The sequence below is a fragment of the Aythya ferina genome (assembly GCF_964211825.1).
Source record: "Aythya ferina genome assembly, chromosome: 9".
NCBI classification, from domain to species: domain Eukaryota; kingdom Metazoa; phylum Chordata; class Aves; order Anseriformes; family Anatidae; genus Aythya; species Aythya ferina.
In genome coordinates, this window is record NC_140305.1 from 24,349,010 (window position 1) to 24,493,188 (window position 144,179).

The window sequence follows — 144,179 nt, forward strand, 5'->3', positions numbered from 1 at the left end:
GCAGTCTCTACCACTATAGCATCACCGTGCCAAAATAAGCTGGTGCTTGTTCCTCCCAAGTCAAGAAAGCAATTGCTTGAGGAATTCTCAGATGAAGTTACACGGGTGCTTGCACGTTTTGCTGGATTACGGGCTGTAGTGCTGCCAAGGCCCCTGGGCACAGAGCATGTTTATTGTGCAGCTATGATGATACCCTTCGGTGTGCTGTCAGGCAGTGGGGCTTCACTTGCATAACCTGCGACTCCAGCAAAAGTCCAGAGTGACAACAAAACTGCCCAGAATCAGAAGCAACAGAATAAAGGGATCCTGTTATGTCTTGTGTGAGCCAGTGTTCGCAGCAGATGCAATGTTTACTTCAGCAAGCATAACAAGTTCAGCCAAGAAAGTCTTAATGAAAGCCTCTTCTGTTCTTTGTCAAGGGCCTGTTCACTTCAGAGAAGAGTTACTTGACTGAAGATCAACTCTGCATGAGATTTAAGTCTTGGCTGACAATAGCAGCGTACAGGCTCCGTAACACGCCCCAGCTCCAGCTCCAGCGATGACTGCTGGGGCTTCCCCAGGGCTTCCCAGCCAACCTCTGCTGCTGGCTGCCTTGGAGGCTGGCATGACTCAAAACATCACTCAACAATACAGTTCAAAATGAACGCTGGCACGGGGGCAGGATTAGGGGAGCTCCTGCATCAGAGGACAAACACAGAGGGTCTGTGTTTGTATCGGTGTCCCTCCAAAGGCTGCTAGATTTACCATGAATTTGTGAAATGTCTGATGGAAACACCCCTCTTACCAGGGATTTTGGCTTACAAATGCGAATGTTCGCAGAGTTACACTCCTGAAGGAGCTCGTATTCATGTCAGTGCTGACCATTTCACATCTGTCTGCAAGATGCAATTAAGAACGTAGCCATGTACTGAAGTAGATAAAGAAGGTTAGCTTTAATGAAAGGTTAAACTTCACGGGGTATTTTATACACTGCCTTACGCCAAGGGAACAAAATGTCATAGATGGCATTTGGGAAAAGGCAGCATCCTTAATTAATGAACAAATGATACTGTTAGCCGTCACCAAAATCAAATAGCCACAGTCATGTAAAAATGGGATTATGAAATTAATGCACAATCTGTCTGAGGTGCCTTATTCTACCGGTGTCAAAGCGGGTGGCAAGACCTGCAGTTTCTCTCTGACCTGTGGGACAGACGAGCTCGATCGTTCCTGGCAGGAGCTGCAAGGCACCGTCCTACCCCAGTAACTGTGGTGAACAGCCCAGGGTGGCCCTGTGCAGGGCACAGACCCCGAGCTGCTCATCTGCAGGAGAGATGGAGCAGCCCTGCTCACATGTTTCAGTCCTTTCTTTTGACAGGCCAGAAACACAAAGGCCCCAGTGACTGTTTATACTGCTAAAGGCTCCTCAGCCCCAAATCCTACACGGATTTAGCTTTACTAACAGTTTTATGCTGCAGTGTCAAAGAGTAAACTCAGTTTCTGGGGAGAAAAACAAATGCTTGGAGTGTTTGCTGAAAAGTTGGTGCAGAGCACAAATCGAGGTGGACGACTGCCAGAGACACCTCGGTGCACCTCCAGCATCAGCTCCTAAAAGCAGCAGTGGTGCCAACGAAAACTGCTCTATTCAAGTCACAGCTAACAGGGCCCGTGCCAGAAATCTGACATTAAAGAAAGATTAAAGGAGTTTTCTATTTCGCCGTGGGACCGACCAAGATGTATGAGCAATGAACATATGCAAATGCCTGCTGCAGCAGTGACACCGTGGAAAGCTTACGAGCAACCTCATGGCAAGTCCTGGACACCAGGGCTGCTTTATCAGCTTTTACAAGCTCAGCCCTGCACCAGAGCAACGCCGGGGTGCAGCTGGGATGCAAGGCACTTGGGAAGGATCTCCTGGGATCTGCGCTACACCTCTCTGAATGTGCAAATCTTTCACTGAGGAGCAATAATGTTACATGGCGCAGCAGAAAAAACTGACTCCTGTACACACTTTGGGCTTCCAAATGCTCCAGAAGATGTGGAAATGGTTCCAGTTGTCTTGCCAGTATGTCAGATGGCCATGTTATCCAATCGATCCGCTTGTGAAATTAGGGGACGTGGTGCAATGACTAAGTAGGCTGAGATGTTTCCCATCTCAGGATCAATATTCTGATGTTTTTAAACGAAACATTGAAAATAATGCTGAAATTGAACAAGTCTTTGTAGAAGCACTACAGTTTGCAGTGATAAATGTGAGAGGTCACAAATCATGTTATTCCTGAAAAGGCATTGAGATTTGTTCTAGAGAAAGTTTCTTTGTACCAGAATATTGGACCAGTTTCAGAATAATAGACGAGTCTCTTAGAAAGGAATTCACTGGTGTTTTTATGTAGAGCTTCATAAGCTCTTCCAGGAGGCAGATCTAGCTCTGCTGTCCTGAAAACTGAAAACTCCAAGAGGTTGTGCAGATTACCTGGTGGCTGTTAAAAACCAAGGTGATTTAGTGCAAGCTCAAGGAAGGAATATGTCAGAGCTGCTAGCCTGCTTCGACCTGCTGTATCGATTCTTACTGTGATGTAATTAGTTGTTCCCCAGGTCGTTTTGCAGGTGATGCCATTCTGTCCAGTGCTCTCCTTGGGGCTTGTCCTCAAGCAAAGGCCATTAAATTCACGCCTGACCTCGGTGCCCGCTATGCTCCCCATCGAGACAAACCTTCCTGTCATTTTGTTCCAGCTAACACAAAGAACTATTGGTCTGCCACTCTTAAATGCGACGCTGAAAGCAGTTTTCTTGTCCTTTTTGGTGTTTTACAAGTGTGGGATTTTTGATACAACATAAGGCATCACAGATGTATGGTCTAAGATCTAGCACGGGATGGATGTATTTTAAGTATCAGCACAGAGTTGGGCCTTGGTTTTCAAACCTTTCTGTTCACTCGCCTGCATGGGATGATATTTTTTCCTTCTGAAGCTGTTTTCTTGGGCTAGTTCTGTCCAGAAGCCAGCCAGCTGCCAGCTTGGCTTTCTGGGGGACTCTGTTGAGCTCCCTCTCTGGTTCTGTTTACCGATCACTCAGCCACCGATTAACACCCCATCTGTACAGGCACTCAGCACCGCGGTGCGCTGCCATTACAAGCCTGGCATCAGCTGCTGAATTTGCAGCGTGACAGAGTTCAGCCCCTCTGAACACCTCCCTGCCTCTGAAACCCACAAACTTCCTTACAGCACAGAGCAACAAAAAGAGGGGCTTCAGCCCTCCCAGGAGGGCCTTGGTTTGCTTGGTTCCCCCTGATTTCACGGGGAGGTGAAGCCCTTCCACACTGTGCATTACTGGGCCCATGTTCAACAACTCAGGGAGCAGAACCACAGGGTATGCTCATCCTCTGCAAGAGAGGCCATCCGTCTCACTTTTGGTAAATATGCCCCATCCCTCGAAAGATCTGTGCCCATATGGGCATCATCTCTTGTGCCGTATCAGTGCCAACTTTCCCTTTCCATACAAACCACTTACAGCCTCCTCAGCACTGACAGGTCGCTTCATTACTTGCTTTTACCAACAGGTAGCAAGCACGCTAACAGCCGACGTAATGCAATACCTAATAAGAGGATTAAGTAGAGAGGATTTCTCTTTAATATTGCATTAGCAATCGCAGATACCTTCCCTGCCTGTTCTTACTCCCTCACAGGATACGATGTCCACACTTGTAAGAGAAGCTTGCTGACATCTGAGCAGTCAATAAATCTGCGTGTGTTTTTTAATGACCCCAAGAGTTGTTTCCACAGGCTCACATAATCTTACCAACAATTTACCCTCATTAATTAATAACTAACTTCAGTGCTTTTTAACCCGAGGACCTCATTTGGCTCCTTTTCATCTCTTCTAACTGTAAATCAAGACTCAGTGTGGGCCAGGCCTAAGCCCCCCCAACCAAGGGAACACCACAGGGACAGAGACAAAGAATCCCCTTGTGTGTGCCATCAACCTGACACCCACAAACCTTAGCAAATAAACCTTCTCCAAGGAAATGGGTGATACAGAAGCCAGGACACTTGGTTTGGAGTAAGCAGTTTTGAGTCTTCGCTGCTAAATCCTGCATGACATTTGAAGTTATTTTCACATCTGTGTTTCAATTTTCTGTCTATAAACGGGGATAAAAGCACTTTGCTATCACACGAGGATTAGATCAATAAGAATATATTAAAGATTCATATATAAGTACATTAAAATATCCACGCTAAGCTAATGCCTGCCATCTAAATACCATAAAATGCTCAGTGGGCTTTTGACTGAACCATTAAATGAAAGACTGTCAAATCCGAAACGTTCAGGAAAAAAAAAACAGAATTACATTCTGCCATGACACACCGGGCAATTCCCATAAAATCGATGGGACTGCATGGCAGTAAATTGCCGGGGAGATGAGCTTTATTTCATGGCTCATAAATGAAGATGCGTCTCTAACAACCTGCCAGCCCTGACAGCTTTGCCTCTGGAGACAACCGGCCTCTCAGCCGCTGCGGCCGCAGCCTCTGTGCCTGTCCCACTTTGTCCCTTCCCTTTGATGGGCCAATGTCTGGTCCCCAAAACACTGTGGGATGGCAGAGAGGCCACCTCAGTGCTTGGAGGGCCAACCCCACCAAAACTCATGGCACGTGAGGATGATGCAGGAGGGAACACGGCATGGTTCAGCCCAACTGTGAAGGCCTCAACGGGGTTTCAAAGTGGGTTTACCTGATGGCCGCCTGACAACCTTACGCTTCAACCAACCAAATTTTCCATTAATGATCTTGTCACTGCACTTTAAAGAAGGAGACGCGGAGAGGGAAGGCAGCGTGCCTGAAAACGAACGGGAAATTTATGACAAGGCCACAAATTGAAATGAGACCAGTGCTCCTGCATGCCTTGAAATTTGTGTCCCAGTCCAGAGCCTAACCAAAACAGAAAGATCGGGCATTTGCTAGCTGGTTTTATGGTAGGAAAATTGTTAACACATGGCAGTCATCAAATGAGACTGGCAGCAACTGCCGCGCTACAAAATACATTACAAGAGGAGGAGAGGCATATATGAGAGACTTGGACTTTGGTGACTGTGCTGTGCTCACCGAACCGGCAGGATGGCTGAGTTTGAGGGAAAATGCACGTTAATATGCAAGATGTCCTGCGAACACGAGTAGCTTTGCTGCTCCCTTAGCTTGCTGGCAGAACATTTATCTACCCTTGTATGCCAGACGCCTAGCATGTGCCAATAAATTATCTCTTTTTGGATTACCATACAAATAACTTGTTTTGACACTGGCTGTTCAGTTAGGGACCGTGGTGCCATCCTCCTGACTCAACAACAAGAAAAGCCAACAGGGGATCTCTACAAATTAGGACTTTGTGGCCATAAGTAGAAATAAAGGTCTATGGGAACAATAGATGAATTTGAAAAAATTATATACATCCCTGAGGTTCAGGGAAAAAAAAAAAAAAAAAAAAAAAATCAGAATTTTTATCATTTTTTAACATTACCTACTTCTTCTCACACAGAAATTAGAAGAGACCTTTTTATCTGACAAAGCACGAGCTCCTGAAGCCTCAAGACAACAAACCAGCCTAAAACTAGCATGTATTTGCCTTCCAGCCAAGTTCCTAGCCTTATCCTCTCCCTAGATACCGTGCTTGCCTTCGGCTTCCTCCTTCGAGCTGCCAAATCCTCGCAGAGCCCATGTCAGGCAGGCACTTCCATCTATCTCTGCCTGATCTTTCAACTGTTTTCCTCTTCCATAGTGATTTTTCCTGATAATGATTTCTTATTGCCCTCCAAAAGACATTTGAATCTGTTTTCCCAGCTCATACAGCACAATAAATTATCAGGAATCAAATTAGCTATCAAAGGGCTAATAGACTTGCTCCTTCAAGGGCTAAATTAGTTTTATCATACGTTATCTGGAAGGGGGGAGGTTTAAAAACAGGTTTTGTTCCTCATTATGTATACTGAAGCCTATCTTCAGCAGTCACTCAAGGGACCAAGAAAAGTCAGTAGCTCAGCACAGATGGCCTTGAACTAAAGGTCAAATAAAAGAGCATGAAAAACGTGGAAATACTTTAAAAGTATTCTTGCAGACAGCAGCTGCTGGCTGGAGTTACTTTTCTGTATGGGCTTCACCATCTTTGAAATGTCTTCTCAGTATTACCGCATGCAATTTAATTTTACAAGAAGTTTTTGTTTGTTTGTTTAGCTCTGCTTTGTGTTTTAAGAGGGATTTCTGTTATCTCTCAATAAAGGAAAAATATTTGCTTTATTGTGAAAGGATTAGGAAATACGGATGGCTGAATTAGCTCAGACATTGTACAATATCAAAGCAACCTGAACTTCCCATTATACTGCACAAGGTCAACTAAAAAAGCCCTCGAAAACAAACTATGACAATTTCTTTTCCCTGTATATAACATCTTGATTCCTACTGAATCAAGCTGAGTGGATGAAAACCCTATACTGGGTATTATTACAGCTAGAAAAAACGTTGAATAAATACCTATTGACTAAAATTCCTTTCAGCTTGTCAGCTGATATCCAAGCAAAATAGCGGACACCATTTCTTTGACATTACTGCTTAAATACTGCTCTCAAATCACAGCTTAGTGCTGCACTCTGTGTGGCTTATGTTTCACGTACTCATTAATACAGAGATTATATGAAAACAGAGATCCTGGGTATAACCAACAGGGAACCTGGGACAGATGTAAGACACATCAGTTTTCTGCCCAGCTTGGAAAAGAAGTCTTTCCAACACAGGAGCTTCCCTTCTCTGGGGGAGGTTGGGCCAGAAGCCCTCCAGAGATGTTCGTTCAACTCGAACTCTCCTACAACACAACCTTTCCATCGAAAGCACTGCACAGAGTGCACCAAGCACCACAAAGTGTTCCAGCAAGACACACTTGTGAGACCTGCATCGAAAGCAGCGGTGTTTGGCGAGAAGGGATTGCTACACAAGAGTGCAAAACCTGCACGCAGCAACAGGGGCTGCTCCCCCCCATGCCCAGACTGAGGAATGGCAATAGTGATATGACTTTATTTAACATTTAAGTGAACAGGGAAAGAAGAAACTTCATACTTTTGTAGGAAAAAGTGGTTAAACAGAAACAGGTCATGATAGATACTTGGGGTGCTTTGCGGAGCTGAATGTGCTCTGTTGTACAGTGCTTGTTAGAGCTGAGTATCTTGGGACAGAAAAGGCACCTTGTGAGTCTAGACACCCTTAAAATGAACACCTAGTTAATTCTAAGAAATGCTGTGATAAAGAGATTTCATTCCTTTGAGAACTCCATGACATGGAATTCTTTGAAGCCACCAGGAGGCCCTCAAGAACAATTTGCAGAACCCCCAAAATTATCACAAAGACGGGAAAAAGCACTTTAAGCCTAAGGCCTGCTGGCAGCTGCCTCAGGTAGGCTCTTTCAGGCATGCTGGACACAACAGGCTACACTTTCAGCACAGTCAACAACCGAGGGATCCAGAATGGCTTAAGAAAGAAAGAAAGAGCAGCAAATTGCAGCTGATTGTTATTGTCAAAAAAATCAGTGTTTCTCTGTGAAATCAGTCTTTCGTTTGGCTGAAGTTCATTCCACAGGGGGACAAAAAAAAAAAAAAAAAAAAAAAAAAACTTTTTATTTTACTCATTCATTTTAACTTTTGACAGCTGTACTGAAGCTCATCAGCCCAGGTTTGGTGGCTACTCTGCTCTCTGCTGTTGTTCTCATTAGATAATTCAGGTCCTATTATTTTGCCCAAGATAATATTAATTGCTGTGGAAGTTTTCAGAGCTCATACAGGTATCTGTCTAACAGCTAAACCACCACCACCAATTCTGTGTAGATCTATCTTCTCTTCCAATCAGTGTGCTTTATTGAAACAGAGCTTGACAATGAGATGAATAAAAGAAGATTTTATAGCAAGTAACTACAGTTAGTAGTGAGAGAGTTACAAAGCCCCTGCTTTGGGAAGGATCTGTGTATGGGCTGGTGATATGCAGATTTGCCCTTCACCAATCTCCAGAAGAGAACAAGAGCTAAGCATATCTGAGAAACCCTATTTGTTTTCTTTGAAAGATTGCACCTAGGCTCTACTGCAAATAGCACACCATCTGTATAGCCCTATCTCAGACTAAAGGATGCGTCTCCGAGTAAATTAGAAAAACAATTTATTCTAAAGAAAGAGATGAATTATAACTTAATTAAAACTACACAAGAAGGATGGGGAAAGAAGGATTAATTCAGGCCAGTCCTAAGGGAACTCCAGCCCTAGCAGCACTTTGAAAAAAGACATTTGGTTACCATCCATCACCAGCACAGGAATTGCCATCAGTTATTCCCAGGGGGCACGACTTTTCCCAGGTAGATGGCTTCACAAATGTACCTCTTTACCACAGCGTGCTTCCCGAGCACAGAAATCACTCACTCCAAAGTCAGCTTGTATTTAGAAACAAAAAGAAGCAGAGATTGAATGGGAACACAGCAGCAGGCTACTTTGGAAAGATTTAGAGTCGCAGCAGACAGCATAGAAGATGCAATACTTGCATAGCATAAAATGCACCCTTAATTTACAGCAAAATCGCCAAAGAGGGTGTTTCAGCATGCTGCCCCATGTTGGAGAGCAGACAGTACTATTGGAAGGTTGATAAATGCACAGAGAGCGTTAACCTTCAGCAATATATATCCTGTAAAGAAACTTGTTTACCAGCTGCTTTCCCCCAACAAAGTCACATTCAGTAATTAATAACCCAAGCTTTATGGTCTATGAAAGATGTGTTATAATTAGCTTACCTTGTTTAGCACCATGTTGCCTCCTTATCTGCTTCCATTCGCGTGTTGGTAGCTGTCCTCAGACTGCTGGGAAGGGGCTTCAGCAAGTCGGCCGAGGCTGGGGGAGCAACCCACAGTAAGTCCTGAGGGGCAAAGTGCTTGCACAAAAAAATTCAACCTCTGTGATCCCCTTCCCTGCCACTCCACACCCAAACCCTTCACCTACTCTTTCTTTGCAGGCTCCAAAGTTCAGGTGACCAAGTTTTACCTAATTAGGCAAAGCCCACAGATGCCTTGGTCTGCTGGCCATGCTTTGGCTCTGGGCCTTATAAACATGTCCTTCACCATTTGTGTTTGGTGGGGGCCTCATGGCTCCTGTCTTCAGCTTCCTGAGAGCCTCACAAAAGCCCTGCCTGTACTGGAAGGGCTGCCTTGTATTTGGAGATGGCTGCGCAGGCCCCAGGCCTGGAGGGAAGCCTATTTTTTAATTTAGAGGCAGGGGAAGGAGGAGAGGGAGCAATCAGTAGCAACTGGAATATGAGCACGTCAGGAGTCCAGCTCACTTAGCGATAGGCCTTGCAGCAGCCATACTGGACTCCGGCCCTTCAGAGGAATCAGGCCCATGGAGGAAATCTGCTTATAGAGGCAGAAACGGCTTTCACTTACACACAGATGTTTATAATTAGAAACAGAAACTGAGATATTTTTTTCTCCCAATATTGTCACGAGATATGTTCCACTGCAGTTGTTTAAAAAAGGCCTAGTGTATTTCAGAAACGACCATTTACATACATTTACCAACCAAACCACGCCATGTTCCCAAAGCCCTGACACTTCTCTCACATTACAAGTGGCACTTTCTAGCTGCCCTTACTGTAAAGTTGCTTGATGTTAAACACACACACGGAGTTACTATGTCCCAGTATATTTTGCCATAAGTGTAGATATTTGGGCTATCTGGGGCTTTAATTACTTATCACGACTTTCACCACTGCTAATTACCACAGAAGACATTACCTTTTCAGCCATGTTTGTGGTTGCACACCTGAAGGTAACTGAGCACTGCATCACAGTCACAAGCAAGGCACGGCAATCCAGCTTCTGGGCCACCGAGGCATCACGCAGTGCTGTAGAGCTGAAATGTCTCTCCAACACCACCCTTCTAGCCCTTGCCCAGGCTCTGGCCCAGCCCAAGGTGGTCCCCAGCCGTCCGACCCTCTGGTGAATCCCCGCAGCCTGGTCTGGCTCGTCGTCATGGCACAAACCACTATAGTGTGACCCTGCCCAGGCTCACACACGTTGTGCTAACGTTATCCTGCTTCCAACACTGCAGCTCCTTCACCCATTCAGGCATTGGGATGTGACAATCCAAAATTTAAAGGCAGGTTTAGTGTGGACATAATTATAGCCTTTTCAGTAACTGGCAGACATCTGGACAGTAAATAGACCCGACTAGAATAAATGGAATTATAACTGGAGACAAATTTGTCCTGGAATTATTCCAGTACGTTCAAGCTGACACATATAATAATTAGGCGCTCTGCTATTGTGAGTCTCTTTTTGGTTCACAGTGCCCAAGTGTGATACTGTCGCAGGAAAAACCTTAGGACACTTTTATCTAATTTTTGTGGCACAGGACATGATAAGTACTTTGAACACTTCCCTTTGTAGTTAAATTAACATTATATTCCAATTTCTCTCTGGGCATAGATCTATACTTTTGAACTTAAGCTGTGGTTTTACGCTTGTATGCATTGCAATGTTTAGACAAAGACAATAAACAAAGCAAAAGAGCAGAGGAAAACAGCATGCCAATACTGCCAAGTTAGAATCAGTGGTAAAACATTAAGCTGAGTGAAGAACTGCAGCAGGTCTAAGCTCCTTATCCTTTATCTTGTAGACACTGTTGATTTTAACTGTCCTCCAAGTTGAACTCATTCTTCTATAATCTTGTGCCCTGAATTAGACATCTGTCCTCACAAAGAACTCTGCCTTTGAAAGATTAAAGAGGGACAGCTCATACAGAATGGATGTCTGTTTAATTTAAATTATTTTACTGATTTATTTAAATCCACAGAACTTGTTGCTGCACCAATGGTCTTGCTTTGCCTCCATGATACCAAGCATACCACATGCAGTGGTGGACCTGAAGGTGGAAGTGGGAGAAACTGGGAGAAACTGGGAGAACAGCTGGGCCTGGCAGGCAACAAAAGGCTTGCAGCAGCCGGAGTGACCAGACCCAGCCTGGGCTGGAGTTTTATGCTCAAGAGAAGCATGGGCCCAACACAAGGAAGGTCTCTGGAGCTACAAGATTGGCACTGAGCTAACACAGAAGAAGATGCAGGATAAGACCCCAAAGGGTAAAACTCAAAGATGTGCAATGCTGAGAAAAGATGAGAGAAAAGTACTGACTATAAAAGGAGCCCCCAGCATAGATGCAGTCTCCTGTTTGACTTCCCTTGTGTTCAGAAAAATGGAGCTTTGTACATTTTATGCAGGAAATTGCAGTTGTGTCACGGAAACATCTGACTTCATCATCAGTTGCTTTTAATAGGAGCATCCTTAAACCGGCTCAGTGCTCAGATTGAAAGCAGTAATTCCAGCAATCTAATAGAAAGAAAACAGACAGTACATAGAGTAGAAGTGGGAAATTTATTATGTTAACAAAAATAAAAATAAAACGATCAGTGTGAAAAAGAAAAAAGAAAAGAAAAGAAAAGAAAAGAAAAGAAAAGAAAAGAAAAGAAAAGAAAAGAAAAGAAAAGAAAAGAAAAGAAAAGAAAAGAAAAGAAAAGAAAAGAAAAGAAAAGAAAAGAAAAGAAAAGAAAAGAAAAGAAGGCTTGGATTTCAATCCTCAGGGCTGACTGCACAGTTTCCTGTAGTTTGACTATTCAAGAACTTTCTGGTCATTCCCAATTTGTTACTATCCATGCTTGTCTCATCCCTGGTATGGTCATTACATTTATTTTTATAGCTGCTTTTATCCAAAGCATATGTTTTCAATGGCCTTCATTCCTTATCTTCAGTGCTTTCAATTACATAATGCAGCACGGTACCTGGCAATTCCAAAGCAAATGTATCTTGGATGATAGATTACAAATGAAAAATGAACGCTCTGAGACATCTTAATAGCTTATTTCCACCCATGCTTCCTGCCAATGTGCCTCTGTGTCTCATACATGTATCCAGATAGATCAAAACATCGCTATATTCAGTATATTCACCAGTCTGTATACTCACTGCATTCCTTTTTAGTTTCAGTGCTGATAGCCAGGAAATCATCAAAAATGCTGAAGTTCTTCATTGAACAGCAAAACTTAAATGGCAGTGATTGAAAACCACCTTACATAGACTAGAAAGTATTTGATTTTAATCAGGAAGGAAATGGTAAAACAAATGAACATAGTCTGATCTTCAGAAAGGGCCTCATGGGAAAGGGGAGAGCGCTCTGCTTCTCAAAGGTTAACAGCCTCACAGTGCCCTTTCTGGGAACCCGGTGCCTGATTTGCGAGCTGGTTGCTTCCTGCCTTCCTCTTGTCCATGCAGAAGAAGAAAGCAGGGCTTCTGCAGCTTTGAAGCCAGTGGAAGTTTTGCTGTTAAATTAAACATGGGAAGGACTTGGGTAGTCACTTGTGTTAAGTGAGGGAATAAGCAAGTACCAAAGGCACCACTGTCTGGCTTCACTGATACACAAATATCACAAACAGAGGCCAGAGCAGACCAAAGAGAGAAAATCAACCCCTCTGTGCCACAGGAATGTGCCAGCTGCTCCAGGGAAGAAGTGCAGAAACAGTGACACCTGTGATGTCCCTATACCCGCTCTGTGCCCCAGCACTTCCAGGTTAAATTCTAGGCAACCAGAATATTTCTTCTAAGTCATTGACAAGTTACACACTCCATATGGGTCTATACATGGCTCGAGCCATGTGCATTAACATTTGTGATGCTGAATCTGCAGGCTTTATTGATCATTTCTAGTTTGCCTCTGATGTGCTTTAAGCCTCTGAAGCTCAGTGTAAGGGAGCTAAAAGAGAATGTTTGTAAAGAAAAACATTGAGCCACTGCTCTCCCGTTCCCTGTGCTCGTGTCTGGTGCTGGTGCCTGCAATGCACAATCCTGGAGAAGGATAATAGCCCACGGTCTTCATTTCCTGGGTGATTTAAATCATTTGGGCAGATAAGAACACAGTGTGCTTGTGCTTCATGTTGTACAGGGTTAATGCATACACGAGCCAAGGGTCTTCTCAGAAATGCTCATTAGTAGCTGGTGATTTCTTTTCTGTTAGGGCTTTGACTGCTTCCAAGATCCATGTAGTTAATACTTTCAGATGTTTTAAATCCTGCTCTGGAATTCCCAGGCTGATAGTAAATAGACTAAATGACAAGTGTTGTTTTTTCTCATTTTCTTTCAGGAATCTGTCTTTGATTTGGTATTGCTTACTCCTTATTTCATACTGAAAGACTGAGACATAATGACGGATAGACAATTATAATGAGACTTGGGAACTCACTTCTGATCTCTGTCAAACCCAGACCTGTCTCATGATGTTAGGCAAGATTTTGGGAATGTTCTGGCAAAGTTTCATGAAATATCAGGTCTCAAGGTATCTTTGTAAGTAATCAGAAATACACAGTTCATTTTGGGATGCTTTGATACCAAGCTCACAGGTGGTTGTTATTATTCTAGATTTCAGAGTGCAATCACTGTAAATAAAATCTCAAAACCTCCAGCCAAATAAAGGCTCTACTTTCATTCCACTCCTTCCAGGTTTTCTTGAAATCTTAGATTAGGTTTCAATTAGACCGCTCCATAACATAACTGCAGAAAACAAAGGAATAAAGCTCAACAGTAATTTGCTTTGGGCACATCTTTTCTTGGGCTTGGACAAGTGTTTCTCATGACTGCAACACAGTCTTGGGCCAAAAGCCCATCTTTTGAGATGAGAACAAAACAACTTCTTAACCTTATAGCGGCTGCAGTGACCCCTTCACCTTATTTGAGCCCTGACCAAGTGCAAGGGATCTACTCTCACTGGTGCCAGGCCTGGAACACTGAAATGGGGCAAGCTTGGACTTTCCCCCCCTAAAAAATGTCACAGTCAAGCTGAGCGTAAGTTTAGCAGGAAAGGAAAGATAGTAACAATCAAATTTAGAGCCTAAAATGTGTGTTAATTTATCCCTGGTTTGGCTTGTTCCTAAAGGTTCCTGCTGCTGGGGTTTCCAGCTGCCTGGTGATGTTGAAACGTGCCCAGGATGCTTCCTCTGTCTCATGGCTGTTGTCCAGCCAAACAGCTGGAACCTGATTGCTCTTTCTTCCCGGTTTCCCTTGTGACAGTGCTGACAGTGAATGTCTCATTTAAATCTCATTGCAGCAAAGTGACTCAAACATTACCGGTGCATTCTTGCTCCTGGATGCACTTTAAATAAGATCAGCGTGGCTCCCCAGATAGTACCTAGGATTCATCTGGGATTCCAAGCCAGAGCATTAAAATACTGAAAGGAAAACAGAGTGGAACCATCTCCCCCTCAGGAAAGAATAAACCTGCATCCATTCCTCTGTCTTGTGACTGAGCCAGGTCTCAGGTCAAGAGAGGAAAGCCTCCAGGGGTGTTCCCAGCAGACAATCGACCATTTTTTTTGGAAAAGCTTGCTCCCCTTCCCCGGTCTCCAAACAGGCCAGCTGGGGTTTTCCTTCCCACCCCATCTCCTCTCAGCTTTTGCTCCTAGCCTTGCTTTGGAGGAGAAGGTGTTTTCTCACATACATCCTCGGTTGAGAAGAAAATATTTCACCCTTTGTTTTCACGCTTTCCATTCCCAATCACAACACTTGGGGTTTTATGTTTATTACTGTATTATACTAGTTCTGGATAAATCTGGATCAGTTTTCCATGCTGCACAGCACACGCTCTTTTGCTTTGCCTATCTCAAAGTTCTTGCCCCTGTGTAAACCACATCTCTTCCCTGAATCTGTAAGTGCTTGTTGGACTGTATCATCTTCATTCTTCCTGTCACAGCATTACAAAAGATTTTGAGCTAGGTGCTGTTACACACTCAGAATCATGGGATCTAGCTCATATTTTGATCAGTATCTTGACCAACTGTTTTGACTGCTAAGCTGTGGAAGAGGTAAGGATACTCGTAAGGGAGAGCCTTAACTTCTTGAGCTGGTCATTTCCCTTGCTCTGATCCAACACAGCCTGAGCTGCTGCAGCCTTTCTGTGGCCGGGACATTGCACTGCAGAGCACACAGGGCTGGGCACCCATTATTCCTCTCTCTGTAACTGAACCAAACCACGCCTGTAGCCAATACACAGTAGAGAATTTATTGCCTGTCTCTGGAATTAGGCAATTCTGTTAATTGTCTTCTTTTTCCAGGACTCTATCATTGTCTTCCCGAACCATTAGTGGCACCAGCATGAGCTGCCTGGAAGAAAATCTAAAATTGAACAAAAAGTGAATCAAAGCCAAGGACAGACACCTCTCAAAGACAATTGCACTCAGCTATCCTGGGGAGCCCTGATAAATCCCTTTCCTGCTTCCACAGCTCTTCCCTCATTGTAGCTTTGGTCTGAGGAACCTTTACTAAGCAGCAAGACATTCCTAAACAACACCAGCGACCAGATGAAAGACTTCTTTCCTCTTTTGTGATTTACTTTGTCACTGGTTTCTAGACATACCAAATGCACTAGTGCAAATATTTTCTAAGTACCAAAATGATTGCGGTGGCTCAGGCTTTCCCACCTACAAAGCCCACTAAAGAGCCCACTAGGACATCAGTGAGACATAAAGAAGGAAACTGCACAGCCTGTTCTATTATTTTTTTTTCCCTTTGTAGCCTGGATGTTAATCCCTGTATCATTTTCCACAATGGACACATGGTCCGGAGTTGGACACGTTTTAGGTGAACATAATGGGAGTCAATAATTGTGGGTTGTTTTTGACACAAGAGTCCCTAGACCAGCAAGTCACCCCATATTTTTAATACACTAAATTTGTGACACTCAGCATACACGTTATATCTTATTTATATGTCATTTATCCATACTTACTTGATATCTGTGGTATCATGAACACATTCAGAAGAATTTTAGTTCTGATTCAATGCCTCTTTGATCAGAAAAAAATATTAACTTCCATATGCAGGATTTATTGATTCTTTAAATAAAATGATTCCAGCACAGTTGTGATGCCACAAGAACACAGTGCTAGAGCACAGTACACATTTTGGGAAAAAATCTGGTAGCTGGGGGTGAGAAGTCCTCTGGTAGTTTTGGGACACCATCCAGTATTTTCAGATTTGGCAAACTGAAGAATACACTTAAAAAGAGACAAAAGAAAAATAGAAATTGAGAGAAGTATTCTTTGGAGATGTTGAGAACAAAACAGACACTGAAAAAAAAAAGAAAAAAAAAAAAAGAAGAGGATACAAAGATAACCAAAATATATTTGTGTTGTTGGAAATCTTGATTTGGTATTTGTTGCAGAATTGATGCGGTAAAGAATTAATTAAATTTTCTCAGTTTTCATTCTGTTGCCCAATTTTTATATCCTCAAACTCATGAAAGCACTCCAGGTGTCTACATTTTGAACAGAGTACAACCAAACCGGTTGTCTAATGCAAAAGAGAGGGCACAGGGTTAGCCTAGACTGAAATTCCTGGGCTGCTGAAAATCAAAGATTCAGACTGCAAGAAGCCCAGCTCAACTTTTATCCTTCTGTGAGAGCGAAGCAGGGCTCTCTGCAAAGCACCTCCATTTCTCACAAAGAAAATAAGTCCTCCCTCTTTTGTAGGCATGCTGCCAAACTGAAATGAATGGCTCTACCTCCTGTCATACTGCTCCTTTCAAACAGCTCATCAGTATCTCTAACCTTGGTCATTATGACTGCTGTTTGCTTCAGAAGAGGAGTTTGATGGAATCGTAGCCCCCTACAAGCATTACACAGGGTCCTAACCCACATGCTGTGGCGTTTGCTTCTGCACCTTCTGAGGTGAGCAAGGACTTCAGGGCTCAGCTCCAGCATGTCAGGGCTTTATCTAGGCTTGAAAATGATTCACTTTGTCTTCCAACACTGGCAGTAAAAGCAATACCAGAGAGATATATTTAATTGCTTTAAAAGTTGGTAGGATTAAGGGCATAAAGATAATTAATAGTTGTTAAAAAGCGCTTTTCAGCTTTTCTTCTCCTGGACCTTTTGATATGTAAATAAGATGTGAAATCCATTATATAAAATTTACTGTGTAACTTTCCCTTTGATATCTGCCTATCCATCTTTAAAAAGCACAAGCATTACCATCACACTGGTAAAGGGCTGCCTACTAGACTGAAGTAAAAGCCAACTGGAAACTCAGAAAGGTTTTCATTTAACAAGTTCCTTCTCTTTTTTTCTCTCCTGGGAAGAAAGGACTTCTCAGACACATGCAGTAAGGTTTAGCTCAGAAATAACCTGCTGTAGATGACTGACTAGATACTGTGTTTGTTATTGGGAAAAACACCCAACCATGTAGATTTCAGGAGTTCAGAAGGAACACACTTCATTCCCCATTTTGACCTATGTCCAATTTTTTTCCTGGCAACAGGGTTTTGGAGTCAACATTAATTGGGTAAAATGGAATAGGGATGTGAGTGTCAAAATGTGCACAAGATTTAGAATAAATTATCTTGCCCTGAATTCTCTACTCCGTCATGGATTTGAGTTTTCATTTCTAGTATCTGAGGCAGCTCAGTTAAGTCTATGCTACATGGTATTGCCTGCAACTTGTACATACACCAGGTGTATTACATACACCAGGTGGAGGATTCAACCCAGTGCTGTCACAAAGAGAAAGCACTAAATCTAGAAAAATCAAATGAAGGTAACTGAAATGTCTCTTACTTTAGCTCCTATCTTTCAACACATCCTTCTCATTCCACCTCTGACATCTAATGCAATTTAGACTCCTTTCGGAATACATGAGTGATGCAATGAGATAGAAGAGAGTTTGAGTAATAGGTAGTTTCTATTAATAAAAGAGAATCTAATTTATCTGCCCTACTCGCTGTCTCTAAACGTGATCCATGGACTTAGTTCAGTTCATGAACTGCCATTCACATGATTAGAAAGCCTCCCAGGAAGTTTCTGAATCCTTTGTGGGTATTCTCAGATAATGGCTTGCAAGCTCACCTTCCTGAAGCTCCTGCGATGATTGGGAATATGGGAAAATAAAGAGATTATTTGGGAGAGCTTGTATTTCACAGAATCACAGAATGGCTTAGGATGGAAGGGACCTCTGGAGGTCATCTAGTCCGAACTCTTCTCCTGTCATTGGGCACCAAATTTGGGATCCTGGTTGAGATCCTATTCCTTTTGTGCACTCTCACAAATATTTCTTTGTGTTAACCCACTTTTTTGGCCATGGGATGGTAAGACTTACTGTTGCCTGTAGCTTTCTTGAAATTCACAGGGATTCCTCTTGAGTATAAGGGATTCGAGTGGAGTGTGTCTCAAGTCTGATATTCCACTTAGTGTCATAATGTTATTTTCAGCCAGTGACAAGTGCTGAATCTGAGGTATTTTTGGCAGCTGTTTGAAGGATGTAAAGTAGTTTTTATTGACATTTAGTTCTCTGCATCTGTAAAGTACAAAGCACATGACATCACTGACCACGTTCATAATAGTACATACCTGTAAGCCAAGCATGGCATCTTAGAGTTTCCAATGAGAGGTACAACAATTTGATTCGTAGGGACCTGTTTTCACACTTTTTTACATATGTGTTATTTTTGCTAGCCAAGGTCTGCAAGATAATATCCTTATACTTTGTACTCTCAGCTTTCTTTATATTGTACAATAGATACATCATTATTCCTGTTCCCTGTATTAGAGCTTTGGATATACCTAGCCACAAGACATCAGGATAGCAATAGACCCACTGTAAAAATATAGTTGTAATGTTTGCACCTGGCCTCTCTGCTCAGGTCATGTTCAACCATCTCTTTGTACACATTCTTTCAGTGTTTAACAAGTTCCCTTTTAGGAAAAATATCACTTAACTTAAGAAGAACTCATGAATTATCCACCAGGAATAAAGGGGACGTCATCTTACCTCCTTACTGAATATTTTCAACTCGGGTATAACATGAACTCAGAATAGAAATATACTGATGGATTCTCAATATAACAACTCCCAAAATATCATATTTTGGCAGTTTGCAAGAGTCTGCTTCAGCCATTACTTACGTAAATAACAGTTTTTATTTCTATGATATCAAAAATATACATATAAGCAGAACATTTTGTCTACCTTGGCAACCGTATGGCACTTAGGTCTGTCAAGGAATTGTCCACCAACCACAGTTTTTCCACACGAATTAATCTTTGGAGAATCCTCCTGAAGTTTTCCACCTGGTAAAGATCACCCAGGTCCTGAAATGAGAGGTTCAACTCCTGGGGAGAGAAAAGTAACAGAATTTACTTACATTTTTTTCTTGCTTTCTAGTAACTACATTATTAAATCTTTTCAATGTCAGAATTAGTTAAAAGGTGAATCGATTTTATTATGCTGCTCTTCCACCGATTAAAAACAAATGGTGGTGCCAAATTTGCCTTTGAATCATAGTGATGCACTGCACAGTGCAATGAAAGTAAGGGTCACCTGAAGTGGTAATGATACAAAAAGCTGGAGTTCTGCCAATCAGATAGCAGTTATCTGTGTGGGGCCACAGATGGGAGTGTTTCCTGAACTCCAGCTCTCTCTATCGTCATCTGATCCACTGGTCTCCTTCCTCCACCCACTCTCCAACAGTCTTTTCCATAACTTCCCATTTTCTTCACTTCATTATTTTTGTATTTTCTCCCACGTGTTCTTTGATGCCAGAGAACATCTCTCAAGCATGTGAACTTTTCTTCCAGCCTCCTCCTTCCTCTTTGACTGGGGATGCGTGCGTGTGCTGGGTGGACAAAGCAGGACTAAGTGATCATGGCTTAAAGATAAGTTCCTACATGGCTTCCTCCTTGATCTCGGAGGTCATCACTTATTCCTGGGGAGAACCTGCAATAATGTGGTACCTCCAGCCAAAAGAATTGCATAAGCTGGTATGAGGACAGAGGAGGAGAACTGAAATTGAACTACACCATTCTCTAACATTTGCTTATCATCATTTTTTGAGGAAGGTGCTAAGAAGGCAAAGAATTTCACTAGTTTTATATGCCCAAGCACAAATGAGGCTTCATCAAAAGATAGGAGCTAACTCTTCTCACTAACTCAAATTACAACGTATTCCAGTGTTTCCTCCAGCTTGTAAAAACCTTCTGGTTTAAAGTGTCATGGTGCCAACCTGAGCTTTAAAACTACTAACTGGAAGGAGCAGCCAGTGCATTATTTATTTGGCTTATTTACAATCACAGTACAAAGAATTAATGAGAAAGTTTTACAGCACAGTTTTCCCAGTTCTCTTGAAGTTTCTTTTGCCACTTCTCTGTGTCAGTTACTAGCTTCCTTTTTTTCAACGTATGTTCTTCTCCTCTGAAAAACAGCTCTTCTTCTGAAGGCCCTGCTCAGAAAAAAAAAGATTTACAATAATGGATGTGATATAGAACTGGCATTTAGCTACTTGCTGAAAGATTATATATATGGCTGGGATGATATCTGAAATGAGGGAGTATATATAGTATTAAAGGCGCGTAGGTTTCCAGGCTTCAATGAAGTAAATTATTGTGAAGATGTTCTACCATTTCTGGGCCCATTATTCAGCAAGCAATTTAAGGTCATGATGATTTGGTACATGGTTAGTAAGTGACATTTCTTCTACAGCTCAGAAAAAAAGGTTTTTTCCTAAACGGTTGCGCACAAGCATCTGAGTTCTAAAATACTGTTTCTATATATTCTATCATATTTTTAAGTAAGATTATATAACAGAGATGCGCTTATCCTTCAACTGTCCTGAGCAAGAGATACATTTCTAACTTGCCAGTCACTGACAACAGCTGCAACTTGGCCTAATATCATCATCCTTAAGAATAACACATGTTGAAGACTTCAAGTCAGTGGGTCTACTGAAATGCTTACAGCTATGAACATCTTTACATTTCTAACGAAAGAAAGGACAGCATGGCAGTGGCTAATGTGCAAACACCAGATTTTAAAATCCATCTTTCATTCCTCTTTCTTGAGCACACCTTCAGATTGCAATTGGGCCAATTAGGCCTTAGAGTAAAGTATATGTCACTGTTAGCAGGACTGGACTTCACTCTTGGTTTCTTGTTTGGTATATGCCTTTAGCATTTTGAACAGTATTTAAATGTTAATGAACTATTGGGAGAGGTGGTAAACACCAGAATACTTTAATTTTTTAAATTCTGGCTTTTGTTTCCTGTTTTCAGAGTTACAAAGAGTATTTTCATAGTAATTTTAAAAAAGTATGTACAATATGGAGTGAAATCCTGTCCCTTCTTAAAACAGTGCTGAGCTCCATGGTTTCATCTATAACATTTACCAGCACACTTTCAGAATAAACAGAGATGAGGCATAAACATAAATATGTCTTTTTGTTCCTTACCTTTTCTCACTCGGGGACAGTGAAGCTGATTTCCCTGAACATCATGTTCCTCTATGTCATGCCAGCTCAGATACTTGAAGGAATCAGAAGGAAGCTTAAAAAAAGCACACACACACACACACACAAAATAAAAAGAAAGAAATAAAAGAATCAGATAAGGTTGTTGTAGGTTTTTCACATTATATTTTCTTATATTTCTGGCCTTATTACAGTATCAACAATATTCATACATGTTTACACTGTCTTATACCTTAATAACGTTTGCTGAACAGCAAAATGATGTATGGAAGTGAGACTACAACAGCATGCATTTGTACATGCATATGCATATGCATGTAAACACATCTATGGACACATCATCATACGTCATCTTAGATACAAAATAACCTGCATGCAAATGAGACATTAAATCTATACAGAGAAAACGTGCCACTGCAGTCAAGAACATGAGGTTTCTGCCCATTTTGCCTTTCCACTAAAACATGTTCTATAATTTCCAGGGCATTTTCCCCTCAAGTTACAGCTGAGCAATGTACACATCCAGAAGCTGGTAGATGCTGTAGAGATTCAGCCAAAGCTGACACCATAGCATATAATCTTATTTGTAATCTGATCTAGCTTTGGAAGATAAAAGGTCTCCTTGCGTTAACATAATAAGCTTCAAAGCTGAGGAAGAGATTTCAGCCTTAATTACCCTTTGTCAGTCTCTCATCTATAAACTTGTCATCAGACCGGTACACCAAACACTTACTGGGGAAGGCAGCCTGGAGTCCCAGTTCTGCCTGATGAATCCTCTGCTTGGTGATAAAACTGGTGGAATAATATCTGTATCACTCAGGACGGAGCAGCAGGTTGAATAGGATTTACAGAATTTCTGATAGCTTGTAGTCAGACCTGAGGAACTAGAGAGGAGTTGTTAAACCAGTAATTGATTCTGTTCAAATAAATGCAAAATATTTTATAATACTAGAAAATACAGAGTAGCAAGGGTAGGACACATCACCAGATGAGAGCCTCACGATCCTGTCGCACCATAGTTACAGCACTCCCCTGCAGTCCCTTAGTGGGACCTCTCATGTAAATACCATGTCATACATACAGGAGGCTTTCATGGATATGTCCAAACATTAGGCAGAGGAACTTACTGGAGGTTTGTCAGAAAAACAGCCTTGGAGATAATGAAGAACTGAACCTGTTCAGTAACATGGTATGTCCCCTTCTCTCCTGAATAGCCCTGCTGTCATATATCCAGGTTGTATGAAAAGATAACTCAGCTGCATAGTTATTTTAATCCCTTAAGTATGTTTCAGTAGAGTATCAAAGTTCCTAAGAGGAGCTGAACTTTGTTTAATAGAGTCTTGAAGTCATGTGCTTGTGAGCTTTGCCAGCTCATTGCCCAAGAACACTTTCAAAAGTACATTTTATATACCCCAAATGGTGTAATTTCTCCAATTGTGCTTCACAGATATTGAATAATTTGCAGACTGGCAGATACAATTTAGAAATTTACCATGGAATACTTCGGAAAAATAATTTTAACTTAGTAAGTGTGTGCATACAGCACTATAATTTGACTTTCACTGTACCAGCTCAGTGAGAGCTTGCCAGAAAGTATCAGCTGTCAGAAAGCATCATTAAAACAATTATAGTCAGGAGCAGAAATGGAGAATAAAAATGCTGTTTTAAAATGGTCTAGTGAGGATGGTAATGAAAGTTTCATATTTAGTGTTAAAGACAAGCTAGATGGCATATCAGTTAAAATTTGGGATTACAGACTTATTGGAAAATAATCATGAAGAGACTTACTCTGTTGACCTTCTAAGATTGTTATGCCTCTTCAAACATTATCAAAACCAAATATTACTTCTAGCCTGGAAGTGCCTACTGGCTGTAGAGAAAAGTACTGACATATGGAATTACTCCTCCCTTCCTGTTTTACGATTTTTTTTTTTTAATGCAATCAAAGCTGTCACAATAAACCATAGGTGACTTAAAAGCTGAGTATGCTCAGCATTTCTGAAAATAACGGTTATTTACTTAGGCATTTTTAGAGGCTGTCTTGAGGCAAACAGACCATTTTCAGATGTGTGTGCTGCTACAAGTCAGCAGGCATTCACACACACAGCAACTCTGTGAAAAGAAGATTTAGCTTTGGTCAATGTGAAAAAAAGAAAAGAAAAAAGAAAAAAAGTGCCGGGAACTCTTGCTTAGAATTGTCCTGGTATTTACTTTGCTTCCTTATGCATTAAATGAGGTCATATCGGAAAAAGATATAAAAATGCTTTTATATTCAAGGAAAAGATCTGTTATTCTTCTAAGTTATGGAAAAAAATTGTTAAGACGTATTCAAATAACTGTTTATAATTGTGAGACTTTTCAAAACCTTCCTCTCACCTAGAAAATGCCTCCTCTGCTGAGACATGAATATACGCTGCCAGTCCCTTGAAATGTGGGCTAAAACATTTTAGCTGGATGATTTCTATTCTGATATTTTGGCAGAAACCCACTCGCTAAATTCTGTACCAGTGATAGAAAATAAAACATAAAATTCCAGAATCAATATGTGATAGATAACACTTCTCAAGTCAGGTGGGTAGTGAGATTTCTATTGGAAAGAGTGACAGAAGGAAGCGTTTTTCATCTCCAAACTGCCTGAGTTTAATAAGCACCAGCTGGACCCTAACAATGTGTCACAGGATTTTGCAGAAGGAGCGAGTGCAACACCGCTTTTCTCTCTCTTGCTTTGTTTTCCTGATCATTTTGCTGTAAAATTGACATAAAAGAAATTGCAATGAATGAGGCAGGATGCAATTCCAAACAATTACAGATCACACAATACATGAAAGTAACAAAATTTTCTGCCTTGATTGTGAGGCCCTTCGGCTGGATATGAATCTCCAATGACACCTCTGGGAGCAGCACACTAGATTATGTCAAGCATTAGGGAAAAAAATTAGATTCATGATGTCTGTCCAGGCTGACTCATTTCCTCTCACTTTGCCTGCAGTGAGAAATTGGTGGCTATCATAAATCATAGATCTAAATTCTTATGAGAGAGGAATTAATTTCAGTAATGGAAACCCTCTGTGGCAATAACCTTTCTCCATTCCTCTCTCTTCTTGGGGTTTGGGGTGGGGGGGTCAGCATCTATGATGTCTTTTAAGCAGAGATACTTAGCTATATTTTAAGAATCCTATAAAATGGGATTGGAAGTGAAACATAAATTAGTAAGGGGGGAAAAACCTTGTATGTGACCAACTTCTAATTCCTGAGGCTGCTGGTGTCATCAGTATGGTTTGGCCACTGATATCCAATCTGCACACAAAATTTCAGAATAATCAAGTAAACATTAAACATCTAAAACCTTGACCTAGATAAAATATGATTATTCTCACCTAGCTGGAGTTGCCAGCCTGCAAATTGTCTTGACTCTGTCTACAGTTAGTGGAGGCAAGTGGGTATGTCCAGATACTTTCAGCTGGAGTCTGCTCTGCCTACACAAGGACTATCATAAGGAGGACTATCATGACATAAGTCATGACTATCTCTGTGTTCTTTATACTTCATTGGTGGAAGTCAGAGTGGAGAATGCAGCGACTGAAATACTTTGTGAACTGCGCAGAATGAGTAGAGAACAGCTATTACTTTTTTCAAAACATCATTTATGAGATATCACGCTATATTTTCAAACATCGTGCACTCCTATAGACTTAACTAATGAAAGTCACAGATATCAAGATGTCAGTGTCAGTCCTGCCAGTGAACTGGGTCTGCCTCTCCTCCCACTGAAATCTTAGCAAAATTTTCATAGGCAATAAAATATTGGGAATGTTCTCACTGCAATGGAAGTACATTTGAGTCCAGCTGACTTTAAGGGTAGAATACATTAAAAGCCCATGAAATGCTTTGATGAGCTATAGATGTGCTGCTTCTGAAGCTATGCCAGTGAAAGATATTCTGAGTGAAAAATATCCCTCCTGTGTATTATTTTAGGCATTTGGCCTTTAAGAAAAGGCTGTCAGTCAAAAGACTTTTCTCCTGACACAACTGGCAGCCTTGATACGGAAACATTTTAGACGCTGGAGCACATGTTCAGCTTTGCCTCATGAAAAACAGCAAATGGCAAGCTCAGCAGATGAGCAGTCGAGACAAGGCAGGCGAACACTTGCAATTGGGATTTGGAAGGCTTTTGTCCCGGTGTTTTGAGCAGTTGTGGGGTCTGGCCTAGCCTCCAGGAGCGTTAACCCCAGCTGCTTCTCAGGACTCAGTGGCTCCGAGCAGGCCTAGCTTTCACTGAACCCTGCCTACTTGCCATTTAAACCTGAAATGCCCTTGCTCCAAGAAGCAGGGCTGCTTATTCTTTCTTGTAGGGACATCCAGAGTGGGAATTGCTCCGGTGACTGCTATGGCTTAACCTCCAGAGAGCAGCAGGATGGAAGGCGTTGGGCTCCTGTGCAGCTGACCCCAGTGAAGCCTTCTCAAATTGCTACTTAACAGCAAAGAGCTTTGAGACCTTTTAGTCCTACAACTATACAAGTGAAAAACATGGATCACTCTAAAGGATTAAAATCTGCCAAGTTTTAAGATCATCTTTAAGAAAAATAAAATAAAAACGGGTGATAAACTCTCCCAAAGTGACGAGTTCTTATACCCAGGTAAGAGCCACTGACTTCGCATAAGCTCTGACAGAGCTGGTTATGGATCTGTCCAAACCACTCGCGCAAATAGCTAGCTGTTTGCCTGCATGATGCAAACACCCAGTTATTTGTGTTGTCTCAGCCAATTGCACATGCCAAAGCTGATCAACAGAAATGAACTGCAGGGTTAACTTACAAATGCAATTTGTAAAGGTATTTAAAAGCCAGGAAACTCAGACTTCAGGCTGTGCTTTGTTCAAAATGCACACAATTTACTGCAATGTAGCAGGTGTTGCTTGTTTGCAAAGGTTTATTATGAGAACCCTCTGAACTTAGAAGAGAAGAGGACTTGGACATAGTGTTTTCATGCTCTATTGCCCTTCAATTACTTTTATAGGGGTTTTATGAGACATTATCTCGCATTCTGAAGCAGTTCATCTGAGCATAATTTAGTGACAAACACACCTGTAAGTTACGAATCCAATGCATCCTTGCTGCTAACTCAATCATCAATTATCTTGCTTTACGCATCATGAAGTTGCCCCCCAAAAGACATAATTAACATAATTAGTTCTTTTCGACATATTATACATTCCTAGTATATTAACTAGTATTCCGTGCAGCTCTTCATGGATCTAACTTGCCAAAATACAAATTCCACACCTCAATGTGCCTGTTGAACATTTTAATAATAAATCGTACACCTTTGTTGAGACACCTTCTGTCTTTCAGTAATCAGCCAATGACACCAAGAAAAAACAAAACAAAACCATTTTTTCCTGTTTTCACTGCACAACAATCTCCATCAGCAATGCAGGTTGGCACACTTAAAAAAGACACTCGATCCTGTAACACTATCTTTGTTGTCAAAGCATGTTGAGCCGGCAGTGCAATGACTGCAGGTACTTCTCTCCTTTCACCCTCCTACCTTTCAGACATGTCTTGCTGCTGCATGAAATCCTCACATCATGCAGAAGGCCATTTGTCTACAGCCCACGCTTATCTTCCCATCTCTTCCCCTTTACAGAGAGGTGGTTCGACATCCTTGGAAGAGAGGTGACTCGTCAGGATCCTGGCCAGGGCTGTAGGGATTCAGAGTCTCCAGGACAACCCTGTCAGCTCGCAACGCAGCGGCGTTAGGAGCGATTGTCACTGATCCCTTAAGCACATCAAGCAAATCCCTCTGCTGGTGTAGCTGGTATCAGTGAGCTGCCCGTCCTTCCCTGAGGTGGCTGCAGGTAGGTGGGTGATACCTGCTGCCAGACACGTGGTCACCCTGCTCAATTGCCGTGACTGCTCATTTCTGACTTACTTTCACAGTTTTGCCCATTTGAAGTTTAGCTTGCCTTTACTTAAAACATCCCCTCCTTCATTAATATCTGTTAAAAAGCTTATTAAGTAATCCAAGAACTTTGGATGAAAACAAAATAGATGCTTGTAGAGTCTGATATTTTAAGTAACATACATCAAGGGCATCAAGAGCATCTCTTTGCTCTGTTGAATGTCCTTACACCATTGAGCATGCTCAGCCATTTCATTCCCAGCCTTCCAGGCTACCTTCTTTGAGTTTGCATCTGAGAATGAAAACAAGGAACATTTCTCCTTGGTGGAAACCGACAGGTCAGTTTTGTGTCTATTTTTATATTATATTTTTCTTTAAAGTTTAAAGCTATAGGTCTTGTGAATGTGTACTGAAGCTATCCACTTTAAGATGGGTTTGGTGTAATGTTCATTTGGTTCACTCAGACAGAGTGGAGCTGCTGGCAGCATGCCACTGATGGAATTGCAGCAGCTCAATATTGTTATGGACATTGACTAGTCTCTGCTGAAGTTTACAGGTGCCTTTTAAACTCCAGCAGTAGTTACGGGAACCAAGTTTTGATGTTGTGCTGTATAAGGTTATAATAGAGCAGTCAATCATGCCCGATTGATCTGCAAGTCAGCTCCCACATTGCAGGCATAGCTCCTTCCTCACTGAAGCTCCTAGCCTTCATACAGAAAGAAGAGGGGATAAATGGATTAGGATCAATGTGAAAAAAATTACATAGTAAACTCCTCTGCCCACGGATACTCAACTGGAAATAACATAGTCGTGAACTTCTATGGTTCTGCCTTCTGACCTTTCATTTTCTTCACAGAAAATCTATTCCCTATCCTCCCTTTCCTTCAGAATTCCCCTTTTCTCTTCTTCTTGGTCATTATAAAGGCTGGTCATTAAAATAGATTTTTACATATAAAGGCTCGTACTTTAATGAAGAGTGCTTGAAGTCTCCAAAACATTCTGTTAGAAATTTTACTTGCAAATTTTATTTTGCCAGTAAAGTGCAAGATATACAATATACAAAGGTATTTGTGGCCCCAAATGTTGACTCATCAGTTCATTATCTGAAATTTAACAAAATAACTTTTCCACTCAGGTTTCACTAAAACTTTAGGTTGTACAAACGGAGTTAATTAAAGGGTGGGCAGAGAATGGGGTATGAAGAACCTCATCAGGTCAGTTAAGCACATCTTTTCTCTACCTGCTCAGAATGAAAATTAATATTTCATTTTTAAATTAAACAAGACGGTAGTCTGGGGGCTTCTTATTTAACATTTTTCCTGTCTGTGTTAAATGAAAGTCCACATCATATTAGTCCACATCACAGCCTAATGGGCTTCAGATCTTCTATGGCAAATACTTTCCTCATAAAGCATATGAAAAATTCCCTATGTGCTACTTCAGTGAAATGACATATTTAAGGTGGTGGCAGCATTTCCATTGTAAACACTATTTTTCAGATCCTTACAACCTGCCCATAAAAATGTGCTTCTGCCTAGAAATTCAGCAGCATAACCACAAGCCTGCAAGAAAGAAATAGCTTCTCCCTCTTTGTCCAATTCTGATAATAATTTTGTTTTCGAAGTGGCTGAGTGGGGCAAATACACAGTGTGCAGCCTTCTCAGCCACGTATCCCTCCCATCTACGTGTGATTGATCAGATGCTTCCCTGCATGTCCTACAAATCCAGCTGGTGCTCTCCTGAAATATGTATGAACCGTGCAGAATCCGCCTCATCGTGAGGCCTGACTAATGACAGCAACAACTCAAATGATCACAGCTGCTGTAGGCCACAAGATGCCCTGATGTTCTGGGCACCACAGGAAGGCACTAAAGAGAGTTTGCTCCAGAGAGTTTAGTCTAATTGAACAGAGCAGACAGACAAAGAGTAGGAGAAAGGCAATAATATTATCCTTCCCCCTTTCATAATAACTGAAATACTCAGACCATGAAATCCTGGCGCTGTGGTAGTCAACAGCAAAAAATCTGTTAATGTGAATAGGGTCAGCATTCAAACATGATTCATGGAGACTGGCTTCATTAAAATCAGACTAGACAAGCAATATGCCCTTAAAGCCTATGCACTTAAATTGCTGAGATTTTCTGTTCTGACATTATGTTAATAATCTTTAAAGAATACTTAAATGACAGTTCTTCATTACAACGTTTTTGTGATGTGGGAATACAGCAGCTTGTAAAAATCAGTTTGTTGATGTTATTTCATGTTCTTTTTGTAAGCTTCTTACTTACTGTTAGCTTGATACCTGTTGGTGTTTTCAGACTGTTAGGTTGATGACACCACTACAATCAGATCCAAAAATCTCATGACATTTATCTACAGTAGAAAGTTAATTTTTGACTATACCCAGGAATCTATGACATTCATGCAGGATGACTTGGTTAGGGAGAATTTCTTCGAATATTTAATTGGCATAATCTGAATGGATACTCAGAGGAAGCACTAGAAAAGGAACTCAATATTAAACGCATATATGCTCATCTGTGCTCTGGCACATAAGCAGGCATTCTTGCATAAACTATCCAGTTATTTTGTCGGGTTTCCTAGGCAACAAATTTCTTTTTGTCCTGCCCATTCAGGATTCCAGTAAAAGGTTTCACTCCCAGTGGTAGGACTTGGAGAGAGTTTATAGGGAAAAGCCAAGTACAGCAGAATAAAGCTTTGGACAGCAGAAGAGCAGAGGCAGTGCAGCAGTTCATCAGGGTTACCAGACAAAAAGGAATCAACAACTAACTACATAAATAAGTGAAGGGAAAACTACGTATATCTAGTTTTCCAAGGTTTTATAAAGCCAAGAGTTTCAAGGGGGTTGCTGGGGCTGTAACCAAGCATTGCTACTGAAACTTGGTTCTCCCTTCTGGAAAAACAAAGGACTCGCAAGGCCTAACGACAATATCTGGCACTGAGGATTGAGTCTTTCCATTGATTTTATGGTCTTTGGCTCAAGTCACAGAAAGAGATATTATGGAATGAAGAATGGCATTTTTATTTGATTTAGGAGACACTATCAGACTTGCCTTTACTAATAAAACGTCAGTCAAAAATTCTGGATGAAGTAGACTTTTTCTGACACTAAGAAAGAACATGTATAAGTAATGTTTTGAGATTTATTTTTTTTCTCAAAGGTTTCTTTTCTTTACAGACAATATGCCTTTCCTATAAAACAGAATGGGCATAACTTGCCTTCTCTTGTAGTTGGCAACTTATCTGTGGGTATGTGAAAGAGAAAACAAAATTATATCTGAAGTCGGTGGCATGCAGCACTCCTGTTCATTGAAGTGCAATAATGATTTCTCCCATTATAAGCCTCACTGAGATAAGGTTTATTTCCCCTTTCACCTTAAAACACAGCTTTTCGTATTGCACAGAGTTATTGCATCCCTCATCCAAAGATGCACTTAAGCTTATGCTTAACCTTGTAGTCCTTAAGAGTAAGGCCACTGAATTCAACTGGAGCAGAGTCAAACTTTCATGTGCCTACAGAAGAGAATAAATAAATAAATAAATACATGGTATCTGCCAGATATCTGACAGATTTTTCACGAGAATGAACCAAGCATTCTTTTAGGGAGGTCATGGTTTAGAGCTCATTGAAACTGATAGGCAAACTGCCATCCATTTTAATGAGCTTTCTGTCAGTCCTGACTTGTCCAAATGCTATTTCTGTCTAATTCTCAAAAATTGAAACATCTTATCCAAAGCTGCCAAAATGAATAAAGTCAGACAGTTAATGAAGCCACCAAGAGATGAAAACTCTGATAAGAGCAGGACAGTCTCACTGCCTCCATCCACATCTCTGTTATGAATCTCCTGTTTCACCTTTTCATATTTTAATTGTTAATAATTCCCAGTGGAATACAATGCTCATTAAGCGCTTCCTAATTTATTGAACATAAGTTTCACGAAGTAATTTTAATCATACAAAAATCATTCTAAATTAATTTTGATAAATAATTTCCTGTTGCAGTCTTGTAAGCTTCCTTTTGCACTCTGCCATTTGAAGCAGCATCTCTGGTTATTCTCCCATCTAGCGTCCATCATTGCAGATGCCACCGAATTTCCATAAATTGTTGCATGTATTTATGTAACTGCTGCCAATTGCTAAAGAGTTATGTTTTAATTATTTATTTATGTATTTTGTGGGGGGGTGAGAGAATTGATTACCTGAACTATAGTGAAAAAAATGTTTCACGTCATATATCAAAACCCTGCCTTCCTGAAACTCACATCTTGCAAATATGGGAATACTTAGGAGTCACCACAGCATGCCTTTAATAAGCTGGCTTTACGAAGTTGTCATATGTTAGATATTTAGGATAAATAGGCATAATCTTTTTAAATATGGAACAGGAAAACTACTCATAATACATTTGACTCAATCAGTCTGGCAGTATCAATGCCAGCAGTTCTCAAATTCTTTATATTGCGCAGCCTTTCCTTTTGTCTGAAATACTTTGCACCTTTCCCATCCTTTCTCCCCAGTACTTGTCTCCCTCACGTGTACATCTGTTTCATTCATATACTGCATACGTGTAGGTGGGTGCATGTACACACAACACACAGGATGCCACCTGTACAGCCAGCCCATTTTATATGTGTACTTATAGGTATGTGTAACCATAGGGGTATATATATTTGAGTATTAAATACACATATTTAATTAATGTGCAGGGACTGGCAGGGGAGCAGCCAGTTATCTCTTATACAGATAACAATTTCATAGAAGATCACTGAATTTTAGTACAAACGTGCTTAATACCTACGCTCTTTCAAGGAGCAATCCCTTCTTGCTCTAGTTTCGGTGATACAGGATGTTCTCCTGAGCTACAGTTCTGATTAATGTTACCCTGTTGCTGGGACAAGACATTAAATCCACCGAGCTCTACATATGCGAAGAAAGGGCTGAGAAAAACAGGAAAGCACGCAAAGCAATGCAGCTGAATGACGAACATAATTTGGTTGTTTAAAATTCACAGACAGCTGCCTCCACTGCAACCAATGATGGAACTGAGACCTATGAATGTGTATTTACAGGCGGAACTTGTTTCCTGACATCTCTGATTTTTTTTATCCCTGTTCTTTCCACAAGTCTTATTGCCAAAAAAAAAAAAAAAAGTAGTTCAAATGAAAATCTTGTTATTATTCACTGTCTGCAAGCATAATAAAGATGTTTTCTAGCTGAAAACAGAAAGCAGGGCCTCCTACAATCATGGGGAAAAGAACAGTGAAGTGCCATCTATTTTTATTGAAGATGTATTGTTCATGCAACTTTTCTCAGGAAATCCAAATAATTTGCTCCCAATTGCTTTCAGTTTGAAAAAAAATGGCAGCCTCGTGTTACAAGCAAGCAGAAAGAGCATTATTTCCCTTCAGTGCTTATTTTATAGGAAGGACACAGACACACTGTAGCTAGAAACTGGCACGTCCTGCCAAAAGAGATGAAATGTAATGAAAATGTGTTTCTGGTTGAAGTCAGAGAATGCATTTGCCGTATCACATGATCGTAAAAACTTCACAAAGGCACAAGAAACTTGGGAAGAAAGGAGAATATTCACGTCCTGAGGGCTACATCTCTGTTCTCTGGCACTGAGGAGACACTGCTCTGCTCCACTGTTTCGGCAGTACTGGGGGTAGTTAAGAGTTCCTCGGACTGATTTTCCATGGCTTTGTCCCTCAGCTGTGTGTTTGTACCTGCTGCTATGCAGGTGTGAGTGCTGGCCTCACCAAATGGGGGACTCTGAGCAACAAGCATTTCGCATTCACAAAACACAAATATAATTATCAAATTTAAAACAGGTCTACTGACTTTGTAGAGAAGGCATTCTTGACTCGTATGTTCATTCAAAAGACAAGAAGACCTTAAAGTATCTCCAGTTGAATAGGGTACCTTCCGCTTACTGCACCTAACACTGCCTTTATGCCCAAGCGTTGGTGTTATAGGACACCAATCTCCCCTTTGCCTTGCTCTGCCAGTTCTGTGTGGTATTTCAGCAGTTGGAGAACATGAAATTCCTTTTCTCCTTGACTTGCACTGGGGGAAGGTGCCCTGCCTTCAGCAGGAAACCTTATGTGGAGTTGTTGCATGGTCAGGCAAACAAATCTTATTAAAAAATGTGACTAGGTGCAATTCTGTTGATTAGGGTAGCTTAACGTTTCTACTGGTACTTGTAATTTTTTATCCATTCAGACCCCTGAGTTTTTGCAGTCAAATTGTGAAAGATCAGCAGCTGAGCTTCAATAACATTCCTCCTCATTTTGCATGCTGCCTTTCCTGTTTTGTAGAGCTTCTGAATACAAAATGAAGCAGCAAGAGTGTGTTTGCTCTATAGCTAGCAAGGCATGAAGCACTTCTTTCTACAGCTGTGGAGTACGTCCAGAATATTCATAACAGTGCTGCAGGAGATGTGATTCAATGTGTGACAGTCAGTGTGCCATTGTGCGACACCAGATGATTAATGCTCACAGCAAAACACTGCTTGGTTTAAGCAAACAAAATTAAATATTTCTTTATGATTATAGAAATCACACGTTAGATCTCTGAGGGAACATCAGCTGCTGCTCGCAAATGCTTCGTATTTGTTGACTTGTTTTCAAATGCTTTGATTCTGCACTGAATTTCCCTACCACATAAATCCATCAACACTTTGGGCCAGCATGGTGATTCAGGGATGGGGACGGTAGCTCAGGACACAGGGGGTACCTGCACATCAGTCTGCCTCTTGTTTTAGGACCTGCCATTTACAGCATCGTTATTGTTCCCATTTGCAGTCTTAGGAAGACACCACGGGAGTTAAAAAGGGCAGGGATCTTAACCCATGTGCCAAACCACTAGGGTTCTTCCTTTCCAGCCCCCAGGACATTATACCAAAGCCATTTAAAAAAAAATGTTTCATACAGAAAACCTAAAGAATAAGCTGGCCTTACAGCACTGAAGGAAAAATAAAGGTAAAGCGTGTTTCCCACTTGAAAAACTTTGTTTACAGAGTTGCCAGGATGCATCTTCCGTGGAAACAACAGACTTTGATCTGTCTTGTTCTTGAATGCTGCTCGGATTATTATGCTTACAATGAAGGAGGGTGGAAAATGGGCTGCCAGATGGTTAATGGCCCTCCTGAAAAATAGCCTTCTATGTTGTTTTTTGAAGTCACTTGTCAGGGAGCTATCATAATACAATCTCTGTATTCTTGTCATTCATAGAAGGAATCATATTTTAAGCAGGTGTTATCAAGGCCAAGAGAGCCCAAATTAACTTGTCCTAAAGCTACTTCTCAGTGCACTGCCAATAAATCTACTTACAAGTTGCTGTATCCAGAAAATATGCAAAATAATACACAGGCAGCATATGAAGGAGTGATTGCTGCCAGCTCCTCAAATGAGGGTCACGACTCCTCTCCAGGGCATTCTGCACTGAGAGTGGCTGGGTGGCTGCTGAGCTTTGCCACTGCCCAACATAAGCACTGATATCCCTTTGTTTCCCCAGCACCCTTTGCCTTCATTTGTCTATTTATTATCACTTGCGAATTCTCTGTGCAATGGCTGTAGCAACAAGAATGCACTGCCAGGAGTCCCAAGAGGCCTGAATTTATCTCATTTAATTTCAGGGACCCAAGGAAAGGCATCTAGCTAAGTTAGACTCCCTGAACAGTTAACGAGAAAGGAGGAGAGGCAAACAACCTATTTTTATTCTATTACATGCACCCTGCACCAAAAAGAAGTCCTCCAAAAAGCGCAGAATAGCTTGATTATTTTGTGCTGTATTATCTTACGGTTTCATGTAAATATACTTAGGTTAGGTTTTGATTACTTATTATAACATAATAGTATAATAATAGCAACAGTATTTGCACCCAAAATATACTTTTATAAATTCTAAAACTTTCATGCTTATAGTCTTTTTATTTATTTATTTATTTATTTATTTATTTTATTATTTTTTTTTTTGGTAGAAACACTGATTACAAGTCCATTTTGCATTTTCAGGTATGTGGCCTGACGTCATATTTGCAATAATTGGTCAAAAATCACATTCTTACTAATTATTCAAAATTAGAGCTCTATCACTTCCCACCTGGTTCTCTGTACTCATACATCAGGGCCTGACAGAAACCTGCAAGTGATCCCAAACTGACGGAAACTAATGGCATTTTTTTTTAATGGACTACAGAAGGATTTGGATCTCCAGATGGCTTTGTTTAAAGTTAGCTTTCTATGATGTTCTTTGTTGTTGTTTTGGACAGTACGCGACTGTTTACTTGATTTAAATAATTAACATCATGGAACTAGACTTTCCTTAATTTCTGCTCAGAGGTAACTAACTATACGTGGTCTCTTGGGATTGTTTTACCTACCTTGTTGTAATGATCACAGTGAAGGGGAAAGCTGGTAATGTCCTCAGCTTTTAAAGTGCTTGATACAAGGCTAGTTTACTCTGTCCAACGTGTATCACGATTCAGAAGGTCACAAATCAACACATCACTTCTGCAGAACACTTTGTTCCATAGATATATATACATTACAGTTGGAAAAACTGGAAAATAAATGAATTAAAAGTATTCAAGATTGGCCTGTTCTGCTTGCATAACTGTAGCACTATAGCACTAAAATATCGCGATGATTGACAAATAATTCCTGTTCAAAAACTCTGAATCGAGCCTATAAACTCTACACTGATTAGACCAAGGTGAAAATTCTGTAGAGGAAAAAATCAATGGAGGGACATATGCAAGGCTGGTGGGAGCAACATTAGAGGTGGTTGCTTTAACCTGTGAATTTCAATGAGGTTTTTAACAGCAGCTCAGATGATGAAGACGTATCCTTGGTTCAGAGCTGGCAGAAGAGTTTTAGGCAGTCCTGCTCCTGGAGGATGGAACCGCCTCCACACTCTGCTAATTCCAAGCTGCAGCTTGGCCCAAAGAGACCATTTCCCAGAAGACCTAATGAATTTTTCAGACCAATATTTCTCTTGTAATGAAACAGAGAAATTCTGTTAATTTGTCGAACTAGAGCAGCTTTCTCAATGTTACTTTTAGAAATATGCTATTTACAAAGCATACATAAAAAGCCTCAGAGAGACTTCTTGTGTAGGATTGTTGGTGACTGGTAATACCTGGCATTGTCTAGCCCATGATCCTTACATGACTCAGGGAAAGATGGACTTTGATATCTTGTATTTCTTGGCATGTTTTGGCATACTTCTTTCATACAGTTACCACTCGTAAGCAGTGTGTTGTTACAAGTTGCTTGGTTCTAAAACACCGATCTTAACAAATACATGCAAATAAAATAAAAATGTTGAACTATGATTGGATGGAAGTGCATTTGGTAGCATTTGAGTAGTTGAATTAATGGTTGAAGCCCACTAAACAAATACTTTTGAAAGAAAAAACAGGATTTTTCCATGGCCAATTCCAATCACCTAATGAAAGCATGAAAAATGTGATTTAGATACAAACCAGATTTTATTCGTATATTTTTTCTTCTTTACTTAAAAGCACTTCTACACAAATTCAAAACCATTTTTCCTTCAGTTTGTCCAAAAGATGTCTCTTCCATAAGGAACAGAAGATGTGTGTTTATGAGAGCTAGATGGTAAAACAACTTCTCAGCAGCAAAGCACCGGTCAGATCTGAAAAGTCGTTTATGTCAAGATTCAGTGTGGCTGCAAAGATAAAAACTCAGGCAACTCAGGCTAAATTCCCCAGCTGCAGGAATGATTTCAATCTTTTTCCTCAGCCAGGTCCTCGTAGACTTAGAATTTCACTACTATTTGCCAGATTAGTTTCCAGAACACAGCACTGCAAACACATCATTAAGAAAAAATCTTTCAGACAATTTTATCATAGTGGAGAGTGGACAGTGCTGTGAAGACGTTTGCATACTTCACTTTTTAGCAACAGCTGCCAACATCTTAAGCTTTGATCTGCTTCTGCTTTTGAATGATTAGCTGCCTGACTTCCAGATGCAGTCATTAACAGAATCTTGAGGCTGCATTTGTAAAGTGCTTTGAAAACATCTAAACAATTTTTAAAATAGTGAGTGTGTCACCTATTGCTTGGATAACATTTATCTTCACTGCCTTTCTCCCTTTACCTACCTGCCAGGGTGGCTGTGAGTTAAGTTTGCTATCCCTCACTAGCCTTACAGCCTTGACTACTATAATGTCCTGGTGTCTACAAACTGCAATTTAAAATGCATTTTGTTACAGGACTTGTGTCTATATTTTGTTTTGTTTGACTACTGCCTCAAACAATTGGTCCACGACTTCTAATTACTGCTGTGAAATGAAAAATGTTCATATCAGTGTGGTTGGAAGAGCAGCCCTATATAGAGAATGTCACTTGAGAAGCCCCAGTAGCTGGGGGTAACATATATAGTGTTGTTCACAAGTTACATAGTACTGCTGTGTTTGTGTATTGCAAATGGTTTTCCATGTCTAACTTTGTTTTATATTCCTTAACCAATGCCAGCTGGAAGCTGAAGACAAACTATTGAACCAATTACTAAAGGTCCCCAGTAAGCAAACAGTTTTCATTTTGTCTGGACCCCTGTAACTACTGCAGCTTGATCCAAAATGCTCAGAGACTGCAGACAGTTTCACAAGCTAAAATAATCTACAATTCCTCATCAACCACATCAGTGGATGCAGAGTTCACGGGGGAAGCGAATTCACTTCTTGCTGGTACTAGCTGAATTACTAAGGTATGGTTTTCCTTCTCCTTGGCACCGTGCTTTTAATAAAATCTATTTCCATTTCCCGCAGCGGGGACAAATGCAAAGATTGTTCATTAAAATGGATGGAAACAACATGAGAATTAGCTTGTAAACACAGCTTTTGGAGTATGCCTGGTATTCTTTTTTAGAAAATTCTTGTAGGGAAAATATTGCTTCCTCCCCAGGAAGAGAGGACAACACCTTACACTGGTGCAATTTCACTGTACAACGGGAGAATACACCGGGAATCTGCTCACATGGAAATTCTAGTGGTGGTACACAAGGCAGCAAAGGAAAGGGGAGATAACAGAGGTAAGCAAATGAAAACAACAGAATAGTAGGATCCGTGCATCAATGACTTCAACCCTGCCATTCCTCTAGTTAAGAAAATTCCATAGTTAAGGAAATGTCTCCTATTGTAGCACTTAAGGCTCGGAAGTAAGCACAGTACAGCTCTACTGTGGTTCATCAAAATGGGTTGAAAAACATTTATCATCCAGACTATGAACAGGACAAAAACACCCCTATGAAGAATGGATTTTATCTAGCAATCTTTTATCAAGAATCAGAGAAGAGCTTCTAAGTTGCTTTTTCTTCCAATCATTAACCTCAGGCAGTGGTTAATTACGCTCTCAAACACAACCCATTGATTTTACCAAGACCTACATACACTCGAACCTCATTCAGGATGTATTCAGCTTTCAAACATTCCCCTAGGATTACTGCCCTATGAGAAAGTACTTGTTGGCTTCTTAGGATAGAGTGACATCTTGTGGTTTCTCCTGTCCATCATTGAAAAATTACCCACAAAAGCTTTGACCAAATCTTTTGCTGTTACCTGTACAACACAAATATCTCATTTGAGTAGTATCACGTACTTCTCTCAGTACCACATAAGTCCAGTTTTATACTTGTGCATTTGCTGTGAAACTGCAGTGGGGTGAATCAAGCAAAAAATGCAAGCCATGATCCTTACTGTAATTTAACTACAGACTTTGAGACTACAGCAAATGAAAAGCGCTTAGCATCTAATAGAAAACCACAGCCAGAAACTGACTGGCTTTCAAAAAATGTCAGTCTAGCCCCCCATTAAGTACATGTGTGATTGTACTAAGCAACAACTTGCTCTGCCATTTTCAATAACCTTTCAGTCTCTTCTGTGCACCTGGGAAGTGGTGGTTGTGTTTGGTGTTTTTTTCAGTCATTCTCAGGTCACAGCACCGCTACTAAAAGGACTTGCAGGAAAAATAGTCTCTTGAACTGAAGCTCTGAAAAACGTTTCCAGCTGGACTCCAGTAAATGTATGCAAGAAGGACAGATGACAACAACATTAGGGAACCGCATCTTGTGTTTAAACTCGATGTGTTTCACAGAAGGATCTCAGTAGACACTCACATCATGGGTCACTTACACAGCACAACTACAGAAGTTTCAGTAATTTATTTTCTGATATAGCCCCCAACACAAAATACAAATTTATTTTTTAAGAAGACCACACACCTAAACTCAACATATGAAATACTATTTTGGAATTCCCCTTACCATAAAAACAGAAAGACAAAGTATTTTGCTAATTTCGTCTCAGAAGCAATAGCATCTTTGAAAAGAACATACAAAATCTAGATTAAAACCACAATGTAATAGTATTCATACACCTCAGTAAACTGGTAACAATACTTAAGATATTACTACTGAAAAACAGTATTGTTTGAGAGCTGCTCTTGTGGTGTACGACTAACAATTGTGCATAACTTGGTGAAAAACCCACTCTTGTTACTGAAAACCAGATAATTCTTGATTCTCAAGAAACATGAAATGGCTGTTTTGCACCTGTAAGGACTAGGTGAGTATCAAGTGAAATAACTAGTGCTTGCACCTCTGTTTCTGCTTGCTTTCCAATATGCCCACAGAGACAGTTCTCAGAATAAGACTTAGCACATGAGAAACATAATTCCTCTCAGTACCTATGGTCTTCTAACTGCTAGGGAAGTCTGTGCACTTGCCTGATATCCTCTATAAATACTTCTGACTGGCAGTTGTCCTTCCATAATTCCATAGCTTTAGTTCAAGTCTATCTTCAAAGTCTTTCCCTTGGTAAGGAGCATCTACACTGCAAGGAACTAATACAGAAAAAAAAAAAAAACAACACAGAATTGGTCAGAAAGATCTTTCACTGCACTGGGAATAAACTTCACTGAGTTATCTTTCTCATGTTTTTCCACTTCAGTGAGCACCTCAAAAATTAGCCTGAAAAAATGTAACAGCATAAAACTCAGGCTCCCGCTGAGGTTAAAAACATGGATCTTTACCACGTGGGGTCACTTTTACAGACGTTAGGTGGTTTCTGTGAAATCATCTAAACATGAAGATCCAGCCCTTCTCTAACAGTGTCAAAGGAGCTGGATTTAAGTGCATTGAGACTAGTTCTACACCTTGGTAAAATTAGCCTTCTCTTTCTTCGGAGGAAGAAGGAATGCTTCTAGGTACATTTTTAACTATACAGAACTAAGATTATAATTTGTCTAAATTTTAATACAAAAAAATTCTTATCAAGTCTAGACTATAAGACACTAAGGGCTATACCAAACAGGAGTACAGTGCAGAAGAAGCAGGAGCTTCATTTTATTTTTCATTTTTCCTCTTTGCAATAGAACAAAACAGTCCAAGAAGGCAGGACTTGGTGTGCTCAAACGCCCTCTAAGGCAGCACACCCAGCCTCTGTGGATTGCACACATCACTTCGCAGCCTGACCTGTGGGATTTGCACCAGCAGGGTAAAAAAAGTGAACCATGTGCCAAACTTGGGAAGTTCTCCTTGCATGAGTAACTTTATGAGCAGTATCTATGCTGTTTTAAACTGAATGCATGCCTAAGAGGCCTGTAAGTTAAAATCAGCCAATGTGCATTTGTTCCCATAGAATTCAAAATAAAACTTCTATTGTCTGAAAACCCCATTTATCTACAAGTCTGTATTTATCATCTGTTTCGAGAGCTCCTCCCTTTTCTCCTATTCTCTCACCTTTTTAATAACTTCTGTTCATCTCATATTTTTTGCAATAAGGGAAGAAATAATTACATGCCTGTCTAGTGATCGCTGGTACTTCTTGCAAATGGAAAGAGCAGCTAATTCCAGGCTAACATTTATTTGTGGTATGTGTCATTTTCCTCTGACTGTTTGTCCTCAATAAAAAGTTAGGGAACGATAAGGACTATGCTGTTCCTTTAGACATTCATGAACTGAACATCTTTAGACATCTTTATACACTTAAAATTAAGAAAATAAGTATTGAGAAAGATTGTTCTAGATCACTGAAGTGAGATACTGTAAAGCTCAGGTTAAAAGTAGAACATCTACTTTTGTGGAAAAATAAAAAAGTGTTCACACAAATAACATGACTTCACCTATTTTTACTTCAGTCACATACATAGCTATTCTATACTGACTAGGTTCAAATAATCATGCGATCAAATTTTATTGGCATCAACATTTATGGAAGGTGAATTGCAGAATCGCATGCAGGAGCATTCATAAAAGCAACATTTCAGAATCACATGTGGGAGTTCACACAAAAAGTCAACCACAGTTATCTTAGAATCCATTAGGCTTAATTTTTTCCCATTAACTTTGATGAGACAGCATACCGCAGTCTGTTTACTATTACAAGAAGAGATTACATTTTCCAGATGTAGTTCTTCAACTGTAAGTTATCATCAAGGTTTGCCATTTCATTATTCAGAGCTGCACACATTCTGCTCCTTTATCATTGATCCAGTCAGTCTTTGGACTGTGAAAAATTTAGGAATTATGGATTTGCAAGTTTGTTGCTTTACAATTCACTAGAACAAGAAACAGTTGTTGACATGTACACAGTTTTATTTTAAGGACACAGCAATCACAATGACAAACAGAACCATTATTTTAATACTGTGAACTTTCCTCTGGAAACTTGACTTGCACACAGATCTGAAAGCATTTTAAACAGTATCTTGGGGGAAAACACAGCAAACCTTAAATACATTAGCTTCAAACTTCATGTGCTTTTTTCCTCATTTTGGTAGCTGGCAGTAGTTAAAGCTCTTCAAAGTCGTGGCCACTCGTATTCATTGCTTCAGGGTGCATTACCCTCCCCATGAATAACACAGTACCTGGAAAAGGCAAAAAGAGAGGGGAAGGAATGATGTTAGAACTAAAAGGAAATGTTGACGTTATATGATGGTGAATTACTGGTACTGACTTCTAGACTGTGTGGTCCACAATTTTTGAAAACAGGAATCAATCACAAACACTTTGGATATTCTTGAGAATCAGGGTAACCATTACAGAGTTCCCTGGCTTGCTTGCAGAGCAGGTAAGGCACTGAACACAGATCCATCTGACAGTCAGCTGCTGCACAGTAACATTTTGACACCCAGCCACAACCACAGCATTAAGACAACTTACAAATATGAAACTAAGGAATTAACTGAATCGTTGCCCATTTTGCTAGTGAATGCTGTTCTCATCTCTTGCCTGCCACAGAATATTTCAAGAGCACAACAGAATTACTCATAGCTGTAATATATGTCCATTATGTAAAACACTCAGTACTAGGAGCACAGCTCTTCCCACAGCGAAGCTCTTACGGAATACAGTGATTATGGTTATTCAGGGCAGTAACATTGCATTCTGATAAAAATGGTGAATTTTTATTCCCTGGGGCTTTTAATCACTGAGCTGAGTATTTTTTCATGATCCAAATTTCAGTTTTGTATTTGGAGAGACATGAAGTGGACGTAGACTCGATCTTTCAATGTTAGGAATTCCAATACAATTTGAGGAAAATTTGTAATACAAGGACAATTTGTTGATCAAAATATATTATTTGCTTTTGTAACCCTGGTGATACACTGGTGAAAGATGTAGAAGAGTGAAAAAAATCTCACCTGTTCTTCTGTTCCTGACCAAAAAGAAAAAGGGATGATCAACTATGACTTGGGGATACAGCACTGCCATTCTGCTAATTGCAATCATTCCTAAAGGAGAAAGGACATAGTCAACTGAAGCATCACTGCACATTCTCTCCTGCTCTTCATGAAAGATACTTGTAAGGCTGATGAGGAGACACTGAAGTACCAAACCCCAGCACTGAATGTCACCAAGAAATTGTGCAATCTAACCAAAAATTAAAATGACCTCCATAATAATTGCATGCCTAGTTGTGCTTTAAGAAATGTTAGGAATGAAGTGGTACAATTTCCCAGGCTGAGGGAACAGTTTATGATTTAAGATGCAGAACCTTAAGAGAAATTATGAAACCTGCTTACTTGTAGAAAGAAAATGCATTATGTTAGACAGCACTCCTGACCTCTTTTAAACAGCTTCTAGCCCGCCTTTGATAGGAAAAGGTAACCCTTAACAGCTACAGAGAATAAAACTAAACTGGCTGATCTTGCAGCTTCTAGCTTCACTTGAATCTTTAAACAATGCAAAGGTTGAGGGTAAAATTAAGTGGGAGTTGTACAGAATTTTGCTCTTCGTTATTTTTATTTGGTGATGCATGGATTTCTCCAGGGCATTATCTCCCAATGTTTCATTTATTTTTACAGTTTCACTGCACTGACAATGAAGACTCATGCATGACAGTAATCCCTGTCCATATTAATGTTACAATCCAGAACAGTTTCTAATATTCATCAGCAAGTCAGTCATTTTTCCCTTCCTCAAAGAAAGGTATGAGTTGAGGCAATTAGAAACCAGGTAATGATATGAAATGGAACTTATTTTCACGTAAACTAACAACCTGGCCTCCTAGGAGTAATACTGGAGAGCTTTTTTTTTTTTTTTTTTCATCACTTCCCATCTTGCTTCTCTGTAAATGAGCTCAAAATGCAATTGCAACAACTCTCAGCTCCTAACTACTCTAGATCAAATGCTTTCAACCATTCTCAATTAGCAGATCAAAATTTATGAATGTTTATGAATGCTCAAGTTCCATGAAGATACAATCTGCAGTCTGTCTCCCCTACCCCCAACACTCATAAGCAAAATACTGAAGGTTTTTCACAGGATGCTCCAAACTTTGTGAAACACACCATGATAAGAAAACGCTAACACTTGTTTCCAAATTTCTCTTCTGATGAGGAATATAGTTGCTGTGCTCTGCCTCCATGCTACATGCTATTTAGCTTTCCTGGCTTTCCAGCAAGTCAGTTTTAAAATATTAATTAACACAGAATAACTCAGCATTTGAATTCGTTCTGCTTTTCAGTCAGGTACCTGAGGCAGCAGCAGCTTCTGATCCTTCCTCATTAACTTCTAGGAAAGCCTTGTGAAATGCCTTTGCCAGGTAAAGTTCTTTGTTATCTGGAGAGGAAAAAGAAATATATTTCAAGCAGCTCAATAAAAATGAAGCATTTAGGAAAAAACACAGCCCCAAACCCTAGCACTATTATCCACCCTCTATACCAAGTAGGGAACGATAAGAACATTGTACGTAGGACTTGCATTACAATACCTTCTGCCATCGCCTTTAACAGGCCCCTTTACCTTGTTCAAGACCCTAGTGCTCTTCTACCCTATATGTATTAGAATAGCATGGCAATACCTAGAGCACCAACAAACCAGAGTAAAAGACAATCCTTGCATTCAAGATTTTGAATGTATTACTGGGGAAAGGGTTTATGACACTGTAATACAAATAATTATAGAGAAAGACTTTGTCTGGGGGAAAAAACAGGTATTTTCTTTCTTGCCATTACAAATCTTCAGTTTCTTTTAAATTTATTTACTGCAATAAAAATCACCAGAAAAATGATTTTTTTCAGTCTTGTTTTCCATCCTTCTTTCCCAGTATTTTAATTCAGGTCCAAGCCTACTCCTGCTTAAGTCAGTGGATGTTTCATTACTTTTCTTCGGTGTCTAAGTGATCAGACCTATTGAAATAGTCAGCACCTTGCAGGAAGCAATACATTACACCATTTAATCAGTTTGACTAAGTTTCATCAGTACGACATAATGAGGATTAGATATACATTTATTGTACCTGCATAAAACGCACAGTAATGACAGAGCACAACTGGCAGTTAGGAAAGGAATAAAAGCTTTCTCAACAGGGAGTTACACAGCCATGAAAATCTAATCTAACCACCCCAGTGAGACAGCGATGCCATTTTGCATTTCTGATCCTTCAATGCCAGAATTCGAGCTGAAGACTGAGTAAGAGGGGAAAGGCTGGGACTATTTTCTTCTAATTATTATTCATTTTTTTTGGCTTGCACAGCTACAGCCGGCAGATGTAATACTAACACGAACCAAAACCACAAGAGACAATAGTTTAAAATGTCTCTCCTGGCAGGTCTCACTTCTGCTACATACATAAGAGTGAACTAGACCTCATAGTTCAGCTGCTTAACTTAAAACTCTCCACCAAAAGCCCCAGATGATCCCCTTTGAGACTGTATCTAGTAAAACACACTAGATTGCTAAATATTAGCAATTCTAGGCATCAGATCCAAGCCTTCAGATATTGAGAGCTAGGATAAAATTTCCATTGCTGCTGTAAAACGTGGGACGTGCAGCATCCAATTATCTTGAAAACTAAGCACAATCCCCCCAGCATTTGTGTCTGTAACTCTCCTTAACTCATTTCTGTTAAGGGAAACACCACCTGAAAACTGTGCTTACATCCCAACACTAACAGCCCTTCCAAGCCCTGAGTGCTATCTGTAAAAACAGCTGAACACTCGGATCAGGTGCTTAATTGCCATCCCCTAAAGCTTCCATTCTTACAAATGCATTAAGACCAAAGTTTCCCCAAACCATTTTAGAACAAGCCCTGGATGTGCAAGAACATTTCCAGATAGACCAGGCAAAAGAGGGTGACAGACCCCTGCAAATCTGATTTCTATTGCACATCTTGCATTGTGTGCACTGACTTTGTGAACATGTCAGTTAACAGGATTCCTGGTAAGCGTGTTGGTCAGTTCTGCCCATTTCTTCATTCCAGGCAGCTGCATTTTGCTATCCTTGCTCAAGACCATTCCGCTGCTCTATTGAGCACTTAAGCTTATATACAACACATACCAGAAGAAAACAAACTCTGCAACCTTCAGAGAAAAATGCTGTTTCAGAGCTTATCTTCAACCCAAATAAATATTTACGTTTATTAGACAAAGACTTTGACACTTACCCTAATCACCCATTTCAATCATGGTTTTTATTACAGTACTTAGCCTGTTCCTGTGGCCTGTAATATTCACAGCAACACTCCCCATTTTCGTCCTGTATGTTTGACTCCACATAGCATGGCACTTACGTTACTCTGAGGTATATTTCTAGGCAGAACACTTAGCACCTTATGAGATCGGTTTCCATCTAATGAGCTTATTGAGTGTTACGAAATAGGGCCTTAACTCAGCCAACACAAACATCGCTAATATTTACCATCAGCTATAAAAACAAGCCTAGTTATAAGGGTATTCTGGATCTGTGGATAGAAATGTAATATATTGTTAACAGGAATACAAGTTCCATGGAAGATGAGACTGATATCTCCACCTGATCTAGTGCACTACTCCAGCTATAGCCTTATTGTTGCTTCAGTACCTGATAAAAGTCTCAGACAAACACTACTGCATAATTTACCCGAGAGAAAAACCTCCTCTTACTCAGCACATGCCTTATAACCTAAACCAAGTTTCTAATCCACAGGATGTATAGAGTGTCTAATCAACATAGTATGAATAGCTTTGATTGCCCTGAAAATAGGATTGTTTTTTTTTTTTTTTTTAAATCCTATCAACCTCATGACCTCAAACTATATCCAAAGATCTCCGTGGTTAAGTTTTCCACAAGAGGGGTACTTTATTTAGTTTCAATTTCTTGTCTTTCACTCCAATAGATATCTTTGTCCTTGGATGGTGAAAATAGCAATTCCACATCCAGTTTACCTTCTCTAGACTATTTTCTTTATATTGCCACCATCTCATCCCTCTCATTTATCTCTCCCTGAAGCGAATCTGTTTCCATATGGGAAGATAATGTTGTCACCTGGTATTCAGACATCCTTCCTTGCTGTACTCTGTGATTGTCAAGTCACTGCCTGCAGTACTTTATCATATACAACATTATATCTTTCCCTTATGATTTCAGCTGTGGAAGAGGTGGGGCTTACCTGAGTATCTACTATCATGCCATTTTTCTCCAGCACCTTCTTTGAATACAGATTTTCACAGAGGTGATTTGACCGCTATCACCTCAGAAAAGACCCATGCAGATTTGGTGTCAGGGTAAGCCTTCTGCAGGACCCTAGCCTAGATACCCATTAATGTGTAGGAGGCTTACTTCTAATGTACATGACTCTGTTAGCATCACATTTCATTTGTCACTACACTCCATATGCTTGCAAACTCCTACTCAGAGTTGCCAACTGGTTGCTCTGCAAGTCTCATTTTTAAGCATGCATATTTATTGGCTTTTTCAGCTTAGGTTGCCCCAGAAAAATGATACCTTCCTCAGCCAAGACTTTGAAGAACCATTTACTGGGATGGTTCCCTTCCAACTACATTGTACTGGGAGAGCAAGTCATTAAAATCACTTCACTGGTCCCCACAGTGCACGACACCTTGAGGTTTAAAAGCATTTGCCATTTAAGGCATTATATAACAGTAAAATATTGTAATCATTTGAAAGAGAAGGGGAACTTTGCAAGTTCAAGTGTAAGCCCCAAGAGGTGCCAAGATACTCAAGCTGCAAGATCACATGCTGTGTAAGTTATAAAGCCCCAAATACAAGAAGCTGTTTCCAGATTTGTTTATTCCTGAATTCCAGGTTTGGTTATTTTGAACACCTGATAAAATCAGAGATTGAAATCAAATCTGTTAAAGATTTTTTTTTACTGAAAGTGAGTCAGAATACATGAAACTAGATATTTGAATGTCCTCCTACTCACCTGTGTATATTGACAAATAATTTCTGCAAGAGCTGTATCTACAGCATGCATCTAGATTAATACTTTACTTGGTTGCTCACAATCCAGACATCCTGGAAGGTAAAACTGACTCAGCTATTTCCATTTTTCAGATTGAGTGTAAAAAGTAAAATAAATATTGAAAAATCAGTCTAATCCTGCAATTTGATTTATATCCACTAAACCCACATAGAGTTTCACTGAAGTCAACAATCTGTGCCTGGATCTGATTACAGGATTAGGGCTGTTGAAACTGCAGAAGGCTTTCCTTGACAACAATCCAAAGGCAACAGCAACAAGAGAGGGGGAGGAGAGTATTTTTAAATGCAACTATTTCTCAAAAAGTCTCATTTTCTTCCCAAATTAAAAAAGTGTTGAGACAAACATTTTCTTCAAATATTTTCATTTAAGGTTTCATGAAGTGGCAAGTTTTCCAGAGGGCTGACACTGAACTGCATGTAAATTTCTGGCTTCAACCTCCTTATTAGCTGACACATTACTCAGGTAGTTGCAAAAGCAAGCTTATAACATTTTCCTTCATCATTTTCTTTCCTTCTTCCCCATCCCCATTTTACACTGGGGAAATTAGAAGTGCGGAGCATCGTCCATATTTTAATTACTTGAAAATTCGTCTCTGTAGCATGAACAGTAGGGTTTTCATTAAGGATTATTTCAAAAACATTCTTATTCTTAATTTATCAAAGACCTTTTTTGTTACCTGGTGGCACGTGCTCTATTAAGTGACAGGTAAGAATGTTACATTAAAACTCATGATTTCTCTCCATACACTGCTCTACATTTAATAAAGAAGTTACTCTTTAAATGGTAGAGGAGTTAATTCATTTATGCAAAACATGGTATTTTGATTTTATATGGCACAATTGTAAAAAATATAAAACTTTAAACAAGCCATTAGTCACATGGATTAAATCATGAGCAAGTTCCAATCTTTCTGCTTACCTCAGCTACAGTTGATATTTCACTGATATTTAGGCATATTTTAAATGAAATAAGAGCCAAGAGCTGCCTTTGCAGTTAAACCTGCACTGTGCATTTTCTATTCTCCTTGGTACTTTTCCTCAAATAAATTTTTTTTCCATACACAGACCAGAAGTTATTGTAAAGCTTACTTTTCTTTGGGGCAACAGAGAAATCAGAAGTATTTCTCTTCAGAAAACTGATTTTAGGGAAGCATTATTCATTTATGCAAATTGCTTTTGCATGAGCTAACTCTAGCTTTTCCCATCATTTTGCAGGAAAAGTCAAAGCAGCAAAACAGCAGGATAGGCTACACGACAGCCTATAAACAGCATTTCAAACTTAAAAGTGAAAAGGAGATGAAAGTGTTAAGCATTTTTCTGCCAGTTTTATAGGAAGGTTCCCCTTCATTAGCACCACCTTGAACAAGCCACACCAGTGTGTTTGCTTCCAGGATCAGCCCATTAGCAGCAGTTATTTCCCATCAGCTAAGCAAATGTCTGGCTGATTAGAAAGCAACCCATAGGGCAGGAACACATACAGGGAGGCGTCTACAAGCATCAATTACAAGAACCATCATCATCATCCCACACTGGTAGCATGTTTCTAGACAGAGAACGACCTGGTCTGCCACACCTCAGGTCTGGACAGACCATGCTAAATGTACTGCTTGTGTGGCTACTTGTCTTACAAACAAAGGAAGAAACTTTATATGAAGATCACTCAATTACCTTTTTTTAAGCCCTTCCATACCTTTTAGAAGGTATTAAATGCATAAAAATATCCTGTCCAACTATTTTTTTTTTTTTTTTTTTTTTTACATATATTGGATATTTCAACTTCTGAAAATAGTCTTGACAACATAATGAAGAAGACAAGCAGCATACATTTGTTTATTTCAGAATTTTCTTTCCTGTGCTGCTCCTATACAGAAGGTGTCTGGGGAGATGACTAATTGTACAAGAACTGAAAGCTCTTATTGCCATGAACAAATAGCCTCTGGAGATGAAAGATGACAACCCCTGTGGTGCATGAACCCCATCTGCCATCAAGACACTGAAGCCACACACTGCTTTAACATGGATCTGCTTCTTGCATAGTACTGAACTCTCTAAATTTCTAGTAAGACTCAATTGTAAAACACCCCGAATTAACTTTCCCAGGTCAAAATACTCCTTCCCACCTTGATGGATTGCTTCCCTGCCCCAGCGGCTCCTACAGTGAAAGTACTCATACATCATCCCCAAATCCCAAGAGATCAAGAACTTGCTAACAGCTTTTTTGTAGTTTTTATTTAAGAAACAAAACAACTGATAAACTCTATAGAATGTTATCTTTAGGCGGATGATTTTAGTACTTCCTCATTTATCTTGGAAGACAAAACAAGAACCTCTTACCCGACATTGCAGTGAGGTCAGCGCTATGGCTGAACAGTTCTGTAATTCCAAGACCTTTCAAGACATCTTTCAGATCAATTTCCTGTTCCACTGTGAACCTGGAGAACATAACAGAAAATTGCAAAAATCAGAATGGAAACAGTACCTAAATTAAAGATTAAAATTTCTAGCTAATGATGATTAAAGGACTGAGGTAAATAACATAAAGCAGGAGATTCAGCACTAGTTGTGTAGCAGTGACACTTTGTATAAAAATGCTTACAAATAAGTTAGTTTACTTTCACAGCAAAAATATTTTCTAATGCAGGAGCAGTTAAAAACATGCTGATGGTACATACAGTCCCTGACCATAAAACCTCAGAACAAAATTATGCAGCAGCTAAATGCAAAACGCTCGCGTCTTACACAACAGGTTTACTGTAAGAGCTGAATTTAATTGTAGACACAGTAGAATGGAATAAATAAGACAAAGGACTGTAAAAACTTCACAGGCAGCTGTTGGCAAAGAAAGAATAGGAAAGGATGCTCCATTTTTATTTAGTCAGATTAAGCAAAGACCAACAATTATGAACACTAATAGAACACCACGAACACAAAAGCATTGCTGACTTTGCGTCTAACTACTGCTGTAACAAAGTTCTAATTGGGTTTTGAATACGAATGCAAAACAAAAATAATTGCTAGTGCAAATGCACTTGTGATGATCACCTGCCAAGACTTTGGGGACTTCGGGGTTAGCTTGCAAACCTGTGCTCTAGGTTACATTGCTATTCTGGCAGGCAGCACAAATTGAGATTTATCCTGAGGGCAAGATTTCAACCAAGAGCTTGTTCCATTTGCAAAGACTTTTCAAACATTCTAAAAACTTATGCCTGGTATTCATAAAATGAATGGATGGAAGGTTTGTAGATGGGCAGAAACAGACTGGGCAGCTACAGAAACAATGAAATGTGTCAAAATACAACGGCAGCCCTGCCCTGAAGGTGCCAGAAGTCTACAGACACAAGAGACAAATTGAGCAGAGTTGTGAGTTCTTTGTAGAATGACAGCATTAAAGATTTAAATTACGTTGACAATGACTGGTTACAGCAAGTGTACAGCAAAATATATAGTACATACAGTATTGTTAGTTTCTCCAGCAAACCTTTTAGTCACAAACAACTCTGCAATTACACTGTACTCTTTAGTGAAGGGTCTTGTCTGCGCTAGATCCAAAGAAAATAAAATATTCTTCTGTGCAATTTCCTATATATTTTTTTTTATTTTCTCCAGGACTAAGCTTCCTCAATTACATGTAGGAACATGTTCTTTCCAGGAGAAAGTATAATCCAGAAATCTGAGCAGTGAACAGCGGATGAAAAGCTGTTGAAAAAGAATAACCTGGACATCAAAAGATGACTCAGTAAGAGTCAAGTGGATCTTCCTTTCTTACACCAAGTGCATTCATAATGATCCGCGATAGAATAAATGTTAATCATTACTCAGAGAAGGATTTTATGCAAGCTAAAGTAAGATCCGGAGGGAGTTCAGGTTTGACAAATCACTGATTGCACTGCATGTGGTCATGTAACCTGTCCAGATGAATTCCAGTCTGTGCCTGGAATAAAACAGAACTGATACTTGTGGTTTTATTGTTTTGGCAGTTCTCAAAAGAATCAGAAGAGACCAAAAGATTTATGTCCAAGAGGAAGCTTCTCAGGTGTTCTGGCACGGAATGCATCAGCACAGCAGCATTTTTACAGGTAAATAAAAATAGAAAGCTTTTCTTAATGAATGATTGCCCAGAATTGTGACAATTAAGAAATTTCATGTGGTCAAAAAAGCAATCTAAGTGAGCCACCACTCAAAAATAGTATCTTCCCTATTTTCTCACAGATACTAAAATGAGTTACAGACAAGCTCTAATAAGATTTAGATTTCCACGTATTTCTTATAGCCAGTGATGTCAGTTTTCGTTTCAAATATCTACAACCCAGCCTCATTTCCCAAGCCAGGTATTTGCTGTATGGCCGGACTTTGGCAATGCTGAACTACACGATACTAGCCCCAGCCCATGGTTATCTGCAGTATCTGTTCCCTGTAACAAAACAGATGGCCTTTTTCCTACAATCTTTCAGGTGTTTCTGATGCTGAAAATAGCATGAGAAGTGAATTTCAGTACTTCGGTATCAGAAGTCAAGTTGCAACTGGGAGCATTAAAGACTGAATGGAAGTAAGAAAGCACAGCCACTGAAGGGAAAGCGAGGAACATTTTCACCATAGGGCTAGAAAAGAAATGGAAAGACTGCTTTATTGAGTCAAAAGGAGAGCTTTCAGAGCTAAGCAGTTCCGGAAGGTTCACCAACACACACGTACATGGCTACAAGCTCCCACAGGCCTCCTTAGGAAGCACTCAGCAGGAATAGTGGTAAGGGATAGTGACTGCCCATTCGCTATTAGTCAAGACAACAAGAAGTGAAGATGGGAATTCAGCTCCCCACCCCAATGTTCCTTTGTGAAGCCTTTCCTATATGTGAAATGCAGTCCAAAAAGCTGATCAAAAAAATGTTTTCTTTCATTTCCATTATCTTTGGGTCACTCCCACACAAAATGAAGGACAGAAAGATGCTTTGGAAGTAGTATTAGATTGAGAAACTAAAGCAGCTCTCTGGAGAGCTGAGCAGAGAAAGATATTTTCATGTTTTTCAAATTTAAAACTTACATCAGCATTAGATTCAAATTACACGTTTATGTCATTGACAGTCTCCTTTGTTGTGTACCTGAAGCTTTAGGTTTATATAAAGCACTTACTGTTTCAGGCTTTCTTCTAGTTTACAGACTTTCAAGGCAGAAAAGACAGCTTCATCTTGTACGAGGCTGTGCAGCCCTTCTGAAATGCTGAATTTTTACTGAAGTCCTTAGGTGTTCAGGATCATGTGGGACTGAGCACACTTTCTAGTTACACAGCAGAAGTGAACTACAGTCTAATGCAATTCATCCCAGAGGCTAGAATTTCAAAAATTACTATAAATTCTGAGTGAGAAAGCACAAGAAATTCCAGGTTCTCAGTTTTGTTCTAATACACTGCATTCTGCAGAACAAGAAGCAGAGGAATAGCTCCATTTCAAGAAATCAACAATTTCTTGCTTGGAAAAGAGGCCCTCAGGATCTGAACCACTATTTCAGCTTAGTAAGCGGCCTATAATACCAAGCTGCTAGCTGACATCAATTCCAACTTTTCAGCTGGAATTTCAGCAAGGCTGTCCTGAGGTGCTAGAACTAGCTTGCATAATTTAATAGACTGACATCAAACAACAATAATCCTACCACGCTGCTGTTCTAACCAAGCAGAGCAAGGCAGGTTATGGCTCTTTCTCAGGCAAAGTCCTTCTGTCCAGGGCTAAAGATAAGCTGCAGACGTTGGCTAAGTGTGTATTTATTTCAGCAGTGCAGTTCTACACCTCCTGTGATCGCATCCCAAGAACAGTAAGAATGGCCTCATAAGAAGGGAACTCAAGACAGCATGTTAAAAAGGGATAATGGCTGGATTTTTTGATAGAAATAGAAAAAATATCACACAAAGAAACTTATTTCAACACCATCTCAGGCATTTTTAAGACTCTTTCAATGAACACAAAAGCAGGAAGGTCATTGTGGAAAGCCAAGTGTGCTAGGACAGTCTTTAGGAGGCGATCTGCAGACTGTGGTACTGTCACTAGGTAGCAGTTCCTCCTGTGTTCTTCAAATAAATTGTTAGTTTTGTAAATTAGATTCATGGTCTGTTTCACTTCTACGGAAAAAACGGATTAAATTGTTGATCACTTTAGTCTGAGTTAAGCTGGAAACAATGATTTGAAAATGAAAATGAGAAAGTATAATTTAACAATTCTGTACAAATCTCTCGTTTGCTATTAAGAGGCGTAATATGCAATTTCATTTGCACACAGATAATGCAGACGGAAACTGGGAAGTTGTGATTAACTCTGCTTTGGCTAGTTGTTCAGGCCCTATTACAAGTGTATAAGTTTAAAAAATGTTCACTTTATAATTGGATAGCATCTTCCAGGATATAAAAATTTAATTTTATTCCACTGCTGCTTTCAGTTTCTCAGTGGACAGAGCCTGCAGGCCACATTTCATAACATGCCTTCCTGAGTCAGAGCATAAAATATTTATGAAGTTTTTATTTAGAGCATTGATAAAAATCCTGCAGATACCCTCCAAACCCCTAATGGAAATCCAACACCTTGGGAACATGCAATCAATCTTTAATTTTTATAAGGAAATTGCAGTATTACCGCATGGTGTTTCAAGCTCATGAGAGCTATCTTATAATCAGAAAACACTGAAGGTAATCAGCACCTGGTTGTACCTGTTTTACCTCTGTATAGCCTCAGTTTGAAAACATTTACCAAGTTCTTTGAGGTTCTTAAATGAGTGACATGCATGAAAACTAGCCTGAGGAAAGAATTGTTGGGCACAGAATAAATAAGGAAGTTATATGACCACACAAAACCTCAACCTCCAACTCATGTCTGAGATTCTGGCTGCAGAGAAACCTGGAGTCTCTGCTCACAGCTCCTGGGAAATGAAACTCCAGGTGAAAAACAACCACAAGACACCAAGACTGTGCATTAGGCTCAGCCTGTACAAAATCTGCGGTGCATCTCTGCTGCTGTGCCTTCTTCAAATGAAATACTACTAAAAAAAAAAAGGAGCACTTACTTCAGGACAAAGATACAGAGCCCCAAAATGCTGCTGATCCCTCACCGTGACTCCAAGCATAATGGCTTTAAAGAGAAGCAGAATTCTATCTTGAGCTGGAATCAGGGCATGCCAACAGCACCAGTCCATCTCAACCTAATTTATCCTGGCTGCGCTTGGTTTATGGTGCTCCGCTGCAGATAGCTCCTTGAGAATGGTTTTTACTAAGTTAATAAAAAGCAGGAATTCTTGGCCTGCTCTTTACTTGTCTAATATGACCAACCCAAATCTCCAAATCACAGGAAAACAGTAACTATTTTAGTGATTAAAAGAATTCACTATATTTTAGTTCTTCCATGTACTGTTTTGCACAGCACCACAGAAAGCTTAATATGTAGGGGTAATCCACACCAAGCTTGTGCCATATTGTTATATCAACGCTTCAATTAAATCATTATGAATCACTTAAGGAGTATTATGAACCAACAACACAGTAGTAAACAAGTATAAGGTAAGCATGGAAAAAAACAATTAGAGGCAGATGAAACAATTCTGGGAAAGAGAACTAAAGTGGTATTTGAGTAAATACACCACTGAACACATAATTTATGTCTACAAATAAACAAGTTTTACTGCTCTAAAGAAAAAAGAAATCAGCCCTTATAAATAAAAAAAGACAAAAATTGACTGACTGGAATTACCTCTCAACATTCAGCTGTTTGTGTCTACATAGACACACCATTAGAACTTTTTAAATTAGCAGCAAACAGTAATCTAATTAGTACCCAAATGAAACATTTTAGCTTTTGTTAATAGAGGCTAGCGATATTTCTATGGCTCCCGTCTAAATTGAGTGGTTAACATAATGAGCTCTGCAATAAAAAGGGAGCCATCATTCAGGGCGAATATATTTCTGATGATGTAATCCTTTCAGGAGCTTACACACCTGGAAGGGACACAAATGCAGCGTTCACTTGTTGCTCAAACTACCACCACTCTACCCTGAATGCCCTCAGGCTCTCTTGTCACAGCAGCCTTCATTCGGCTGCTACATAACTACAGATTTGCTCAAGATGTTCAGGTTTTACCTCTTCCGCTGCTTCAACCAAAATGAATGCAGTCTTTCCCCTTTATTGACATGAGAGCATATTCTCACCTTGGTAAATATACTTCCACTTTTTGCTTTTTCACTGAGTTAGCCCATTCGTTAATCAACGAGGCTTTGACGAGGGGTTCCAGTGTGACCAGCGGAACTTCTTGTCTGGAAAGAACGATCATCATACTAATTTCATCTCCCTCGTACGGTATTTCCAGAACTTGATAGATACCACCTGCTTCATTGGAGCCATCACTGAACTCTCCTACAAGAGAACACACAAAAAAATGCTATCAGTAGTATTTCCTTCTGTCTACACCAGAGATAATGAAAAAATAAAAGGTTAATACTAGGCAATGTTTACTAAGTACTGGAGCTAAAGATGACCCACGATCCTACATAAAATTTATAATGGTTTCTCCATCATATGATTTGAGCCCAATTTCCATTTCCTTAAAGACGGTAAGCTTAGGCAATCACAGTTTGTAGGTAATCATACCTCTGAACTTATTTATCTTCCATTATTTGAACAGAGAACTCTAACAGTTGTTAAAGCTGCCAAGAGTTCCATGGAAACAGGTAGAGGTTTTGTTTTTTTTTTTTAAATTCAGAAGAGAATTTATTAATGAGTGAAATACTGCCCATGCTAGATGCTCTAGAACCCATCTGGAGCTCAAGCTTAAGCTAAAAACAATCATTAGCTCTGCTGTTCAAAGAACTCGTATTTTACCTAAGCATGTTAGAGCATTAACGAACAAGCATTATTCTTAAACTAAGACTTTATATTTATTCAGAATAGTTCAGCTAGAAGATACCTACAAAGATCATCAAGTCCAACTACCTGATCACCACTTCAGGGCTAACCAGAAGTTAAAGCATTTTAATGAGGACATTATACAAATGACTCATTAACACTGACAGGCTTCAGGCATCAACCTCCGCTCTAGGAAGCCTGTTCCAGTGTTTGACCACCCTCACAGTCAAGGAATTTTTCCTAATGTCCAGTCCATTCATTTTTTAACACAGCACAAGAATACTTTAACAAGAAGCAGGAATAGCTCCATAGCTGTAAAGAGTTTAGAGATAATGGATAAACATTCTGAAATTCCCCACGTGGCACCAAACATATCTAAAAAGTAATAAAAGATGTCATTATATATGTTGCTATCCAGTATAATACAGAAGCACACACATTATGAAAGCATCAAATAAGCATCCCTTCACTGGGCAAACACCACATTTAAAATTCTAGGTGGATGAACAGTCAACAGTACAAATTGGTATTACTGCAACAAAGCTATTAAGGGAAGACTTACTGGATTTAAATTGCTAAATCTCCAACTCACCATAGTAAAACTCTCCCTGCTGGTACATCATTGGAATCTGCACTTCGCTTTCATCATCTTTAGTAAAAGAAAAAGTTCTTGTATTTTCAGGTCTGAATTGTGATTTCCAGTTGCCTTTAAAGTAGATTGCGTTGATGAGAGCCAAATGAGTTAGAGCACCAAAATCTCTTGATGACACAAAATCTTTGATCATATCTAAGAAGAAAAACAACTGTCACTCTGCATGTCAAATTGAGCATTAAATCAAAACTTAAGACAGCTTGAAAAAAAAAGCAAGAAAATAAAAAGCTTTGCTAACATGTAATTTCCAATTCAGATGTTCCATTAAATCTCAAATTAAACTGTCAGTGTTTTGTAAACCTAAAATCACAGTGTAGGTGCATAAATCTTTCCATCTAGTACATGTTAGTCAACTGTTCCTTTACCAGTACTTAAATATAAGCCCACAATGAAATCAAGCAGAAAAGGGATCAAAAATATTTACACAGGTGCTATAATATAGTTCAACATTATGCTCTTAAGGTCTGCTCATCTACAAACTCAGGTTCCAATCCAAAGAAGCACTTAAAATGGGTGCTTCAAGTGCATAAGCATACCTATGGGAACTTCACCTAAGCCAATTCTGAAGTGCTCAGTTTCTAATCAAGTAACATCCCACTGATTAGTACGGACTAATCATCAAAAAAGTTCTCAGCATTTGTTCTACTGACACCAACTGTTGAAAAACACAAGAGAAAGACATCCGGCATCTGCTCTGTGCAAGGGAGTGTGTCAGCTGAGCAAGGCAGCTGCTTTGCTCCTACTCCTAAATAAGCAATTTACATGAGAATAGTCTCACCTGCCTTAACTCACCTTAAATAGCTTGCTTTCCAGCAAAACAATTTTGAGTTTGTTAAATTTGGTGCACTGACCAACCACATTTGTCACTATTCTTGAAGAATTACAGCCTACTTCTGATGGCTTTCTTGCGTGTTCCTATTTTTAACTGACATTGCAGTGTAAGGTGTTAAAATAAACACATTCCTCAGTCTGATTATTACTTCTTAACCCATGGTTTAAAACAAATTGCATTCTGCTTTCTGGAGCATATGACACCTATCAACTGGAGTGAAATTTGTGTACCACAGGGCAGTATTTGTTTTGGTTCGGTGTTAATACTGCATTTTACCTAGAACATTCTTAAAAATGAGATATGACCCATACTTTATGGTTGGAAAAAAGGAAAAAATAAGGAATATACATCACGTTTTTCCTGTTTTATTTGGTACATCATTTCCTCTTGTGCTTTTCAGCCACATCTTGTTAGTACACAAACATATGCTAATTTTTCAGGCCAGAGAAACCTTCATTTATGTTTTCTGCTCTGAGCCTCCCATCATGCTAAACATGCTGGAACTGGAAACCTGACTGTCTTATACTCCTTACCTAATGAGAAAATGAGCCTTCTGTCAGAGCTGGCAGACAGGAGAGAAATAAAATGTAGTGCTCAGAGATTAGGCTGAAGGACTGTTACTATCGCAACCTAATGCTGAGAAACCTATAGCTGCCTTTGTTAGCTCGACAGTTCCTTGCAGGATGATGGTTATGAGCTTGGTCAGCAGATGTGGCAGCTATTAAGCATGAGATCTGGGTGCTCTTATAAAAAGAGTCTTACTTTTCCCTCAGACACCATGCTTCTCTGAAAACACTGTGCAAGCTGCTGTGTTACTTATATTCCCTCTATTTCTGCAGCTTAAGATAAAGGGCAGAATTTATTATAAATATAATAGGCTCTGTTTTCCCTTGGAAAAACTAGATCATTTCAAAAATGGTTTAGAAGCATTATACGAGGTGTTTTCCCACTTTGGTACTGTAAATTTCCATACAGCATTATGGATTCTTAAATGCTCCTACAATAACGATGGCGTGTTAGTTCCTAAAGGAGGCTCCAGTACCTTCAGTTTCACAATGGTACAACTGATGTTAGAACTGGATTTCTGTTGAATTGCTCAAAATATCATCCATCCCTCAGAGGGCACCAGATGAACTGCAAAGAGATTATGCTTTGATCCCTAGAAGGGGGCACTAAATTCACCCTCGTGCCTTGACTGCACATGCATTCAGAAAGTGTCACATCTCTGGGATGCCACATGTGAACAAGCACCACGCCAAACAGATCTAATAGGTACATTTACATCCGTAATTTTATGCTTTCTCCTTTCCCCTGCTACACGTTTTTGTTGTAAAACTCTGGTGACAATATTCTTACAATCAAATACCCTTTCAACATGCGATCTAGTTCCCTCACATGGAAAAGATTAAATTACAGGGTCTGATTTTGCACTTATTACAATTATCTTTAGCATTCATTAGTATTCAATTTCTCTGTACCTTGTACCTATGAGTTTCTCAGCATGTGTGATCCTCCCACACATCCAAAGCATAGGTCAATTACCCCTCTGTAGAGGTGTTTTAAGCATTTAGCGATACCACCTATCTACTTTTTATAGCTTAATACCAAAATCAGTATTAAAATGACTACCATTGAAACATTCTCCTTCAGTAAATATTACAGATGATCCCTGCACAGGAAAAATATAAACGCATGGAGAGCTAATACCAGTATGTGTTTGTTTTTTTTTTTTTTTAATGGGAGGATATATCTTGACTTTTATCTGTTTTGTTTAAGACTAAAGTAACAATTCAACAATGTTGTGTAACTCTGGAAACACAACAAATGCTTACTGCAGGAAGTATATAAAAATCACGTGGACTTACTATTTGTGTGATTCTCCACCCACTTATTGATGTGGGTAGCTACAGCTGCACTCTGGCTGAAATCTATATTCTCTACTTCAGCTTTAAAGTATTTTTTCACCAACTGCAAAAATTTGTCACTGACGTGAAATCCATTCTGCACATAAAGAGAGTTAGCAATATTCAGAACATAATGACTTTCTTCACTAGTTGCCATATCAGAAAGGTCCTTCAAAAAGGTAAACTCATCACCTGAGGAAAGAAAAACAAGTTCGGTGAGAAGGTTTTAGAAAAAGTCATTCCACGTTTTTCTGCTGCAAATTCAAAGTCATTTTATGAAAAGATTCCTTTTTTAAAAATTGTTTCTAAATCCAGTAGTGATCAGCACATGTAGCCTCATTGACTGAAACCTGAACACGCCTTCAGATCTGAAAAAACAATCTGCAAGGCAGAACACGTTTAGAGCTTATTCTTTCTACTTCCTATAATTAGCAATATTAACAATCCATTTGAACTCCATTACAGACAAAGCTACCAAAAGCAATCCTTTCAACACCAGGAGTAACTTAAAATTATTTTTATGAGTCATACTTCTGTGCTTTACCACCACAAAGCCAACAGAATTTTCATTATTTCCTAAAAACTGTTTAGGAGCTTGGTAAGGCAAATTAAGTTCTGATGCTAAGGGACCCCCACAAGGTTCCTTCAATAAAGATTGGGTTTAGAATTTCCCAGGGTACTACATGGATTTAAAAAAAACATAGGATGTTTACCTGTTCCTGCAGCCAAAAGCCAATGGGACTCAAAAAATGTGGTCTGCTTCAAAACATAAGGCTTTTACTGTTGCGTTGCCTACTTGAAGCTGAAAATTCTAGCTTAAAATTTGAATTCAATTATATGTTCCAATCTCAAATTGTTGGAGTACTTTCCCTGAATAGCACTGATGCAAGAATGGTGAACGATCTGGCTCAAATCTGTTGCATAACTCCCTCAGTTACAGCTAGGGGATAGTTTAATCAACATTTAGAGAAACTGCAGAACTCAATATTCACCGTTACTTCCACAGAAAGACATAATCTGCAGAGAGGTATGGTGCAAGAAAACTTGTCAAATAATTCATTTCTAAACTATATTCAGAATTCCTTCCCCAATATCCATTTGCTGAGGACTTAAAGTCCAACAAGTTCGAGGAATGAGACATTTAATTCCAGTTTTAAACCAGTCATTCCAACATCAAAATTCATAGAAACCACTTCTCAGAACAATTTTTTCCTCCTTTGCTGATCTTCTCCATTTGCAGTCATAATAGAGTGGTTTGCATTGAACATGCTTGCATTTCACAGCACTACATCCAGATGCATGACTGCTTATCCCATAGTACAAACAGGATGGCACAGAAGTATTGTTCTCTGCTAAAAGTGCATCTTGTGTATCAGCAAGGCTGAGGGGAACATGTTTGGTTGCTGAAACAACCAAAATGCTTCTATTTCCTAATTTAGCCTGCAAGCCTGTATGATGTATTATGCAGTGCAAACTGAGCATTTAAGACCTAGAATTTACGGTAAAATCTATGTGTTCTACCTATAAGAACCAAGCCAGTTTTGTCAGAGTAAGACATAATGGCATCAGTTAAACTACCAACATTTTCATACTTTCTTCTAAACAACATGGCTTAAAACAACTGCTTTCCTTTTCAGGTTTCATTATAAGCCCTAAAGAAAAGATACTTCCAAAAAGTCTTTTCACAACTGTAGAGACAAAAGCATCTTTATTTTGAAGAAAGGAACAAAGGTAATAGCTAACTGTAGTCATCTAAAATTCAGGTGCCCAAGTCACGATTGCAAATTGGCATCTCTTGACTTGGAATCCACTCAAGCACACCTCAGCAGATTCAGGCCAAACAAGATGTCAAGAAGGCTACTTATTAAGAATCTACGAACATCACTGGGTCATTTTCATGGTGGTTCAAGCATTTTCAAGCATTGTTATCTGTTTCTTTAAGACAAAAAGCCCCTTGGAAAACATGATTAAAAGGCCTTACCATTTTTTAAGCTGTCAAAACCCAATGAATGACGAATTTCTTTCAAAGTGGTTCCATGGGCTCCAAGCTCTACTATTCCCATGGCTATTGCAATGCTCAGAGGAGAGAAAAGAATATTCTCATCTTCTCTTGCAGCTCGCAGCTGATTGTAAACATTCACAGAAAGCTCAGCAATAGTTTCATCAGGAAAATTTGTCTTGAAGGCTTTACTTTGCAAAACAAGCAAAGACAACAGTCCAAGGAAATACATGTTGTAAGATTTTAAGATCTGCAAGATGAAATATAGAGGAAATAAGTTAATCTTATAAATAACAATACATAACACTCAGAAAATATAACAGTATTTCAGTTTTAATGGTGTCTGGAAAAAATCTATTGATGTTAGTTAAATGTAGACAGTAGTTATTTGGAGGAGATACTGATAGATATACCCTTTGAACTGAAGGAATCATTTATTTTTCCCCCAAATAGCCTATTTCATTATGTGACCCCATGCAACTTCTACAGAAAAAGACATCAAAGCACAGCAACGCCTTTCCTACTTTTCCCTTTAAAGCAGGGTATTGTTAAGCAATCCTGATTTGGCATCGGTGTATATTTCTGCACTTCATCCACCAAGGAGTCTTAGAAACACAATTCTTTCATTTGACCTTCTGGTAAGATGCAACTTATTCATCTAAGCCGCTCTAAGCCTGGAACTGGTAGAACTGCTTCAAGCACTGCAGGAGAGCTCGCTGACACTGGTGACAAAGGCAGCGTACCCTGATGTTGCTTGGTTGCAAAACCCACGGCAAGCAGCCAAAAAGCCTGTTGGTAAATAATAAGAGTTGGCTAGGTAAGCTAGCTAAGAGAGAAACCCTGCTCAGAGATCTGTAGAGGAGAGCTAAAGTTACTGTGTGTAACAAGAAAGTGAACGGGAAAACAGGTTGGTACTAAAGCATTTGACTGATCTACCCCCACCCAGGCTTTCCTAAAAAGCTTCAGTAAACACCAGCTCTCATTCCAGCCCAGTTTGGCTTGTCACACAGCGAGTGACACCGCCAAAACTCCACCTTATGGGACACTGCACATCTTCCTTTTTCCCTTTCAGCTCCCCACTGCTGTGGTACTGAACCCACCACTGCCTGGGGCAGCCACACCAGCTGACATCACCTGCATTTCAGCTTGGACACTTAGGGCATCTCTACCACAATGGAGTAGACAGCTCTGGTCCAGAAGTATTTACATGTTGTCCTGTAAATATGGGACAAATTCAAGTGGATGTTGCTTTTCTGCAAAGTGAAGACCACACACAGCCAGCCCCAGGGCCTCTGCCTCGTGCTTCCCAGCTCTCCCAGCTCCACAGTTACCAGAGTTTCTGTGCACCTCACACAGAGACCCTTGGTAAGCCTTGTACAACATTTATATAGCTCATCTCGTCTTCAGAGGACTGTGCAGCATTAGATAATTAACTTCCATAACACCAAACGATACATAATTTAAGCACTATTCTTCACATTTTATAGCTGAGAAAATACAAGAAGCAACAGGGTGCACGTATGCGCCTTGGCAGCAACCCATGCGGCCGCTGTTTAAGATTCTTCCTGTCCCTTGCCATGGCTCAGCCTTTTGTTTGTTTTTTTTTTTTTTTCAGTGAGAAAATGAAACAGATGAACTAGTGCAGCAGACGTGCTGCAGGGAAAAGGGCAGGATCTCAGTGAGACACAAGCCAGAGGCCTGTTCCTCCCTTTCCCCACCTCCCTTCTGATGACTGCGTACATATTTCTATGAAACACGCTCCATTTCTCAATTCCTAATGAGCCTGCCCCTGTGCTGGCTTCACTTCATCCCTGGGTTACCGGATGAATCTTTTTGAGTCTTCACAAGATATCAAAAACCTCCGCCAAAGGCTCGTAATCTCCTCAGGAACGGCACCGAACAAGTCACAGGCCCACAGCTCCCGCTCCATACTGTGCTTGGTGGCTGTATTTCAGCACACTACAAAACTAACATTCTCCTGCCTCCCAATGGAAAGGTTTCAGTCTGAGGCACAACCACCATTTACCTCAAGTACTTTGAAAAACTGTGGTCCAAAATAGTCTGAATATCAACTTCCTTAATAGTTTTTTAATAACACTTTAATATAAGTGTTTTTTTAAGCTATCTATTTATTAGTTACTGACAAAGATATTAAGATTTTTTAAAGTAGACAACTTGATTTGTGTTTTTTTTTTCTTTTTTTGCAAGGGGTATTTGTCTCATCCTAAAAGCTCTGCCAGGTGTGACATGCACATGAATTTGTGTGCCAAAAAAAACATTCCAAAAACAGTGAAGCAGCAGCTTCTCTTTTATGTTGAGGATGAACACAGAGCATCCTTGTGGCTTTTAAATTAGCCTGTAAAATCGGGGAATCTCACATCCTAATTTAACCTAACTTGTGTTGCTCAATGATGTTGCAATTACACAGACACCCATGGGTTCCCCCTCCCACCCTATATGAAGGCCATAGCACCGAACTGCCCAAGCTGACAAGGTTACAGAAGACCTAGGATCATTTTCAGTTTTAAAAATGTAGGTTTCCCCAGCCTTTTAGTTGCAGAGGCTGCTATCCAGCACTCCACCACTGCTCCTTGCCACACATGCTATTGCTAGGCAGGCTTAGATGACTGCAGCAGGCAGGCACAGCCAGAGGATGTGTTCAGGTCCTTTGGTGGCAGCGCTCTCAGGCTATTTGTGAGGCAAGGGCTTTCTCAGTGCACGAGTACAAAATGAGGGAAGGTGTTTTGGTGTTTTAAAGCAAACTAAAGATCTGTGAGAGATGTCAGTGGGGAAAAGGCTGTAGAATAATCCTTGTGCTAGCCAAAGTGAAAATGATTATCTGTAAATTTTCTTTAAGTTTTGTTCTCAGTCTAATCCAAGACATTCAGGGTAAATTCTTTAGTTCAGCTGTTGTGCTGGTACATATGCACACTGTTTTCCTGACAACTGGGAATCTCTCTTAATTATTATTCTAGTCATAAGTTACTGCTTCTCTGCTTCCACCTTACTTTAGGCTACATTACACTTGGTTTTATGCTTTTGCATGCCTCTTTATGCAGGTCTTGATCCAACAAACAGCTGAGCACTTACAGTGCAGCATGTTCTTAGCATCTTTCTTCAGTAGGATGAGGGCACTCTTGTTCCCACAGCAGTATGGAATTACAGAGCATTTTAAAAATGCCTGTACCCTGCTCACAAGCATACTTTAAGCAAAGGAAACGAAGCTGAACATTGTGCAACGTATGGCTGGGAAGTTAAACAGTTCTTGAGTATCAGACTTCTCAGGCAGCCTTTTCAGACTGTTTATCAGCAGTGCAGTCTGTCATAGTCTGTCCGTAACAATGAAATCAGTTAAATACTGCATCAGCTGAAGAGATGAAGTCTACACTGAACAGTTTAAAAAATTCGAAGCCATCTGGTTAAAAAGTTACTGCATACATTTTGCATTTATTAGCTACCTATATGATTAAAGTTGTTAGAGTTGCTTTCATCCCTTAAGCACACAAATATTAAGACCAAAGATGCAAATTTCTCATCTGAGGTCCAGTGACAGATGCTAAAATAAAGCAGAACTTAAATCAACTGGTACATGAATACCACTCTCTCCTACTACCAGGTGATCAAAGAACCAGCCCACACCCTTCTTGCAGTAGCCTCTTCTTGAAACAATTGTGTATCAAATCATCTGTTCCTACAGGTTTGTCAGAGCATTAGTTTTGTTCTTGGTTGTAACAGTTCCCAGTAAAAAGGCAGTAACAAAACATTAAATGAGGCAGTATTGCCTCAAAAAACTGAAAAATGCCTGCAGCTCCATACAAAACATTATTGCACAGTTGTAGAGATGTTATTTGATGACTTGTACCTCCTGGTGTTTGCTCTGAGTACAGAGACATGTCTGTTTCACCTAGGGGCTTCTTTAGGTTTTGCTCTTTGGAGGTTTTAAGAGTTCTTTGGACCCATCTCAATGAAAGACACTCCTCTTTCTGATTTTTGTTTATTAATTCTCACACTACCTAAAATAATCAGAAAGAGCTTCCAGCCACATGCTATTCAGTAGGTGTTTGCACTGAAGGCTAGTTTCATTCCCCAAAAGCTTGTGTAAAGGTTTCATCGCTCCTGGAATTCAGCTTGCCACATTCCCACAACAGATCACTGCCAGCTCAGTGGAAGGGCAGCACTTCTGTTCTTTGTCCTTTAGCCAGCACAGATGTACTCCTGTACATGGGCAGAAGGGAAACCAATTTTATAACATTTGAAGAAAAACATGCATAGGCTAGAATACAGTGCTGATTAACTATAGCTCTCGCCTTCCTCCAAGCATAAGGCTGGAATGACTAAGAGGAAGTAGAACAACATCGCCCCCTCACACCCACAAGCTGTGAACTATTCAGATCATTACATATGCTTTCAGAAAAATGCAAAAAGGGGCAAGCATCCTCTGTAAGCCAGGATATTTTGAGACATCATACCGACAAACTCAAACCGAGTTCACAGAAATGAAGCACCGTGAATTTTGAAACTGCGAGAAGAATTGAACTCACAGTAGGAAGGTGCCAAAAATTCAATTAAGGGTCGAATTCTAGTACCTTGTGCATGCCAGACAGGTTGGAAAAAAAAGTTCTCATTTGCTTGTCTTTTACACCTTCAGACTGTGGGTTTTATAAAGAAACTCCTTTACCGCTTTAGAAGCCTAGAGACTTTACAAAATAGAACTGTGATATATTGCCTCAGTTCCTCAGCACAGACTAAACTAAGATTAGTTGCCTTAAAGATTACTCTTGGCTACATGTAAGCTAAACACCAAAAGTGTGGGAAGCAGAAATGGGAAAAACTGCTGATTCCTTCTGAGCAGTGCGTAAAAAGAAAAGCAAGTATGGTGACAGGACTGGCTGCATTCTTTCCTGTAAAGAAGGGCATCTGTAGGAACAGACATGTCTGGCAGAAGGGTTTTGTAAAGCATGGATGCATTTACTTCAGGAGCAAGCCCTGCTGGTTGGAGGGCAGAAAACACCAGAGTTACATCCTGGTTGGAGCTGGGTGCCTTCTTCTGCCCCTCAAGGCCAACAAAATTGCATCATGGCTGTGACAAATTATGGAAGGAGACATGCTGAGTGAATTCAGCCTACTGCTTTGCCAGTTAGCGAACAGGACAATCAGAAAAACCCTTCTTTATTCCTGCTGATCTCTTGCTAGCAATCACAACAAACAGTACCATGGAGAGAGGGCTGCATAACTACAATTGTCATTTAGGAACTCGCCACAACTCTCCCTCCAAAGACACCAGAGGACACCAGTGGATCAGAGGAGATGCCTGGAGCAGCTCACATTTGGAAGGGCCACACACAGCTACCCTGAAGGATAAGCAGGAGGCACACAGCAGCACAGAGCCACTCAGGAGCTTGGGCATGTCACTGTAATCAAGCATCTAAATACAAAGTGTACATCCTACCAACTGTTTTACAGTCTGTGTGCACAGTCCACTTGGGCATACTTGTACATGGAACCAGGCGGGAGCCTTCTTGAAGAAGATAAAAGTAGTATTGATTTTCAGAACACAAGACATGAAATTCATGAGGTATTACTGCTTACAGCCAAGCAGGATGATGTACCCGAGGAAACAGGGAGTAACTAGGTGTCCATAAGAGATTAAGATACAGCTATCATGTGCAGTGCAAGCAGTACATGATCATGTTTACACAGTACCTGCCAAACTACTTGCTACGACAGGGATTACCTTTAGCCAGCAAGTCAACTTCACATCAGGGCACACATTTTTATATTCCTGTCTCGCAAAACATGTTTACCTCAAACATTTATCCTTCGCTCATGTGAGCATATGACCTTGTCAAATGGAGATTCTACAGACAGATGTAGAATCATTAAGCTCGTTTGATTCCGTTTGTTTCAGAGATGTGCAATTACATTCATATTTCAATCTGCACAGACATTAGTAATAAAGTTATGGGATTTTATCACCATCTGTCAATTATGGAATCACTGCCTTCTGGAACAGGAAACCTGGAGGTCAATTTCATTAGAAAGCAGCACAATAACAATGTATCAAATACTGTGGTATTTAAACCACTAGCATACAGGAGCTAAAACTAGGAAATGCTTGGACCATACCGAAATCTTGCTTTCCAACCCACAGCTAGGCAAGCCCTTCAGGACTTGGTTTTAAGGCCCCATGATATCAGCAGCTTCTAGGAAATCTGAAAAGAAAACATACTGAAAACTTTCATATTGACAATTTCTACCATTAAATCCCAAATGTTTTTAAACTTTCATGGAGCTTGGCACTGAGTCACTAACCTGCTGAGGCAATTATGCGAGCCAAAGTTGTCTTAATTGAGCTTCCTCAGGCATAATCCCTCAGCTCCAATTAAAAAATAGCAGAAGATGCTGAGAAGCTATGTCCAAAATACTTAAATTTGAATAGCCTAAAGCAAACATCTAAATCCAAGTCTAGACAATTAGGGTGGTCTTTTTTTCTTCCAAGGAACTGCTGCTATGAGGCCTGCAATTTTTAAGGACCTATATACAACCTCTATATTTGTTTTTCCTGTCTAGGAGAAAAACATTCAAGTTCTTTGGCAGAGCATTTTTCTGTGACAGCTTCAACGTGTCCCACAAGGAATAAACTATAAATAAGAAAAAATACAAAAAAAATCTCAAGTAGGAGAGCTGATGTGCTACTACAGAAGTGGGGGATCCCAAAGGTTCAGAAGGGGGGGGTGTCTGCAAGCAGCCCTTTTGAGAAAGTCAAAGCCAGAGTGTGGAGAGCTTCAAAGCTGGAGACAAATACTGCATCGATCTGCTTTTGACAGTCCAAAAGGGTCTACCTGTCAAGTCCCACAGAAACAACTTAATCAGGCATAGATTTTTAATAGATGTTCTATTTATGTTCAGGGGGGCTGTCAGTCCTGTACACCATTGAATGAGACCACTCCCACGCATGTTAGTCTTGATGTAGTGAGTTTAAGGTTTTGGGCATTTCCAGCATTCGTAAGTGATATGGATGGGTTTCTCATATGAACAGGAGTTAAGACAAACAGAAAGGTCTGTGTAAGTGCCAAGCTACTTTACCTTGGATCCTGAGAAGCCAGCAGCTGGAGCCTCCCCTTAGGGCTCATTTTGCTGTGATCAGTGCCTGACCTAGGAGGGGAAGCTGGGTCTTAAACCCAGGAACTGATTTTGACAAGCTCTACTGGAGTTTTTTTTTTGACAAGACCAATGTACTACTCCACTCATAACGCAACCATCTAGGAAGGATCCCAAATGAAACAGTAACGTTGTTTTTCCTCCCTCAGATTTCCACTGGGTGGTTTAGGAAAGGAAGGAAGAGGAAGGGTATGGTCTGATTCTGTAGTAGTCATTTTCTGTCGGCAGTAGAAATGGCACACTGAGTTATTTTAGATACAAAAACAGCTTCTTGCCTGCTCTTGCATGTACTGCAAATTCCCTTACTTACAATAAGTCACATTTCTGTTATTTTACTGTGAAATTCAGTTGATCAGCAAGCTCCCAGAAGCAAGCTCCCAACTATAATTTAATTAAAAGGGCAGTAGCTAAGTTTCACCATATGCAACTGCCAGATGCAATCACTGCAGTTCAAGTCTAAAGGCAATGTTACTGCATGTACTGGAGCGTGGTTTTATAAGTGATGAAAGCTGTCACTTATGTCACAGACACTGCTGTAATGCATTATGATATTACAGTTTCAGCAGAACCAAAAAATATTAATAATACATTTTGTGAAAGCATCTACAGGCTGCAAGTTTGAAAACACATATGGAGTTGCAAGAAAGTGCATGGCACTTGGAACATTGTATGCAGAATGGGAGTTGAGATACTGCATTAAACTGCATACTGCATCTGGCATTACACAAGCTCTCAGAGCCAGTATCAGACCTTCAGGAGTTGGAGGACAGAAGGACACAGCTAATTAAGGATAAACAGAGCAGGGGCCCTTCAATATCCATAAAGTCATTGGAACGGTGAGTATCGCACCAAAAGTACCTTAAAATTGTTTCTCTTTGGAGGAAACTTTCTGAATCCATTTCAGAAGCTTACCAACCGAGGAAAAGTTCATGAATTTCTTAAATGCATTTTAATAAAGAGCTATTGCCTTTAAATCACCTCAAAATAGCTAAATAGACAAGGCATATACTCATTGTGAGACCATTTCAGAAGTTCAATGTATTGAAGCATTAACTTCTGCTTGATTCGGCTTCCTTCAACTGGAATTCAGACAAAAAAGATCAGGTTATGGATACAACTAAATCAAGAAAATGAAGAAAGTTAATTAAAATGTATCAGGATTTCAGAAGGAGTAGTCTATCACTTCATGAACTGAATGCAAGTCAGACACACAAAACAGCTTTCTAATCTACAAAACAATATTGGCTTCAGACTTGCAATCAACATTGAGCTCCATTTACATTTAGGTAATGTCACTATTGCAAAGAGAGTTATTATTCACTTGTTACACCACTTAGATCAGAATTAAATTTCTCATGGCACACAAATAAGACACACAGATTGCTTTAGAAAAATATAACAGCTAACCCTAGCCTTAAAGTAGATGCTAACACCCAATTAATTAAGTGGCAAATCATCTTTGTAACGATAATTTCCAGTGCACAGGTATCGCTTCACCTCATGGTCCATTCCCAGGCACAAGACAAGACAACAGCAGCCACAGCCATGGGTGAGCTTTCAGCCAGCTGCAATTCCTCCTGGAAGCAGCTGCACACACCAGGCAGGCCATCAGGACAGCCCTGGCCCTGACAGCCAGCAGCAGCAGGGCATTAAATGCCAGCCCACAACAGCTCAGGAGCATGCCACCAAGGCCAGGCCAGCAGCAGCCTGCTGGTAGAGGCTGCACAGGACCTCCAAAGGACTGCTTGGAAACCAGCTGAAAGAGCTGTTCTGGCAAGCATGCCAGGCCTGACCACAGAGCCACCATTGATACAAAACCGAAGTGAACACAGTTGTAAAGCTGGTCTCACAACAAAACTGAGACAAAGACAAGAAAAAAATGTATTAGTGTTTACTTCTGAACCAGCAGAATTGAATCAATGAACAACATTTAACACTAATGCTATTCAAGATTCCCCACTTGGAGTATTTAACATCAGAACATCTGTTACAAAATAAAGACTTCTAAAACCAGAATCATCTCGATGCAAACTTCAGGCAGCAAGATGTTCCACCCCAGACTTTGTACAACAGGAAACTCCAAACTAGGCTTTTTGATGTGAAGGGTGCTGATCACTGAACTTCCCAAAGGAAAGAGAAACATAGAAGACCTGCAGAAAAATAAAATAAAATAAAAAAAACACAACTTTCCCTAAGGCCAATACCATTTTGTATCTCTCAAGCTTCAGCATCATTGCTGTGCTAGTTGTTTCCAGGTATTTTCAAAAGTTTCACTTTCCTGTTTTATCTCTGTGATTTCTTCAGCTTCAAACCTCCAAGTTTATCTCCTATTTGAGGGATAAATACATCAAGGTATTGATCTGCAAACATGGAAAGAAGGAAAGCATCTGGAGCTTTGAAGCTCTCTGGATCATGGTTATAGAAACCAATACAGACAACTGTTCAACTTCCAGTACCTGGACAAGGAGTGGACAGAACTATGACTAAAATCCTCACATTTTCTTCCACATCATTAAGTTGCTTCCTCCCTCTCACTTCTCTGCATCCACGAAGTTGCCACCTTAGAAAAATGAAACAGTAACCTCATACTATTCAAACTGGGTGAACAGACAAGGTATGAAGTCAAGAAACAAATTCAGCAATGTGTTATTGGAATTGTTCAGAGGGCATTTGGAACAGCAGCACTTCCAAGGGATAAACGGCAAAGTGGGAAGTGGAATGAAAGCCATGGAGGAAAAAATCCCTGCTTTCTGTGGAAGATTTCTATAGAGGAAAAATACCTGTGTAGGCATCTTGTCCCCAATAGATGATGTGCACCAAAGAAATACAAATTCTTCAGTTATAGGAAAAAATAAGTCTCATTTTACTTAAAGATACAAAGAAACTACTCACTGTTTTTGTTCTAACAGTTTTGTTTATCCTGGCCTTTGAGACCTACAGCTGTCAATAAATCCCTTCTGGCTCACCATGGGCAAAACAGCTCAGTTTAGAGTCCAGTATTCAAGCTGTGTCTGGAAGGTGGAATTTGGCCTTGAAGATCACTGTGCAAGCCTCATTGGCTTGTGTTTATGAGAACTGATGCTGCTCCAAGTATCCTCTCCATGATAAGCCACTTAAAAGACCACATGCAGGGAGCTGAATTTGTTTTAATCTTGCTTACTCTCCCACACAGAAGCCTGTATCATGTTAGATCTGAAAGTAAATGAAGTAACTCGTATGACCAAAAGCAAATGTGGAACACTTGTGTTGTTCACTGGCTCACACCTATACAGTCTCCCTGGGGCAATATGAACATATGTGGGGCAGGTTTCACCCAGATCTATGTATTTAAGATCATAAAAGTTTATAACTGGAGAGCTCCAATCCATTACAAAAAGCAACCGACACATTTCCAACACCTACATTCAGTGAAGAGTCAGGGTTGAACCTCAGTCCCCCTCACCAAAAATATGACTACTTGTTTTCCAGTAAGTCGTAGGTGTTTCCTCTAAGCTTTCCTATGGCAAGTTAATATTAATTCTGCCCTTTGATAGAATATAATGCTAGCCCCGTATTTTGTATTAGAGACTATGATTCATGCGCGTCTGGTATTTTACATTGGTGGGTAAGACACACACCCTTCCGAAAAATTAGGTTAATCATCTTAATTAGCTTGGCTTTGAAAAATAAACAGGCTAACCCAAATTCTTGTGACTGTATATACGATTCCAATTTTCAAGCGCACCACAGGTTATTTGGTCAAGACTAAATGAAGACATTAAATAGGTGAGGTGGACAGCTGTACCTCAGAGCAAGGGATTTTGACCCCACTGTGTGCCACCCAGGTCCATTAGCACACAAGAGATATTTTAATTTTCAAATCAATACATCTCAGCAGCAGACTCATTAGCCAACAATCAGCAAGAACACATTGCCTCATACAGACCTCCTGCAGTTAGTGCAGCTGTTGCAAAGCACTGCCCAGAGCATGCAGACTTTTTAGTTACTCACTGCAGAACAGTTATTCTGGTGGTTCCAAGTACACCCCAAAGTGTAAATGGGCAAAAGTTCACCTCTGATCATACAAAGAAGCTGTTAACCCTTGAAGAAACACATCAACTGCACACCTTGTAGGTTCTACACTCCAGCCATCTCCATCATATGAAGTTCATCACCTTGATGCACTACATGTTTTAAATTATGGCTATTGGAGGGAGAAAAATCAGGCATGGTAGTGGAATTAAAAGCAGAAGCACTACTTACAATATGAAGTTATCCACCTGATGTTAATTTCAAGCTTATTTCTCCTTTGTTCAGTAAGGAAACGGGACTATGAAAGCTCCAAATGAAGAACCACACTCAAAGACTTGCTTTAAGCAGTAAGCTGCCTGCATACAGGTGGAAGCAATTTATCAGCATCAAGAGTCCAATCCTGTTTGACATTCAATGGCAGGCACTTCTGCATGGCTTAAAAAGCAAATGGTAATCAGCTGAGACATCAGCTTGGTGCTTGTTTCCATAAAAATATAGAGAAGCCAAGTGCAAACATCAAACCTTGAACAGGACACCTTTTCCAGCTGCCGGTCTGCAGTGACCTACCATATTAATAACGGAATAAAAACTCACCCCATGTTTTCCTCTAACACTAAATTAAAAAAGCTAGCCTTTAAACAAGCCAATCTTTGTTACACACGGAGTTGCAGTATTTCCATGTTTACTGTAGCTACCAAATACAACATTAATGATGTCAGACAAACACGCACTTGGCTAGGTAAGACTTGTGTCTCTATCCAGAAATTAATAGCCTTACATTTGTCTCCCGTGATTCACTGGGTTTCAGGAATTGTTGCCATGTAATAGGAGGGGCAAAGAAAGGCCTAGTAAAATAATGGATTAAGAAAACTAAGTACAGCAAGACTTGAAAACAGGTTTATCAGAGCTCTAATTGCAAGCCTGAATGTTCACAGTTGATCCCTAACCTCAAATACCATCTGAACTCCCACTCTGAGGCTGCATTAGAAAAAAATATCTTTAGTGTGGCCTTATTAAACATCTTTATGGTTCTTTTCATTTAACATGCTTATATAAAGCTTTTACTTGATCTTGTGTCTTTTCCAGCCTAAATGGTTCTATGATTCAGGCCACGACATTACAAAGTTAGACCATTAACTACCTCAAAGTCCTCAGGTTGCACAGTTTTGCTGAAGTCTCATCACTGCCTTTTTGCTGAACTGTTTCAGGAAGGGAACAGGACAGGACCCACATTAACCTGCTATTTGTCAGCTCACCAACCCCTCTAACAATTGCTCTGCACTCCTGGGCGAAGCAAGCTTACTATTAACTTCTTTTAACGCTGTCCTGATCAAACCATGGATGTCTCAGTGTATGTCTTCTGGTGTTGCTAATGAATAAGGGCACTAGATGGTTAGTGTGAAATATTACCTTGTATTCTGAAATAGTACTTTTCAAAAACCAGGAGAATTTTTTATGCCTAAGTAATTTACTCCTGAGCTTGGCTGTGACTCCAGCCCAGTTATGAATTCTATAAGGCAGGTGCTTATTTCTGTAATTGGACTAACAATGATGCCAGTTGAGGTAGCCAAATATCAAAGTAATGTGGATTTAAAAGCTCGAAGTCTGCCAGTTTGGGGTTGTTTTATTTCATCTTCTTGTTTGATATCAAAAAGGGAAGAAGGTGGAAAAGAGCACTCAAAACACTATTCTGACTCCATGCACACAGTAAATGGGATAAGAACAATCCCAAATTGCAGCAACCAAATGCCAGGTTAGAGTGAATAGTTTACAACAAAGACAATGAAGCTCTGGAACAGACCATCTGGGGGAGGCTCTAGATCTACCTAACATCCCATAGAGTCATTTAAGAAGGTGAGGCAAGCACGTCAGGAGTCAAGGAACGGTTGACTGGAAAGACAGATGAACTGGATGAGTGAGTTTTGAAGTTCTTCATATACAAACATACATTTCCACCATCCCCACGCTGACATACATCTCCTCATACGCATTGACTTAAGGGCCTTTTACAGCCTAAATGATTCCATGGAAAGCGAAAACCAAGAAGGGTCTATTGCAAACTCTTGGTTCAATACTTATGCAACTCTTTGGCAAGGCAGGCATGAAAGGTTCCAACCTCAGGTCGGAGCCTCATATGAAAACAGGGACTATGTCCATATTGCAAGTTATATGGCTGGCTTATAAAACCTATTAGGAACCAAGTTTTGTTCACTACACATCTTCACTGCTATTTAAAAGGCATGAAAAAAATAGTTCTTTGAACTATTACAAAATATTGAGCTACTCAATTTGAATGTGTTGGGTTTCTCAATCCATAGGGGAAGAAGTTAATGACAGAGCCCAATTGTGCATTTATTGTCCCAGCACCAAGTCACTCACTGTATGTCCAGAAGAAACATTGACAGAGCTCATCTTGCTTTACAGAAGATGCAGTTACCACTTCTAAATAACTGAGCAATTAACAATATGCTGCTTCACACATTATGAAATTGAACCAAAGTGGCAAAATGGTTGAATTTAGCTCAAATGCCAGCTTATTGTGAACATGGCCTCTTTTTGTTCCTACATACAATGTCAACACTCAGGGCTGGAGATCAGAGAGCAGCACACCAGAGTGCAGCAGGAGCAGCCACGCACATGAGAAAGCAAGCCTCTTATTGCCTAAATGAGAGAAATATTCCAGAAAAAAGGACTATTCCTAATCAGCAGATAAGCAATTCTGAGAAGATCAGCCTTTGACACACCTGTTTCCAGTAACATAAAGGACAGATTCTGACCAGCTACCAGAGCTTCACTGGACTTTAAGTGAGCAACAGCAATTAATTTTAGATAAAAAAAATCTGGTACATTCTTCAACAGATTTAATAAATATGGACTCAATTCAACTGTCAATATCCAAGAGATGTTATCAGTGATGAACTGAGCCCACAGGCAGAACTGTGCCAACTGAAAGGTGGTTTTGCCCAGACAGAAAAAGTACTTTGCATATTTCAAGATCCTATCAGCTGATCTATGCAGAACTAGTGTCCAGACAAATCTGCCACGCATGAGTGGGAACAGTCTGCAGTTACAGCTGAACTCTGGAATACCAGAATTTTTTATTTATTCTATTAAATATAACATAGTGAACTTATTGGTTAGCTACATTTAGAATACAATTACTAACTATTAACTATTTGCACATAGACAAGCAGTTAAGACAACAATGTTTTCCCCTATAATATCCAGGGAAAGTTTTAGAAGGTCTGAATAGATTGGACTCCTATTAGCTGGAGGGTGACTTGTGAAGTATCATAGCAAGAATCTATTTGTAATTCATTAATATAATTACATAATTCAATTCGTATTCAGAGTTCTCCAAAATTTCCTAGTTCAAGTCCTTAGATTATTCATCTGGACCCCAAAACCCACACAGCAAGAATACAAGGATGTATGTGAAGAAATTTCTCTACTTACCATGATTTTTATTTTCAACCATTCCCTTACAACAGGAGTAAGGAAACTGTTCTGAAGGAAATTAAAGCAGAACTACCAGTCACTTAATTACAAGAACTTTTTTTTTTAAATGGAAAGTCAAATTATTGAGAGAACAGTAACAATCTCTCAGAAGGGTGCCGTAAAATTATTTCACCCAAGCCATTCCCACACACCGGGTCCTTTTCTCCCCCTCCTACTTCCCCATCCACCCTTTATATTTTGAGTAGCTAACTGAAGAACAACCAGAATTGTTACTGTTCAGACTTGCATAATTGAGCTTAGAAAAAGATTCAACGTGGAATTTTCTAGCATGCCTATGAACCACTAAAAAAAGCAGAAGGCTTTAGCTAACAAGTCACTTCCGGATTTTGAAAGTTTCAACCTTAGCAGACAAGCTACAATAAAAATACAGCATTCTGGAAAACAAGCATTAAGTTAAAAAAAAAAAAAGCAGTGAAGGGAGAATACATGGTGTTAGAGTTAAAATGTAGGCAGGAGGGAATAAGAAAAGGAATTGAAGTTAGAATCTTAGAATTTGAAGTTAGAATCCTAGAATTAAGATTAAAAGCAAAATAGGTGGAAAAGCCAACAATAGTATGGGTCAGTTATGGTACTGAATTATAGACTATATTCAGACCTAATCTAACATCACATTTAGGGATCAGATAGCTGTTACCAAACAGTACAGAAACAGGCTCTAGAAAAGAAACAAATGTTATTGTGCCCACCTCCCTGAAAAATAAAGGGTCTATTTGGGAAGTATGCATGCATACAAGCCTCCTATGAGTTCATAGCATTCTGTTTATGTAATGAAAAATAGGATTTGCTGATACAGGAGTCACATAGATCTAAAATTGACATTTTATGTAAGAGACCAGCCAATAAAAGACAAACACTGAAGTCTCCTTGATCAGTAATACAAGAACTTCTACGGCTTGGTGCTTTCACCAAGATAGCCCAATACCTTTGTTATGGGTTATTGATATTGTGCTTCTGAACCATTACTGAAATACCATCAAGCTGCTGGCTCCCACTGTGATACTGACCTAGCCACGTCTTGTTTTGAAGGCAGAAACTGATCACAAATCAGTACATACAGCTGTAGGCTAGTAAAACCCTAACATTTCCTTTAGGGAATGGAAAGGATTCCTTTGAAGCCAACAATTTGTAGCTTTTCTTGACACACAAAAATGGTTATAGCATAATTTAACTTTTACGAGAATTTTGATTTGTGTGCTAATTATCCTCAGGTTCAAGTCTTCCAACCAAATATACATGTCAGTCTTTGATGTGCTTACCTCCACACAGAAGCATGTTGTCACCTCATCAGGTAATCACTTCCACCATGCCAAAATATAGGAAGGTCTAAATACCAGCTAGCACAGTATATATTAGCTCTTGTAATCCCTGTTCGCACGACCAGATCTAACATGATTTATGAGAAGTATTTTTATCACATAAGGCTACTGCTGCCTGGTATCATCACCATGTTGGGCCCTTTTGTTAGAAACCTCCAAGAACAGTGGCTCATCCAATATTCACACACAAGCTTAGCCCAAGGTTAGATTCTGCTTTAGAGGCTACAGCCCAGTACTACTCAGGCCAGGAAACATTCTAAACCAAATTAAAAAAAATATACCAACAAGAAAAATAAGCGATTTCCCTAAGCATTTCCATGGCTTGCATAAGGACGTCAATTACCATAGCTTGTCTTCTAAATTAATGATTCACAGTGATGGATTATTCATGCAAGTCGGCCAGCTGAACATTATACTTTGACTCTGGGGAGAAAGTATAACATGTCTTAATTAACTATGTTTTGTATAAGCTAGAAGACAGAAACATTTTTCATTAATGTAGTCAACCAGGTAAAATGTAAGGAAATAAAACGAGTGGCAGTTGAACAAAAAGTCTCCAGTACTCCCCATAATTCACAACTGAAGTGAACTGGATAGAGCACATTGCTTCAACTAAGCTCTGTAAAGTAGTTCCAAAGTGCTGTTTAGTTGAACAAACAGACTTCAGATTTACTCCATTTAAGCATGAAAGATGGGAATTTCATGTTAATGGTGTCTGCTGTACACACAGCCTTGCAGAACTTCAAGGATGGAACAATTTGTTTCAGAAGGGTATCAAGTATTTTCGCACCATTGAACAAGATTCCACTCAACAATGAGTTTTTCCTACAAGTGAATGATGCATCATCACCTTTAACATTTTCTAAATGAATGCTGTATTCTAATGACCTCCTTGAACACACATAACATTATCCAGTATCATGAATAGGCTTATGTAACAGATCAGGACAGTGCAAAGCACCTGCAATTCAAACAATACCTAGGTCTTACAACCCTTAGCTTTCAGACAGCATTATTCAACTTCTGTACTGAAAGACTCACAAATTAATAATGGAAAGTCTAAGAACAAATGGTATCATTTGTCATAAAGTAACATGAATGATCTAGTATCTCAAGATCTATTGCAAGATGATCTAGAAAGGCAAAGACAACCATGCCTGATGAGTCATGGCCACCTAGTTGCTTACCCAGCTTATGTATAACACATGAAGGTTGTTAAAAGTATTAAACCCATCCTAATTGACCTATACCTTTTTAAAGCTAATACCCAGATGCCTGACAATCATTATTGGATTTTACTTTGAGAAAAGCCTGGTTTCATTTTATGCTGGAGAAATACAGGTTAAGTATAGATTAAGTTACTTGTTTTCAGATCTTAGTAGCAGACAAAGGAGTTTCTTCTTCTTTAGAACTAGGCTATCAATTGTAATAAGTAATTAAATAATAACTCATGGATAGGATAGTTACAAGATTATTTCAATTAATAAGAAACTCATTTAGGAAGGGATGGTAAATATCAATTCATTTCTACCAACACTGACATGACATACAGTGGGAACACAAACAACACATACATCTTCCTCTTCAGGGCTTTCACTGCAGGTAAAGATGATACCATCTTAGATAGACTTAGCTCCTTGCAACATTCTTGTGTGCAGATTTGAACTTATATTGATTGCTTTTCCTTTTGAATAGGAAAATATGATAGAGTTCTTGTTGGGAAATATGTTCTTATCACATCAAGAATTTATTTTTGTTGTGAGCTTGTCCTCTCAAAGCTAGTTGGTATTTTGCTGTCACTTCATATATGAAGATGTGGTATTAGTCCCTATCAAACCTGTAAATGATGTCATAATATTGTATGTACATTTTCCTCCCTTCACACGTGAAAAGTTACCAATGGCATTTTGATTCATGCATTTCATCCCCTCAAAATAATCTACTTAGAGTCAATTTGTTTGACTCAATCTCCTGGATAACCTCTGTGTCTGCCCTGCTGCTCTGTATCCTCCATAATACATCTCTGCTTGCTTGTTTTTCTGATACTTGTTTTTCTTCTCAGTATCTCCTCATAAAGCTAGTATTCTGCTTCCTTTAGTATTTCAACACATGCACTACAGGGAGAGCAGATGGAAATTGCCAGCTACAGATGATGCTGAGTAGCTTCTGTGCAAGTGGAGACTCCAAACGTTTCCGAATCCACATGTTATTTGTGCTACCACGACATTTTCTGTGCCTCGGAGACGTTGTGGAGGACTAATCAAAGGCTCTCCTACAGGAGACTGAGCACAAGCACAGTTACAGCATGCAGTGGCCACACCGGTGACAGAAATGAGGAGCTGCATGCAGACATGAATGGCACCTGACTTCAGAGCCTGTCCCCAGGAGGAAGAACAAGCACAGCCACAGCTGCAAAGCACCACGAGCTTTGTTTTGGGCTGCTTATTCCTTCAGACATCATTCTTCTGTTAGGAGTGTTACCTCATGCCTCACTGAATTTCCAACAGGTATTTAGGGATGCTCTTTACACACCTGTCAGTTGAGGGGCAGGGGGAGTATGTAGAGAAGTTATTCATCAGTCACTCTCCTGTTTCTGACTAAAACACATTTTAAAACACTTTTTCCAAACAAAGTTCATCGGGAGTTATATTTTAAAGACTATTATTTGCTGTTTGGACTGGTAGCAAACAAATTCCTCCTGTTTACTCTGAAAGAAAACCAGTCAACATTACTGCAGGATGCAAGCAAGATCACAGCAGTGAAAGACCAAAGCAGTGCTGAGCAAAGCTCTGCATCTCCTGTTTATATCGTAATTGCAAGATGGGTTGGTTGTTCTTTTAGAACTGCCTTCACAGATTCTCATGCACAACCGTCCTGTTATTTTTAACTCAACTGGGATACCTCCAGTAATAAGTTCTCTGGATAGAGAGAAATGGGGGAACAGAATGAATTCTGCACTGCCAGGGAGCCACGGGACAACTTGCTGAAACAAGATCTCATTTTTCACATCAAACCATGGAATGAGAGGCATATTAAGCATTAAACTAAAAGGCTATTCTGTGATCTTTGACTCAAATGTCAGCTTTGACAAATATTATCTGAATCTTTATTTTAGAAGCACAAAATCAGCTTTTTAAACTTTACAGGCAGCAGCTGTTTTTATTACAGCAAAGTTATTAGGAATACTTCAGTAGAGGCTTATAGTCACCATATGTAAGTGCACATGCTTTTAGAGGCAAAACAGAATTACTACAGTGTTTTAAAAGTCCATATCCAGTCTAATAAGATACTAGTTTATTCCTTTTTAATACTTGTAAGAATCATTAGACATCTTTTGACTCCCACTAATGACTTTGGTTTTGGCAGACATTACTATTTCCTCCTCCTGCTTTCTGAATAAATCTGAAACTAACAAGTCAATAAACTGATATATTTACAGTAAAAATAACTCTGCTTTCTTATCTTCCTCCCACTTCTCATATTTCTTTTTGCAGATGAAAAGGATACAATTCACCTGCAGGTTTACACGTACTCAACTCTGCGGGTAGAGACCCGGGCATCTTTCCTTTACATCAAGAGGATCTCAAGTGAAGACTTGGCATTACAGCAGCTGTTTGTGTTGTCAGAGGTTTAAATATCTTTAAGTTGTTTAGAAACTAGAGCAAATACCTTTTTTTTTTTGAAATAGATATCTGAGAAAGAAAACATGAGTTGCTTCAGTGAACTTAAATTGCTATGTGAAGTACCCAATCATTAAATGCTCCAAGAACTGCTTTAATTTAAATGTACAAAGAAAAGCATTCCAAAAGGGCAATTTTAGTGTGCCAATTAAGGAGATGTCTTAAATCTTTAAACCTATTTTCTTTCTAGCGATAACTTATATAACTGATATGTACACAGGAAAAACTGGGGCAGTAAACGCTACCTCAGACAGAAATTGCAGTTGCTGAAAAATGGCATTTTGCTCTATTGTCAAGGCGGGACGCAGTCTCCAGTGGCTCAGTGATCATGAGGAATTCAGACAGGCTGTCTTTAGGAGAGTACCCATGCTCCTAACACTACCCTGGCATGCCAAGGTCAGTTAAAAATAGCATTTAAAAGTCTGTAAGTCTTTAGCTTACTCCAAACTTCTGCAGGAGAGCCAAGGGCTGGACTGGCATCTGTGCTTTAGAAGTCCTGGATGCAAAATGCAACTGGTGAGCAAGAGTCTGGGCGTATTTTACTGCAAAGGCAATTAAAGTGCTTGCTGCAGTGTCTGAGCAAAATTCAGAGAATTCAGTGAGAATTCCTGAAGTAAGACAGTCTTAAATACGTTGTTAGAAGAAGTTAGAAAGCAATTGATAGCTCTCCCTTCCCACACAAGAAAAAATAAGCCTATTACATAGAGTATATGAAAGCAGATGAGCACAGGAACTGAAGTCCTTCCAAGGCTTAGAGGGATCACTGTGAGCTAACCAGCACTCCTGTTTGCTTAGTTCAGAAATCCCACTACACACACAGCGCAGTTTCAATTTTGACAGGAGATCTTCCCAGGAGCCAGCTGTCCATTAGACCCATCAAGTCATCGTGAGTTTAAATTTCTCAGACATACACAGCACATTAGATACACTTTACATTATTAAGTGATTATTAGTGCAGATGCAATGGTAATGCTGAAGAGCTGCAGGGTTGAAGCACAACCAGATAAACAGAAAGATGCCCTCTGATTAAGAGGCTAGTGATTTGGTTATATCTGAGCACAGCCACAATGCTCAACTTTCTCCTCCTGGCAGGAATATTACTTACTATTAATTCTTCCAGGAAGAATAGTCTCAAGATTTAAGAAAATGTTCCTAAAAAATCATCATAATATTTAAACACTAAGCTAAACCAAAAATCCTCTACAACACAGAAGGTCAAATCTTATTAACCTAAAAGCAAGGCACATATTTAACTCATTAGCTTGTATCAACATAAAATTTTCCTCTTTTTACATCTCATAGCTACAAGCTGCTTTGCAATGACTCTGAAAGACCAAAAGGGATGTGGATAACTCGCGCAGCTTTTATCACATTAGCCACACTCTGCAGTTTTCATAATCATTAGCTTTGAAGTATATTAAACAAAGCAGAATGTGACCTTAGAGTTGATATTTTAATCACACCCCATAAAAACAACTCCTTATCAAACATTTCAGGCCACCAAACGAGATGCTGTTCAGAATTACTCAAGACGTGAAGAGGCAGTAGAGAACACCACTACTGCCCTGCCAGGGAAGCCAGGCAGTGACCTCCCTACCAGGAAGGGTTGTTTTTTTAGGGACAAGTCACTAGACAGCTCACAATTTGGGCTTAGTTGAAGAAATAACAAGCAACAGCACACATGAGATTAATATGAGAAATGAAAGCTTACTAAGGCAATGTAGCATAGCTCCATTTATTAACAGAATGCATAGATTATCTCTAAATTTATATTTAGTGTAGTCTGATTACCAAAATTCCACTAACCTTCTGACATCCAGTTCAGAAGACTAACAGTATTCAAGACACAAATTAAACCCAAGAATTTTAAAGATGTTTCCAAATTTAAATTAACTACTCTGTTCTTAAGTGCATATGAGCAAAAATAGTTATCGCTAATCACAGTTGACTACGTAGATGTCTTTCCCTACCATCTGTCCATTACACTGTAACCATTAATACCCACAGTATCAACGATACACAGCTATATATACAAATAGAGGGAACTAGGCATTCATTTTTAAAAATATGTTTACATTTTGATTTGTAAGATTATTTTAATAACAGAATGATGGAGATGACAACAACCTAAATACAGAGCATAGAACAAATGCATCTTGTATCTATTCACATTCAGCCTCTGTTTTACAAAGGCACAATAAGTCTTGCCTGCTCAGAACATGGTTTGCTAGAAATTATTTTAAGAGGTACTCAACCACATCAAATGTGTCTTCATAGAAGATGAGCAACAAAATAAATTTGAGTTTGAGGAAAAAAAAAGTTAGGTACAGTAGATGAAAAATAATCTAAAGACCTAGAAGTAGCTAGAACTTGATGTGAGGAATCCTAACCTTATTAAGCTTCAGATAAGCATATGACATTTATCCTGTAGATGCAGGTGTCATCTGAGCAATTACAGCAGTGTAGTAAGTGTAGCAGTGTAGGTGGTCAGACACACTCCTAGAACCCTGTCAGACTGTGTGCGTGCCTTCTTATAGAAGAAGAGAGGTTACAAGAGACAGATCTTAAAATTAAGCACCAGAAGCTCACCACAGCCTCACACTGCAGTAGGAACCAAGTCACGTAACAGGTACATTAATCCCGGGGCAGTTTTGGAAGCAGCTTGATTGAGATGCACTGCTGTAGCCAGAGGGTTCAGACAGAGTACTGTACAGTTTTAAAAAGAAGTAAGAAGACAAGTGACAACTTCAGGAATACCTTCACATACACATGACCAAACCATTCATGGGAAGTGGCTAACAGTGTAACAGAATTAAAACAAATTTAGAAGCCCAAAATCAGCATGAGAGCATTAACACCTAGGATGGGCAGTCTTGCAGGGTCAGTACAAACTCTGCAGCTTGTGTATAAAACGAACAGCAAACTTAGCCTCACCACAAACCTGCACCCTGTACTGCCTCATAATTGCCCTGTGCAGTCCTGTAGAGCATCCATAGCTTGAAGTACAAAGCCAATCATCCCTCCTTTCTCCCTCACCTTACTGAGGGTCACTCCTCACCAAGCTTAGAGTTACAACTGTACTGAAAAATACAAAAGACATAAAAATAGCCAAGAATGAAACCGGTCTAAAACCTCAGTGCTGAAAAAGAAAAAGAGCATCATAAAGTATCATCAGATAGGATATACTATATCCTATAAATAATATACATTAGATAGGATATTTCAGGTGTTAGCAGGACTGCTACTTTGTAGCTTTAAAGCATGCTAGTTTCACTGAGAAGTGAAAGCACCCCAGACAGGCGCATGCTATGACATTTTGGCAAGTCTCCCTCCCCTAAGCAGGGCAGCATCACCTCCTCCTGGGCTGAGGCACTGACCGCATCAGAAACGGTGAGACGAGAAATCAGGAACCGGAGACAGCAGGCGACGAACAGCACACACAAACCGTGCAAGTTCGGAACAATACTTCACCAGCACGACACGCAGAGCGGCTGACACAGGGGCTGACACACACGGACCCGAGCAAAACAAGGCAGGCTGGCGGCCAGGACAGCGGAGCACCGCCAGCCCGGTGCTGGCTCCCCCGCAGGGAGCTGACAGCGACCAGGAACACGCGTGGGGTGAGCACGGTGCCCTCGGGCGGATGCCAAAGCCTCTCCCCTTCGCATCCCAGCGTTACAAGAGGTCGGAGCCCGGCTCGGTGGGCACCGAGCTCCCCCTCCCCACCCGCGGGTTGGCGCCGGGACCTGGAGCTCTGCTCACAGCAGCTCGCGCCACGCAGAATTGTTAAAAAGTTACACGGCAACGCACCAAAAACGCGGATACCAACCCAAAACGGAGCCGCACTGCCCAGACCAGAGCTCGTTGTTAACTCTGACACCTTCCGAGCCCCTCAGCGCCCCCGAGCTGGGCAGAGCCCCTCAGGGGGCACCATGAGGGCAGCAGCGGGGGCTCCCCTCAGCGCCCCCACCCCACGCTAACCCCGCAGCGGCCGCTCCCGGGTGGCTCCCCCCCCACCGCTCCCAGCCCCACAGGAGCCCCCTCAGCCCAACCCCACTTCGGGGGGCACTCACCAGCCCGCCGCCCTGCCCGCCCGCTGGGTACCGGCGCGAGCCCGCCCAGCAGCACCGCCCCTCACCCGCCGCCCGCGCCCTGCCGCGGGCACTGCTGCTGCCACCGCCTCCCGCGCCGGGTTATGCCCAGCGCCCCGCCCCGCCCCGCCCCGCCCCTCGCTCCCATTCGCCGCCTCCTCCGCCTCGCGCCCTCCCTCCGCCCGCGCGGCATTGTGGGGCGGGTGGTTGAGGCCGGCGGACTACAACTCCCAGGGGGCCCCGCGGCCGCCCCGGTAGTTCCGGGCAACGCCTGCTGGGCGCTCACCGCGGCGGGCGCTTCCTCCTTGCGGGCGCTTCCGGCGGCGGCGGTGAAGCCCCCCCGGGGAGCTCCGTGGGCCCGGCGGGGCGGGGGGCGCCCGAGGTACGGGGCTGAGGCTGGGGCTGTCCCCTGCGGCGGGCTGAGCCTGGGGTGGGAATGAGAGAAGCAGGGCGGGCGGGTGGGGGTCACTAGGGCGTTTGCGTAGGGCCTGGCTCTGCCCGCGGGGCTGCGCCGCGCAAGGAGCGTAAGGCTGCTTCCAGAATCGGGGGGTGGCGGAGGGCTGAGGGAAGGCGGCGGGCGCGGCTCGGGCCTGGCCGGGCGGGGAGAGGCTGGGGGGGACCCGCGGCGGCTCGGGGGGGATTTGGGGGGTCCTGCCCGGCCCCTCGGGCTCCCAGCCCGGCCTCCTGCCCCCAGCAGCGCTGTCTGGAGGTGAGGGGCGCTGGCAGGGCCGTCCCGGGCCCTCCCCTGGGGTGGAAGCAGCGGGCGGCCCTTCAGGGACGGGCGGCGGCGCTCTGTGGGGACCGCCCGTTAGTGGGGGCTTGGGGGGGGGTCCTGACCTGTGGGTTGGCCAGGCAGGGATATGGGGACCCCTGTGGGGGGTGTGGGCTGCTCCCTGGGCTTTGTGTGCTCGTTGGGGGGTGGTGGTGTGTGTGGGGGTTGGTGTCTTATCTCCTAGTGCCTGGTGGAGTAACGCAGCCACTGTGCTGGCTTTGCTTTTGGATTCCTAAGGAAGAGGAAAACAACTTGAAAAAGAAACAAGAAAACATTTCTGTGGTTATATGCACGCAGAGCGCTGTCCCCTTTCACTTGTGCTGTGTTACAGCTCTCAGTGGGTGACTACTGAAACTGGGGCCTGATCCAGGTGCTGTAGCTTCTCTTGTAGGCACACAAAACCAGCACTTATGTATTAGAGCGGACTAAACAACTCCCAGCCTGAAGTTCACAATGTGAATTAATTGTCAGCCTGATCTCAGTGTGGGCTCGAATTGTTTTGGAGTTGATGTGAGCCTAAAAATAGGCATCTTGTGTTTGCTGTGGTTCGTGTGACGTGAATTAGTCACACAAATTGCCCTCACAATAATAAAATGCATAAGCAGTTATGCATTGTCTGAGTGAACCCGACCGTTAGTGGCTGTGATACATGTGCATGGAGATGTTGGAAGAGTGCATGTCTCTTCTAGCAAGAGGCATTTAAAGGCATTTAAATGCTTTAAAACTCCAGTCGTATCTTCTGATAATATTCCTTTGGCCACCTCTTCAAACTGCCAAGTTTTAGTAGAATAGGGAACCGATACAGTACAGTGCCTTTTTCTAAGTTTCTTGCCATCTTCACTGGTTAATAAGGGAAACTTAAAGGCACCAAGCTGTGCAAGGGGTAGGTGTATAGTTAAAATAGCACGCTCTGTAACTTTTTATCTTGTGTAAAATTTGCATCTGTAGTTAGGCAAATATCTAAGCTCTGTTCTGCTGTGCCCATTGGTTTTACACGTAAGGGCCAAGAAGACCTTTGCCCTTAAAATCAAGATAGGCATCATGTTAAGTGCTCTTCTCCAACCTTTCTTCCTGACCTTAAATATGTTGTTCTGGTAACTCAGGGGTCCTGGAGGCTTTTTCTTTAATACAGTCTTCTTGAATCCTCACCACAAGGAGTGGAACAGAACTTCTTGACAGTAAGGATAACCTTTCTGTAGCAAGGGCAGAGCTGTGACTTGGTTCTGCCCTATAAGCCAGCCATTGAATTAATCATTCTGGTAGATTACTGCCTCTTTAGTGCTTTTCTTAAAGAAAGAGCATCTAGAAGTGCTTAAAACTTTCTACATCTGATGTAGATGGAGCCTGGAGAACAGAGCAGAGACAGCACTGGTGGTGCAGGTGGATCTCCTGATGACATAAGTGACCACTGACATCCTGCCAGAGTTTCCATTGTTTTGAAAGTCTTTAAAGGTTGCAGTCATGACACTGCTGTCTTCTCTTGAAATACTCTTCCAGAAGCTAATACTAAACAAATGCCTTTCTTTCATAGATCCCTTGCTTGTCTTCACGCTGGCCAGTGAACAGAGGTGGGTTTGAGGAAGATTGCTGTGCTCACTGGTTGTTTTCTTACTAGGTAGCTCAGTTCTTCTCCTACTTGATGCTTAGCACTTGACCAAAAAGTCTGTCAGTAACTGACAGGTTAGAGAGAGAGAAGCAAGCTTTCACCTGGGGTACGTAGCATGGTAGCCGTACATTTGGGGAAATTTGATGGGTTTTGCTTTTTTATCCATTTTTGTTTCCAGGAAGTTTATATTAATGTAGCTTTTTTCCCCTGACATAGTTCAACTGAATGATTTAAAACATCATGGGATGGGAATGGGGAAATAGGTCTGTAACAGAACGCGTCAAAAGCTTGTTCCTTGTCAGAAAGTGCCAGTCCCCTCTGTGACTGCTGAACACCTGGGGTAGTATTTTAGTGCCTAAATGGTGAAGGTTATAATGTCAGATTTGTACTGACAGTGAAAGTGTCACAGAAAAACTAGTAGCCAACTCTGTGCTAGTTCTTCTCAGGGAACAGAGCTTGATGTGTTTGATTTTAACACTAAGCAGACAGGACTGTACTAGGTGGCATCTTAGCATTGTTTTCAAGTTGAAATCACCTTTAAATTCACTGTATCTATCCTGTTTATTCTCCCTGGTGGTTGATTTCTTCTGATGCAGTGTGAAGCATGACTTCTAATTCCATATGCTGGGGAACAGGCTACATTTGAATCTGTGGGATCACTGTTTAAAAAGAAAAATCAGGCTAACATGCAAATTATATTTGGCAGTCTGTCTCTTCCCGTGCTGTATCTCCTTCTATCTTCTTGTCTCCCCCATCAGAGCAGTTAAATTTGCCAACTGAATAGCACTTTTCTTGCACCTAATATAAATTTGCCAGGATTTTCTGAGCCACGTGGCTATGCTGTGCTGTTGTAGTGGATCATCTCTTTATGGGATCGTATTCCAGCTTTTTTGAGTGTCTTCAGAGAAAAAACCATTGGCAGGTGAAGCCAGTGTAAATTCCTCTCAAGTAAAGCCACCTGAGATTCTGGTGAGCTGAACTTATGCTTTTAGGAGACGGTGTTGCCATAAAGCCTGGCAGCCAAGCAGATGGCTGCTTTTGATCAGACACCAAAGAAATGCTGAAAGCTCAGAGTTTGCTTCATGATAATGTGTATTAAACCGTGGCTTTAGCCAAGCCATCTTGAAGGCTACCAGAATATCTAATAATTCACCTAAATGATAGAGTTGGCTTCTGTCTTCACGGGGATTTGGTCATAATCAGGACCTCTTAGGAAGCATTTGTCATGGGTGCACTGGAGCCCGTACAGTCTCTGTACTGCAAATGTGTTTTGGGGGAAGCCTTTACCCTGCTATTCAGGGCTGACCAAGACTGCAGCACATCCAAGTATTCCTAGCTGCAAAGAGAGAGTGGGGCAGTGATAGCAAACGGATGCACTGGGTGGAACGTGGGGTTAGCGTGAGTCAGAGGAAAGATCCTGGAGTAAGGAGCAGCCGGTGTGATTGAGATCCCACGTATATTTTCATACATTGGCAACAGAAGGATTTCGAGTCTTAACTTTTTTGGTGTGTACAACATATTTAAAGCCAGCCCTTGTCTTCAGTCACAGCCCTTGTACCCGTTGTGTTAGTACACATCCAGGATTTATTTACTTTGTTTGAAGAGTGTCGGTGCCTGGTAAGGAGGTAGGAGATGGTGCCTGATTGTTTTTATATGGGGTGTTTAACCGCACCATGGATGAGTAACAGTGGCTTATGGCTCTTCAGGAGAAAATGAGTTCTTCACAATAGTCAGCGGTGAGGCTTTCATCATCATAAAAATCTATCATTTCAGTTGGTATTTTATTTTCTTTGTGGATACTGATAACCCATAAAACCGAAGTAATTATATCTAATGGTTATTTCGTCCTTCTTTGCCCTTCTCCTGATGATCAAAAATCTTTTGGGTAGACTAAAGCAACGCTCACTTACCTGTTTTTAAAAACTTTTATGTTGACAGCACAGTGCTTTAGATTAAAAAAAAAAAAAACAAAAACAAAAAACCTTGCAGCCAATTAATCTGTGAACGCTGTCTTCAGCGACACTTTTTTGTGTAGGATCTTCTTGGAGTGTTTATTTTTACTGAACTTCCAGAAACACAGAAGGAAACTGCAAAACAAACAGCTTGCCCTCCACCCTGCCCCTTACATGTCACAGTCCTTGGTGCAGGCAGTATGAGTGTAGTAAATAGACAGGGACAGCTTGGGCTTGTGCTGGGGAGACAAACTTGTTCAGATGAGTCCCCCCTGTGAGTAGATTTTGCATGAATTTGGGTAACTCTGGATTGAGTTCTTTAAAGATAATCAACTTTTTAAGAAATAGCAAATATTTGATTGTATTCTTCCAAGTTCTTGAATAAAACAGCTACCGGTAGGTGTTAAAATGGTGAGCCCTGACCTTCTGCAGCTCTACTCATGCTGAGGTTTCTACACAGACCCCTTTTATTTAAAGTCAGGGTAAGCCCTTTTTGTGGCTAAGGGACTCTGCTCGTGTACGTCACGCTGGAAGTTTCAAACACCAAGAGAAATAGAGATGAGATTTTGCAATCTGCAATCCATGTCAGCAGGCCTGTATAAATAGCTGTCGCTTGTTGCTATATTTATGTTTAACTTCAAATAATATTTTCTTAACTGTCGGCTATTTCTGTAATGTGACCGGTTCCTCCCTTGGTTTATCACTTTGGGGTATGTTCATACTGCCCAATCCCACGCTCGGGTGAGGCGGGTGTGATATTTGCAGCCATCCAAGTTCCTCCTTGTGCTTACTGTAGTCAATAACAAATTTCACTTAGCTATAATTACAGCTATACTACTATACACTTGCCCTGGGCAAAAAGTTCATCTGTTTTTCTACTTAAATAGTTCAATGCAGAAGATTTCTAGCAAGTGCAGAACAAAAGGGGGAACATAGCTCGAAGAAGCATCTTAGCATGTTTTGCCCTGTTGATGCTACTGGGAAGTGATATCGATTACTGTTGTAGCTCCTGCTCTTTTCAAAGATTTTATTTTATTAATTTCTCACTAAAGTATCAATAAAATCCAGTACTTGAACATACAAACGCCAGATGTCTAAAGGTTCTTGGGGATGGAAAAACTCCTCTAGCACATTAAATACTGAGCAAATCTAAATAAATAATAATAACCTTTTTTTGTGCATCTTTATTTCTATTTTGGATGTTAAGTCTTTAAGCTCCATTATGTTATACAAAACATTCTCAAAATCTTGACTTGTTGAACAGAAAACACAGACTGTTGGAGAGATTGCTTATGAAGTGCGGGGCTACCTTCCTTTTTTCCACTTAATTCCTGGGTCTGAGCAATGATCACTCTGTGTTGGGTGTATGATGAGCTAGACTGGGTGGAGAGCTTCCAAAAGCTAGGTTCAGTTACTGGAACAATAATTTTCCATTGAGTTAACATAGTCCTGGACACACCCTGAGTGGAAAGATGACTGAAGACTCTTGCTTGTATAAAAACAAAGGCGTAGTATTCACCATTTTTTTTATCATGTATCAAATAAAATTACTTTCAGGAAAATTAATTATGTAAGAACTTGCAGTAAAGATTTTCTGGTAGTATGCTACTATAAAATATTTGCTCACTTAATAAATTAGAATTAAGGCTTTAAAATTGCATGAAGTAGTAATTCTATATTTACTTAAGCTGATGTCATAAAATAATTCGTGCTTTTTGGGCAGGAAATAACGTTCTGTGCTTTTCATTTTTTTAGAAATCGTTAGTCATTCTAACTCATAATTGTTCTTTTTTTTTTTTTTTCCCCTATTACATAAGGACAATATATTTCAAGTTCTTCAAATATTCCTGCACAACGAGGAAAAAGAAGAAACGTTTCAGTGAATGAGGAGTTTTTTGCTTCTATAGCATTTTTCTTGAGAAGTGGTTCTTTGAATGAGGATGACAATGGAAGAGATGAAGAATGAAGCAGAGACCACTTCTATGGTTTCCATGCCACTCTATGCTGTTATGTACCCTGTCTTTAACGAGGTAAGCTCTCTGCTTTTGCTGTAGAACATAGTAATCCTTTTATATCAGGAAAGCCGATGGCAGTAACAGCCAGCTTAGCTTGATGGGGAGAAATTCTAGTGTTTAACACAGCCTTCTTTCTATGCTTTTCTTACTCTTTCACCCCACTTTCCATGAACACAATTCAAAGCTCGTCAGTGGTTGCTAGTTGTCTTGGCCCTGGTCTTTTTTCTTAGCTTTTACAGAGGGTTTTAGCAACAATGCTATGTAACATTTGATTTTTTTTTTTCCTTGACACTGCAGTTCCTTTTCAGATGGTTATTTCAGTGTTCTTATTTTCATTTCATCACTGTAAATGTGCACATAACTTTTTGTGAGGCTTTTTGCGAAGCTATTTCAGCTCTAATGGTCACAGATCCTAGCACAGCATTAGGAACTAGTGCAATCTGTGACAGGAAATAAGGTGCAATTTAACATGTACCTGTGAGCAGCTTGATGCATGTGTATTTTAACTGCTAAGTGGCTATAATTTAATTGGGTACTTGTCTTTCTGTAAGTATCAGAGGCTGTCGAGATGTTCTTAAAGTCTTCTGTCAGACTTCTGATGAAGGCTGAATAAAAGCAAAGTATGTCCAGTGACATGTTTGGTTATTTAGGGAGGAAGTCCTTTGTTTGGATCAAACTTCATACTTTGTATCTCAGTTTCAGTTCTTCTGCTAAGCACCTTTATCATGCTATGTAAGGCAAGGCATGAATACTTTACTTGTTTTGTTCTGATAACGTTCAAATTGCTAATCAGTCTAAACTTTTATTGCAGCTAGAAAGAGTAAATCTATCAGCAGCTCAGACACTGAGAGCGGCCTTTATTAAGGTGAGAAGTTACTTGTATTGAGGAATGGTCATTTAAAAGGTAAACGATATGGTGAAGTTAAAAATAACTGCTTCCTTGTGTCGTCATGTTTGAAGATTGGATCTTCCTTAATCAGTAGCCTTAAATAAAAATGTGTGGATGATCACGTGGACTAAGTTTGAAATGAGTGCACATGTGAGTTGGAATCTGATTAATTAAAGTATATTGAGCAATTTCAAACAAAATCTCACCTTGTGTATGTAGTATAAAAGGTAGCTAAGCAATGCTTTGCTGTTTCTCCACTTTAAGTGTACCTAGACAGCTACAGCTCACAGTCAGAACTCTTCCAAGTTAAATGTTATTTACAACTCGTGGTAAGGGGCTGTGCTGAATGCAAATAATAGAAACTGAGATATTGGAGGAAATGGTAGTGCTAGCTAAAAACACATGCTCATTCGTACTCAACACAGAATATTTTTTTGATAGCAGCACAGGTACTGTGAATATGTCCAGTGTTAGAATCCAGCTTAGCTTAATTTAGATATGTCATCAGTCAAAAGGAGTTTTCTGTGAAAAGGGAGTTCAAAGATGTTTGAGCATATGTGTTTTGTAAGAGGCACACTTAAAAAAATACCATGTGGAAGATGGGGGAGTTGCACCTGTGAATAAGTGAATTAAATTCTGTTATGTGCAATATCTTTGTTTCAAAGCAAAGTGTTTACAGGAATACAACAATACAAAGAATTTCTTTACAAAATATCTCTTACTCAAATTGAAGGGAGTGGAAGGGTTTATTGGAAAAGTTGCTTATACAAAACTACTTATGAAAAGAAAAATGGAAGAGCAGTTTTCAATGTAATATGCTAATTTTAAACCATTGTACTTCTTAGAATTTTCTAGCAAATTGCTGTGGTATGTGAAGCAAATTACTTGGAAGTCTGCTTTTGTCCTTGCAGTATTATGATTGCATCTTTAAGAATAAATCCTCTCTCAATGCAGGCTGAAAAAGAAAATCCAGGTCTCACGCAGGACATTATTATGAAAATTCTGGAGAAAAAAAGTGTGGATGTGAACTTTACAGAGTCTCTCCTGCGTATGGCTGCTGATGATGTAGAAGGTAATACCAAGTCTCTTACGTTGAATAAGCATTTTCTTAATTACAGTGCCAAATTTCTCTATGCCCATTTTCAGAGGAAGTTTTCTGTTAATAGATTTCTTCTACCATGCTGAATAGTAGGAACAGTTGTCTTTCTGAGTACATCTGTTGGAGGTACATACATGACTAATAAGAGAAAAATAATACTTAGAAGTAGCTCACCTTCTGCAGTTTGCCTCAAATTAAAAGCTGGTGTTGCACTGTCAGAGAAGGGCAGTGTATAGTAGGCTTAAAGTTCTTTTAGTACTGCGTTTAATTAGTGTAACGTGTTCAGCATTTCTTTTAAATAACATCTCCAACTTGCAATTAGAAAGGTTATTGCTGCGCTGTGTTTCTGTTAATGCAGAGTATTTACTGTGGGTCTGTGGTCATGGCTATCTTTTGTGCAGTCAGCCTTCAAATCCTTCATGGCAAGACTGCTGCATTTTGTGAAGCAGTTTTTTTTAGCTGCCACGAGGAACTTACTGAAAAATGCCATTATTTTTTCTTCAATATGTCCTTCTTGTTAGAATATATGATTGAAAGACAAGAACCAGAATTCCAAGATCTGAATGAAAAGGCGCGAGCACTTAAACAGATTCTTAGTAAGATTCCAGATGAGATCAATGACAGAGTGAGGTTTCTTCAGACAATCAAGTAAGTGCTGCATTATATATTTTTCTGCAGTTTGAGGGGATCAAACTTTGCATTTATATCTGGATGCTGAAATGCTGTGGGAGATGCTAGCCATAATGTTGCTGTTGGAAAAGAGCTTGACCTGTGGTTATAAATGAGTGAATAGAGTTGAATATTCTTAATGAGAGCCCTGTGTTAATAGACAGAAATTAAAAATAATCAACAAGTTGAGTTGCCATGTTACTTGTCTAGCTCTTTCATCTCAATGGAAGGAATATCAGATAGGATGTAGGGCTGTTGAAAGGGGTTTAAATTCCAGTATTTAAATAGTATAGCTTATTGATATTGCAACTCTTTTCATTGTTAAACAGGGACATCGCGAGTGCAATAAAGGAACTTCTTGACACAGTAAATAATGTCTTCAAGAAATACCAATACCAGAACCGGAGGGTATGTGAAAACTTTTTTATACACCGTTTTTAATAGTAGAAGAGGAAGCCATTTGATCAAAGGATGAATAGGAGAGCATAACTGGTCAATGACATAATGTTTTAACATGATTGTTTGCTAATTCTTAGCATTTTTTTTACGAAGAGGATGACTTCTCTGCATGTCTTTCTTAAAAATAAGTAAATGCAATGTAAAAAAATATATATACTACCACCCTTAACCTAAAATTCCTATATCTGCATACTGTTTGCTTGTTTTCTTCTGCCTTTAATGTAAAGACCCTCATTGTATCCAGTCTGTGATCTTATAACCTTCTTGGTGTTTTTGTTTTTTTTAGGCACTTGAGCACCAAAAGAAAGAGTTTGTAAAATACTCCAAAAGTTTCAGTGATACTCTGAAAACCTATTTTAAAGATGGAAAGTAAGTATACTTTTGTACTAAATTTATACATAATGAAAAGGTCTTGTTTGCCTAACTAGTTTGGTTACGGAAAATAAGACAAGATTTTTGTTATAAGGGCTGATATGTTGTTCACTTACCCTAAACGTACTGAAAGATACCAGCTCTGTTCAGTCCTGTGTGAAGCAAATGCTGTGCCATGTGTTGTGGGCATAAGCTTTACAGTGCCTTAGGTATTATCAATATTGCAAGAAATCCCAGGTAAGACTCATGTTCCTTGTAACTTACATCTGTCTGAACTACAGGTTCGTTTACCCAGCTCCCACCAGGAAGGAGCAGCACTAACCAAAATAGTCTTGCTTACAGGTGTCACTTCTGAGATTAAAAACCTCAGTGACCCCACACTTTTTCGTAACAAAGATTCCTGAAATACTAGGTATTTGAGGAAAGAGTTGCAAATTCTGAAATTATCAGGGGATGGAGTGAAAAGAACAGGCATTTAATGATTGTTGCTCTACTCCTTTTTGTAGTTAAAACCACAAAACTAAATAGAGAGACAAAGTCTTTTAAGTTCCTGCCAACAAACATAGTCTTTCTAGAATAAGCTATGCAACTAAGTCTGTTTGCCAGCTGTAAGTTTCAGGTACATCACAATATGGTAAGACATCAGTATGCTTCCAATTTGCCTAGATGGCAATATGCTTAGTTACACTGATTTAATGCTGTATTTATTGAACAAAGTGTTGAAAAGTGTATCAACTAATATCTTTGTTTTTTCTACCAGGGCAATAAATGTGTTCATAAGTGCCAACCGACTAATTCATCAAACCAACTTGATACTCCAGACCTTCAAAACTGTGGCCTGAAAACTGTATATGTTGAGAGTTGTACTTTTCAATGGTGAATAGGGTACCTTTATATGTAAATTTTAAAGTTGACTGTATAAATTATCAGCCCCTCTTTAGGGGCCTAATGCAGGATTTTGAATGGGATTATTGCCATCTTACACCATATTTTTGTAAAACATTGTAGCTTAATCATAATCTCACAACGAAGATTTTTTGCATCACTTTTTGCTATTATCATTCTTTTCAGAATTATAAGCCAAAAGAATTTACGCCTTAATGTGTCATTATGTAACATTCCTTATAAGAATTGTAAATATTTGGTGTTCTGTTTCTGACATTTTAACTTGAAAGCGGAAAACTGCAAGATTATGTATTTAACAATATTGGTGGCAAATATTCAATAAATAGTTTACATCTGTTAGACTGTCTTTTTGTATGTGAACAAAAAAGCGTAACTCATCTTTTTAGAACTGCAGACCATACATTAAATGGAAAAAATAAAACTGGGTGCTTAAAGTCACTGGCAGTTCAAATCAGTATGAAATGAAGGTTTTTCCTTAAAACTGAGATTTTGGTTGTGATCCAATACTAGACCAGAATACCAGAATAATCCTATCAAAATGTCTGACAAAGTAATAAAGAACCCAAGAAGTGAGGTGTGTGTTTTGCTTTTTCGTAGAGACTAAATCCAACTTAATCTTTTGGTGGTAGGCTAACAGGTTTTTACTCCTGCTATTCCAGGGTTTTGTGCAGTAAAGGGTGAACTATGAACAACTTTTTATTTAAACTGGAGGGAGGAGGAGGAGAAAATAGAAGTCTTCCAAGAAGCACTAGTGATATCTCTACTATGCATGCCATAAAGCAAATTTTTCCAGGGATTTAAATCATGTGAGACCTAGCTTGACAAATGTTCTATAGACGGTTGAGAACTGCTGATGGACAGATTGAACGTTTGTCACTGAGTTCATGGTAGCTTTTTGCAAGTTCTACTAAATATCGTGCATGCCCCTTTGAGGCGCACCTCAATTTTACTTTGAAATACTAGGAATCTAGAAAAATTTTAGGATTTCGTTCTATAAATACTTACATGGGCAAAATTAGTAAATTTAGGAAAGAATGGAGCAGCTTATAAAGCTGCAGAAACTGTTGCAGGAAGATCACTTCAAACTGAAAGAGCACAATGCTATAGGACTATTCTTTGTGTGTAAATGATGAATAAATATGGCCAGACTTCTCTTACGCACTGGCCTGGTGCTGTACTGCTCATCTGGGGTGAGTGCCTTATCCAGAGTACACCAGCTGGGTCTTCAAATTCATTTATCTGCTTAAATGCTCTACAGAAGAAAAACTATACATACCTGCTGCCTCCAAAGTAGCACTAGATGGTTAGCTAGGTAAAAGAAAGTCACGCAGAGTTTTTGGAACTTTATTTCACCTGAAAAGAGTGTTTGGAACTGGGGAAGCTGTACCAGTGACTGTAAGGAGAAATACATCAGCTTGGGTTACACTCTGAGTTGGACCTGAAGTTTTTTTCTTGTCTTGGATTGAGAGGACCAGTTGGCGGTCCTTTTTTCAGTTGAATGGTGATACTGTGCTTATGTACTTGTTCTGCAGGTATTGTTTGAAAATATATGTGTTATGACTTGGGGACTCAAAAAAGGATTTTGCTATGTCCTACTATTTGATTCCTTGATGGTAAAATCAAAGAGGCTGTCAGGAAATGAACTGTTTCTGTCCATCAGTTCTTCCTATACCTTCATCCTTTATTGCATAAAGCTACCTAGTATAGGGCTAAGCTCCAGGTAGTCTGGCCAACATGTCTTGTTTGTAAGCTTATCATGACTTTTTTTTTTTTTTTTTTTTTTTTTTTTTACCTTTTCAGTAGTGGAAAATTATTGTAATCCATGCCTGGTGATAGGAAAACTTGAAAATTGATACCAGGTCGCACTCTTCTACTGTATGCAATGAATACATATCTAGTAGTCTTAAAACTTTGCTTTATCTTCCACTGAGTACAAGCTGGGGCATATATTTATCTGAATTTTATTATGGTTTTGCACTTTATCTTCAAGTTACCTAAATAGCTAAAGATAAGTTTCTCTTAATGCATTTATAATACAGTAGCTGGTGTTGCAAATTGGTATCAGAAAACTTCTGCTGTGAATGTGGGTTATACTTGATATGATAATGTTAACGTACAGAATAAAACTTTGTGTATTTGTTAATAATGCAAAGCAACATTGTCTTAATCACTTGTTTTGGTAGTCCTTTATCTAAAAAGAAATGAAGAAAAACATGGACTTATTTCTGGTTAGCAGCTTGCTGTTGTAATGCTGAATTTTCTTTAAAAGTGTGAGATATGTCAGGTGCCCAGCTTCAGTCAGAGCTTTGTCTGGAGCTGACTTGAGGTAGTGGGTGTGAAATGTCATGGAAGAAGTGGTTGAGGCCAGAACACCAGTTCGTGCAGGCAGTAAGTTGGTCAGGTAGTATCGGCCTTGATTAACCGTCATCTTTTCATGCAGTCTTAACTCAGTTACCACTGAAGTGTTCCCTCCTAGTGTTCTTTTCAGGTCTTTGACTGTATGTCAAGGGAAAACACACCTTGTTTATTCTGCAAGTGTTATCTGGTCTGTATACTTTACACCAAGACCATGTGTGCTGCTTTGAGAAATGGGTGGGGAAGGGAAAGGTTGTCTAGACAAGCCTGCCACAAATCTCAGGTTTAGGTAACTTCATTCTGAAAGGAAGGAGCTAAAGGGGAGCTAAAATAAACATCAGTTAAGGTGTGAGATAGTAACCACCACATTTGGCACAGCGCTGATGATCACTTACCTGTGGAGAAGGTGCTGGCTGTTCCCCCTGAGAATATCACTGTGCCAGGCACTGCCTGGCTGTGTCTCCCTGCAGCACCGCTAACCAGCACCTTCTGAAATGGGTACTGCAGGCAGTTTCTGCTTGTGAGCTGTGGGAGCTCTTCCAATTCATGTAGTGGTTCAGTGTCTTTGCTAACTTGGTCATTTTTCACTCCATGGTTTTGGTTTTCCCTTGTTCTGTTCTGGGCAGGCTTTCCTTTCGGAGGAGACTTGTAGGGACTGCACTTCAGGAACAGAACCACATCTGAGTTGCAAACTTAGTGCTAAAAAATAGCGCTCGAAAGATGGTCCTGGGTCATCAAGCTTGGCTTCTTACCGAAGTTAAGAAGTACCTACTGTATAATGTTGGTCATAAATCTATCAAGTTCTATTTTAAACCACCTTCCTTGTCCTCATTCCTCTTGTTAGGTATCATTTTAGAATGGTATGGAAGGGGGGGAAAGAAGCCTTCAAATATGGAAGCTTAATGTCTATCATAAATTTAATTTATGATGAAGAATTCACTAACCGTGTTCACAACCAATTGTTCTTTTCCCCCTTCTTCACTGAGCCTTTTAATGTGTTATGAGGGTCTGATTGTATCCCATCTTGGGCCTCACATTAAAAATACACCATCCCAAGTTTTTGGCCTTCTCTAAAAAGAGTGGAGGCGTAGGCACTGCTAATTTTGCCCCTTCCAGGCTGATATTAAACACCTTGTCCTCACGAGGTGGAGAAGGAGGGCTTGGCTTATTTTGAGACATCCCTTAGTGGCTCTGTGTCTCCTCCCCACAGCTTGTTTGTGAACCTGCAGGCATGGTGCTTGATTTCTAAGACAATGCAAAGCAGTTCTCGCTAGGTACAACATGGTTGGGTGGCATAAGCCTCTTCTCCATAGCTTCTTACTTTGTGCCTTTTTCTCCTTCGCCTTCCCCCAGATACAGCTGCTACAAACAGGGCAGGAGGCAGAGCACTTGTGCTGCAGGGGCTGCAGGCAGCACAGTCACATCGAGGACTCAGGCAGTGCTGGGAGAAGAGCTCTTCATTTACTCTGGGGCTGACTCCTAGATGCTCAGGTGTGATTTTCTTCTCTAATTTTGCACATATTGTTTGTCTCCACATTTTTTTTTCAAAACCTGTAAGCACACGGTTCTTCTTAATACCCATTGCAAGGATGAGGAATGCAGCTTGCCAACCTGAGGTGCAAGGATTGTTTGTGCCTGCATTGCCCTCATCATAAAAATCTTGGACTGTGATAACGATACCTGGGCACTATCAGAGTACACGATAACAGGACAAAGGGTTTAATCTCTTCCCTTCTGCCACCTTGCAGTGCTTTTATCGCAGCCCAAGTTGTGCTAAGATCAGTAAGACCTGACCTGCAAGCACGAGCAGTGAGAATCTGTAATTTTTGGAGTCTGCTGTTTGTGGAAATGTACATCATGTAAAGATCGCTTTGGTTGGAAAGTACCAGTTTAAAATCCGTCTTTGTTTAGACTTTGCTACTGTTATTCTTCCAGAATTCTTCTCACCATTAAAGGTTCATGGGTGCTTATTATTCAACCAGTAACCAACGGTAGCCGTGGAGGAAACTTCGCTTATTTAGGGATTGTTGGGGATTGTGACGCCTGTGAGCACCAAGAGCAAGGGATGCACAGCAACTGCTGTTGCAAATGTTAAACTTTTTTCCCCTAGACACACGAGTGTTCCTGCTTACTGAGTGTCTTCAAGAACGAGCTGGAATTAAAGCACTAAGCAACGCATTATTGGTGACAAGGTGAGCAAAATAGGTTTGCAATTGCTGATTTCTAATGCGTGCTCAGATGCGCCGCACCAAATGTTTGTGAATTTGCTTTCTGTGCCAGTCAAAGACATCATTGTACCAGATGGATGTAATGACTGGAGAGAATATTTTGTAGTATTTCACTAAACTAAGAAGTTTAAAACACTATATCTAAATTAGGCATTTGTCTTTGACATTTTATTATTTCATAATTGTAACTACCAGGCTTTTCAGAGTGGGTAATTGCTTTTTTCCTGAAGCTGTATTAGTCTTCAAGGACAAGTGATGGGTGAAATAGAAGCCTGAGTGCCTGAAGTTTTAAAATAAAGAGAATCAAGTATGAGCTACAAGTATAATTCACTTAAACTCCCTTTCAGCTGCTGGGTATCTAATCTCAGACAGAGCCACAGTGAAAAATGCTGTGGATGAATTTGAAAGCAGACTGAGTATAACCTTTAAGAAAATGCAGGACCGTTTCATGGTAAGTGAATTTTCTAATTAAAATGTTAATTGGAAGGATTTTGCATTGCTTATCGAGAAAGTGTGGTAACCATTTTTCATTGCTGTTTGCATAGCCATGTGGTATTAATAATTTTGTGTGCTTTTCTGCATCTGCTTAATGAGAGTGACAAACAGAATTTTCTGAAGTGGTTCGTTATGGAACATCAGAAATTCCTGTCAAGGATGTCATGCAATAAAGGTATTTATTATCTTCTGCAAAGGCGATGATGGGCCGCAACTGGAAAGGCAGATGCTTGAGGAACTTTCCAAAATTGTTATGTGGTTCTAGCATAACGGTCCTGTTTTCTCTGGAGATGCCATCACTCAAGTCACCCAAATGCTATTAGGAGGCAAAAAACAAAAAGGTGTAAAAATGCAGTAGAGAGTACAAGCTGAACTTTCCACTCTGAGCTACTGAGCAGGCTTTTGTTTACAGGAAGCTTTGTCAAAATCAAGTTTAAGAAAAGTCCCGAAGGAAAGTTCTTCCGGAGCTTTGGTTGCTGCAAGTAGGGAAAAAAATCCTATTTGATATGAACTATCAAGATCTAAGGGGCAAAGGAAAATTGAACTGGGCCTGAGTTTTACTTACATTTTTCACATTGCAAAGCTTTAAATATGAAAAATTGAAAGATCAAACTGTGAAGCCTTGTGCAAGAAGATATTTTCTATCACAGAAACATCTCAAATGAGAACTGAGCTGTTCTTTCCAAAGAGAAAACGTCGGCATTATTGAAGCATAAAAGCTAAGTGTTTTTTTTTTTCCTTCTAGCAGAAGGAAAGCAAAATATTGCTTGTATATTGTGAAATAAAAGCAATAACAACTGCTGATGATGCCAAAGTAAGTGAAGTTCAGCCTGTTGACCTCTTACTAGCTGGAGCTGTTTCTCATGAACATGCAATAATGCCGCTGTAATTCTCTGCCAATATATGGAAACAAGTTGCATTAGCAGAGTAATGCATATGGCAATTACAGCTGAGGTGCAAAAAACCCTGTTGTAATCATGTCTTTGCTAGACACAAATTAAACTGCGAGGCTGACGTACTGGAATAATTAGAGATCAAAACTGCCATTTGGCCAATTCTCATTTACTGAGGTGTCAAGTGTGATGGGTAACCTTGTGCCAGCGCTTCATCTGCAAGGACGCCGGGCCCGCGGGACATGCTCCCTCTTCTGCTGTCTGCACTGGGGGAGGAAACCAGCGGCCCCCTCATGCTGAGGTTGCTTTTGTTCACCCAACTCCTGAAATGCTCAGTGAGCAGCCACTGCTTCTTCCTCTGCTTTATAAACATACGTACATACGTGCATGTATATGTATAATTTCAATTCTGGAATCTAAGAATAGGGTACAAACCTTTCAGACTCCCAGAGAGCATGTATTTACCAATTTTAGCACAAAAATCATTATTTACTTCTACAGGGCACAAATCAACCTCATAGATGTTGGGTTTAGAGCAAACACTGAACTTTATCTGGGTGTAGAGCTGAGGGCAGGCAGGCTGGGGAGGGCACCAGCATCCCCGCTCTGTGGCCGTGCTGTGCAAGGCCCTCCCTCCGGTATATTCAGTGTCATACCTTTCCGCACACACTTGTTACTTGTTCCCAGTCTCCTTTGTGGCCTTTCAGGCTTCTTGAAACGGATAGGGTTCATTTGTTCAAGGTACACCTACATACTGCCATTTATTTTCATAGCAGCAGTCTTTGGGCTTCCTTTTGTGTGCTCAGCCTGAAAGCTCCAATTTTGGTTCTTCTCCAGGCTATTCGTCACTGTCCTTCGAGCCTAACTTTAGGAACAACTGGAGAAGTTCATCATCAAAAATGCCTAAAATAAATGGATTTTGCTAGGGGAATGGCCCAGCTGCAAACCAGTCATGTCTGCTCATCTCTGGAGTCTGTCACTCTGAATCAAGTGCCTGCAATTAAAGTGCCGGAGCTGGCAGCTTTGTGGGGTTTCCAATTTCATAAAGGCTAAATTTTAAACCCCTTCCCTCAGCCACTTGTACACGTTGCATGCAGAACTTTTTGTCACTTCTACATTTGCAGAAAAATATACAGAGAATGTGTAGTAGAACTGAATGAAAAACTTGGTTGTTGCATTTGTTTTCTTGGCCTCAGAAAAATAACCAGTGTGTTGAATGCCTTGGGGAGGAGAGGGAACAAAGTTCTTGGCTCTGCCAGCAAATCTGTGGCCACTCAAGATAAATTTCCTTTCTGTACCGGGCTCTTGCATGCACCCACCTCCTCCCTTTTCCTATTTGTGCTGTATGGTTGACATCAGGTCTTTTCAAAGAGGTGGTGGACCAGTTGTTTTGTCTCTACTTTTGCTGTGATGTTGGCATCTCAGAAAAGACTGTCAGAACAAGGATGGGCTTCTTTCAAATGGTGGTCGTGCTTCCAGCGATCCTACCCTTTGTGTGACCTCGCCCAGTGTGCCTCATTTCTCTGTGCCTCAGTTCCCTGGACATTATTTAAGGAGCACGCACAATTGGGCCCTGATCTTTGCTACATTACTGTAATAATAATAAAATTTCCCAAGCATAAAGGAAAGCTTTGCAAGCCAATGAGTCTGTCACAATTTTAGAGTGCTGTATAGTCTTTGGAATGAGAAACATTTTAATGTGAGCAAGGGCAAATCACTTAGAGTATGGGAGAATTCAAAACCTAGATGGTATCTTTTAAATATTTTAGAATTGAGGTAAAATAGAGAAGTTAGTGTCCTTCAGCTAAAGGGCTCGGATAATTTTCTGCACGCCAGAGAATATCAGAGAAGCAAATACTAGGGGAGAATGGTCACAGCTTGCAGAATATGGTTGTGTGAAATATGAAAATCTTTCCTTTTTCATTAAAGTCTGCTGCCTGGTTTCCTCCAGGGAATACTTAAGATACTTCAGCAGCTTAGATTGGTCCTTCTCCAGCTGAGTGTTCACCAGGACCTGCAGAGTTGCCAGGAGGAACTGATCCATGGTTCTTTGGGCTGCTATGTGCCATTTTGGGGGCATCTTGCAGCCACCTCACTGCTGCCCGTGCACCCTCCTGACTTCAGGAGGCAGCACTGGTACACACCAGCCTCTGAGACAGCACCGGGGGGCTGCTTTATAGGGTGCCAGCACCCTTTGGGCAGAGAGAGAGGAATGAGAATGGGAGAGATGGTCTTACCCACCTTCCCTGTGTGCTTAAATGGGTTTCATTTATGTGGCAGCGAGAATTTCCAAGCTTCGCCTTTTTTTCCAAAGGTTGTTTGAAAAATGTCTTGAGCTAAAATGTCACCTCTTATTTCCCTATTTCTTTTGTATCTTTTCTATTTTAAGAGTACAGTAGGAGCTCTTAATCTTTATGAAAAATTACTCCTAGGTGGTCTCTATTTCAAACTTATTCTAGAAATATAGCATAATTTATTGTATTGTAATACCAAAAGTTGTCAGCTCAGAATGGGGTCCTGTTATGGTTCATTTTGTGCAGAGACGCAAGATGAATTAAGGGTGAAAGAGCTTGGAGTTTAAAACAGTGTGACTCACAGAATCGGGAAGAAAGGAGTTTTGCCAAAGATCCCTGGTATAATGTACGCAGAAGCCAGGTTTCCTTTGCCCCGGCTTTTTGTCCTATTGAATTATGTCACTTCTTTACAGCCCAACCTTTCTCTAAGGGGAAAAAGTCCTACAGCTTGATTTAAGCAACAAAGGCTGTTAGGACAGAAAGTCACAGAAAATCATGCAAAAGTAATATCATTTGCAGTATAATATAAAATTTAAAAAATAATAAAAATCCCTTGATGTAAGGTGGCGGTGGTTGAGAACAGGCTCACCTTTGACTTCAAGTTGTAGTCTGGTCATACACTCTACCTCCTCTTAATCCTTGCTTAGCATTACATGCTGATTACAAGGTGAAAATAGCAGAGAGTAGGGCAAATTGGCTGTGTTAGAACAATGTTTCTGATCATCTGCCTCAGAGCCTATTCACCAGAGCTGGCACAGATCTTGCTGTATGTATTCATTAAAAAAAAATACATTTTGAAATTGAGTCAAGTTAAGTAACGAAGTACGGGATGAAAAAAGTGGAAAGTGAGAGGAAGCTGGCAGTGTCAGAAGGGACAGAAGGAAATGTTTTTACATTAAGAGTCCTTGTAGGTTACACAGATAGCCCCAATTCTGAGGACATTTTGGCACATACAGTCGTTGTGGCTAAATATGTGCTGAGAATATGCCAAGTTGCTTATCCATGTTTTTGCTTAAAAAGGCTTGTATACTGTGTCTTTTGAAAATAAAAAATGAAATGGTGAACATCTTGGGAAATTATTGCTCTAATACTTTCTTCATGTAGTATTCACATGGTAACTACCAAACGCTCTTTTACTCTATACTGCAGTGTGTCATTTCTAAGCAGCTCGACCATCTGTAGACTAGAAGGTGACATTTTGAGGGTCCTGTGCTGAAAGAGAAGCAGATTTTGTTCATATCCTAATAGATCTAGGTCGAGTTACTTGAGTACAAAACATCTTAGGCAGATATCTTGCTTGAGGAGGGACTGTGGGCACCAGCGTGAGGAAGACCTGAGAAAGGGTCCCATGATTATTGTTGTGAAACAGTGGGGGAAGCATCTCTGATATTTTTTCTCAGAGAAGTGTGTTATAACTGTAAGGGACGGTGATTAGATGCATGATGGAAAAGTACATGTATGGCTCTGGTGACCATACATGTCTCAAAGAGATTGCCTTCAGTGGAAGTGGAACCAGAAAAGTGTATTTAGGAAGATCGAGGGAGTTGATTAATCTTTTTGTGAACAGAGATTAAGGGCTGGGCTTGTTCAAAATGTTAGCAAGGTCAGAAGAGAGATTATGAATTCCTACTTAAATATTTGCAATAGATATAAAAAAAAAAAAAAGTCTAAGCTAAAAACTGGTATAATTGTATGATCAAATTACAGTTACATGATGACAGCAGTTTTATTAGCTACTAAAAGTGTGTAAAAAACACTTTCTCCTTACTTGAGGAAGAATTTGTGTTCCTCCAAACATCTTATGAGGAAAAAGAATCAAGGTGGAATTTAGCGAGTTCCTGGAAGACATTGTGTAACCGAGCACGAGAGCTTCTGGGGACAGGAAATTAGATGAAGCCTATAAATATCTGAGGCTTATCTACACGTAAGGCAAGAGGGTTAAAGGTTGTTGGGTGAGTGCTTTCCACGCGGTATTTGCACTGCATTCATCACAGGCTTTTGCTGGTCACTGGCTGGGGCTGGGAATTTACTTTTCTCTTCCTCAAATGCTGTCATTTCTTTTTAATTATTTTTGGTGTCTGTGTGTGACGGGGGATATTTGGGCTTTTCTCACTTTCTATCTAATTTGCCTGCAGCCAGCCAGGTAGTGCTGGCGCTCCTATTGGCATAAATATTGAAGCACCTGGACAATGTCAACTTACTTTGTATGTGTATATGATGTACTTTGGGGATATAAGATGATGTCAATTCCATTTAATCTTTCTGTAAAGGTCTTATAAATTGTGACTTTCTAGGAAGGATGCTGTGACTTAGAGTGTGTGGTGATCTACTGAATAGATGTACTGAAGCTCCGTTCTCTTGTATAGGTCAGTGAGCTTCAGAGCACAAAATTTTTTTGAATAAAATGTGCCACTTTGGATTGTTTGAAACTACCTGTTTTTTGTTTGTTTGTTTGTTTGTTTGTTTGTTTGTTTGTTTTGTCGTTCAGCAAAAATAAAAAAAAAAAGGGGGGGGGGGAGGAGGGGAGGAACATTATTATTAAAAAGCATAGAGCCATAGAGTGGTTTGAACTGGAAAGGGACCTGAAGGAGAAATAACATAAAGTTTTAATCCTTTTAAAAAAATTACATTTAGAAAATTAATTTTTAGGTTTCTTTAAAAAAAAAAATCTGTATTAAAATATGCCTATTAGGAGAAAACCCATGATTCAGTTTGGAGGATTTTTTATACATCAAAACGAGAAAAATGATTTTGTTTCCTTTTGATTTCGGGTTCAAGTCACCAAGCCACAACATCAGTTATTCTGTCTCTGCTCTTATTGTCCTGCAAAGCATTTAGTGTGCACCTTAGAAAATAGGCTGTTTACTTTTCATGAAGCAGAGGTCCTTATTCTTATGAGTGAAATGCTATTCATTAAATATATAATTTGTAGTCTAGACTATCAATGTAAAATGTGGACTTCTAGAAATAGTAATAACAAATATTAATAAAATTGACCTTAGCTTTAGTTTTGATTTTTCTACATAAATATTATGAAGCTGAATTTCACTTCTTTCTCTCCTATTTTTATTTGATAACAAATAGGAAAGAGTACTTGCTAGTCTAGACAGGGATCTGTCGTATAGACATGGGATTGTATTCCTAACTTCATTCTCCACTGCTCTCCCCCAGGCTGCCCGGCCTGGAGTAAGTACATACTTTTTGTTGATAAAGGACAATTGAAGAAATTGAGGTAAAATGTGTGCTTTGGATAATTGCCTAGGAGATTACTGATAAGATACAGCAGCTTCCAGCCAAGTTCACCAGATCAGGCTGAGCCCAGCAACCACAAATCACTGCCATCTGACAGCTATTCAATAGATCATCTGAAATAAGCTTGTGGTCTCAGGTGTCCAAAGCTCAAAAAAACTCATTAGAATTGGAATTAATTTGCACCTTTCATAGTTTCAGCAGAGTGTCTGGCCCACAAAGAAGGCAATACCACTGCATTCCCCAGGGAACTGAAAAGTGTTGGAATTACTTTTTTTTTTGAGCTGAGTAGAATGCAAGAATTTCAGTCTTGCCCTCACAGTTGTAGATTTTAGCAAGTTGTTGGGTCTGTTTCATCTTTTTACTGTCGAATTAAACTCCTCCCTGAATGTCAGGAATGTTTCCAGAAGAATCAATTCTGTCTCAAGCTATAAAAAAACATTTCAGCACAAATTCTGTAATAGCTTTTAATTTTTCAGCTTAAAAGAAAACAAAAAATCTCTCATTACATTAAAAGTCATTCCTCATTGCTCCTTGTTGCTGTCATAATCTGGCACATTTATGGGCATTTATTTATTTATTTATTTTAATAAGCCTGAGGTTATCTGATAAGTCTTTGAAGGCTGAGGGAAGCTATGATTGCATTCATATACATTTTAAGCTAATAAAAAGAGTAAAAAACAAGCAAACAAACAAAAAACAAAACACAACAGTTGGGTGAAAGGACAGTACTGGCACAAGAACATTTATAAATCGGTCTTGAATGATTTAGGTAGGCAATTATCATTAGGGGAGCTAGTTTCAGTTCAGCTGTCCACTGGGAACTCTAAAAAGAAAATATAAACTATCAAGCAGCAGGAAACTATCCAAACTACATTAGTCAGATTATTAAATTTCTGAAAAGATTTAATAATACGTTGCTTGCAGCTTCAGAGCTTTGGACCCACTGGCCTAGGAGGTTTGTTCCATTACTGTACCTATGCATGACCTGAATGAAATGCAAAGGTAGGCAGGAAATATCTCCCTGAATCATAAGATGATGGAAATTACAGGAGAAAAGATCTCTCATGTCATTTAGTCCATTTCCTTGACAGCACAGAACATGAATTCAGCCTCACTGTTAGAGCTTTTTTCTAACATTCAGGATAAATTACCCTCATCCTAGCTGCAAGCCATTACTCACATTTATAATCATTGTACCACACTAAACAGTTTTTTCTATTTACGTTGGCTGCCTTCAATGACTCTCACACTTTGTCACCCCCCTTATTTGTCACATACCCAGGCTATATATGTTTAGGTCTTTCAGTCTCTCCTCCTAAGCAAAAGCCCTTCTGCCTCATTAAGGACAACAGCCGTAGCAGTCATACTAAAATGTAAAGAGCTGCCAGATAGGGATTGTTAAGCAGGTAGGATCTCCGTGCTACACTTGGTGCAACTACCTTGTGCTGATTTGAAATGTCAAGGTTGACAGAACTTTTTTTTTTTTTTTTTCCCCTCAAGTTAGATCTTTGGCAGGTACAAGTTCCAATTTCCCCGTTGAAATGATCAGCTTCTTCTGAAGAAAGCTGCAGTTTTTTTTTAATTGAATCATCAACTGATCTTTCCACCCACAATGTCACATTATTGAGGTGAGCAGTTACGATTGCCAGAGTACATGCAAATTCAATCAAAACCCCTGAAAAAAAAAAAAAAAAACAACCCCAAGATAATGTGTTAGTGTGGGATCTGTGGCATGGATATCCTAATCCTTTGCCCTACTGGTACTACTAAATGGGGTCCTGCTGGATGTAGACGACAGCTGCTGGAACCATACCAACCAAGCACTAGCAATGTTGAGAAAAACCATTGTCAAACCTGGTTTATCTCGGTTGTCATTGATTTTACTTGGAAAAGTGCCCTGAGATTTAGTAGGAAAGGGCCCATAAACTTGATAGATCTTGAACCAGACCCCTGTTTACTTGGATATATAACTGATGTACAGCCATATCTATGTCTTATTTTACAGATGTAGAGGTTGCATGCATGTCCTAGGCCAGTGAACGAGGGAGATTTTTATTCTTATTTTCTGCTTTTTTATAGTACAGTGACCTTGGGGGCCAGATCCCCACGCAATGAAACTCGCAAGTCACTGGAGCTCTGCTGCTGTATACCTGCAAGGAGTCTGCTCCTAGAGAAGGTTTTGCTGAGTATCCGGACACTTCTGAAAAATGATTTCGAAGAATGAAGTAAGACATTGCCTAACAGCTGAATATCAAGCGCTCTGCTTTTTAAAGTGGATTTGACGTTGTGGTTTTCATAGCAATATTTGAGTTTTCCCTCCATAATTGATGTTTGAGCACTGCCATAAAGAAATTAATTCTGTCTCAGCCTGCTCCTTTTCCCCAGTTTTCTTCTCTATGAAGTTTTTAATTTGTTGCGTACTTTGATGTTATGGAAATTACTTCAACATCACCTTTTAGTCAGTCATTCTCTGAGGAGCATGACTTAGAATACAATTTAGTCAGAAACGAGTTTATGTCTTTGTAACAAACTGCAAATTACCAAGCTCGTGAAACACAACTTCTCGTAAATGCCACTTACAACCTTGCAAATTCGAGTCCTCAAGCAACAGTCTGAGGCTTTTAAGCTTTCTCATTTGTCTTTCTGTACGGACTGCAGAGCAAAAATTAAAAATTCATTTGGATATTAACTCAAAAAACTAAGATGGTGATTTCTCAGCTATTTATGCATTTTGATCCCATCATAATTATACTGCAGAGTAACCATGTATTTGTGGAAGAATAATTAGTGTGTATTGTAAACATTAGATGCTGGTTTTGCTTTGCTGAGTGAAGAATAACTAGCCTAGCAGTGTGGACAAAATTGAGATCATTTAAGAGAAATCACGTCAGAACCCTGTTTGGAAAGAAATGGTAGTGGTTTTCATGTCAAGTTGATGGCAAGTCAGTTGTCACCGTCCATTCTTTCTGGATGGATCATAACTGTACACGTGTGCTTACTGCCCAGCAGTGCGATGTGTTTCACCACGGTCAGTTCCTTTCTTGGTCCATTCTAGAGCAATGGATATCCTACAACCATCAGTCTGTAAGAGTTGATGCCACTGAATGCCTCACAGGACTAAATATATGTTTTCCAACATGTGCTCGAGTACATGTGCTTGTTCTCTCCAGTCATATCAAGCATATAGTAAAAACCCTAGAGGGTCTCCAGAAATGCACTAAAGCATGTGAGCAGTTTTGACTTACAGCATGAGAGTTTGGGAGCTTGCAGGATCCAGCTCTCTGGGATTTATTCAAGACAAATGCATTTCTTTGCAATGTGGGGAACATTTTTAATAGTCTTGGTATCAGCCTGTAGCTGAAGTTTAACAGGTCTTTCTTAATTATGTGCCTACTTCTGTATGGATCGATTCTTGAATCTATTTTTTTTTTTTTTTATACATAGTTGTTCTTCATTAAATGCCTTTATTTCAAGTGTAGCCACTGTTATTAATGTGCTGGTGTGGGGAGAAATACTCTCTTTTACAACTATGTGTTTCAATATTGCCCAAAGAGCTCATGCTTTCAATTTCCATTCTCAACTCATCTTAATTTTTATGGTAAAAATATTCAAAATTAATTCTCTCTACTAATTTACCATGATTTATTACAATGGGTAGGATCATGCATTGTGCCAATATTTCTTTTACCTGTATGCATATTACCCATCAGAGTGAATTATCACATCAGTTACAACAGTGTCTGTGATTTCAAAAGACAAATCAGCTTGCAAAAAGAAAAGATAGGTTGGAAAATCTTTGGTGAAGTTTCAGGTAATTGAAGATGGAACTAAAAGAAAAAAAAATTATGTACTATTACCACTATAATAAATATAATATATAATAAAATATTTTAATATAAAAATGGATGACAGCTTACTATGCAAATGTGTATATATTTTATTTTATATATATATATTTATTTTTTATTATTTTTGAGAAATGGAATAGTTCATTAAATAAGGTAATTCCTCCTCTCTGTTCCTGAGTCCTTCTTTGTTTAATCTATTTTGGTTTAATCTCTTTTGCTTTTTGATGTTGAAGAGCTACTGCTGGCATTAATCTTTGGGACCACTATGTCATGACAAAGCCTACTGGTGCTCTCAGACTACTCAGCCAATGCAATAGATGTTCCCATTTAGGACACTATTAGCATCGACTGGAGCACGCTGGCTGGGCGCAAATGTTGCCCTTCGATTTGGTTGCTCAGCTTCTGCGCACATATATTGTCAGATTATATTTATTGAGTATTTAAATTACTCCTGCCTGGTTTATGTAGTGTTTGCTTTAATATAAGCTGAAATCTACAAACATGGAGAAAAGGAAGGATGGAAGAGAGGTGATTATCCAGCAGCTGTGGCTGCTTCTTGCTGTCACACTATGGAGATTTTCAGGTGTAGCCTCATGAGAACAATTAGGGAACACCTGTGTGGCAGCACAGAGGGAAAAGCTGCCTCAGTGGCTCACTTGTAGAGCTGCAAATAGCAGGCCCTTAGGATTACTAAGGCACAAATGTGGCTAAGATATGAAGAGACCTACTGCATCATGCCACAGAAAAGATTGAGTGTTCTTAAAATCATCTCCCCAGGAGGTATTTCAATATATTTTCAAACTTAATGCTTCAGATAGTTTTTCTATCCAGGCTTTTTCCAATGCAAAGGCAAGAAAACACACTTCCAATAGTGTGTAACATTTTAAAGTAGTACTAATATTAAAGACTTTTTGCTTTTCAGCAGAGTAGGGCTAATAGATTTTACTTGTCTGAACTGTAGCAAGTACATGATGTTCTTAGCACTAACACAAGCCTGTTTGATGAATCTAGGTCTGCGTCTCAATCTTCTTCACTCTGAAGGATGTTATTTGAGCTTCTGTCAGAAGGAAACCACATCTAAAGTCTTCCTCTGTGCATTACAGTTTTCCTTCCTTTTTTCCCAACAAAGTTCAGCTTCTAAGAAGGCGTAGGTGTTGACAGCCTGGGAGAAATTACTGGCGTCAGTGATGCTTTGTTACAGGTGAGACATGAGGACAGCATGTGCTTGTCTTCACTTGGTGACAGCTGTGTGCTAACACTTGAATTTACTGCTTCTGCAAAAGGCTGGATGAACAAACACAGACCCTGACCGTCGAGACTGCGTCAAGGCTTCTCTGCCACTTATTGTAAGAGAAGCCTAAGTGGGAGATGGGTGCCAAAACACCACGGAGGATTTCAACTGCAGAGGAGAGCTCAGTGCCTGCAGAGGCTGTTCAGGATGGAAAAGGCTCCTCAAGTGTTTGCTGCTGTGGGCGGTCGTGCTGCGTGTGCCCCTGTCCTGGCTCCCAGGTCCGTGTGTCCTCCGGGCCCCTGCAGCCACAGGCCTGTGCTGTGACCTGCCTTCCTGACTTGCCAGCAGCTGAAAATTTCTCAGGTCCCAGAGTGGAGGCACCACGAACTTACAATGATGCAGGGGAAGCTGTTTGATGACTTCTCTGTGTGATCTTGATGACTTTTGGGGTTGAATTTCTGATAGTTTGGGCATCTTGGCAGCTCTGCTTCTATTCTCTGCCTCTTTTGGCCTTGGGCAGGACGAGCCCAGTGTGTTGGGCTATCGATACACTGGAGCTGCAGGTTTCCAAGAATGCCACAGAGAGTAGGCCTGTAATCTGTAACAGTTATAGCCATATGCTTAATAAAAACCCTTCACAACCCACCAAGTAAATAGTGGTTTAGGAATTACCTATTCATTTATGTGCACAGTAGACCATGATATTTCCATCTAAGCTGTCGGTCTTTTGCAGCAGGCCCTGTGTGATTCCTCAGGAGATTTTTATCGCATCACTTCCTAACCTGCATTATTGGCTGCAGAGCTCATGTTTAATATTTCCAGATCTCTGGAGGCCCCTGCAAAACATAGGCCTGAAAATGCAGTTGCAAATTGTTTAAAGTTTTCTCTGGTAACTCTGCCTTTAATTGCTTTCTATATGCAAGAGCAGGAGATTTGTAGAAATAACGATTTTGCTTCCTCTCATTTGCCTGATTATAAAACAAATGTTTCAATGCAGATGCATCAAGTGAGAAAGGCACGAACTGTGGGAAAGAAAATACATGTGATTCATTAGCTGAGACATTGCATTCTATTGAGATCAGCAGCAGGTCTGATTACAAACGTGCCCTTTACCTACTGTGTGACCTTGGATAAATCACCTATTTGCTTTTTGTCCGCCCTTTGAACATGCAGTATATAAGCCTGTCTAGTCAAAGACTGTGCCTCAAGAACAAATGACTGCAAGGGCTAACTGGGCTCATCGAGTTGATTCTCTTGCATTGCAGGCATCTGGGCAACAGGACTTTGGTTGTAAGTGTCCCCTCTGCTCTGCTGCATTTATCCTAGCAGAGACCTCTCAGCTGCTCCATATGGCAAATGTAAAATCTTCTGTAAAAGCATGTGAAAGCCACAAAATATAATGTGCCAGAGTAGGAACACGATATCACTGGAATATAGTTTGTATTCATACAATGAATAGTAAATAGTACAACAAGGCCCTGGCTATTGATATAAAACAAATAATAATAGAAAATGGTCATTGACAACTCTTTACAAAGCAAACCAAAATGTATTTAGTGGTAAATGAGGAAAATAATAAGCAAGGCAGACCTTCTGCTGAGAGAGATATTCATTTCTGAATCCCATTCTCAAGCAAAAACTGGAGATAATTGGTGATTTCTCTATTATGTTCACAGGTGTTGAGGATCTGGGGGCATTCAGCATCAGCTGTGCATCCAGAAGATTGCTGGCTTGTTCCCAGAGATCTGAAATCCCATTCTTCTCTCTCTTTTAATGAAGCTCGGAGGTACCCCTTTATCTCATTTGATAATTGACTGATGTTACTGAAAAGGACAAGGAAGCTAGTAGAAGGGTCAGAGGCAGCAAGAAAGTTGTTAATTGTGTGCTGGGTGATTTAGCTGTGAAGCAGGTAAAGGAAGAAAGTGAACCAACCTTTCTGCATTTCTTTGATTAAAAAGCTTGAAAGTGTGTCCTTAGAAGAGATTTCCAAAAGTTCAGAGGGATGGAAAGAAACAACCCTTTGCTTCAGAAAGGAAATTATCTCATACTGACGAAGCCTAATTGTGGTGCTTTTTGACACTCCCTCGAGGGAAATATGGGTAGTTTGCTTCTCCTAAATTTGAGTTGAACTGGCGCACTAGCTGAAGTCCTTCAGCCTTTCCCATCTGAATGGGGCTTAGTTTATGATAAGGGTTCAGTGTTACAAAGAGATACAAAATCTTCACATGTCCTGTGCTTCAGTGAAACACCGATAACAGAAACAAACCCCCTGATGTGAGATGTTCTAGGGTTATCTCTGAGGAAAGCTGCTCTTCACGTGACTGCCAATTGCAAATGAACTTAGTTATAAAATTCGTCTTTATTGCCACCTTTCCGTATCCCTGAGGTTAATTCTGAAATGTGCATGAAATATAATTAGCGCAGATCCATTTCTGCCAGCACGTTTTACATAAGTGGCTCCCAGTGGCAGACCTGGATGTATTCATAATAAAATGATTCAGTTAAATGTAATACCACTTGGTATGCAGCATGAGTGTTGTTTGTCTTCACAGTACTTTAATGATGCACTGCAGTCTTTGGTATCGAAGCACTACCTGCATCTCAATGAAGAGCCATGGTTGCTATACAGGGGAACGCCTCCAATAACATTTTCTTGAGCTCAGCCAAAACAGCGTTCTTTATCTCCTGTTTGAGATGCAAACTTTGGAGCATATTGTGTACTGATACGGGGTATCGTGACTTTTGTCATCACTTCGTTTGATGCAAATGAATGTTTATAGTATGGCAGCAGTGCTACAATCTGATTTAAAAACAGGGGGAAAAATAAAAATTAAAAAAAAATAATAATAATAAAAAAGGAAAAGAAAAGCATCTAGTGATCTAGTTTGCTGTCACAGCTCTCTCTGTCTGTGCCTACCTGTCTGAAAGTACTCAGATACTCAGAATCCTTTCTCTCTGGACAGAGTGTTTTCAGGTTAAAGAAACAAGTGCTTCTTAGACACCTCACTTAAAGCTTTGAGATTATTTTCAACTGTTTATGAGAAGTTATTTGGCTGCTTCATTAATGGGGACACTAATGTAGCCTCTTCCTAGAAGCCTGTGTGGTTAACAATTATTCCTTCACAATTTGTTGTCCATTGCTCAGTGCTAAAACAGCTCTTGGAATCATTGGAGCTTGTGCTGGGAAATTGTAGTCTGAATTGTCTTTCTGCAACAACTTTTGGTGCGCTTGAAATCCATCATCATCAATTGCTGTTTGTGTTTGGATCGGGCTCGGAAGGCGAGCTCGCTTGAGAGTTTTTTTCCTGTCTTCGGAAGCTGCATCAAAATGTCACTTGCCAGCATGTAAGCAGAAAATTGTTTGTCTCCAGCTCAGTATAGATGCATCATGCCACAACAAAAAACAATTCTGCAAGGTTAGAGCCAAAAGAACCAATAACAACATTCTGCAAGATCTTATACCATATGGACTAAGTCAGTGTCTGATCTGATAAGGAGGAGGTACAGAGCTTGGTCGTGATGCTGGGGTAAATGTGCTGCTGAAGGGAACAGCTTTCAGACATGGTAGGTAAGCTGAGCCCCATGCAATAGCTAGGAAAGTTACCGAAAAAGTGTCTTTAGCATTGGTATCCTGCCCATTTTTCAACTATGACTGTTGGATTTTGCCTGTACAAGTTCTCTTCTGTTTATAATTGACCAAGAGTTCTTCCTTTACTGCCTTGCTGCCATAAAACACTGGTACGTATTCATCGTAGTAGCAGCAGAACTTCTCTGGGCAGTGGACCAATTCCCATATGTTTTCTATAAAAGACTTCAAAAGAAATTAGGATTGGGAATGCTAAGTATAAAATTAATTTTATTATTAGTAAAATTTCCTTAGAGTTACGTTGTTTTCAATGTACATATGCTTGCAGTTTAGCTGTTGAAGTTGAAGGCTCTGTGAGCCACAAAATCAGAATCACAAAGAACAGATGACTAATTCCTGTAAGAGAGAATCATCAGTGGATGCTTTTATTACAGGGACAAAACCATCTACAAGCCTTTTGTGGTAGTGGTATTCAAAAGTTCAGCATATGTCTGAATTTGGATAATTAATTTATTCTGAGATAACACTGAAAAGATAAATACCCAAAGCACAGACAGTAATTTATGATACAAGCTGTTGTTGAGAAGGTGATACCAACCTTTTCAATTTAAAATTTGAAAAAAATCCCTATCTGAAGTGATGAAAAATGCTTGTTACTATTTTCTGTTAGAAAACTTTTCCCTTGCTGCGTAACATTTACCCATCCCTCTTTTATTTCTGCATACGTTTGACATAACTACTAGAGACGCTCAGAGGAACAAGCTAAGACATTGCTGCATGATGATCTGGGAATTGATGCTTAAATACCTCAGCTGTTTCTGGCTGCAATAAGAATCATGGATTTGACAGGAAATGTTGCATTTGTTGTCCGTTTTTCTGAAATTAAACATTTCATTTTGTGAAAGCTGGTAATAAAATATTACCTGTGTGAGGGAGAACAGAATCATCTCAGAAAAGCGTAAAACACGTCTGGTAGCCTGTTTAGATGCATCAGGCTCTTTCATCGAGCTAATGTCTCACATCTAGAAATGCAAGTAATCTAGATTGATTTTCCTCAGCTGATGAGGGTAGCTAGTATTTAGATTTAAACCTAATATATTGCCCTGCATCTTTTGTGTGCTATTGCTAAATAGAACCTGTGAAACCTGCATTTGCTGAGTTTTACACCTGTCTTCACTTACACTGGTGTAGGGGCCTTGGATACCTTCTGTGCTGTGTTGTATGAAGATAACAGAGGTTAAATACAATTATAGATACCAATTTTCTTGAACTGAGCAGTGTCTGGGAGCACCTAGGAGTATACCTGCTGGGAGTGCCCTGTTCAGGATCACCCACTGGCAGATGCAGGACCGCAGTTACATGGGAACAACCCCACCAGTCCCCACAGCTGGACAGCGTGCTCCGTTTCCACTGGCACGTATTGCAAAACCAGCGTGGTGTCATTAGGATATTACATCTGCCTGGTATAAAGAGAAGATTTAACTCTGGAGCTACGCACTGAAAATTGTTTGCAATTAGCAGTAAATGGGTTAATAAAAACACCTATTAGAAATACGTTAAGAAAGGAGGAAAAAATCCTTCTGTAACTTCTCACCCAGAAAAATGCTCTTTGCAAATCTAGGAAATGAGCCATGGAATTTAATGTTAAATTCAAAACCACCTTTGCTGTCCTGAGCGGTGATCATATCCCAAACTGCTCCCACAGTGATCAGGGGTGAGCTTGCAGAGGCTCCTCCACAGCAGGAGCCAGGCTGCTGTCTTTAGTGTGAGATGCTTGTGAGGCCAAGTAAATCTTGAATTTTTCTGCTTTTGTAATCTAGTCTCCCCAGAGCAATGAAGACACTTCAGTGCTGAGCTTCTAGATACTGTCAGGAGCTTTACCTGTAACTGCACGGTCCTAAACTAATTTCCTCTCCTTTCTGGCTTTTTTATTAGGGTACAACCACATTTTCTGGGTCTGCTGTGCCATTTATCTGACAATCTCAATGTAGTCAGCAACAGAGCTTATGTTTCTTGGTGTCTATTCTTCGTTTTAATCACTAGATATGGCTTTCTGCCTCTCAGTCCTTGTTTAAGTCACTGCAATGAGTTAATCATAACGCTGAGTGTGTCGGTCCCAGGCCACAGAAGAGCAGAGGGGTCCCAAGAGGCAGCCCTGGGCCATTAGAAGTTGTTCTAACATTAAAAACTTCTGGTAATGGAAGCTCCCTTCATTCCTCAAGTGATTTATTCTAGTCTTACTTTCTCCTTAATGTTAAAAAGCTTTTTCTAAAGCCTAACTACGTTTTCCTTCCTGCAATTTAAGGTCCCTACTGCCTGCCTTATCCTCCTCTAGTCACGGACAACAGATTATTCCCTTCTTTCAGTGCAACAGCCTTTAGTAACTGAAGATCGTTATCATATCTTTCTTTGGTCTCCTTGATGCTAAAATAATCCTATACTTTGCCTTATTTATTTCCTCAATCCATATCTTTTTTGGACCTCTCTCCAGCACTGGACGTAGGGTTGCCCTGGAAGCCTTCCTAGTTCTTCAGAAGTCTTGCAGATATGTGAGCATATCTGTCATAACCAATGTGATCTGTATAAAAATGATCATGATTTCTAATTCATTCTCTAATGGCAGGTCGGATGTACCTCCACGTCCACATCACCAATTCTTTCTATCATCCAGGTAGTTAATGAAATGAGGGAGTGGAGCCAGACCTCTGCCCACTTTCAGACCTGCAATGCCGTAATGCCCTCCCACTTCAAAAATAAATTCCAACAATTATCTATCTGCTTTGCCTCCGTCCTGTAATAGTTTCTTCTTGACAACTAATTAGGAGAATGTCTAGCTAAAAGCAAGATATATTCTTTCTGTTTTACTGCCGTGAAAGAAAATGAGAAATACTTTGCTCTTGATGAGTGAATGACGGTCTCTGCTCTCCTCTGTTACCCTCTGCTGCTTACCAGTAATATGATCATTTAATTCCTGATTTTAATTCCTGATTTTTTCAGCATTACACAAGTGATGCTGTCTTGTTCTTGTTTTCTCATCGTTTTTCTCCCTTTCCTTCTCTCATAACAGACAGAGAGAACAACTGCCTTTTCAATTTCCTGATACCGTGATGTCCATTTACAGCACATGGTAGCAGGAGTTTGTCATCTCTGAGCAGGTCAATGTCCACAGGCCAAAACACAGAAAAGAAACAATCATAGTGTATTTTATGTAAATTTTCTCCTAACTTGTAAATCTGATTTGACTGATAAATTCTAAAGCTCTTCTGCTGTCTTCTCAGTTTCCTTGAATTTCATGGTCCAGATGCTGGTAACTCATTGCTCAAGGTGTTGGTTAGCCAGGAAAAAGAAGGAAGGTCTGTCTAACCACCACACATCTTGTGTTAGATGTGTCTCCCAAACTGTGGGTGCTGTGGGGATGCCGTTTCACAGCTAATGATGAATCCAAGGGGGCCAGCCACCTGTCTTTCCGTGAGCTGTAATAGTGTGGGATCAGACATCTTTTAATGAATCGAAAATGAAAAAAAATAAATCAATGCCAACTGCTCTGCAATTTGCATTTCAGATGTTAGTAATTCTGCAAGTTCGGAGCAAATATGTACAAGATTATTGTAATGAAGATGTATATAGCAAGACTTAATTCTTCATCACAGTTTCTGTTTTCCCCTACGTAATTAGCTCAAGCACAGCATCCACTGCTGTCTTCCCGGTGACTGGCAGTGGGCAGAAAATCCAACAGTTTACCGGTTGTCATGGCAATGCTGAGTTTTCTAGCACTATGGCCCTGATGCAAGTGAGATGAGGCTTTTAATTGGGAGCACAAATGGAAACGTAAGGGTGTAGTAAAGCTCATCCTTCTCCTTTAACCTGTCAAGGAATTGGCTTCTCTTGCAGTTTTAGTCATCCTGATACAAAATGCCAGAACAATAGCAGATTTTTCCACTGCCTTGCAAAGAAAGATGATGAATTCTTACTGCTGTTGGAAAGTTTAGTTTGGTGTCGTTGTTCTTCTAAGACCCTAGATAAACACAGAAACCATGGCACATAATCCTTGCTCCAAGGAATGTGCATTATACAGTAGAAATCCCATTTTTCTTACTCAAGTATTGCAGTCAGCAAAAAAAAAGGCTGTATCAGAAACCATGCGGGGATGTGACCTCAATGCTTCTGGCTTCCCTTTAGTTCAGCTCTGCAGCAGTCCCAATAATATGCCATGCCCTGTGTAGTACAAGGCTCTTAAAAAAACAAAGCAGGATGTCTTGTTGGAGTACTCATCACTTAGAGCGATGTGTCACCAACTGGTTAATAGGGCTAAAACTACAAGATAAATGTTTTGAAAAGGGAGCTAGGCTGGCAAAGATAACGTGCTAATTTCTACATTGCCGGTGTCTGTTCAACTGGTGTGTCAAAAGGTATTAAAAATTAAACAGGTCTGTAATGTTCTCAAACATTTGGCCATGTTGCAAGACACCTCACAAGATACGGAGACTTTAGTCTTGGACCCGAGTGTACACGCTGCAGGTGAAAATACATTTTGCAAAGAACTGGCCAGTATGCAGCACTGCTAATTTTTAACCTGAAGGCACACCCAATTCTAACTTACTGACCAAAGTCACCTCTTCAGAGGGGGCCAGCTCTGACACATCCCATTCCGTTTACTAGTTGTGTAATAAAAAACATCGTATATCAGGAGATGGTAGCAGAAAATCCATATGCAGGGAGTTCACAGTGCTACAGAACAAAGGGTGAAAAGTGTGAGAGCTGAACAAAAGCAGTGCAGAAATTCAGCAGCTGCTGGCCAAGGAATCAATCTGATGGTTCCCAACACGGTGCTTGCTTGCTAGACCATGCTGATGTTTAACCTTGCTACTGGGCTTTAGATAGTCACTAGATTTGACTCCAAACACTGTCTATCTGGCTTATTCTGGGGATTGACCAAAATTGGATGGATTTGAAAGTCTGCCACAAACTCACTGAAAGAGGGGGGCACATCCTGTAGCTATAGGAAATGTGGCAGCCCAAGTCAAACGTACCTGTTCATATATTTCTGGTATGTCACAGGCACAACAAAACAAACTAACAACAACAACAAAAAACCACTTCTATATATAATGACAAACTTTTTTTTTATTACTATGTTCTGCCTTGACTCATTGTTGTAACCTAAGGGCAGGTTTATGCCCTTAAGCCTTTCCCTATTATTCACAATGCTGGTGCTGAGGTTGATGTGCAGTAAACTCTTGGCTTTGCCTAAGAAGTGCTCTTAGAGGAACGTTACTTCAAAGTAAGTTCACCCTAATAATAATAATAATATGAATTTCCTGGAAACGTAGCTTCTCTTAATGTTACACGAGGACTTGTCTAACTACAAATATTCTGACACTTCAGTGAGATTTAGTGACCAAAATGCTATGCACAACTCTGGATACAACACAATTACATCGTGATATTTTACCCCCTTATGGGAAGAGATTGAGTTATACTTGCAGGAATGTCATAGTAGGATTAGGTCTCTTTTGTCTTCTTTATTAACTTTTTTAAAAATAACAATACAAAACTGTGGCCCTATTTTAACTAGGTAATGATAAGAAAAAAGCAGGTGCAATGGTGGTGTTCTTCAAAGAATAACCTAAGCAAAGTTCACCTTTCAAGAACACAGTTTTAAATTAGTGTCTTGAAGCTGAGGTCAAATGTTTCCAGCAGGGATATTATAGCAAGGGAATTCCTTGTTTCAGATTTTCTGTCTTGTAAATAAAAGTGGAAGATGAAGCCTCCCTGAATCTCACTTACATAAAATAAATGTATGCAACACCTTTGAAATAGATTCCTGCCATTTAATATGCATAGCTGGAACAGCAAGAGATGAAATACATTCCAGCTTTAATGGCAAACACATCTTATTTGAAATTATTGTCAATATAAATTGTTGCTGCATGAATTATATTGCTTTTAAAATAAGATGTACTACCAATATTTCCCCAAACTGCATCTTTTGAAAAGCTATTCTAATTACTAGAAGCCAGAGAGTAAATTAACAAATACCTGGCTAAGAAAAGCACACACATATGTGTGGCAACATACAAACCCTGCTTTATTGGTGTTTAGAATGATGTTGGGCTAGTGCAGAAAGAACTGAGTTACAGAAAAAGAAATAAAATAAAAAATCATTGCATACAAGGTGAGTGTGCTGGAGCATAGCTGAGCATTGATCTAGGAGGGGGTGTATCGATGGCCTGAATTTCCTTGGGCTCAGTGGAGATTGGTACGTATTTCTGAAGTCCTCTGAGCAATGATTGAGAAAACAGTGAGGCATTGGCCCTCCAGAAGGGTCACGAGTGTCCATTGGCGCTCCTGCTTTAGTGGCAGGCTCCTAACTTAATAGTATACCATCAGATGATGTTTTATACTGCACACCGAGCTGGCAGTATCCTGCAATCCCAGGTGAACAGTGTGCCCAGCCAGAACAAGGTATGCAACACATGCTGAATCTCTTATATCCCAGTACATTAATTTTACTGCACACGGAATAGCTGCTTCCACATAAAAGCAATGTCTGCCATATTCTGAAGGTGTCAGAATTGCTGAATATGAATATGTTTTTTCAGGATTACCTGAAAAAACAGAGGAGTTTCTTTCAAAGCACTAAACTGTACAAATACAACCATGGGTATTTGGATAATTTTTTTAGATAAAATTGTCTAACTACCATATCATTGGCTCATCTCCTGCCTCTGATGTGCAGCGCTGTTACTGTCTTAATGACCTGCAACATGTAATTTAAGTTTTGTCTGGTTAAACTGCCCATGCTGTCAGTACTACTTTCTTCTGTGTCTTGATGGATAAAAGTCCACAGAGCGAGATAGCTGTAGGATGTGACATAGTAATTCCCACAACCTATTTTTTTTTTTGCTCGTATCATTTTTTTCCCATTTAATCCTTTTGTTTTTCATGCATCATCTTTAATTTATAACAAATGAGACATGAGAGATGCATTCCTTCATTGCCTTATTGATTCTGAAATTACTAGAGCATTTTTCTGCTTTGCCTATACTAGGAAATTATTATCATTTTTTTCTTAATTAGAAGTTTGATTTCACTGTTGGCATAAACTTAGTGCTGGAAAGGACGGAGCAGTTGTCATCTCTCAGGACCTGCTACTAAAGGGGCTGATATCGGTTGCAGGTTGTGACAGGTACATATATATGTTATATGAAAAAGTAGGAAAAGATATATTATTGAAATGTATTGTTTGCTTCATTTTTTAAGATAAAATCTATCAAAGTCTAATTTTCTCAAAGCTTAGTAACTCACTGGTTGGTTGGCAACTTGGTTCAGGAAGAAGATTTAGGTCTGGCTGCACATCACTGGGGAGAGAATATTGCTTGCAAAGTTGTAGCCCAGCAGAGGAAATGACTTCCCATATCTCTTACAAACTATGGCACCAGTTCTGCACCGATGAATCTCAAATCCTGTTTCAAGCCAGGGGTCAGTCCATATTCAGGCTACTCTAAGATTTGTGTTTACAGTTTAGGATTGCCCAAATATTGACTTTCTGAGGCTTTGTTCTCTCTGTTTTGTAGGAGAGGAGAAAGTGCACTTTACTGTGGTTCAGGATCATCAAAGAACTGAAACAGTAAATACATCTGAAAGCACTTTTCTTCTATTTTTGATACCATATTATGAAAAACTAAAACATAATTTGATAACGTTTCATTTGTAAACTTAGCAACTAAAAAAATACAGATGTTGTTGTACCTAAGAGGAATGACTCACAGAGCACTGGGAAATGAGGAATAAAAAAGGTTACATTGCTTTTGTGTTGCTGTTGTTGTTGATGATGTTTTTTAAAACTTTCAGTACAAATACTGTCTTTCTGTGCTTTTTAAGATATAAAATGAGTGAGCAAAATCTTTGGTTTTGGCCACAAATTCACTCAATACAATGTACTGGAAATGGGGAAAAATACCTCATACTCTCACTAGTACCTCCTCCTGGGTCACTATATGGTACCAAGACAGTTGTCTGGTTTCTCTGATAGTCCCTTTGTCATGTCCATTTTTCTACGATTTTGCTATTTTGACCCCTTGGGGGAGGTATACTTTTAGCTATCACCTGGTTCAGCTTGTCGCCTTCTAATCAATAGGGATATAGAAACTTGAAGAATGTAATCAATTAAGTGTTTAGCTGAAATTTCCTTGTCTTTCATAAAATCCTGTGTAATTACAGACATCTGCTTGAGCACTGCTCATTGGAAAAGCATTGACACCGCTTCTTCAGGTGGTCAGGTCTGCACACCCATGGGGTGGATCTGAACGTCACTTGAAGTTGGGATGTCACTGGGCTTTGTAGGTAACATGTTATGGCATATTCACAATTAATACCGATATGTCTGCTGAGAAGAACACGCATCGTGTTAGGTCATTACAGCTGCATGACATGCAGTGCTCAATGTCAATAGAAAAGCAGCCTCTGTGGCAGTTACTGACTCCTTTGATTCATCAGCAGGCAGCATTTTTATGGCATTTCTGTTCAAAATTCAGAATAGCCTATTAGAAATAATAATCCTGTTAAAGTCACCACTGATAAAGCACTTCTCTGAAGTAGTAAGGTGTGACTAGATTAATTTGCTTCTGACTGGCTTATTTGCGCATCTTTTATGAGGCTAATTACAGTCTTCCACCTGAGCAACATGAAGTGATTTTCTGTCTGAGCTGAGAGAGGGAAAGGAGGGGTCTTGGTATCACATCCATGCTGCATTTGACTTCCAGGTGCTCTCAGTATAGGTAGCAGGGTGGTTACTGCCTGCAGATCCTCCTGAGCCTGCCATCAGCAGCACGAGGGCTGGCTGCAGCCCTGGATGGCAGGACCACGGTGCTGGCTGGTGTCCAGGCCATACAGACACCACCACATCGTCCTGTAGCTATTCTATTGAGTTTGGACACTGTGGACAAGTATTTTTTTTCTTCTTATGTAGGCATTGTTTTTCCCAAAGCGTGTATGTACGTGTGTGATTTACGGTGCAGTGACTGAAAGGGCATCACACAGGCTTCAAAATAATGTTTGCTGTGTAGCACATTGTGCACAAAAGTACAGCGTGTACCCAAAAATAAAATAAATGAAGGATTTCATAGTGCTATATGTAATCTTTATTCCTTATTGGTTTCGTTTGGAATCTGTACGTTTTAGCTGCTTAAATAATTTATAGGCTTAGTTAGCATGTGTTCCTTAGCAGCTCGTTGTAGCAGAGAGAGCAGGTAGAGCATTCAAGCTTTTAATTTGGATGTTTTATGATACTGAAGATCGCAAGTTCAATCTTTGCTACTAGAATCAGCAGTTATACAGGCACTGAGATTAGGCAGGAGCCTCAGCTCTCACTGGTTTTGAGAAGGCAGGACTGAAAGCCCTGGGGAATGTGCTGTGTTTCTGGCCTCAGAGGGATGGTGAGAAATGCTTCCCTCCTCCTTGCTTCTTCCATCCACCTGCCCCAAAGACTGAAGGAATCAGTCCCGGCAGGACACCAGTTCAAAGCTGCCAGGCACCCTGCATTTCTGAGGTGCTCCTGGATGGAAACCTCATAATGCAGAGCTTCATGTTCATGCCACAACTCCACGTTACCCTTCGATCAAACACACTTGTCATCTTGTGAGATGAAAACCTGAAATAAAACCTCTTCCCATCCAAGGATTGGGGTAAAGCAGCAGGGAGTAGGAGCTGGGAGGGATACACAGAACAGCAACAGCCCCATTGGGTCCCCTTTCTCACTTCATTAGAAAACCTTTACCAATATTCCAGTACTCTGATCTTTATAAAGAGTCCTTTTCTCTGTTTCTTTTGCAGTCACCAGTGTTGCACCCATACAGGGATGCAAATTCCCTTCATCTTTTTAAGGTGAACTTTCATATAGCACGTCCATATACGAATTTCGGTAAGAAATCTTTTTCATGCTATAAGTTTGGTATGTGATTGGCAGATATATTAAAAGTTAGTGTTGTTTAGACCAGGGAGCTGTGGTAAACAAGTTGTTTGGAATAGCAATATGGAAATTGCCTGCCTTAAACTTTGCTTCAATCCTCCAAAGCCTCTGCAATCCAAATCAGGAGAAAAAGCAACCTATCGCAGGGATTTTGTTGAGAACTGGAGGTGACATGCTATCTTCTCCTGTGCATATAATATCCTGGGTGCTACTAAATTACTGATAATTGAGTGCAGACTTGGGGGGATTATTTACAATGCTGTCCTGTCAGAGTGACAAAAAGCAGCCTTGAGATGCTGCTCACTTTATTCACCTCCTCACTCTCAATATATTCTCAAGGCTATTGCTTCTGTCTACTGTCACAGACCTACATCAGCATTTTCATATCATCACCTCCAGCGAGGAGCATTCCCTTAATTTCTGCCTTGTTTAGTCCTAGACTATAAATAACACTAACTGCTCATGAAGCTGAGCCTTGCAGAGCCCTACCCTGGAGACTGCTCAAAACCTGAAAATTTCATTGGTTTGACAGTCTTTCCAGACTAACACCTAATATATAATAATCCTCATGCCAGCTGGAAATCCATAATTATGGCCCATACTCCACTATAGCACAGTAGAGGAGAAATAACGTGGAGTGCTCCTCTGAATGAAGTGTATTGAGAGTATTTGTCAAGCCATTTTCTCTGTAAGGTTCTTCTTTTGGCTCCCTCTCCCCTGACTCCCCAGTGAGTATGATGGGAAAATAAATACAGATATTTATGTCCATTTCCAGGAATGCGGTTGTCTCCGTGCACACAGCACCCAGGAGGGCTGTAAGGAATAAATTAGTGATCTACTGTGTGCGTACACCGGCTCTGATGCATCTCTGTTGGACTGCTTCTACAGAGCTAAATATTTTAGATGAGGAAGACTTATAGCGCTGTGAACATCCCCACCATGCCAAAGGAATGATGAGATTATTCAGCTTTTAGGGCTCTAGTCTTCAGCCTGGTGCTGTTATCCCAAGTAAATCATTATGGGGTTGTTGGGGTGAGTGAAACACCAGTGCTGGTGGGGCTGGTGCTTGGGCTGCCCGGAGAACATGACCACTGCTGTTCCTCTGGTCCCACAGCCACCCTCCAGAAGTCACCATCCAGCCCTCAGGTGGCAGAAATTCTCCACCTCTGCTGATCTAAAAGGAGCAAGGGCAATTTGTGTTAGCTGAGGATCTGGCCCCGTAATTAGGTAATGCTTTTCCCCTTCAGACAGCTGCTGATGTGTAGACAACTCATTGATGTAGTGGCTGGGATGTGCAAATGAGGCAGAGGCTGTGTTTTGTGCTCATTAAAGAAGGCACTAATAATCTCGTATGGCCACCATCTGCCACCTTGTTTGTTGAGTTTGATCGTTAGTCAGTGAATGGTTCTGCTGAAATTCAGTGATTAAACTCCGGGATATGATTCTCTTTATTGTGATGAAAGACGGCAGAATTTAGCTCATTATTATAGAATTGTACAAACGTGAAAGTTCTCCTAAAAGGAGATTCAGATTCGTAAAGCAGATAAGTGCAAAAATGGAAAAATTACCTGAAAGTTTTTGTAGTACCTATGTACAAACCAGAAGCTCCTTGAAAATACCTGGGAATGTCTCTCACAGGTGCCCGATCGCTAAACCAGCATTGTGGCTCCGCTTAAGAACGTCTGCTGGAAGGCACACCATGCCCACAGGTGATTTTAATGACTGACACTGATTTCAACAAGATATTATGAGCCTTTTCTTCCTAGACAATAGAAGGAATATTTCATTGACAGGTGTTTTAAAGTATTTTCTGTACACTGCCTTGGCTCAATTTGTCTATAATGAATGAAATGAATATTTGGGCAAGGGGAATTATTAATGGTTCTAATTTATTAAGCATGCAGTGATCTTTATTTTTCTCCTCCTAAAAAGCAAGGTTCAGTTAGAGACCTTGAGATTTTTAATTGTGTGTTGGAATATTTTTTTAACCAACAAAGCATTAATTTTTGTTATAGACCCATTTCTCCTTTTACGTGAAATGATTTGACCATAACTGATACTGACGGGGAATATAAACAGTCTAAACAAAGTCTGGCAACAAGCAGAATCATAATAAGTACTGATTTATAGCCCATGAAAATGCTCTAAAGTCAGGGAGGTTGCGTAGGATATAGATGATGGCACATTTTGTTTTTGTGCTTGTATCTTCTGCTGTTTTCTGTCTTGAGAATGTAAAACACATTCCCTGTTGCTTTGACTGGGCACTCTTTGAATCTGCATTGTATGTCGACAAAAGGAATTGAAAAGCTGTGGATTTATTTATTATGATTGAAGAAATCTCTTCAAAGGACTATTGATTTTTTTTCCCCGCATCTATAAAGTATATTTGTTTTCACTGTTATTTTCACTCTTATAAAGAAAACTGTTTACACAGATTTAGTTTGGATCACAGTATCCATGAATAGAAAATAAAGGTTAAATTTCTGAAAGTACATTTTTGGTCCTATAACTCTTCTGTATTTTGCATTGCTCTGGGAAATGAATGCTTCTAGCAACTAACTTGCAATATATACTCGTGGATGGAATTTATTTGCAGATTTATCCCCTTCAATATTTAAAAATTGGCTGGAACAAGGAGTTTATGCACAGCAGAGACTACTGCTTCAATGCGGAGTTGCTCAGCCTGCCCAGTTGGCCCCACTCGTGTTTTAGGAGGAGCAAACTTGGTTTCCAGTGGCAGCCCTGGCTTTGCAGTATCCTGGGGAGGCAGCTGACAGCAGGGTGCGATGCTGGTGCTACAGCTGGATCCTCACCTCACCACCGATAAAATGAATCAGTATCTCCTAACAGGAGACCTGGCAGGGCAGGTGAAAATACAGAATATACAGGTAGACTGCAAGAAATCAGTCAACTCTTTCTTTTTGTTCTCTAATTTGATAGGAAAAGTGAATAGCAATTTGGGTTTTTCTTGTGGTTTTATTTTTATTTTTTTAATGCTTCAAGCTGCAGGTCAAAGCCACTGCGCAAAGTCTACAGGAGCCCTTTATTGACTCTCCTGAGTTCATCCAGGCAGCTAAAGAAAAACTATTTCCCCCTCCCTGCTAACCATAAAAAGGGATTAGCAGAAGGAGACTTTTCCTTATCAATCCTCCAGGGCCAGGATTACAAGCAGTAAGCAATGACCCTTTGCAAGCTTTCAGACTCCTCGTGTCTGTATTTGGATGCCTGGAAATTTTCTTATTTTGGCTAGGACTGATGTCTTGGTCCCAGCGAGATGGTGCCAGCCACGTCCCCTACCCAGAGTGTCCCAGGCACCCCAGTTCTGCCATTCCCCAGAGCCCTGAGTGCAGAGAGACCTCTCTGCACCCATTCTCTCTGCAGCTGCAGAGCTGCTTTTAACAATGTGGGGAGCACTTGCATGCATCAACATATTTTTTAATAGCAAAATATGGCCTGGTTACTTCCCATCTCCTTAATAAGTGACTTCCTTACTTCTTCACAGCCCTTTCTGTATTACCGGGGAAATGTTCAGGGTCTCTGTTTTCCGCTGTACTAGCACTTTCTGTGGAAGGGTGGAATATTTTAGGAACGACTTTCCCCTCCTTAGACAGTGCTTGCGTAACAATATGAAATACAAAAAGCGAAAAAGTAGCAGCTGTGGCATGGTAGTTACTCTCACTTTTAAAACAACACTTTTAAGAACTGCCAAGGTAGAAATAAATACTATAGCTCCGTGGGTGCCTCAGGGGAGAGATGTGCTTGCTTTCTTTGTCTTTTTTTTCTTTCAGGAAAATGGTGACAACTGATATATTTATCTTTATATAGAGGAGAGTCTGCCTATTTTATTTGAAGACTATAAGAAATTATTCAAGCTTCAAGCAACTCTGTGCGCAATGCTTTCAGAAGAAAATCAGCAAATTGAAAATATTATTGTCTTCTAAAAGAAGGATGTTACCAAAAAATGTACAAGTAAAAAGGTAGAAGAGGATGAAGATTCAGTGAAAAAACACTTTCTCTTGACAACAAATCTAATTTTGCTGTGAAGGATTTTTGCTGTCAGTTTGACCTCAGTGCCAGGAAAGCTCATGGAGCAGATCCTCCTGAGAGTCATCATGCAGCACTTGAAGGGGAAGCAGGCGATCAGGCCCAGTCAGCATGGCTTTATGAAAGGCAGGTCATGCCTGACGAACCTGATCTCCTTCTATGACAGAGTGACGCGCTGGGTGGATGAGGGAAAGGCTGTGGATGTGGTCTACCTTGACTTCAGCAAGGCTTTTGACACCGTCTCCCACAGCATTCTCCTCAAGAAACTGGCTGCTCTTGGCTTGGACTGGCGCACGCTTCGTTGGGTTAGAAACTGGCTGGATAGCCGGGCCCAAAGAGTCGTGGTGAATGGAGCCAAGTCCAGTTGGAGGCCAGTCACTAGTGGCGTCCCCCAGGGCTCGGTGCTGGGGCCGGTCCTCTTTAATATCTTCATCGATGATCTGGACGAGGGCATCGAGTGCACCCTCAGTAAGTTCGCAGATGACACCAAGTTAGGTGCGTGTGTCGATCTGCTTGAGGGTAGGAAAGCTCTGCAGGAGGATCTGGATAGGCTGCACTGATGGGCTGAGGTCAACTGCATGAAGTTTAACAAGGCCAAGTGCCGGGTCCTGCACCTGGGGCGCAATAACCCCAAGCAGAGCTACAGGCTGGGAGAGGAATGGTTGGAAAGCTGCCAGGCAGAGAAGGACCTGGGAGTGATGGTGGACAGTCGGCTGAATATGAGCCAGCAGTGTGCTCAGGTGGCCAAGAAGGCCAACGGCATCCTGGCTTGTATTAGGAACAGCGTGACCAGCAGGGCTAGGGAGGTGATCGTCCCCCTGTACTCAGCTCTGGTGAGGCCGCACCTCGAGTACTGTGTTCAGTTTTGGGCCCCTCGCTACAAGAAGGACATCGAGGTGCTTGAGCGGGTGCAGAGAAGGGCGATGAAGCTGGTGAGGGGCCTGGAGAACAAGTCCTACGAGGAGCGGCTGAGGGAGCTGGGCTTGTTCAGCCTGGAGAAGAGGAGGCTCAGGGGTGACCTTATTGCTCTCTACAGATACCTTAAAGGAGGCTGTAGAGAGGTGGGGGTTGGCCTGTTCTCCCACGTGCCTGGTGACAGGACGAGGGGGAATGGGCTTAAGTTGAGCCAGGGGAGTTTTAGGTTAGATGTTAGGAAGAACTTCTTTACAGAAAGGGTTGTGAGGCATTGGAACAGGCTGCCCAGGGAAGTGGTGGAGTCACCATCCCTGGAAGTCTTCAAAAGACGCTTAGATGTAGAGCTTAGGGATATGGTTTAGTGGAGGGCTGTTAGCGTTAGGTTGGAGGTTGGACTCGATGACCTTGAGGTCTCTTCCAACCTAGAAAATTCTGTGATTCTGTGATGAAGAGCGTTTTTTCTTGTATCTTACAAAATGTGGGGTTTTGCGGTGGTACACTTTAACCCGTTATGTCAAATCTGGATTAAAAAGCCAAAAACTATGGGGTTCTTCAGGTTCAGTTTTTTGGAGCATATTGGAAGCCTTACATACTTTATGCTAAAGAGTTCAAACTGGAGACAATTTGAGATATTTGTTAACCTAATAAAATTTATTTTTAAAGTAAATTTGTGTACTTTCTCAAACTTATTCATGTTTGACTTTCCCCATCCTCCAGTAAGCAACAGGATTCAGGCCAAGTGCAAAGAGCAAATGGAAGTTCCCAGCATCGCCTCCATGTCAGGTGCTGAAAGCTTCTTGTCTACGTGCTAGGAAATGTCTCCTTCAAATGGAAAGGGAACAATACAGCTTGTTAATATAGAGCATTGCTAATATAATATAATGCTTAATTAGTATATTTATGGACTCCTCAAAAATAAGGTGTGGTTTGTTAAAAGCTATGATGAAAGATAATGCTTTGACCTGCTGACAAGATGATGTCTTAATCTGTATCACCTTGGTATGCTTTTAAGAGCCTCATTCTTACTTTCTGTATCACAGGCTGTACAGAATACAAGCAGAGTAGGATGTAATTGTACTAAATTAGTTTCTTGTATGAAACTTTATGAACATAAAATCTTGAAGCACGATATTAAAATAATTCTTGGATAGCATTCATACATTTAATCTTAGCAGTACTTTTTGCTCTGAATGATCTAACCAAAATGAATAAAAATTGAAGTTGATTTTTTTTGTTTTTGGAGTTATTTCTGTAAACGTTAAAGTGTTTGTTAAAGACCGAGCAGCAGATAAAGAACACCAGTATTAGAGTGAAAAACACTATTAATATACTATTTTCAACACACTATTAAGATCTAGACTCTAATTTCAGAGCAATTTCAGAGCATTCCCCCATATTTCGCTTCATAAAGCAGTTCCAAATCAGACCTGAACTGAGCCCAACACCTGTCATTTCTAGTATTTTTATAGAAAAATAGCAAATTGCTAAACAGATACCATTCTGTGAGCAGAGCACACACGTCTCAGTCATGCACAGAACCATCCAGCAAAACCTTTGTGCTTGTCAGGTTGCAGGGTCTGCATTTTTCTGAGGAATTGCTATTTTTTGCCAATTCCCAAGTGCTGCCTCTGACACGGAGTGGTGCCAGCCCCTTCTTCCACTTCACAGCAAGGCAGGTGCCTTGGAAGGCCTCTTTAGGGAGGGAAAGGCAGAGGGGTTTGGTGTGAGCCTTAGAAGTGTCTAAAGATAAATAGATCTAGTTGTTCCACTTCTGCTACATTTTTACAAGCACATGAAGAAGAAGCTGGCCTTTGGGTGTTCTGGTAAATATTTTACTAGAAAGTGGCCTTGTGAGGGATTCTCTCTTTCACTACAGCCAGATTCCTCAGAAATAGTGCTTTTAGTAAAAATTGCTTTGGGATCACATCAGCGTGTCCTAGTTTCCAATCCTGCAGTGAGGCATTTCTTGGAGCATGGACTTTTTCTGGAGACACTTATGGTAATGTATAAATCTCTAAACTGGTTTACTAACTTTTACATAATTAACATTTCATTAAAAAAAGATGATTGGGAGCCTTATATAAGTTGAATTTCTGGTTCACTTGCTAAACATTTTGCTTATATTCATTCACACATGAGGGGGTCATTTCACAACTGATTTGCAAAGGGCTGCTGGCCTGATCTCAAGCCTTCCCAAATTGCAAAGATCCTTTCTAGCACATTTAAAGGGCTTTTCATCTGACCATAAATTGCTACAGCTACTTCTGTTGCTTGTGCTCATTGAAAGAGAAGCTGCAGACTTGCAGATATATTTGTGTGCTGTATCACTGCATCGTACAGCAGCAGCTATTTCTGCAAGGGGTAGCCACCTCAGGATAATGATAGAGCACAAGCAACCCTTTGGATTTTGTATTTAGCCAGAGAGTGCTTTATTTTGTGGAGAAAATCGAGAGTAAAAAAGCTTTCCACCTCAAAAGTACATAAAGTTCTGATGTGGTAAGCAACTATTTTGACATAATTTCCCCTAGCCACCTGCATATCTAAATACAGAATATTCTGGGCTTACTTTAAACTTTTCTTTCCAAATAAAAATAAAAAACAAAGGTAAAGTCAAAAGAATAAGAAGCTTTTCTACTGAAGGATGGTTTCAAAGCTCGTTCTTTGGTTATGTTATAAAAGGTATCTGCCTAAAAGCAGCGTCCTTGTGGCTGTGTTGAGAGCTTACTACTTGGCTGGCAGGCAGTAAAAGTTATTCTGCAATCTTCCCTAGAGGTCTGTTTCACGCTGTATGTACATACACATTAAAAATGCACCCTCTTACCCCCTAAAAATCTTTTTATATACTGATTAATCTCACCTTTCTATAGCTTAGGGGAAGATGGAAGACAACAGCACACACAACATCAAAATGTAGATGTTGGCAGGCAAATGGTAGGTAGCTGCTCCTCAGATCAATACTTATAGATTCCTCCTGTGAGCCTGACCTTGAGGGAGATGCTTGTGTTTGGCTTGCCCTGGTCGGGGATTCCTTGAGTGATGTGACTTGTGGGTTGTATAGATTTATTTCAGCTGTGCCTCAGGCATTTTTTTTTGCTTTCAGCATGGGCCCAAACTGATTCCCAACTGACTCTGATGACTGTTGTTTCAAATGGCATCTCAATATTTATTTTTCTTCCTCAACAAAAGAAGCACAGCACCTGAAGTTTGTTCATGCAGTTATTTTCATAACACGCCATAGTAATTCACACTATTAGTTATATTCAAGAGGCCGGCCCAATTTCCTGCATGTTCCCATTTCAGAGTATCTGGGTTCATCTCGTTTAGGAAGGACCTTATCTATGCCAGGTAGAGTTTTGGCTTTTTAACTGAAGTGCAATCTGTTTTTAGGAAACAAGGGCATTTTTTCCCCCTAAAAGATGTTGAGGAATTGACTATTTCTCAGGGACTAAAAAATTATCATGATTTTATCCCACACATCTGTTTAGAGGTTCTGAACGCTTTTTGCCTCTAACTATATTGTCTGCCTGGTGGAATAATATTATGAAGATTAGATGAGGAATGTTAACTCATCATAAAAGCACAATTGTATTTAGTTTTCTGGTAAACCTGGAGTTTTAAGGTGTGTTTAGGGCCTTGAACATTGGAGCCCTCAAGGAGATTGATGGTGCAAACAAGTCTGACTTTGTTCTTCTCCCCGAGAAACACTTTAGGGAAAAGATAGAGGAGAGGTGCGCTGAAAACCTGAGTCTTCCCAGCCTATTGGAAAATAAGTAGACCTTCATTATACTCTCATTACTCCAGCTCTCAGCACAGAAAGGCAAAAAATAAAGGTCACTAGCTTTTACCATCTGTGCTAAAATGAGATGAAGGTAATAGAGAACTCCAAGATTTATTGCTTAGCTGCTGATCTGAGGCTTCAAGTAAGTAATAAGACGTATAATCCTATCTCAACAACTTCTTACTTCGTAGGGGCATGTTCCATACCCCACTGAATTTGATTGGAAAATCAGAATTTCTTTCATCAGGCACTGGATTAGGCTTTACAAGTTAATTGAAAAAATTAATCTGAAATCCTGACTTCAGAATTTAGGACAGAAGAAAAGAAGAATTTTAATTCACAAGCAGATTTTTAAAGAATGTATCCAAGAGTCTGAGAGACAAATGGTATTTGTATATAGTACCGGATGATTTCTGCTGAAGTATGATGTCTAATAAGATGATAGACTTCCCTCAGTCCATTTGGGGAAAATAACCTTCATTCAACTGTCAAAAAACTGAAGATAGGAGAATGATAGCTGGGCAAGAGGCTGTTTCAGCAATCTTGAGAAATAATTCTCACTGTAGTGTAGTTACAGCTGAAACCCAGCAACGTCGGACAATTCCTCTTTTCACTGACCAGTGCTGAATGTGTAAGCAAACTGATGATGGCTTAATTGGCTTGTTAAAGAGAAAACTTTAATGGAACGGAACAAAGTTGGAAATGATTCAAAAGTAAATATAGCACTAAAAGGGTGGGTGTAAGACAATTACTTCTGGTATCAATCTTTTCCTAGCACCTTCAGACAAACACATTACGACATTCTGCTATGTGCATTCCTATTTAGTCCCAAAGAAATGTCAATGGTATCCATCTCAAAATAGGTATTTGCTATCTAGGTGTTATCTTGGTTCAGAGAAACATTGCTACTGTTCAAGTCTAAGTGGCTCTCGGCAAGGTCTTAATTTGATTCATTAAAGTAGCTGATTTGTGCATTCATTAGTGTCTTTGCATCCTTGATGAGACATTCTGATGGCTTTGCAACTTGTTTTGCAGTCTCTCCCTACTCTTTACAAAGTCTCCTACATAACTGCTAACAATCTGACTATGTTATGAAGAATATACAACACTTTGAACCATGCACCTTATAATAGCCAATGGATAATGGCTTATAGATACAAATATCAGCGATTTGAAGGTCAGTATTTGGTGCTCTTCTGTGAGATACTATCAGCTTTTGGAGAGATAGATAGCAAAGGTCAATTGCTAAGTTCATGAAAAGAAATGAGGTGAAAGAACCTGATTGTTAGACATTTTGCAGCAAGGTCAAACGTACAATCTTTAAATACTTTGAAACTCAATTAATTGTCATATAAGCTTTTTTTTTTTTTTCTTTCCTTTTTTTTTTTTTTTTTTTTATTTTATTTTAACCAAGTGCCCACTTTCATATGAGCAAGGGATTTTATTTCGCAGCAAGGATTTAATTAGCACTCTCCTTGCTGAGAGTACCTCTCACTCCCCACCTCTTCTTGCCTCTCCTGTGAAAGGCAAGGTGTAAAATACCGTTCTTGGAATGTTTCCTAACTTTCCCATTATTTTAGCTTTAACTATCCAAAACTCCTTCTCTTCCAGCAAAAAAAGAACAGGTCTTACACTTCCACATTACTGTGAGTTGCTCAAAATGAGAGGTAAGTGAGAGATAATGCCATAAAAATAGTGTGGGCAGTGCAATATTAATAGCAAAACATGAATGAGGTGTTAATTGCTATGTGTGAATATCACCAGCATTACCAAACTAAGTAAGTGCAGGGGCTAGTAAATCTGCATTGTATTTCTAAGTGGATTTGGCTTCTCAGTGACTACTGTAGAGAGGAAACAGCTAGCATACAGACTTTTGGTACAGACCTGTCACGTCGCACCAGCGTGTCACAGCACAGTTTGAATAGTTTTGCAGCTCACTTTAACGTCAATTCATGGTCAAAAGTGTTCACATTTAATTGCATGTTTAAATTGCTCATGTATTAAGTAGCTGTTTTTTTGTTGTTGCTGCCTGTTTTTTTTTTTTTTTTTTTTTTTTTTTTTTTTTTGAGTTTAACATACATTTTAATTAACTGGAGCCAGAGATGCAGTTTACACCTTCAAAATTCTAATCCTTTAAATCACTGAGAGTTTCATCCTTAGCTTACTGAAATCAATAGATAAACTCCTGTCGCTTCCCCAAGAGCTAAGCACCTGCAATTATAGCTGTAAGGTGAGATTCCACAGTCTGACAAAAACTTGTCTTGAATTTTTTGCTCCTTGCTTTCCTATTCTGCATGAAGGATATATTTTCCTGCCTACACAGTAATGAGCAGGGCTCTGGGAGAACCTTTTATTTTTTTTTTAATTTTTTTTTTTTTTTAATGGTTTCCACACTGCTGGCAGTCATTTGGGAATTACACTCAGCCTTTGCAAACTGGACTCATAGCTTGTTAGATGTAAGTAAACTTTTGGGTTAAATGGCTGCAACAAGTTTGATCTCTGCAGCTCATATGTGTTCTGATGGGCTAATGCTCATCATTTTCTTAACAGGAGACACGTATGTAATTCCTAACAAGTTAATTCCTCAGACTTCCAGTCTGCACTACTCAAATGAGATACCATCAGCTGTCATAGTAACAGCTCATGACTATCATTTAATTCTTATTCATAAGCTAGTCTGTCTTCAGTGGGAGGGATATGTGTGCATAAGGAAGAGCCTTGTCCTTAATCCAGGACTGTAGGAATCCCTGAAGATCAGCCTGCCGTATGCATGTAAATAAATTGTTGCAGGGTAAACCTGCTCAGTCATGCAGACGTTCAATGAACAGTTTTAATGCTCTTGTTTCAACAGAGGATTATTCGATATTTTATGAGTCCTTAGTGGCAAGAAAGAAGCTATAATAAATTTAAAACATGGGGGATTCACTGCCTCTGTGAGGAAGTAAAAAGTTGTCTCCAGGTTGGAAGGGTGGTGTTATGAGCAACGTGTGCAGGGAGGTTGGGAGGCCTCTCCCTTTGATCGCTTCAGGATCTCTGACTGAATTTTAATACACAGATTGAAGTGGGGAAGGAATACATTATACTAAGCAAGTAGAAGAGCACCCATGAAGCCACTTCTGGGGATTTCTCCCTTGTGATTGTCTGGGCCTGAGTCCAGTGCCTTGCGAGGTGCTGGCTCAGCCTGAGGGCTCTGCAGGGCCTAGAGCAGCGTCCTCCTCCCCTGCTCCCTGCTTGCTCTGCTTCTCCAGGGGAAAGCCTTTTTCTCTTCCACCCAGTCCATCTATTTTCACTTTCTGTAGGAATTAAGTTCTCCCCAAGATCTTAGCTTTTTCTTCAGATTTATTAGGCCTGGCCTGAATTCAAGCGCAAGGGAGAGCCAGACACAGTGCAGTCCTCAGGACTGACCAAGCCTTGTTTCCCCAATGGGCGAAAACTACCAAAAAGCTAAACTTGTCAGCAGAACTGGAAGCAGAAAATTCATTGTTGTTCTATGAATTATAGTGCTTCAGGTCTGCTTCTTTTATTTCTTTCCCTTCCCACAGCCTGGTTTTCACAGTGCATCTCAACAAATGCACAACTGAGTTTGATGTGGAGTTCAGACTTGTTTTGTTGCCTTGAAAGTTGTATTTGATGAGAAGAGCCTGTTCCCAAAAGAAATTCATGATCATGAACAAAAGGCAAGGCAACTCTGTGAGTGAATGTGCAGTTGATGGCAAGATAAAAAGAAATAAGCAAGCAAAGCTGGAAGAAAAATAAACCTTCTCTTACAAAGGGAGGTGTGTATAAAGAATGCCACATACAGAGCAAAATTGCCTTTGCTACATGCTGTTATTACTTTTTACAGTGCAGTCCCTTTTTTCTTAGGGGCAACATTTCCAGCCATTACTCGGGACCTCAGCCTTAGGCAGCTCTTAGGTCTGAACTGGGACCCCATCTCTCTGGCTTCTGTGTGCTTCATCGAAGTAATTGAGATCAATGAAGTTATTTTTATGCTTTTTTGTCTGTTTTGGATCATTTTTTCTGTCTGAAGTCCGGATGAAGGTATTTTGATGTCCTTGGAGTGCTTTAAAACTGAGTGCAACAGAATCCAGATTTGATTTAGACCAAACTGTTTGGGTCCAGTACAGTTTTTGGTATTTATTTACCCCTGTCCAACTGCAAGGGTTCTGTAAGAGGTTTCTGTTCTGACCTTAAAAAGAGAAATGAAAGTGTGAGGCCCCAGAAGAATCTTGTGTTTACAAGGATTTTCTTGCTAAGCGTGTGCTGTCCTCAAGGTTTGAAAGTCATTAATCGAGACTGAATAAGTACTGACCCAAACTTCATCTCCTACTTCTAAGCAGACATTCCTTTGTATGTGTGAAGGCATATGCATATGACAATTAGCAGCTGAACTGGATGCTTGATTGGATTAGGTGGTGTCAAAACATCAGTCATAGCAAGCATGGCTCTTTTCCCCTTGCATTAAAAAATGGAAAAATATTTTGTATTTCTTCTGGGTATGAAGGCATCAGTATTCTGACACTGTTTTTTTTTCTTTCTCAAATCTCCTTCTTGAATCTGAAGGCCAAGAAATCTCTGTAGACAACCAAATTTCCTACATTTTCTATCTTAATATCTGTTCTGGATAAATGTGGGGAAAGTACTTGACTATTCAAATGCTTGGCTACATTGAGGGAACTGTTTTAAGAGGTGCTTTTTCTCTAAACTCAAGCCCTAATTCTTTCTCCGCTGGGAGATTTGCTGTTCATTGCAGAGCAAGGTCGGATTACAGGAAGAAAACAACTACCTGGTTTTCAACCTCAGCTGCAGCTTCTGGTCAGGAAATCCTACAGCATATGCTTGTGTGTTTGTCCTTATTGTTTCTACTGGATTTTTTTTTTTTTCTTTTCCCCACTATAAAATAGACCTTATTCAAACCAATTTACATATCTTACTGAAATATTGTTAATATTTTGGCTTAACCTCAAGTTTAAGTTAATCTGCAAAATATCCTGTTGTTGAATAATTTGCATGTGCATTTTTCCAGACTAAATCCTTCAAAGATTTAAGACACAGGTTGCATTGAATTCAGAAGGACTACACAGATTTAGATAAGTTTAAAGAAAATATCTCAAGTGTATAGCTGTTTACAACATCATTTTTTTCCCCAGTGTTGTGTAAACTTCAAAGTAAATAAAACCTCCTACAAGAACACAGTCACATGGTAACATGATACTAGTTAATATCAAATATATGTTCGTTAACTCAGAGCCATTTTAGCACCTAGTGGCATGGGTATAAAAGTCAGTGGACAGCTTCATGAAGCAAATCATGCTGAGGAAAGTTAAGTAATTAAACCAAAGCCTTGAATATAAGAATTTCAAAGGTTTGTTTTTTTTTTTCCTTTTTTTTTTTTTTTCTTCCCCTCCAGAACTGTATCAGATCTCATGCCTGTGATTTCTCTTACAATTTCTTAGCATTCTCCTGTAATATTACCTTAAAGGCTTCAGGACCTCAGTTACACAGACACTAGATGCTTGATGCTTTCTAAGCTGTGAAAAATTATCCCTGCTATGAGAAACTCTAATTCTAAGGTAGATAATTAAAGTAATCAAATACCAGAGTGAAATGAAACAAGCAGTTTGTACACATACAGAAGTGTTTAGGTGGATTTGTAAATGGTATGGCAAAGATCAACAGGATCTTAAATGCAGGGTAGGAGCAGATAGGTTTTGGCTGACTACCGCATGGTTAAGGGGTGTGAAGAGGCGCGGAGGATTGTTATGAAGGGCGACAGAAAGATGTATCTGCACGCACAGCAGGAGCAAAGGGTGCTTTCCCTTTTGACTGCCTGATGCTCACACAAGACATTTTCCTTTTCATATCAGTTAAACTTAATTTCAAACCTGAGGAGTTTCAAGCAGAGGCCAATTTTTAAAAATCGATCTGCTGTAGCGATGCCCTTTCTTGCCTCCCAGAAATGGAAAGCAATTGTTGCTCACCTGCCCCTGATCGGAGTTACGCAGGTCTGAGGAGCAAATGGGCAACAGTTTTGCTGTACCTGTGGCTTAGGCTTGATTATGTCTGTCCTCTGGGCTTGAAATAAAATGTTTAAACTCTTGAACAAAGAAGATTCCTGCCTTTCCACAACATCTACTTTTAGTCCTAGGAGATCACAATATGGTGGGCTTTCAACTAGCACCACCTTTATCTACAGAAAGGCCTTCCTGGTCATTCCCAGGAAGTTCTAAAAACTTTCTTATGGCACTCTCTTCCTTTAAATCTTGAGCAAGCTTGAATTTAACAAAGGTGGAGTGACAAAGAATGTTTGTAAAATGTGGCATATGGACCACATGGACACCTGGGTTTCTTTTAGGAATCAATAACTCCTTTATTGATGACAGTCACTTCAACTTCTTTATTGAGGACAGGCTCCCTTTTGATACCATTCACTCTACAGCAGTACTTTTCCACTAACTATTAACTGGTTAACAACTTTGCCTGGCAACAGCAAACATTCTGCAACTTCCATGTCTTAAGGGTTGGAGAACAAGCAGTTTGAGACACCTTGCTCTCTCCTGAATCACTCTTCTTTGGTTCTTCTGACTTGTTTACATTCCTCATGGCTTCATCATCAGGAGTCCGATGTTATCACCAACCATGGGGCTTGTCGAGCCCCATGGCAATACTCCCACAGTAAAATATCCACAAATGATGTACAAAAAACGTACAGATACAGCACACACAGACTGGATAACGTTACTGAGCTGAAATGTATGTGGGACGACTTGAAGTCACAACAGCCTTACCTCAACCTCACACAGATTAAAAGCTTTTGAAATGCTCTATCATATATTTCCAGTGCTTTTAGTGTCACAATATTTCTCCATTTTAGATTATTGCTCTAAGGTTAATGCTGTTTTGTTCATGTGTGCCTGTTCAGCTAGTGATAGATTAAGGAATTTTTCTACATTTGCAGAAAAATTCCTTCATTTGCAGTAAAAAGGCCTGAGTTGAATTGCAGCTGCTGTGCTGACTAAGGAGGATTACAGCAGTTGCTTCTGGTTCTTTTTGCTATGGGAAGAGGTGGAGGGGGCAAGGATGGGAGAGAGAGCCGTGGTTTCGTGTTGGTGTGCACCATTACACGCTGCCCTGCCCTCCAGCGACTGGGAGCTCCCAGAGCTTTGCCCCGGGCTCCATTTTGCCATCCCACTGAACCCAAATGTTGTTCCCTCCATTAAGTTCTCACCAAAGGCATGGCACCCAGCACATATTGCTGCATTCAGGAAGGCAGCCTCTTGTTACAAAGCCTGTGCCCACCTGCTATCGGTCTTGGTGCACCAATCAAATAGGGTTTCATGATAACTATTGCCGTGTCCTTCTTTTAGTCTTTGTTTTCCAAGGCAAACTTATTTTAAAACTTAACACAGCCCTGAACAGTAGGCAGGTGTAATGCTGTTTTCCAGGTAGTTGTACGTGTTAATCTTTTAAATGGCTTTTGGGAACAGTTAATGTATTAGTGATGGTTATTCACATGAGACAGCTTAAGTGTTAGCAACAGTAGTTAGTGACAGCTATTAACACAAGAAAGCTAAATATTTTAAATTGTCTTCAGTATTATCGCTGCCTAAATCCAAGTTACTTTTGCTTAAGCTTTCAGCAGTACAACAGAGTGGTTAGCGTAGCCTTAATCTCTGCCTTCCCTGAAGACCAGTAAGTTTGCTATTGATCTCAGCAGAAGCTGTTTTGGAAAACTTGACTGAATTAAATATATATTTATCTCTGAAACTCAACATGTTTGGGCATTGATCCAAAGCCCATTAAAGTAAATGGGAAGAGTCCCATTGGTTTTATTCCTTTTCAGATGATGCCTTTAGGGCCGAACAGGTGATAAACAGTATTATGGGCTTGGTACAGGACTCTCAAAAGAGCGGAAGTGAGATGCTTTTAAAATTCCTGCCTTCAGCTCCCTAACGTGATTGAAGTTTATACTCTAGGTTAACACAGGAGAGAGATACTATTTCTTTGTATAGTGCTTGTCCAGTGAAAAGTAAGAATCCCATAAAAGAAAGTAAATATGCTGAGGCAGTTCTTTGAATGGAGGAAAAGGGTGTGTTGGTGATCCCTTTGAAGTGTGCTTCTAAACCAATATCTGAAACTAGCATTTCTACAGGAAAGTTTAACTTGGGCTTCCAAACTAAAAAATTCTTATCCTTTCAGTATCACGTAAGGTCAGCTTTATACCAATAACCTTTAGTCATCTTAATTTAAAATTTCTGGAAGGAAGCAGCACTACACAATTGAAAATCTGGGGTCCTATTTGCCAAGGGAGATGCTCTGCACTAGCAGCAGAGTATTCCACAATAATTAAAATAATGCATATGCTTGGTATTCTTGTGTATGTAAATGATACACCATCTGTGTACATAGCATTTCCTACTCAAATCAGGGGAACAAGCCATTCACTGAACTCGGTTCTCCACAGGGAAGAAGCTCTCTTCCAGTTGAGAGACTATTTTCAGTGTGTCAGTGAGTGGGGTGAAGAAGTATGTTACCTTAAGGCAAATTA

At 40.2% G+C, this 144,179-nt stretch overlaps 3 protein-coding genes and 1 long non-coding RNA gene across 8 annotated transcripts; 2 read left to right on the forward strand and 2 right to left on the reverse strand.

The window, feature by feature from the left end:
* Positions 1-15,817: 15,817 nt before the first annotated feature.
* LOC311441449 (uncharacterized protein) lies at positions 15,818-27,262 on the reverse strand. The gene is made up of 7 exons (XM_084529593.1): positions 26,864-27,262; positions 22,050-22,200; positions 21,299-21,392; positions 20,175-20,293; positions 19,045-19,187; positions 18,175-18,372; positions 15,818-16,079 (listed from the first exon to the last, which is right to left on the reverse strand). Exons 1-7 carry the CDS (start codon positions 26,887-26,889, stop codon positions 15,968-15,970), a joined length of 843 nt encoding a protein of 280 aa, XP_084385719.1. The 5' UTR covers positions 26,890-27,262; the 3' UTR covers positions 15,818-15,967.
* LOC311441451 lies at positions 27,148-28,411 on the forward strand. The gene is made up of 3 exons (XR_014695976.1): positions 27,148-27,173; positions 27,488-27,555; positions 28,353-28,411. It is a non-coding gene; the product is annotated as an uncharacterized lncRNA (long non-coding RNA).
* A 12,965-nt stretch (positions 28,412-41,376) lies between these two features.
* Positions 41,377-86,112, reverse strand: SERPINI1 (serpin family I member 1). Of its 5 annotated transcripts, none has more exons than XM_084529597.1 (10): positions 73,629-73,718; positions 71,843-71,946; positions 62,208-62,475; positions 60,188-60,418; positions 57,431-57,625; positions 56,145-56,349; positions 50,306-50,403; positions 44,240-44,326; positions 42,907-42,996; positions 41,377-42,129 (listed from the first exon to the last, which is right to left on the reverse strand). In XM_084529597.1, the coding sequence occupies exons 3-10, from the start codon at positions 62,455-62,457 to the stop codon at positions 42,053-42,055; spliced, it is 1,233 nt and encodes a 410-aa protein (XP_084385723.1). In that variant the 5' UTR covers positions 62,458-62,475; positions 71,843-71,946; positions 73,629-73,718; the 3' UTR covers positions 41,377-42,052. The 5 variants fall into 5 exon arrangements, with proteins under 5 accessions (XP_084385723.1, XP_084385724.1, XP_084385722.1 ...); XM_084529598.1 differs by having other exon boundaries at positions 62,208-62,508; positions 71,860-71,946; positions 73,629-73,710; XM_084529596.1 differs by lacking the exons at positions 71,843-71,946; positions 73,629-73,718 and adding an exon at positions 86,051-86,112.
* A 135-nt stretch (positions 86,113-86,247) lies between these two features.
* PDCD10 (programmed cell death 10) lies at positions 86,248-97,081 on the forward strand. Its single transcript, XM_084529147.1, has 8 exons — positions 86,248-86,385; positions 92,151-92,363; positions 93,160-93,213; positions 94,192-94,309; positions 94,858-94,984; positions 95,335-95,413; positions 95,751-95,833; positions 96,597-97,081. The coding sequence occupies exons 2-8, from the start codon at positions 92,268-92,270 to the stop codon at positions 96,676-96,678; spliced, it is 639 nt and encodes a 212-aa protein (XP_084385273.1). The 5' UTR covers positions 86,248-86,385; positions 92,151-92,267; the 3' UTR covers positions 96,679-97,081.
* Positions 97,082-144,179: the final 47,098 nt, after the last annotated feature.

Excerpts from the sequence above, each read along its gene's own strand:
- LOC311441449 (XM_084529593.1), bottom strand. The coding sequence starts at position 26,889 with ATGCAGCAGCAAGACATGTCTGAAAG. Across the intron at positions 22,201-26,863 it reads CAGCAAGACATGTCTGAAAG|TTCCTCAGGTCTGACTACAA; the intron begins GTAGGAGGGTGA and ends ACTCCTCTCTAG. Across the intron at positions 21,393-22,049 it reads ACTCCAGGCTGCCTTCCCCA|CTTCCTTCTGATTCCTTCAA; the intron begins GTAAGTGTTTGG and ends GCTTTTTTTAAG.
- PDCD10 (XM_084529147.1), top strand. The coding sequence starts at position 92,268 with ATGAGGATGACAATGGAAGAGATGAAGAATGAAGCAGAGACCACTTCT. Across the intron at positions 92,364-93,159 it reads TGTACCCTGTCTTTAACGAG|CTAGAAAGAGTAAATCTATC; the intron begins GTAAGCTCTCTG and ends CTTTTATTGCAG. Across the intron at positions 93,214-94,191 it reads TGAGAGCGGCCTTTATTAAG|GCTGAAAAAGAAAATCCAGG; the intron begins GTGAGAAGTTAC and ends CTCTCAATGCAG.
- SERPINI1 (XM_084529596.1), bottom strand. The coding sequence starts at position 62,457 with ATGTATTTCCTTGGACTGTTGTCTTTGCTTGTTTTGCAAAGTAAAGCC. Across the intron at positions 42,997-44,239 it reads AGAAGCTGCTGCTGCCTCAG|GAATGATTGCAATTAGCAGA; the intron begins GTACCTGACTGA and ends TTTCTCCTTTAG. Across the intron at positions 42,130-42,906 it reads GGTCAGGAACAGAAGAACAG|GTACTGTGTTATTCATGGGG; the intron begins GTGAGATTTTTT and ends TGCCTTTTCCAG.